A 139,093-nucleotide genomic window follows, 5' to 3' on the forward strand; every position below is an offset into this window, starting at 1 on the left:
ATGTCGTTCACAATTTTACAAAAAAGTCATAGGTTAGTATGTCGTTCAAAATTTTACAAAAAAGTCATAGGTTAGTATGTCGTTCAAAATTGCATGAAAAGTCATAGGTTAGTATGTCGTTCAAATTGCACGAAAAAGTCATAGGTTAGTATGTCGTTCAAAATTTTACCAAAAAAAAGTCATAGGTTAGTATGTCGTTCAAAATTGCACGAAAAGTCATAGGTTAGTATGTCGTTCAAAATTTTACAAAAAAAGTCATAGGTTAGTATGTCGTTCAAAATTGCACGAAAAGTCATAGGTTAGTATGTCGTTAAATTTTTTACAAAAAAGTCATAGGTTAGTATGTCGTTCAAAATTGCACAAAAAGTCATAGGTTAGTATGTCGTTCTCAATTTTACAAAAAAAGTCATAGGTTAGTATGTCGTTCAAAATTTTACCAAAAAAAAGTCATAGGTTAGTATGTCGTTCACAATTTTACAAAAAAAGTCATAGGTTAGTATGTCGTTCCAAATTTTACAAAAAAGTCATAGGTTAGTATGTCGTTCAAAATTTTACAAAAAAGTCATAGGTTAGTATGTCGTTCAAAATTGCACAAAAAAGTCATAGGTTAGTATGTCGTTCAAAATTGCACGAAAAGTCATAGGTTAGTATGTCGTTCAAAATTGCACAAAAAGTCATAGGTTAATACGTCGTTCAAAATTTTACAAAAAAAAGTCATAGGTTAGTATGTCGTTCAAAATTGTACAAAAAAGTCATAGGTTAGTATGTCGTTCAAATTTTACCCAAAAAAAGTCATAGGTTAGTATGTCGTTCAAAATTGCACAAAAAAGTCATAGGTTAGTATGTCGTTCAAAATTGCACGAAAAGTCATAGGTTAATATGTCGTTCAAAATTTTACAAAAAAAAGTCATAGGTTAGTATGTCGTTCAAAATTTTACAAAAAAAGTCATAGGTTAGTATGTCGTTCAAAATTGCACGAAAAGTCATAGGTTAGTATGTCGTTAAATTTTTTACAAAAAAGTCATAGGTTAGTATGTCGTTCCAAATTTTACAAAAAAAAAGTCATAGGTTAGTATGTCGTTCAAAATTGCACAAAAAGTCATAGGTTAGTATGTCGTTCCAAATTTTACAAAAAAAGTCATAGGTTAGTATGTCGTTCAAAATTTTACAAAAAAAAAGTCATAGGTTAGTATGTCGTTCAAAATTGCACAAAAAGTCATAGGTTAGTATGTCGTTCCAAATTTTACAAAAAAAGTCATAGGTTAGTATGTCGTTCAAAATTTTACAAAAAAAGTCATAGGTTAGTATGTCGTTCAAAATTGCACGAAAAGTCATAGGTTAGTATGTCGTTAAATTTTTTACAAAAAAGTCATAGGTTAGTATGTCGTTCCAAATTTTACAAAAAAAAAGTCATAGGTTAGTATGTCGTTCAAAATTGCACAAAAAGTCATAGGTTAGTATGTCGTTCTCAATTTTACAAAAAAAGTCATAGGTTAGTATGTCGTTCAAAATTTTACAAAAAAGTCATAGGTTGGTATGTCGTTCTCAATTTTACAAAAAAAGTCATAGGTTAGTATGTCGTTCAAAATTTTACAAAAAAGTCATAGGTTAGTATGTCGTTCTCAATTTTACAAAAAAAGTCATAGGTTAGTATGTCATTCTGGCGACAAAGGAGAGCTTCCAGAACTCAGTCTCCCAGGGTGCTTCATCTTCACACATAGGTTGTAAAACTGCTCCTGGAGACAGCTCTCAACCGCTGTTGGTCACTGTGTGCCCCATTACCCATGAGGTCACAAGGCCAATATAAGCCGAGTTTCCCCTTTCCTCACTCTCTTCTCTCTTCTGCCTCTTTCCCTGCTAAGGTTAGGCTAAGCAAAGGACTGTTTAATCCTATTTCTATTTCATGTGATGTGTATAAGTTTGACTTGTGTTGTTGTGATATTTGGTTATATGTTATTTGAAAGTTAATGTAAGTTCTGTTATGCTGATCACTTGCTTTGCATCCATCTAACTACTTTCTGTAACCTGGCACCAACACCTCACACACTCATCTCCACAAACTTAACACATACATTTGATCTCAGCCACATGGTCTCACCACTCCAGGGGCCTTTTGTCTTCATAGTGGCCAGCCGCCATTTTGAATCTCAGTCACTCACTCACTTATTCTCTCTCTCTCTCACACACACACACAAACCAAACACACACACCTGTATATAGTATGTACACCTTTGTTAGTTTGTGTGTTTATACTTTTATTGTTCTCATAATAAATGTTTTTTCTTCAATACACGTCTTGTTTAATGTTGCATAAGTGTGAATTTTGCCAACCTCTCCACTGTCAAGAACTCCATATCCTTCAACTATGCTAGCTATTGATGTGGTAATCTTGGTTATAGTTATTTATAGAGCCACAGAGGAGGGATCCCTCTCCCAGGACGGACAGACGTGCAATGGAGGTCACGTGTAAAGAACAATGCAACAGAAACATATTGTACAATTACAATGAAAGACAATGATTACAGTAACAATGGTTAGCAGTGGTGGTAATATATAACAATGCTACAATAATAAACAAGTTAATATTAATGTCATAGAATGATGACTAATAATAACAAGAGTGGATGTCAGGCAGGGCCATGGCAGTAGTGGCAACCACGATCGATGACCCAGAGCAGCCATGATCCATGAGAACCTGCTGGACGAGAGAGCACAGAAACTCAGTGAGAGAAGTTTAGTTAGTAACATTCATTAATGAAAAATTTTTTTTTGCAAAAAAGTCATAGTATGTTTTTCAAAATTTTACAAAGAGTCATAGGTTAGTATGTCGTTCAAAATTTTACAAAAAAGTCATAGGTTAGTATGTCGTTCAAAATTTTACCAAAAAAAGTCATAGGTTAGTATGTCGTTCAAAATTGCACAAAAAAGTCATAGGTTAGTATGTCGTTCAAAATTGCATGAAAAGTCATAGGTTAGTATGTCGTTCAAAATTGCACAAAAAAGTCATAGGTTAGTATGTCGTTCAAAATTGCACGAAAAGTCATAGGTTAGTATGTCGTTCAAAATTGCACAAAAAGTCATTGGTTAGTATGTCGTTGAAATTTTAGCCAAAAAAGTCATAGGTTAGTATGTCGTTCCAAATTTTAGCCAAAAAAGTCATAGGTTAGTATGTCGTTCAAAATTGCACAAAAAAGTCATAGGTTAGTATGTCGTTCAAAATTGCACAAAAAAGTCATAGGTTAGTATGTCGTTCAAAATTGCACAAAAAGTCATAGGTTAGTATGTCGTTCAAATTTTAGCCAAAAAAGTCATAGGTTAGTATGTCGTTCCAAATTGCACAAAAAAGTCATAGGTTAGTATGTCGTTCAAAATTGCACAAAAAGTCATAGGTTAGTATGTCGTTCAAAATTGCACGAAAAGTCATAGGTTAGTATGTCGTTCAAAATTGCACAAAAAGTCATTGGTTAGTATGTCGTTCAAATTTTAGCCAAAAAAGTCATAGGTTAGTATGTCGTTCAAAATTGCACAAAAAGTCATTGGTTAGTATGTCGTTCCAAATTTTAGCCAAAAAAGTCATAGGTTAGTATGTCGTTCAAAATTGCACAAAAAAGTCATAGGTTAGTATGTCGTTCAAAATTGTACAAAAAAGTCATAGGTTAGTATGTCGTTCAAAATTGCACAAAAAGTCATAGGTTAGTATGTCGTTCAAATTTTAGCCAAAAAAGTCATAGGTTAGTATGTCGTTCCAAATTGCACAAAAAAGTCATAGGTTAGTATGTCGTTCAAAATTGCACAAAAAGTCATAGGTTAGTATGTCGTTCCAAATTGCACAAAAAAGTCATAGGTTAGTATGTCGTTCAAAATTGCATGAAAAAGTCATAGGTTAGTATGTTGTTCCAAATTTTACAAAAAAGTCATAGGTTAGTATGTCGTTCCAAATTTTAGCCAAAAAAGTCATAGGTTAGTATGTCGTTCAAAATTGCACAAAAAAGTCATAGGTTAGTATGTCGTTCAAAATTGCACAAAAAGTCATTGGTTAGTATGTCGTTCCAAATTTTAGCCAAAAAAGTCATAGGTTAGTATGTCGTTCAAAATTGCACAAAAAAGTCATAGGTTAGTATGTCGTTCAAAATTGTACAAAAAAGTCATAGGTTAGTATGTCGTTCAAAATTGCACAAAAAGTCATAGGTTAGTATGTCGTTCAAATTTTAGCCAAAAAAGTCATAGGTTAGTATGTCGTTCCAAATTTCACAAAAAAGTCATAGGTTAGTATGTCGTTCCAAATTTTACAAAAAAAAGTCATAGGTTAGTATGTCGTTCAAAATTGCACAAAAAGTCATAGGTTAGTATGTCGTTCAAAATTGCACGAAAAGTCATAGGTTAGTATGTCGTTCAAAATTGCACAAAAAGTCATTGGTTAGTATGTCGTTCAAATTTTAGCCAAAAAAGTCATAGGTTAGTATGTCGTTCAAAATTGCACAAAAAAGTCATAGGTTAGTATGTCGTTCAAAATTGCACAAAAAAGTCATAGGTTAGTATGTCGTTCAAAATTGCACAAAAAAGTCATAGGTTAGTATGTCGTTCAAAATTGCACAAAAAGTCATAGGTTAGTATGTCGTTCAAATTTTAGCCAAAAAAGTCATAGGTTAGTATGTCGTTCCAAATTGCACAAAAAAGTCATAGGTTAGTATGTCGTTCAAAATTGCACAAAAAGTCATAGGTTAGTATGTCGTTCAAAATTGCACGAAAAGTCATAGGTTAGTATGTCGTTCAAAATTGCACGAAAAGTCATAGGTTAGTATGTCGTTCCAAATTTTACAAAAAAAAGTCATAGGTTAGTATGTCGTTCAAAATTGCATGAAAAAGTCATAGGTTAGTATGTCGTTCAAAATTGCACAAAAAAGTCATAGGTTAGTATGTCGTTCAAAATTTTCCCCAAAAAAAGTCATAGGTTAGTATGTCGTTCAAAATTGCACAAAAAAGTCATAGGTTAGTATGTCGTTCAAAATTGTACAAAAAAGTCATAGGTTAGTATGTCATTCAAAATTGTACAAAAAAGTCATAGGTTAGTATGTCGTTCAAAATTGCACAAAAAAGTCATAGGTTAGTATGTCTTTCAAAATTGTACAAAAAAGTCATAGGTTAGTATGTCGTTCAAAATTGCACAAAAAGTCATAGGTTAGTATGTCGTTCCAAATTGCACAAAAAAGTCATAGGCTATTATGTCGTTCAAAATTGCACAAAAAGTCATAGGTTAGTATGTCGTTCAAAATTTTACCACAAAAAGTCATAGGTTAGTATGTCGTTCAAATTTTAGCCAAAAAAGTCATAGGTTAGTATGTCGTTTCAAATTTTACAAAAAAAGTCATAGGTTAGTATGTCGTTCAAAATTGCACAAAAAGTCATAGGTTAGTATGTCGTTCAAAATTGTACAAAAAAGTCATAGGTTAGTATGTCGTTCAAATTTTAGCCAAAAAAGTCATAGGTTAGTATGTCGTTCAAATTTTAGCCAAAAAAGTCATAGGTTAGTATGTCGTTCCAAATTGCACAAAAAAGTCATAGGTTAGTATGTCGTTCAAAATTGCACAAAAAGTCATAGGTTAGTATGTCGTTCCAAATTGCACAAAAAAGTCATAGGTTAGTATGTCGTTCAAAATTGCATGAAAAGTCATAGGTTAGTATGTCGTTCAAAATTGCACGAAAAGTCATAGGTTAGTATGTCGTTCCAAATTTTACAAAAAAAAGTCATAGGTTAGTATGTCGTTCAAAATTGCACAAAAAGTCATTGGTTAGTATGTCGTTCAAAATTTTAGCCAAAAAAGTCATAGGTTAGTATGTCGTTCAAAATTGCACAAAAAAGTCATAGGTTAGTATGTCATTCAAAATTGCACAAAAAAGTCATAGGTTAGTATGTCGTTCAAAATTGTACAAAAAAGTCATAGGTTAGTATGTCGTTCAAAATTGCACAAAAAGTCATAGGTTAGTATGTCGTTCAAATTTTAGCCAAAAAAGTCATAGGTTAGTATGTCGTTCCAAATTGCACAAAAAAGTCATAGGTTAGTATGTCGTTCAAAATTGCACAAAAAGTCATAGGTTAGTATGTCGTTCCAAATTGCACAAAAAAGTCATAGGTTAGTATGTCGTTCAAAATTGCACAAAAAGTCATAGGTTAGTATGTCGTTCAAAATTGCACGAAAAGTCATATGTTAGTATGTCGTTCCAAATTTTACAAAAAAAAGTCATAGGTTAGTATGTCGTTCAAAATTGCATGAAAAAGTCATAGGTTAGTATGTTGTTCCAAATTTTACAAAAAAGTCATAGGTTAGTATGTCGTTCCAAATTTTAGCCAAAAAAGTCATAGGTTAGTATGTCGTTCAAAATTGCACAAAAAAGTCATAGGTTAGTATGTCGTTCAAAATTGTACAAAAAAGTCATAGGTTAGTATGTCGTTCAAAATTGCACAAAAAGTCATAGGTTAGTATGACGTTCAAATTTTAGCCAAAAAAGTCATAGGTTAGTATGTCGTTCCAAATTTCACAAAAAAGTCATAGGTTAGTATGTCGTTCCAAATTTTACAAAAAAAAGTCATAGGTTAGTATGTCGTTCAAAATTGCACAAAAAGTCATAGGTTAGTATGTCGTTCAAAATTGCACGAAAAGTCATAGGTTAGTATGTCGTTCAAAATTGCACAAAAAGTCATTGGTTAGTATGTCGTTCAAATTTTAGCCAAAAAAGTCATAGGTTAGTATGTCGTTCAAAATTGCACAAAAAAGTCATAGGTTAGTATGTCGTTCAAAATTGCACAAAAAGTCATAGGTTAGTATGTCGTTCAAATTTTAGCCAAAAAAGTCATAGGTTAGTATGTCGTTCCAAATTGCACAAAAAAGTCATAGGTTAGTATGTCGTTCAAAATTGCACAAAAAGTCATAGGTTAGTATGTCGTTCAAAATTGCACGAAAAGTCATAGGTTAGTATGTCGTTCCAAATTTTACAAAAAAAAGTCATAGGTTAGTATGTCGTTCAAAATTGCATGAAAAAGTCATAGGTTAGTATGTCGTTCAAAATTGCACAAAAAAGTCATAGGTTAGTATGTCGTTCAAAATTTTCCCCAAAAAAAGTCATAGGTTAGTATGTCGTTCAAAATTGCACAAAAAAGTCATAGGTTAGTATGTCGTTCAAAATTGTACAAAAAAGTCATAGGTTAGTATGTCATTCAAAATTGTACAAAAAAGTCATAGGTTAGTATGTCGTTCAAAATTGCACAAAAAAGTCATAGGTTAGTATGTCTTTCAAAATTGCACAAAAAGTCATAGGTTAGTATGTCGTTCAAATTTTAGCCAAAAAAGTCATAGGTTAGTATGTTGTTCAAAATTGCACAAAAAAGTCATAGGTTAGTATCTCGTTCCAAATTTTACAAAAAAGTCATAGGTTCGTATGTCGTTCCAAATTTCACAAAAAAGTCATAGGTTAGTATGTCGTTCAAAATTGCACAAAAAGTCATAGGTTAGTATGTCGTTCAAATTTTACCCAAAAAAGTCATAGGTTAGTATGTCGTTCAAAATTTTACAAAAAAAAGTCATAGGTTAGTATGTCGTTCAAAATTGCACAAAAAGTCATAGGTTAGTATGTCGTTCCAAATTTTACAAAAAAGTCATAGGTTAGTATGTCGTTCCAAATTTTAGCCAAAAAAGTCATAGGTTAGTATGTCGTTCAAAATTGCACAAAAAAGTCATAGGTTAGTATGTCGTTCAAAATTGCACAAAAAGTCATTGGTTAGTATGTCGTTCCAAATTTTAGCCAAAAAAGTCATAGGTTAGTATGTCGTTCAAAATTGCACAAAAAAGTCATAGGTTAGTATGTCGTTCAAAATTGTACAAAAAAGTCATAGGTTAGTATGTCGTTCAAAATTGCACAAAAAGTCATAGGTTAGTATGTCGTTCAAATTTTAGCCAAAAAAGTCATAGGTTAGTATGTCGTTCCAAATTTCACAAAAAAGTCATAGGTTAGTATGTCGTTCCAAATTTTACAAAAAAAAGTCATAGGTTAGTATGTCGTTCAAAATTGCACAAAAAGTCATAGGTTAGTATGTCGTTCAAAATTGCACGAAAAGTCATAGGTTAGTATGTCGTTCAAAATTGCACAAAAAGTCATTGGTTAGTATGTCGTTCAAATTTTAGCCAAAAAAGTCATAGGTTAGTATGTCGTTCAAAATTGCACAAAAAAGTCATAGGTTAGTATGTCGTTCAAAATTGCACAAAAAAGTCATAGGTTAGTATGTCGTTCAAAATTGCACAAAAAAGTCATAGGTTAGTATGTCGTTCAAAATTGCACAAAAAGTCATAGGTTAGTATGTCGTTCAAATTTTAGCCAAAAAAGTCATAGGTTAGTATGTCGTTCCAAATTGCACAAAAAAGTCATAGGTTAGTATGTCGTTCAAAATTGCACAAAAAGTCATAGGTTAGTATGTCGTTCAAAATTGCACGAAAAGTCATAGGTTAGTATGTCGTTCAAAATTGCACGAAAAGTCATAGGTTAGTATGTCGTTCCAAATTTTACAAAAAAAAGTCATAGGTTAGTATGTCGTTCAAAATTGCATGAAAAAGTCATAGGTTAGTATGTCGTTCAAAATTGCACAAAAAAGTCATAGGTTAGTATGTCGTTCAAAATTTTCCCCAAAAAAAGTCATAGGTTAGTATGTCGTTCAAAATTGCACAAAAAAGTCATAGGTTAGTATGTCGTTCAAAATTGTACAAAAAAGTCATAGGTTAGTATGTCATTCAAAATTGTACAAAAAAGTCATAGGTTAGTATGTCGTTCAAAATTGCACAAAAAAGTCATAGGTTAGTATGTCTTTCAAAATTGTACAAAAAAGTCATAGGTTAGTATGTCGTTCAAAATTGCACAAAAAGTCATAGGTTAGTATGTCGTTCCAAATTGCACAAAAAAGTCATAGGTTAGTATGTCGTTCAAATTTTAGCCAAAAAAGTCATAGGTTAGTATGTCGTTTCAAATTTTACAAAAAAAGTCATAGGTTAGTATGTCGTTCAAAATTGCACAAAAAGTCATAGGTTAGTATGTCGTTCAAAATTGTACAAAAAAGTCATAGGTTAGTATGTCGTTCAAATTTTAGCCAAAAAAGTCATAGGTTAGTATGTCGTTCAAATTTTAGCCAAAAAAGTCATAGGTTAGTATGTCGTTCCAAATTGCACAAAAAAGTCATAGGTTAGTATGTCGTTCAAAATTGCACAAAAAGTCATAGGTTAGTATGTCGTTCAAAATTGCACGAAAAGTCATAGGTTAGTATGTCGTTCAAAATTGCACGAAAAGTCATAGGTTAGTATGTCGTTCCAAATTTTACAAAAAAAAGTCATAGGTTAGTATGTCGTTCAAAATTGCACAAAAAGTCATTGGTTAGTATGTCGTTCAAAATTGCACAAAAAGTCATAGGTTAGTATGTCGTTCAAATTTTAGCCAAAAAAGTCATAGGTTAGTATGTCGTTCCAAATTGCACAAAAAAGTCATAGGTTAGTATGTCGTTCAAAATTGCACAAAAAGTCATAGGTTAGTATGTCGTTCCAAATTGCACAAAAAAGTCATAGGTTAGTATGTCGTTCAAAATTGCACAAAAAGTCATAGGTTAGTATGTCGTTCAAAATTGCACGAAAAGTCATATGTTAGTATGTCGTTCCAAATTTTACAAAAAAAAGTCATAGGTTAGTATGTCGTTCAAAATTGCATGAAAAAGTCATAGGTTAGTATGTTGTTCCAAATTTTACAAAAAAGTCATAGGTTAGTATGTCGTTCCAAATTTTAGCCAAAAAAGTCATAGGTTAGTATGTCGTTCAAAATTGCACAAAAAAGTCATAGGTTAGTATGTCGTTCAAAATTGTACAAAAAAGTCATAGGTTAGTATGTCGTTCAAAATTGCACAAAAAGTCATAGGTTAGTATGACGTTCAAATTTTAGCCAAAAAAGTCATAGGTTAGTATGTCGTTCCAAATTTCACAAAAAAGTCATAGGTTAGTATGTCGTTCCAAATTTTACAAAAAAAAGTCATAGGTTAGTATGTCGTTCAAAATTGCACAAAAAGTCATAGGTTAGTATGTCGTTCAAAATTGCACGAAAAGTCATAGGTTAGTATGTCGTTCAAAATTGCACAAAAAGTCATTGGTTAGTATGTCGTTCAAATTTTAGCCAAAAAAGTCATAGGTTAGTATGTCGTTCAAAATTGCACAAAAAAGTCATAGGTTAGTATGTCGTTCAAAATTGCACAAAAAAGTCATAGGTTAGTATGTCGTTCAAAATTGCACAAAAAGTCATAGGTTAGTATGTCGTTCAAATTTTAGCCAAAAAAGTCATAGGTTAGTATGTCGTTCCAAATTGCACAAAAAAGTCATAGGTTAGTATGTCGTTCAAAATTGCACAAAAAGTCATAGGTTAGTATGTCGTTCAAAATTGCACGAAAAGTCATAGGTTAGTATGTCGTTCCAAATTTTACAAAAAAAAGTCATAGGTTAGTATGTCGTTCAAAATTGCATGAAAAAGTCATAGGTTAGTATGTCGTTCAAAATTGCACAAAAAAGTCATAGGTTAGTATGTCGTTCAAAATTTTCCCCAAAAAAAGTCATAGGTTAGTATGTCGTTCAAAATTGCACAAAAAAGTCATAGGTTAGTATGTCGTTCAAAATTGCACAAAAAAGTCATAGGTTAGTATGTCGTTCAAAATTGTACAAAAAAGTCATAGGTTAGTATGTCATTCAAAATTGTACAAAAAAGTCATAGGTTAGTATGTCTTTCAAAATTGCACAAAAAGTCATAGGTTAGTATGTCGTTCAAATTTTAGCCAAAAAAGTCATAGGTTAGTATGTTGTTCAAAATTGCACAAAAAAGTCATAGGTTAGTATCTCGTTCCAAATTTTACAAAAAAGTCATAGGTTCGTATGTCGTTCCAAATTTCACAAAAAAGTCATAGGTTAGTATGTCGTTCAAAATTGCACAAAAAGTCATAGGTTAGTATGTCGTTCAAATTTTACCCAAAAAAGTCATAGGTTAGTATGTCGTTCAAAATTTTACAAAAAAAAGTCATAGGTTAGTATGTCGTTCAAAATTGCACAAAAAGTCATAGGTTAGTATGTCGTTCCAAATTGCACAAAAAAGTCATAGGTTAGTATGTCGTTCAAAATTGCACGAAAAGTCATAAGTTAGTATGTCGTTCCAAATTTTACAAAAAAAAGTCATAGGTTAGTATGTCGTTCAAAATTGCATGAAAAAGTCATAGGTTAGTATGTCGTTCCAAATTTTACAAAAAAGTCATAGGTTAGTATGTCGTTCAAAATTGCACAAAAAGTCATAGGTTAGTATGTCGTTCAAAATTGTACAAAAAAGTCATAGGTTAGTATGTCGTTCAAAATTGCACAAAAAAGTCATAGGTTAGTATGTCGTTCCAAATTTTACAAAAAAGTCATAGGTTAGTATGTCGTTCCAAATTTTACAAAAAAGTCATAGGTTAGTATGTCGTTCAAAATTGCACAAAAAGTCATAGGTTAGTATGTCGTTCAAATTTTAGCCAAAAAAGTCATAGGTTAGTATGTCGTTCCAAATTTTACAAAAAAGTCATAGGTTAGTATGTCGTTCAAAATTGCACAAAAAGTCATAGGTTAGTATGTCGTTCAAATTTTAGCCAAAAAAGTCATAGGTTAGTATGTCGTTCCAAATTTTAGCCAAAAAAGTCATAGGTTAGTATGTCGTTCAAAATTGCACAAAAAAGTCATAGGTTAGTATGTCGTTCAAAATTGCACAAAAAGTCATAGGTTAGTATGTCGTTCAAATTTTAGCCAAAAAAGTCATAGGTTAGTATGTCGTTCCAAATTTCACAAAAAAGTCATAGGTTAGTATGTCGTTCCAAATTTTACAAAAAAAAGTCATAGGTTAGTATGTCGTTCAAAATTGCACGAAAAGTCATAGGTTAGTATGTCGTTCCAAATTTTAGCCAAAAAAGTCATAGGTTAGTATGTCGTTCCAAATTTTAGCCAAAAAAGTCATAGGTTAGTATGTCGTTCAAAATTGCACAAAAAAGTCATAGGTTAGTATGTCGTTCAAAATTGTACAAAAAAGTCATAGGTTAGTATGTCGTTCAAAATTGTACAAAAAAGTCATAGGTTAGTATGTCGTTCAAATTTTAGCCAAAAAAGTCATAGGTTAGTATGTCGTTCAAAATTGCACAAAAAAGTCATAGGTTAGTATGTCGTTCCAAATTTTACAAAAAAGTCATAGGTTAGTATGTCGTTCAAAATTGCACAAAAAAGTCATAGGTTAGTATGTCTTTCAAAATTGCACAAAAAGTCATAGGTTAGTATGTCGTTCAAATTTTAGCCAAAAAAGTCATAGGTTAGTATGTCGTTCAAAATTGCACAAAAAAGTCATAGGTTAGTATGTCGTTCCAAATTTTACAAAAAAGTCATAGGTTAGTATGTCGTTCCAAATTTCACAAAAAAGTCATAGGTTAGTATGTCGTTCAAAATTGCACAAAAAGTCATAGGTTAGTATGTCGTTCAAATTTTAGCCAAAAAAGTCATAGGTTAGTATGTCGTTCCAAATTTTAGCCAAAAAAGTCATAGGTTAGTATGTCGTTCAAAATTGCACAAAAAAGTCATAGGTTAGTATGTCGTTCAAAATTGCACAAAAAAGTCATAGGTTAGTATGTCGTTCAAAATTGCATGAAAAAGTCATAGGTTAGTATGTCGTTCAAAATTGCACAAAAAGTCATAGGTTAGTATGTCGTTCAAATTTTACAAAAAAAAGTCATAGGTTAGTATGTCGTTCCAAATTTTACAAAAAAAAGTCATAGGTTAGTATGTCGTTCAAAATTGCACAAAAAGTCATAGGTTAGTATGTCGTTCAAAATTGCACAAAAAGTCATAGGTTAGTATGTCGTTCAAATTTTAGCCAAAAAAGTCATAGGTTAGTATGTCGTTCAAAATTGCACAAAAAAGTCATAGGTTAGTATGTCGTTCCAAATTGTACAAAAAAGTCATAGGTTAGTATGTCGTTCAAATTTTAGCCAAAAAAGTCATAGGTTAGTATGTCGTTCAAATTTTAGCCAAAAAAGTCATAGGTTAGTATGTCGTTCCAAATTTCACAAAAAAGTCATAGGTTAGTATGTCGTTCAAAATTGCACAAAAAGTAATAGGTTAGTATGTCGTTCAAAATTGCACAAAAAAGTCATAGGTTAGTATGTCGTTCCAAATTGTACAAAAAAGTCATAGGTTAGTATGTCGTTCCAAATTTTAGCCAAAAAAGTCATAGGTTAGTATGTCGTTCAAAATTGCACAAAAAAGTCATAGGTTAGTATGTCGTTCAAAATTTTCCCCAAAAAAAGTCATAGGTTAGTATGTCGTTCCAAATTTCACAAAAAAGTCATAGGTTAGTATGTCGTTCAAAATTTTACAAAAAAGGTCATAGGTTAGTATGTCGTTCAAAATTTTACAAAAAAGGTCATGGGTTAGTATGGCGTTCCAAATTTTACAAAAAAATGTCATAGGTTAGTATGTCGTTCCAAATTTTACAAAAAAAAGTCATAGGTTAGTATGTCGTTCAAAATTGCACAAAAAAGTCATAGGTTAGTATGTCGTTCCAAATTTACAAAAAAAAGTCATAGGTTAGTATGTCGTTCGAAATTTTACCCAAAAAAGTCATAGGTTAGTATGTCGTTCAAAATTGCACAAAAAGTCATAGGTTAGTATGTCGTTCAAAATTGCACAAAAAAGTCATAGGTTAGTATGTCGTTCAAAATTGTACAAAAAAGTCATAGGTTAGTATGTCGTTCCAAATTTTAGCCAAAAAAGTCATAGGTTAGTATGTCGTTCCAAATTCACAAAAAAGTCATAGGTTAGTATGTCGTTCAAAATTTTACAAAAAAAAGTCATAGGTTAGTATGTCGTTCAAAATTGCACAAAAAGTCATAGGTTAGTATGTCGTTCAAAATTGCACGAAAAGTCATAGGTTAGTATGTCGTTCCAAATTTTACAAAAAAAAGTCATAGGTTAGTATGTCGTTCAAAATTGCACGAAAAAGTCATAGGTTAGTATGTCGTTCAAAATTGCACAAAAAAGTCATAGGTTAGTATGTCGTTCCAAATTTTACAAAAAAGTCATAGGTTAGTATGTCGTTCAAAATTGCACAAAAAGTCATAGGTTAGTATGTCGTTCAAATTTTCCCCAAAAAAAGTCATAGGTTAGTATGTCGTTCCAAATTTCACAAAAAAGTCATAGGTTAGTATGTCGTTCAAAATTTTACAAAAAAGGTCATAGGTTAGTATGTCGTTCAAAATTTTACAAAAAAGGTCATGGGTTAGTATGGCGTTCCAAATTTTACAAAAAAATGTCATAGGTTAGTATGTCGTTCCAAATTTTACAAAAAAAAGTCATAGGTTAGTATGTCGTTCAAAATTGCACAAAAAAGTCATAGGTTAGTATGTCGTTCCAAATTTACAAAAAAAAGTCATAGGTTAGTATGTCGTTCGAAATTTTACCCAAAAAAGTCATAGGTTAGTATGTCGTTCAAAATTGCACAAAAAGTCATAGGTTAGTATGTCGTTCAAATTTTAGCCAAAAAAGTCATAGGTTAGTATGTCGTTCCAAATTTCACAAAAAAGTCATAGGTTAGTATGTCGTTCCAAATTTTACAAAAAAAAGTCATAGGTTAGTATGTCGTTCAAAATTGCACAAAAAGTCATAGGTTAGTATGTCGTTCAAAATTGCACGAAAAGTCATAGGTTAGTATGTCGTTCAAAATTGCACAAAAAGTCATTGGTTAGTATGTCGTTCAAATTTTAGCCAAAAAAGTCATAGGTTAGTATGTCGTTCAAAATTGCACAAAAAAGTCATAGGTTAGTATGTCGTTCAAAATTGCACAAAAAAGTCATAGGTTAGTATGTCGTTCAAAATTGCACAAAAAAGTCATAGGTTAGTATGTCGTTCAAAATTGCACAAAAAGTCATAGGTTAGTATGTCGTTCAAATTTTAGCCAAAAAAGTCATAGGTTAGTATGTCGTTCCAAATTGCACAAAAAAGTCATAGGTTAGTATGTCGTTCAAAATTGCACAAAAAGTCATAGGTTAGTATGTCGTTCAAAATTGCACGAAAAGTCATAGGTTAGTATGTCGTTCAAAATTGCACGAAAAGTCATAGGTTAGTATGTCGTTCCAAATTTTACAAAAAAAAGTCATAGGTTAGTATGTCGTTCAAAATTGCATGAAAAAGTCATAGGTTAGTATGTCGTTCAAAATTGCACAAAAAAGTCATAGGTTAGTATGTCGTTCAAAATTTTCCCCAAAAAAAGTCATAGGTTAGTATGTCGTTCAAAATTGCACAAAAAAGTCATAGGTTAGTATGTCGTTCAAAATTGTACAAAAAAGTCATAGGTTAGTATGTCGTTCAAAATTGCACAAAAAGTCATAGGTTAGTATGTCGTTCCAAATTGCACAAAAAAGTCATAGGTTAGTATGTCGTTCAAAATTTTACCACAAAAAGTCATAGGTTAGTATGTCGTTCAAATTTTAGCCAAAAAAGTCATAGGTTAGTATGTCGTTTCAAATTTTACAAAAAAAGTCATAGGTTAGTATGTCGTTCAAAATTGCACAAAAAGTCATAGGTTAGTATGTCGTTCAAAATTGTACAAAAAAGTCATAGGTTAGTATGTCGTTCAAATTTTAGCCAAAAAAGTCATAGGTTAGTATGTCGTTCAAATTTTAGCCAAAAAAGTCATAGGTTAGTATGTCGTTCCAAATTGCACAAAAAAGTCATAGGTTAGTATGTCGTTCAAAATTGCACAAAAAGTCATAGGTTAGTATGTCGTTCAAAATTGCACGAAAAGTCATAGGTTAGTATGTCGTTCAAAATTGCACGAAAAGTCATAGGTTAGTATGTCGTTCCAAATTTTACAAAAAAAAGTCATAGGTTAGTATGTCGTTCAAAATTGCACAAAAAGTCATTGGTTAGTATGTCGTTCAAAATTGCACAAAAAGTCATAGGTTAGTATGTCGTTCAAATTTTAGCCAAAAAAGTCATAGGTTAGTATGTCGTTCCAAATTGCACAAAAAAGTCATAGGTTAGTATGTCGTTCAAAATTGCACAAAAAGTCATAGGTTAGTATGTCGTTCCAAATTGCACAAAAAAGTCATAGGTTAGTATGTCGTTCAAAATTGCACAAAAAGTCATAGGTTAGTATGTCGTTCAAAATTGCACGAAAAGTCATATGTTAGTATGTCGTTCCAAATTTTACAAAAAAAAGTCATAGGTTAGTATGTCGTTCAAAATTGCATGAAAAAGTCATAGGTTAGTATGTTGTTCCAAATTTTACAAAAAAGTCATAGGTTAGTATGTCGTTCCAAATTTTAGCCAAAAAAGTCATAGGTTAGTATGTCGTTCAAAATTGCACAAAAAAGTCATAGGTTAGTATGTCGTTCAAAATTGTACAAAAAAGTCATAGGTTAGTATGTCGTTCAAAATTGCACAAAAAGTCATAGGTTAGTATGACGTTCAAATTTTAGCCAAAAAAGTCATAGGTTAGTATGTCGTTCCAAATTTCACAAAAAAGTCATAGGTTAGTATGTCGTTCCAAATTTTACAAAAAAAAGTCATAGGTTAGTATGTCGTTCAAAATTGCACAAAAAGTCATAGGTTAGTATGTCGTTCAAAATTGCACGAAAAGTCATAGGTTAGTATGTCGTTCAAAATTGCACAAAAAGTCATTGGTTAGTATGTCGTTCAAATTTTAGCCAAAAAAGTCATAGGTTAGTATGTCGTTCAAAATTGCACAAAAAAGTCATAGGTTAGTATGTCGTTCAAAATTGCACAAAAAAGTCATAGGTTAGTATGTCGTTCAAAATTGCACAAAAAGTCATAGGTTAGTATGTCGTTCAAATTTTAGCCAAAAAAGTCATAGGTTAGTATGTCGTTCCAAATTGCACAAAAAAGTCATAGGTTAGTATGTCGTTCAAAATTGCACAAAAAGTCATAGGTTAGTATGTCGTTCAAAATTGCACGAAAAGTCATAGGTTAGTATGTCGTTCCAAATTTTACAAAAAAAAGTCATAGGTTAGTATGTCGTTCAAAATTGCATGAAAAAGTCATAGGTTAGTATGTCGTTCAAAATTGCACAAAAAAGTCATAGGTTAGTATGTCGTTCAAAATTTTCCCCAAAAAAAGTCATAGGTTAGTATGTCGTTCAAAATTGCACAAAAAAGTCATAGGTTAGTATGTCGTTCAAAATTGCACAAAAAAGTCATAGGTTAGTATGTCGTTCAAAATTGTACAAAAAAGTCATAGGTTAGTATGTCATTCAAAATTGTACAAAAAAGTCATAGGTTAGTATGTCGTTCAAAATTGCACAAAAAAGTCATAGGTTAGTATGTCTTTCAAAATTGCACAAAAAGTCATAGGTTAGTATGTCGTTCAAATTTTAGCCAAAAAAGTCATAGGTTAGTATGTTGTTCAAAATTGCACAAAAAAGTCATAGGTTAGTATCTCGTTCCAAATTTTACAAAAAAGTCATAGGTTCGTATGTCGTTCCAAATTTCACAAAAAAGTCATAGGTTAGTATGTCGTTCAAAATTGCACAAAAAGTCATAGGTTAGTATGTCGTTCAAATTTTACCCAAAAAAGTCATAGGTTAGTATGTCGTTCAAAATTTTACAAAAAAAAGTCATAGGTTAGTATGTCGTTCAAAATTGCACAAAAAGTCATAGGTTAGTATGTCGTTCCAAATTGCACAAAAAAGTCATAGGTTAGTATGTCGTTCAAAATTGCACGAAAAGTCATAAGTTAGTATGTCGTTCCAAATTTTACAAAAAAAAGTCATAGGTTAGTATGTCGTTCAAAATTGCATGAAAAAGTCATAGGTTAGTATGTCGTTCCAAATTTTACAAAAAAGTCATAGGTTAGTATGTCGTTCAAAATTGCACAAAAAGTCATAGGTTAGTATGTCGTTCAAAATTGTACAAAAAAGTCATAGGTTAGTATGTCGTTCAAAATTGCACAAAAAAGTCATAGGTTAGTATGTCGTTCCAAATTTTACAAAAAAGTCATAGGTTAGTATGTCGTTCCAAATTTTACAAAAAAGTCATAGGTTAGTATGTCGTTCAAAATTGCACAAAAAGTCATAGGTTAGTATGTCGTTCAAATTTTAGCCAAAAAAGTCATAGGTTAGTATGTCGTTCCAAATTTTACAAAAAAGTCATAGGTTAGTATGTCGTTCAAAATTGCACAAAAAGTCATAGGTTAGTATGTCGTTCAAATTTTAGCCAAAAAAGTCATAGGTTAGTATGTCGTTCCAAATTTTAGCCAAAAAAGTCATAGGTTAGTATGTCGTTCAAAATTGCACAAAAAAGTCATAGGTTAGTATGTCGTTCAAAATTGCACAAAAAGTCATAGGTTAGTATGTCGTTCAAATTTTAGCCAAAAAAGTCATAGGTTAGTATGTCGTTCCAAATTTCACAAAAAAGTCATAGGTTAGTATGTCGTTCCAAATTTTACAAAAAAAAGTCATAGGTTAGTATGTCGTTCAAAATTGCACGAAAAGTCATAGGTTAGTATGTCGTTCCAAATTTTAGCCAAAAAAGTCATAGGTTAGTATGTCGTTCCAAATTTTAGCCAAAAAAGTCATAGGTTAGTATGTCGTTCAAAATTGCACAAAAAAGTCATAGGTTAGTATGTCGTTCAAAATTGTACAAAAAAGTCATAGGTTAGTATGTCGTTCAAAATTGTACAAAAAAGTCATAGGTTAGTATGTCGTTCAAATTTTAGCCAAAAAAGTCATAGGTTAGTATGTCGTTCAAAATTGCACAAAAAAGTCATAGGTTAGTATGTCGTTCCAAATTTTACAAAAAAGTCATAGGTTAGTATGTCGTTCAAAATTGCACAAAAAAGTCATAGGTTAGTATGTCTTTCAAAATTGCACAAAAAGTCATAGGTTAGTATGTCGTTCAAATTTTAGCCAAAAAAGTCATAGGTTAGTATGTCGTTCAAAATTGCACAAAAAAGTCATAGGTTAGTATGTCGTTCCAAATTTTACAAAAAAGTCATAGGTTAGTATGTCGTTCCAAATTTCACAAAAAAGTCATAGGTTAGTATGTCGTTCAAAATTGCACAAAAAGTCATAGGTTAGTATGTCGTTCAAATTTTAGCCAAAAAAGTCATAGGTTAGTATGTCGTTCCAAATTTTAGCCAAAAAAGTCATAGGTTAGTATGTCGTTCAAAATTGCACAAAAAAGTCATAGGTTAGTATGTCGTTCAAAATTGCACAAAAAAGTCATAGGTTAGTATGTCGTTCAAAATTGCATGAAAAAGTCATAGGTTAGTATGTCGTTCAAAATTGCACAAAAAGTCATAGGTTAGTATGTCGTTCAAATTTTACAAAAAAAAGTCATAGGTTAGTATGTCGTTCCAAATTTTACAAAAAAAAGTCATAGGTTAGTATGTCGTTCAAAATTGCACAAAAAGTCATAGGTTAGTATGTCGTTCAAAATTGCACAAAAAGTCATAGGTTAGTATGTCGTTCAAATTTTAGCCAAAAAAGTCATAGGTTAGTATGTCGTTCAAAATTGCACAAAAAAGTCATAGGTTAGTATGTCGTTCCAAATTGTACAAAAAAGTCATAGGTTAGTATGTCGTTCAAATTTTAGCCAAAAAAGTCATAGGTTAGTATGTCGTTCAAATTTTAGCCAAAAAAGTCATAGGTTAGTATGTCGTTCCAAATTTCACAAAAAAGTCATAGGTTAGTATGTCGTTCAAAATTGCACAAAAAGTAATAGGTTAGTATGTCGTTCAAAATTGCACAAAAAAGTCATAGGTTAGTATGTCGTTCCAAATTGTACAAAAAAGTCATAGGTTAGTATGTCGTTCCAAATTTTAGCCAAAAAAGTCATAGGTTAGTATGTCGTTCAAAATTGCACAAAAAAGTCATAGGTTAGTATGTCGTTCAAAATTTTCCCCAAAAAAAGTCATAGGTTAGTATGTCGTTCCAAATTTCACAAAAAAGTCATAGGTTAGTATGTCGTTCAAAATTTTACAAAAAAGGTCATAGGTTAGTATGTCGTTCAAAATTTTACAAAAAAGGTCATGGGTTAGTATGGCGTTCCAAATTTTACAAAAAAATGTCATAGGTTAGTATGTCGTTCCAAATTTTACAAAAAAAAGTCATAGGTTAGTATGTCGTTCAAAATTGCACAAAAAAGTCATAGGTTAGTATGTCGTTCCAAATTTACAAAAAAAAGTCATAGGTTAGTATGTCGTTCGAAATTTTACCCAAAAAAGTCATAGGTTAGTATGTCGTTCAAAATTGCACAAAAAGTCATAGGTTAGTATGTCGTTCAAAATTGCACAAAAAAGTCATAGGTTAGTATGTCGTTCAAAATTGTACAAAAAAGTCATAGGTTAGTATGTCGTTCCAAATTTTAGCCAAAAAAGTCATAGGTTAGTATGTCGTTCCAAATTCACAAAAAAGTCATAGGTTAGTATGTCGTTCAAAATTTTACAAAAAAAAGTCATAGGTTAGTATGTCGTTCAAAATTGCACAAAAAGTCATAGGTTAGTATGTCGTTCAAAATTGCACGAAAAGTCATAGGTTAGTATGTCGTTCCAAATTTTACAAAAAAAAGTCATAGGTTAGTATGTCGTTCAAAATTGCACGAAAAAGTCATAGGTTAGTATGTCGTTCAAAATTGCACAAAAAAGTCATAGGTTAGTATGTCGTTCCAAATTTTACAAAAAAGTCATAGGTTAGTATGTCGTTCAAAATTGCACAAAAAGTCATAGGTTAGTATGTCGTTCAAATTTTCCCCAAAAAAAGTCATAGGTTAGTATGTCGTTCCAAATTTCACAAAAAAGTCATAGGTTAGTATGTCGTTCAAAATTTTACAAAAAAGGTCATAGGTTAGTATGTCGTTCAAAATTTTACAAAAAAGGTCATGGGTTAGTATGGCGTTCCAAATTTTACAAAAAAATGTCATAGGTTAGTATGTCGTTCCAAATTTTACAAAAAAAAGTCATAGGTTAGTATGTCGTTCAAAATTGCACAAAAAAGTCATAGGTTAGTATGTCGTTCCAAATTTACAAAAAAAAGTCATAGGTTAGTATGTCGTTCGAAATTTTACCCAAAAAAGTCATAGGTTAGTATGTCGTTCAAAATTGCACAAAAAGTCATAGGTTAGTATGTCGTTCAAAATTGCACAAAAAAGTCATAGGTTAGTATGTCGTTCAAAATTGTACAAAAAAGTCATAGGTTAGTATGTCGTTCCAAATTTTAGCCAAAAAAGTCATAGGTTAGTATGTCGTTCCAAATTCACAAAAAAGTCATAGGTTAGTATGTCGTTCAAAATTTTACAAAAAAAAGTCATAGGTTAGTATGTCGTTCAAAATTGCACAAAAAGTCATAGGTTAGTATGTCGTTCAAAATTGCACGAAAAGTCATAGGTTAGTATGTCGTTCCAAATTTTACAAAAAAAAGTCATAGGTTAGTATGTCGTTCAAAATTGCACGAAAAAGTCATAGGTTAGTATGTCGTTCAAAATTGCACAAAAAAGTCATAGGTTAGTATGTCGTTCCAAATTTTACAAAAAAGTCATAGGTTAGTATGTCGTTCAAAATTGCACAAAAAGTCATAGGTTAGTATGTCGTTCAAATTTTAGCCAAAAAAGTCATAGGTTAGTATGTCGTTCAAAATTGCACAAAAAAGTCATAGGTTAGTATGTCGTTCCAAATTTTACAAAAAAGTCATAGGTTAGTATGTCGTTCAAAATTGTACAAAAAAGTCATAGGTTAGTATGTCGTTCCAAATTTTAGCCAAAAAAGTCATAGGTTAGTATGTCGTTCAAAATTGCACAAAAAAGTCATAGGTTAGTATGTCGTTCCAAATTTTACAAAAAAGTCATAGGTTAGTATGTCGTTCAAAATAGTACAAAAAAGTCATAGGTTAGTATGTCGTTCCAAATTTTAGCCAAAAAAGTCATAGGTTAGTATGTCGTTCAAAATTGCACAAAAAAGTCATAGGTTAGTATGTCGTTCAAAATTGCACAAAAAGTCATAGGTTAGTATGTCGTTCAAATTTTACAAAAAAAAGTCATAGGTTAGTATGTCGTTCCAAATTTTACAAAAAAAAGTCATAGGTTAGTATGTCGTTCAAAATTGCACAAAAAAGTCATAGGTTAGTATGTCGTTCCAAATTGTACAAAAAAGTCATAGGTTAGTATGTCGTTCAAATTTTAGCCAAAAAAGTCATAGGTTAGTATGTCGTTCAAATTTTAGCCAAAAAAGTCATAGGTTAGTATGTCGTTCCAAATTTCACAAAAAAGTCATAGGTTAGTATGTCGTTCAAAATTGCACAAAAAGTCATAGGTTAGTATGTCGTTCAAATTTTAGCCAAAAAAGTCATAGGTTAGTATGTCGTTCAAAATTGCACAAAAAAGTCATAGGTTAGTATGTCGTTCCAAATTGTACAAAAAAGTCATAGGTTAGTATGTCGTTCCAAATTTTAGCCAAAAAAGTCATAGGTTAGTATGTCGTTCAAAATTGCACAAAAAAGTCATAGGTTAGTATGTCGTTCAAAATTTTCCCCAAAAAAAGTCATAGGTTAGTATGTCGTTCCAAATTTCACAAAAAAGTCATAGGTTAGTATGTCGTTCAAAATTTTACAAAAAAGGTCATAGGTTAGTATGTCGTTCAAAATTTTACAAAAAAGGTCATGGGTTAGTATGGCGTTCCAAATTTTACAAAAAAATGTCATAGGTTAGTATGTCGTTCCAAATTTTACAAAAAAAAGTCATAGGTTAGTATGTCGTTCAAAATTGCACAAAAAAGTCATAGGTTAGTATGTCGTTCCAAATTTACAAAAAAAAGTCATAGGTTAGTATGTCGTTCGAAATTTTACCCAAAAAAGTCATAGGTTAGTATGTCGTTCAAAATTGCACAAAAAGTCATAGGTTAGTATGTCGTTCAAAATTGCACAAAAAAGTCATAGGTTAGTATGTCGTTCAAAATTGTACAAAAAAGTCATAGGTTAGTATGTCGTTCCAAATTTTAGCCAAAAAAGTCATAGGTTAGTATGTCGTTCCAAATTCACAAAAAAGTCATAGGTTAGTATGTCGTTCAAAATTTTACAAAAAAAAGTCATAGGTTAGTATGTCGTTCAAAATTGCACAAAAAGTCATAGGTTAGTATGTCGTTCAAAATTGCACGAAAAGTCATAGGTTAGTATGTCGTTCCAAATTTTACAAAAAAAAGTCATAGGTTAGTATGTCGTTCAAAATTGCACGAAAAAGTCATAGGTTAGTATGTCGTTCAAAATTGCACAAAAAAGTCATAGGTTAGTATGTCGTTCCAAATTTTACAAAAAAGTCATAGGTTAGTATGTCGTTCAAAATTGCACAAAAAAGTCATAGGTTAGTATGTCGTTCAAAATTTTACAAAAAAGGTCATAGGTTAGTATGTCGTTCAAAATTTTACAAAAAAGGTCATGGGTTAGTATGGCGTTCCAAATTTTACAAAAAAATGTCATAGGTTAGTATGTCGTTCCAAATTTTACAAAAAAAAGTCATAGGTTAGTATGTCGTTCAAAATTGCACAAAAAAGTCATAGGTTAGTATGTCGTTCCAAATTTACAAAAAAAAGTCATAGGTTAGTATGTCGTTCGAAATTTTACCCAAAAAAGTCATAGGTTAGTATGTCGTTCAAAATTGCACAAAAAGTCATAGGTTAGTATGTCGTTCAAAATTGCACAAAAAAGTCATAGGTTAGTATGTCGTTCAAAATTGTACAAAAAAGTCATAGGTTAGTATGTCGTTCCAAATTTTAGCCAAAAAAGTCATAGGTTAGTATGTCGTTCCAAATTCACAAAAAAGTCATAGGTTAGTATGTCGTTCAAAATTTTACAAAAAAAAGTCATAGGTTAGTATGTCGTTCAAAATTGCACAAAAAGTCATAGGTTAGTATGTCGTTCAAAATTGCACGAAAAGTCATAGGTTAGTATGTCGTTCCAAATTTTACAAAAAAAAGTCATAGGTTAGTATGTCGTTCAAAATTGCACGAAAAAGTCATAGGTTAGTATGTCGTTCAAAATTGCACAAAAAAGTCATAGGTTAGTATGTCGTTCCAAATTTTACAAAAAAGTCATAGGTTAGTATGTCGTTCAAAATTGCACAAAAAGTCATAGGTTAGTATGTCGTTCAAATTTTAGCCAAAAAAGTCATAGGTTAGTATGTCGTTCAAAATTGCACAAAAAAGTCATAGGTTAGTATGTCGTTCCAAATTTTACAAAAAAGTCATAGGTTAGTATGTCGTTCAAAATTGTACAAAAAAGTCATAGGTTAGTATGTCGTTCCAAATTTTAGCCAAAAAAGTCATAGGTTAGTATGTCGTTCAAAATTGCACAAAAAAGTCATAGGTTAGTATGTCGTTCCAAATTTTACAAAAAAGTCATAGGTTAGTATGTCGTTCAAAATAGTACAAAAAAGTCATAGGTTAGTATGTCGTTCCAAATTTTAGCCAAAAAAGTCATAGGTTAGTATGTCGTTCAAAATTGCACAAAAAAGTCATAGGTTAGTATGTCGTTCCAAATTTTAGCCAAAAAAGTCATAGGTTAGTATGTCGTTCCAAATTTCACAAAAAAGTCATAGGTTAGTATGTCGTTCAAAATTTTACAAAAAAGGTCATAGGTTAGTATGGCGTTCCAAATTTTACAAAAAAAAGTCATAGGTTAGTATGTCATTCCAAATTTTAGCCAAAAAAGTCATAGGTTAGTATGTCGTTCAAAATTGCACAAAAAAGTCATAGGTTAGTATGTCGTTCCAAATTTTCCCCAAAAAAAGTCATAGGTTAGTATGTCGTTCGAAATTTCACAAAAAAGTCATAGGTTAGTATGTCGTTCAAAATTTTACAAAAAAGGTCATAGGTTAGTATGGCGTTCCAAATTTTACAAAAAAAAGTCATAGGTTAGTGTCGTTCCAAATTTTACAAAAAAAAGTCATAGGTTAGTATGTCGTTCAAAATTGCACAAAAAGTCATAGGTTAGTATGTCGTTCAAATTTTAGCCAAAAAAGTCATAGGTTAGTATGTCGTTCCAAATTTTAGCCAAAAAAGTCATAGGTTAGTATGTCGTTCAAAATTGCACAAAAAAGTCATAGGTTAGTATGTCGTTCAAAATTGTACAAAAAAGTCATAGGTTAGTATGTCGTTCCAAATTTCACAAAAAAAAGTCATAGGTTAGTATGTCGTTCAAAATTTCACAAAAAAGTCATAGGTTAGTATGTCGTTCCAAATTTTACAAAAAAGTCATAGGTTAGTATGTCGTTCAAAATTGCACAAAAAAGTCATAGGTTAGTATGTCGTTCAAAATTTTACAAAAAAAGTCATAGGTTAGTATGTCGTTCCAAATTTTACAAAAAAAAGTCATAGGTTAGTATGTCGTTCCAAATTTTACAAAAAAAATCATAGGTTAGTATGTCGTTCAAAATTGCACAAAAAGTCATAGGTTAGTATGTCGTTCAAATTTTAGCCAAAAAAGTCATAGGTTAGTATGTCGTTCAAAATTGCACAAAAAGTCATAGGTTAGTATGTCGTTCAAATTTTAGCCAAAAAAGTCATAGGTTAGTATGTCGTTCCAAATTTTACAAAAAAGTCATAGGTTAGTATGTCGTTCCAAATTTCACAAAAAAGTCATAGGTTAGTATGTCGTTCAAAATTTTACAAAAAAAAGTCATAGGTTAGTATGTCGTTCCAAATTGCACAAAAAAGTCATAGGCTATTATGTTGTTCAAAATTGCACAAAAAGTCATAGGTTAGTATGTCGTTCGAAATTTTACCCAAAAAAGTCATAGGTTAGTATGTCGTTCCAAATTTCACAAAAAAGTCATAGGTTAGTATGTCGTTCCAAATTTTACAAAAAAAAGTCATAGGTTAGTATGTCGTTCCAAATTTTACAAAAAAAAGTCATAGGTTAGTATGTCGTTCGAAATTGCACAAAAAAGTCATAGGTTAGTATGTCGTTCGAAATTTTACCCAAAAAAGTCATAGGTTAGTATGTCGTTCCAAATTGCACAAAAAAGTCATAGGTTAGTATGTCGTTCCAAATTGCACAAAAAAGTCATAGGCTATTATGTCGTTCAAAATTTTACCACAAAAAGTCATAGGTTAGTATGTCGTTTCAAATTGCACAAAAAAGTCATAGGCTAATATGTCGTTCAAAATTGCACAAAAAGTCATAGGTTAGTATGTCGTTCCAAATTGCACAAAAAAGTCATAGGTTAGTATGTCGTTCAAAATTGCACAAAAAGTCATAGGTTAGTATGTCGTTCCAAATTTTACAAAAAGTCATAGGTTAGTATGTCGTTCCAAATTTTACAAAAAAGTCATAGGTTAGTATGTCATTCCAAATTTTACAAAAAAGTCATAGGTTATTATGTCGTTCAAAATTGCACGAAAAGTCATAGGTTAGTATGTCGTTCAAAATTGCACAAAAAAGTCATAGGTTAGTATGTCGTTCCAAATTTTACAAAAAAAAGTCATAGGTTAGTATGTCGTTCGAAATTTTACCCAAAAAAGTCATAGGTTAGTATGTCGTTCGAAATTTTACCCAAAGAAGTCATAGGTTAGTATGTCGTTCCAAATTGCACAAAAAGTCATAGGTTAGTATGTCGTTCAAAATTGCACGAAAAGTCATAGGTTAGTATGTCGTTCAAATTTTACAAAAAAAAGTCATAGGTTAGTATGTCGTTCGAAATTTTACCCAAAAAAGTCATAGGTTAGTATGTCGTTCGAAATTTTACCCAAAGAAGTCATAGGTTAGTATGTCGTTCCAAATTGCACAAAAAGTCATAGGTTAGTATGTCGTTCAAAATTGCACGAAAAGTCATAGGTTAGTATGTCGTTCAAATTTTACAAAAAAAAGTCATAGGTTAGTATGTCGTTCCAAATTTTAGCCAAAAAAGTCATAGGTTAGTATGTCGTTCAAAATTGCACAAAAAAGTCATAGGTTAGTATGTCGTTCCAAATTTTACAAAAAAGTCATAGGTTAGTATGTCGTTCAAAATAGTACAAAAAAGTCATAGGTTAGTATGTCGTTCCAAATTTTAGCCAAAAAAGTCATAGGTTAGTATGTCGTTCCAAATTTTCCCCAAAAAAAGTCATAGGTTAGTATGTCGTTCCAAATTTCACAAAAAAGTCATAGGTTAGTATGTCGTTCAAAATTTTACAAAAAAGGTCATAGGTTAGTATGGCGTTCCAAATTTTACAAAAAAAAGTCATAGGTTAGTATGTCGTTCCAAATTTTACAAAAAAAAGTCATAGGTTAGTATGTCGTTCCAAATTGCACAAAAAAGTCATAGGTTAGTATGTCGTTCAAAATTTACAAAAAAAAGTCATAGGTTAGTATGTCGTTCGAAATTTTACCCAAAAAAGTCATAGGTTAGTATGTCGTTCAAAATTGCACAAAAAAGTCATAGGTTAGTATGTCGTTCAAAATTGCACAAAAAAGTCATAGGTTAGTATGTCGTTCAAAATTTTCCCCAAAAAAAGTCATAGGTTAGTATGTTGTTCCAAATTTCACAAAAAAGTCATAGGTTAGTTTGTCGTTCAAAATTTTACAAAAAAAGTCATAGGTTAGTATGTCGTTCAAAATTGCACGAAAAGTCATAGGTTAGTATGTCGTTCAAATTTTAGCCAAAAAAGTCATAGGTTAGTATGTCGTTCAAAATTGCACAAAAAAGTCATAGGTTAGTATGTCGTTCCAAATTTTACAAAAAAGTCATAGGTTAGTATGGCGTTCAAAATTGCACAAAAAGTCATAGGTTAGTATGTCGTTCAAAATTGCACGAAAAGTCATAGGTTAGTATGTCGTTCAAAATTGCATGAAAAAGTCATAGGTTAGTATGTCGTTCCAAATTTTACAAAAAAAAGTCATAGGTTAGTATGTCGTTCAAAATTGTACAAAAAAGTCATAGGTAAGTATGTCGTTCAAAATTTTAGCCAAAAAAGTCATAGGTTAGTATGTCGTTCAAAATTGCACAAAAAAGTCATAGGTTAGTATGTCGTTCAAAATTGTACAAAAAAGTCATAGGTTAGTATGTCGTTCAAAATTGCACAAAAAGTCATAGGTTAGTATGTCGTTCCAAATTTCACAAAAAAGTCATAGGTTAGTATGTCGTTCAAAATTTTCCCCAAAAAAGTCATAGGTTAGTATGTCGTTCCAAATTTTACAAAAAAAAGTCATAGGTTAGTATGTCGTTCCAAATTTTACAAAAAAAAGTCTTAGGTTAGTATGTCGTTCCAAATTGCACAAAAAAGTCATAGGTTATTATGTCGTTCAAAATTGCACGAAAAGTCATAGGTTAGTATGTCGTTCAAAATTGCACAAAAAAGTCATAGGTTAGTATGTCGTTCCAAATTGCACAAAAAGTCATAGGTTAGTATGTCGTTCAAAATTGCACAAAAAAGTCATAGGTTAGTATGTCGTTCAAAATTGCACGAAAAGTCATAGGTTAGTATGTCGTTCAAATTTTACAAAAAAAAGTCATAGGTTAGTATGTCGTTCAAATTTTACAAAAAAAAGTCATAGGTTAGTATGTCGTTCGAAATTTTACCCAAAAAAGTCATAGGTTAGTATGTCGTTCGAAATTTTACCCAAAGAAGTCATAGGTTAGTATGTCGTTCCAAATTGCACAAAAAGTCATAGGTTAGTATGTCGTTCAAAATTGCACGAAAAGTCATAGGTTAGTATGTCGTTCAAAATTTTACCACAAAAAGTCATAGGTTAGTATGTCGTTTCAAATTTTACAAAAAAAGTCATAGGTTAGTATGTCTTTCAAAATTTTTCCACAAAAAGTCATAGGTTAGTATGTCGTTCCAAATTTACAAAAAAAGTCATAGGTTAGTATGTCGTTCAAAATTGCACGAAAAGTCATAGGTTAGTATGTCGTTCAAATTTTACAAAAAAAAGTCATAGGTTAGTATGTCGTTCGAAATTTTACCCAAAAAAGTCATAGGTTAGTATGTCGTTCGAAATTTTACCCAAGGAAGTCATAGGTTAGTATGTCGTTCAAAATTTTACCACAAAAAGTCATAGGTTAGTATGTCGTTCAAAATTGCACAAAAAGTCATAGGTTAGTATGTCGTTCAAATTTTAGCCAAAAAAGTCATAGGTTAGTATGTCGTTCGAAATTTTACCACAAAAAGTCATAGGTTAGTATGTCGTTTCAAATTTTACAAAAAAAGTCATAGGTTAGTATGTCGTTCAAAATTGCACAAAAAGTCATAGGTTAGTATGTCGTTCGAAATTTTACCCAAAGAAGTCATAGGTTAGTATGTCGTTCCAAATTGCACAAAAAAGTCATAGGCTATTATGTCGTTCAAAATTGCACAAAAAGTCATAGGTTAGTATGTCGTTCCAAATTGCACAAAAAAGTCATAGGCTATTATGTCGTTCAAAATTGCACAAAAAGTCATAGGTTAGTATGTCGTTCAAATTTTAGCCAAAAAAGTCATAGGTTAGTATGTCGTTCAAAATTTTACCAAAAAAAGTCATAGGTTAGTATGTCGTTCCAAATTTTACAAAAAAAAAGTCATAGGTTAGTATGTCGTTCCAAATTGCACAAAAAGTCATAGGTTAGTATGTCGTTCAAAATTGTACAAAAAGTCATAGGTTAGTATGTCGTTCAAAATTTACAGAAAAGTCATAGGTTGGTATGTCGTTCAAAATTTACAGAAAAGTCATAGGTTGGTATGTCTCTCGAAACATGATAAAAACGTAATAAATCTGTTTTAAATGTGCAATTTGGTTTTCCTTTATTTGGAAAAAAGATTATGAATCTATGACTCAATTCAAGTAAACTGATTTATTTCCAAGTGCCATCTTTCATTCTGACTGTCAAACATCATTCCTGTCATGTAGGATTTCACTGAATATATTTAAAGGGAAAAAAAGCTCACAAAAACTTAACATTCAATTGTCACCATCTTTAAACATTTTAACAACTGTAAGACACACTCAACTCAAATATTTGCACTTTAGGCTCAGAAATGTTTAATTAGATTTCATATTACAAGAACAAATAGCTGGTGTCACTTGTAGTACGCACATCATCATCATCAGCTGCCTTTTCGTTTAGTCCTAACAGAGGCTGACTCTCAATCGTGGTGGTGGTGATCGGCAGTCCTGGTTCTCTGATCCAAAGTCAATCCTGTCTCTGTTCCTCTCATAGTCACTGTAGTAACAGTTTCCCAGGAACCTTCCAGCTTCAGTGGACCACACACAGCTGTGTGACTGTCACAAGTCTGGATTATTCTGACAGATTTCCATCATTTGAAAACAGGACCTGACACTGCAAGAAAATGAATAATAATAAGTTTATCATGTGTGTGAGATAGTTAAGATGAGCAAAACATATTGTAAGAACCTGCACATGAACTATATCTGAAGTAACAGGTATAAGTGGAAAATATAGAGAAAAAATAAATTAAACTACATTTTAATTTCCCCCATCACCATCATTACAGTTAAACTACACATGGTTTAACATTTAAATAAATAATAAATAAATGTAAGAGCAGCTTGTATTCCTCCAGTTTTTGGTCTTTTCTCTTACAGTAAACAGACAACTGCAACAGGTGCCGTAAGATTTACATGAAATACTACTTTACTATTGTGCTTTCACAATTCTAACATTTCTTCTGTAAATTATACTCGATATACATATTAAGCCAGCAGAGATTCCTCTTCCTATAGTCAAGATCATGTTTATCTGGATCGACAACTGTATTTCATTTTTTGTTGGATTACAACTTAATGTAGTTTAATGTGCAATAAAGTTATCTATGAAACTTTTACTATTCATAATTCTAAGGAGCACATCTGGTCATTAAGTCACAGTAGCAACATGCACAGAATTAAAATCAAACAAGAACACTTTGATGAACGTGTTGTTGGAATTTGAAATTAATCAGACGTATTTTACATTTCGGTTTGAATCAAATCAATCATTGATCGTTAAAATGTTATAAGACACATGAGCGAAGTGTTAACTCGTATCTTATGAATGAAAACATTCATTCACCAAAGTGTCCTGTTTGCACAAACCAGGCATGTCACCTGTAGTCAATGTAAAATCTACCAAGTAAGGTTTAATCATAGATATCAGAGGTTACGTAAACATTGAAGAGATTTCATTTCTAATACATACTTTTAAGGTGTTAACAGCGGTAAACATTTGTTATAGAAATCACAATTATCATACAGACCTCATACATGAGTTCTTTGTTCTGCTGACACCAGTCATCTGATCACTGGATGAGGTCCAGTTGTTTCACGTCGTCATCATCATCATCATCAACTCCAGCTTCAGTCCTTCAGCCTCTGGTAGATTAATGGATGATTGAAGAAAATGTATAGAAAAGCACGTCGGCAGAGAGAAAAAGGGAAATAATGTTTAAGTTGTAACAATCAAACATGATCACATCAGAATCAAATAATCAGATTAAAGTAGAAATAAAGACACTGGCTCCGAGAAATCCAACATCCACAGCCCAGGAGAAATCATCAGACTGAATGTCATCATAAAAGTTTATTTCACTTATTTTGTGTTTGCTCTACACAGTCAGTATCATGTGACCACCACTTCACTACACAACTTTTTACCTGATCAACAACATTCAGCACAGATCACAACAACACACTGAAAGTTAAAGCCCCTGTTCAACCACGTGTGAGAAGTCTCCAAACATGTGTCGAGCTGAACCATCACCACGTGGACTTTTTACACTCACCTTTTTAATCGAGCTTCACTTCAACACCTGGTTAGCACAGGTTAGCTGCGCGGAGGGAACTGCACTGCAAAGCTATCGGGCGACTAGCTAGCTCGGTTAGCATCGTAATTCACATTGACCGGGGGCAGTAACTGAGCGTGCTGACAGTTTCCTCTGCTCCGGTCAGAACCCACAGAAACACACGGTGACTGAACACGTGTGAAGATCCAGACTGGAAGACAGGAGATCGGGAGTTTACTCACCGAACAGCCCGGAGACACCGGCTCCTCCGGGGCTGCTGTTACCGGAGAACAGGCCGTAAACTCGGTGAAATCAAAGCTAACAGGGTCCTCGCTCACAGACATCTTGTCGGTGTAAAGAAAAAACTTTCTCCAGAGACTGACACCGACAGAATCACAGACAACGTGAGCGTGAATCTCCTGCTCTCGTCTGACTCTCAGGAGTCACGTGACCACTGGGACATGAGCTCATTGGCCGGATCTTTGGCTCGATGTGACACAATCGATTGCTTTTCCCTGGAATCCCCGGATGTGTGATCTGATTTGTAGCACTCGAATTTAAGAACTTAAGTTTCTAGACTTTGAGTTTTTAAAAGTTGAATATTTGAATCTGGATTTGTGAACATTGTGAAAAATACTTCTTGAAAAAAATTGAAGACATAAATTCAGCAGCAAAAAAATACAAAAACATAATTTAAATAAAAAATAAAAATGTTTTAAATTCAGTACTAGAAATTCAAAGGTTTTAAAATGTGAAAATCTGATGAGACTGATTCACTTCCATACACTACATCCATGCAGCCAGCAGGTGGCAGTGAGAGTCTGGAGCTTGAGGGCCTCACGTCACAGTGGGCCCAGAGACTGACCTGCTGATTGACATGAACCTGACATGTCCTCAGCCACCCACACGCCCACGCTCAGGGCGGAAGCAATCACAGCTCCCTCTGAAGTGCAGTGAAAAGGAAATCGCTCAGTTTTTACTGCACTTCTAAGAGAGCAACATTCGTCCCAAGGGTTGTCATTTTCCAGTTTGTGAGTGGGAGGCTGTCAGCAGTGGTTTGTCAGGCAGTGGACCTGGAGGAGACGTTCAGGGATGTGATGGTCCGTGTCTTTGTATCCAGACAAGGGAGGAAGACATGCACTGTGGGGCCAAAGGGCCCTGTGGTCACACATTCCTAAACTCCTCCAGTGCTGCCCACAGCCATGACCAAAATATCAGATCCTGTCATGCAAACACTGCGGCCACAACATCACACTTTCACACATATAGATGTTTATGTTGTGTTCTGGAAACAAATGTTGCAACAACAGGTGATTTTTTTTTTTAAACCACCACGTTAATCATAAACCTACATTTTACCACATTTAACATAATCGTGACGTAAACAGTCTCGTTTATCTGGCACCTTTCAGTGCAGACCTTTATTTTTAACAACAGGAAGTGATTTAGATTTATGTTGCTGGGGTGAAAATTGCACGGCCTACCACTCCTATGCTATATGTTCCCAAACAAAGTCACGTGACCATTGTACATCCACGCTTCACCAAACTAAAAGTAGAAACACCCGCCGAGATTATGACTCTGGCAAAAGTTGTGCACTGGAAATTGTCCCGAGTTAAAAATATTTAAGCGCATGATGTTCAATGAAACTAAATCCTGAACTCAATGTACGTATTGTTCATTTGGAACATGTGCATTTGTGCTCAGTGGCGAATGAGACGCTCATATACTTCACAGACGCCTCAAACATTGAATTAGTGAGAGTGAAATTATCTTATAATAAAAAAATACAGAGATACTGTTGGTCTGTGACATCATCTTTTAAGTCCTTCATGAAACTCACCTTAATTAGCTTTTCTTTTGGATTTTATCTTAATTGTCTCTTTAATGATTAATTATATTATTTATGCGAGTACAAGTGCCCCCCCCGGACACCAGAGATAATGTTGCAATGATGAAATGTCTGACTCTCTCTTTTCATTAAAGACGTGTGCAAAGAACAAGATACACAAAACACACAACTAACACTATTTACATACAAAGCACAGCAGGTACACATTAAGAAAATAAATTAGACCAAGCATTTTAAGCGCTTCAGTATAATATTTTATATAAGATTCTTAAGATCACATTGTAAAGCTGTCTAAGCTCTTCAAATTAAGTATTTCTTCAAAGAAATCATAAATAATCAATTTACCTCAATGAGAAACGCTTTAGAATAAAAAATGAAAAACAAACAAGGACTTTTCTCTCAGAGAGAACGACTATGTTTGTCTCTACATGTAGTTTAGTTGTTCAGTGTAACTCAACATGACTGTGCACATTACAGATCTTATAATTATGTGCACAGGAAACATAACTGACTTAAAACTTCACTTCTGAATGCCTGTAATTAAAATAATCAAGAAAAAGGTAATAAAATACAATTTAAAACAATTGTTGGGTAAAACTCTCGACAAATTCAAATGATAAGTTGTATATAAAAAGTATTTGGTTTACATCGAGCAGTACATGTATGAAATATGAAGTAATGAAATGCACAGACATGGTTTTATAAAGAACATTTAGAATCTTTCAACATGTGAAAACCTCCAGAACCTCAAGAGCCAGCTTCTTTCATTCTGTGACTTTTTCCACACGTGATAATTAATCTTCCTTGTTTGATCCAATGATCAGATCAAGATATTTAAAAAACCGCAGTAACTAAGTGACTTTCCTCCGGAGCAGCGTCACCAGACTGGATCCAGCGGCTGTGAGGTCATCAGCGCTCTTAATTTGAGCGTGTTGTTGGAAGTGGTCAGGAGGCAGTTTTCCCCCTCAACCACTGATGTGAATGCCATCATTATGTTGTGTGCAGCCTCTCAGAGTGGTACTTTGTGTGGGGCTCGCTCTCCTTGTATGGTTGTTCCGCAGGTGGAGGCTGCACTGTTGTTATTTACACTCCACGCAGGCTGAGGAAAAAATAGACGCGTCTTTACTGAGACGTTTTGGGCAAATAATCATGTCAAATAAGATGCAGGACAGATGTTGGTGGAATATAATTCTCTACTGGAGGTTATTTGTTCTGTTTTTGTGTTTTTAAGCTGCAAATTCAAGTATTTTTAGCTCCTCACACACACAAAAGTCTCTGTCAATGACAAAAAAACATCATTGGTGGTGGGCAGCAGTTATTTACAAGCCTCAAACTAAAAATGGGATGATGATTATTTTTTAAGTGTTTCGGATATCCGGCGTCAGAGTTGTGTCAGTGTGCTGTTGTTATTGTAACCTAGAAATGGTCTCGCGTCAGAAGCCTTCAGGCATGAACCGGTGGCAGCCACAGCAAGGCCGCAGCAGCCGCGGATTTAGCCAGCGAACCAGAGTGGGCAGACAGATCTGTCAATCAGTGGCTTCCGGAGTTTGTTTTCTGAGACCTCGTCTTCTTAAGTGCATGGTTTACACAGACAGATTTTTTTTTGAGGGGGAGCACACACGAGGCAGCCACAAAGCAAATTGCAAGGAGAGGAAGAAGCCGAGAGAGGTTTTAGGGATGTGTGGGCTTTTGTGGAAGACACAGCATGATACAAAAATTGGTTTCACTCTTGGATATGACTGTAGTTTTGATTTTTGACATCTTTAAGTGACTTAAAGGCAAAGCTTGTGCTGATGTGTCAAAACATCCAGACATCAGTGCAGCATAAAGTGGCCCCTCGTCACACTTTATGCTGCACTGATGCTGAATGAATACAGAGCTGGAGGTGTGAGAATTAAAATACTGTGCACTTGAGAACATAACAATTGTTTTCAGGCACTTCCATGTTATTAAGAGCCGAGTCGGAAATATTGGAGCTTTCAATTTTCCTATTTTCTCCTTGTAATTAGGACCTGGATGTTGACACGAACTCTTTGGAAACTGATCATTACGATAATTATGTTGCAACATGAAAGCAGCATTAGTATGAATTTGAGCTTCCTTTGTGGGTTTGTGTGTCATTTGTTTGTAGGTTTTAACAAAGGAGAAGAAAGTATTAATTTAAGAAAAGAGGATATCTCTGCTTCTGCTGCAGCAATTCTCGATGCTTTTTAGAAACGTGACATTGTAAATCTGGCATTATTATAGGAGTACAGCACTAAATCAGTGGGATGCTCTTTAAATCATCCGTTGACCCCCTCAGATTTATCTTGGCACCGCATTTGTGTCTCGACTCCGGCATGGGAAAAAGAAAAAGAGACATTGAGGCTTTGAAAAGCTTTTGTGCTGAATCATTGTGACGAGACGTTGGTGTTTTTGTGTTTTTTGGGCAGCGTTATTGGCAATATCAGTCCCTGGATGGGACACTGCAGCATGATTATATGTGTTGACGGGACAGCAGGGATATAAACAGCATCAAAGGGCTGACAATAATTCAGCTCTGCCACTTTTACACCGTGACACCATTCAAAATAGCTTGTGTGAGGCAGCATTGTTTCCTGCGCTCCAGCGTGGCACTTGAAGGGCACCCGGGGAGCCATCTCATTAGGGCGACCTTTGGACGGGGAGGTCACAGGCAAAAGGACGCGAGCACATGAGACCTCGGTGACTTGTGTCCCGTCGTGCCTGGGATGCACTGCGCTCGCCGCTGCCTCTTTTGTTGATGGATCAGCTGGATCAGATTCTTTGTGGTGCATGTTTCCATTAAGTACATACTGTAGCTCCCCGGTGCTGCACAAAACACACACACACACACAGGCATCTATAATGGGCGATAAGTGTCTGCATGCTCGGTGTAGGGACTCTGATTCATGCACAAAGAGTACAGATGATCAATGGACATGAAATCTTTCTCATTTAGTGAAAACACTCAACTTCTCACAGTAAAATGACAAATCTGTCAGAGCACAAACACAATCGTGGACATTCCCTGTAGCTCTGGCTCACGGTTCAATTAGTCATCAGATAATCTCCTGAGGTTATTGTGTTAGATTTTGATATTCCACTCAGATATTCCACCACCTGCATTGCAGAGGATGACACTGTTTTCTTTACTATGTTGAGCCGTGCACGCATCGTTATACATCTCATCTCAAGTTATGTGCTTTTGAAAACACTCAGTGCATAAATATATCTGTATAAATATCTAATTCTTATATTCTCACAAGTTTAATTCAAAGTAAAGTGATATTGATCCCAGTCAAACCTCATGTTGTGCCTGTGGCCTGATGCTGCAATGCAGTGAGTTATCCTTCAGTCCCTGGATGTCCTAACATCTGTTTGACACCAGAGGGCGATGTCAACATGTCAGAGGAGGAGTGATGGGGACTCCACTGAGGTGCAGCTGGAGCCTTTTCTACACTGACAATCACATTTCCTGTTCAAACTTTGCTTTTTCTGTCTCGTTACAGAGAAATCAATCTCCTGATAACAGCAATGCGACCACTAGAAACAGATTTGTATTCATTAGGGCAGCGGGGGCATGATCAGACAGGCTTTTAACGAATCCTCATTTTAATCCAATAACATAATTCATGAATTTGAAGTCTGTCCGCCATCCTCCAGCTTTGTGACGACACTTTGGAAGCACGTGCAGGAAGTTACATCTGGAATAAATTATTGGAATTTCTTCTTCACCATCAGCTCAGGCTGATGAACGACATGTCTCGACTTCCTCAATCATGATGTTTCACCCCGTTTTTAAAAGCATCAAATAAATAATTTTAAAAAACGAAAAATAACTACTTGTGTCATTTGAACCACCTAAAATGACAGAAACCATGTCCGCGTCGCGTCTGTTAACATGGAGGAGGCAAGGGTGTAATGGCCTCTACTGCAGTCAGCCACCAGGGGGCGATTGAGATGATTTGGCTTCATTTTTGGGCCCTCTTATATCCAGTGTGTGGCATAACACACAATACATGTCTTACCATTTATATAATTATAAACCACCTTACCATGTCATTAAAATCCTAATAATGTTTTTGTTAAAGTATTAAATTCTGCTGAGCGTCTCATCTTATCGGTAAACAGACGATATTTAGAAACATTTCTTTTCTCAATGCACGTTACACTACGAGTCACATTCACCCATTTACGCACACAAACACACTCTCACAGCTCAGTATCTCGCCCGGGGACACTTTGGCATGCTGACTGAAGGATCTGGGGATCGAACCTCCTCACTTCAGTCACTTTCTGCCAAGTCATCTGCAGTGTTTCAGCTTTGATTCTAGTTTGACAGTTTGCACCAGCGCTGAAAGTCACAGGCTTGTGCAGACTGCTGCCCGTTTGCCCTTTGACCTATTAGGACTGTTTCAGTTAAGGCTGCGCACCCAACGGAAACTTATATTACTCCAGTTATGTCAACTGAAAGTCTTCTGTGCTTCAAGTCTTTCCGTAGAGTCTTGGAGTTTGTTTAAAAAAGAAACAGAGTCTGGGTAAATCACAACTCGACAGTGATTCCTGCGGATCAGTCTTGAATATCATTTGTTATTAGTTGCTCTTCATGACGGGCCGGGAGCCAGAACCTTTGATCGACTCCTTGTGGGTTTAGGTTTCATCCAGCAGGGGCCGTGACAAAAATAAATGATCTGATCTTTGTTGTACTGGCAGAGTGACAGCAGCTCGGTCCAGGATGACTCACTCTCTCAGCAGCGAGGCCATTCCTGACGCTCTCCCCGACCCATCAGCCAAATTGCAGTGAGCCGACGCTCCTCGCCGCCCCTCGATGCCCCTCGCCCGCTGCGGAGCAAGGTGGTCGCATCCTCGTGGCCCCGGCGGCACTCTTCACATCCCACAGGAGTGAGAACGTGCAAAGCAGTGAGCAAATGTGTTGGGAGAATTCCTCGCATTCTCCTGCCTGGTCCTGGTGGCCTGGCTCGGTGTTGGGTTCCTGGGAGAGAGGGAAGAGGAGCCAGGCGAGTCGGCTGCAGACTCAGCAGCTGACACCTCCTCTGATCTCTATCTCTTCCTCCAGCCATAAACCAAACTGTCTGACTTTTCAGCATGGCCGCCACGTAAACAGAGCCTTCCTCGTGGCCTCAAGCAAGTCTGCCAGTTCTGGCTTTGAAGGAACAACTAGCTCTGACCAAACCCCCGTTTATTTCATGTAACTAGAAAATCTCTGAAATGGGAACTTTCTGGAAAACGTGAGCATCTCATCACTTTTGACTCTACTTTAGAACTATTGGAGATTTTTTACAAAACCCTTTTTTACAGATTTTGCCTTCCACATATGAGGAATGCAGCAGGAGATTCTCCGGGTCAGGCGTGTTCACAACAACAGGAACATTTTAGTAACATTCATGTGAGAGGTGGCGTCTGGAGCATACACTCGCTCGCTGTGAACTCTGCAGACATTTTCCTGCTGTTTCCTCCCATTGGATCAGTCATTTTACATTTTACTGGGGAACTGGCTGGAAAAGTCCTGGAAAATGTCACGAGTGACTGACTCTCGTTCTCACATGCAGCCCCTCTGTGAAATTCCAGGAAAAATGGGCCGTAAAGTCCTTAATGTTGGGACAAGAGATAAACTCCTCTACGAAACACAGACATTGGCAGCCCTGTGGTTCAGCCAGTTTTCAGGACCTCATGCTAAGGGTTTCGTGAATTGACAGTCGTGCTGAGCTCACACTCTTTATGGTGACACAGGCTGACATGTGACGCCCACAACACTGTTGGATCACATCTTGTTGAAGCGAAGTTAAAGCATCTTGCAGCTCTCCAGGGTGAGAATGTGATTACTGAGTTTAACAGAAGGTCAATGGTCCTGATAGGAGGCAGAGTACATCCTTCAGAGTGCAGAGTCATTTGTTCCGAAGCAAAGGCCAGAACATTTCACCACAATGTTTTGTTCTTCCATCAGTGTGTGATTTGAATAATGAAAAGTATGGCTCTGCTTTGAAGCTCCTCAAAACAAATTCATTTAGTCAAATGAATTTGTTTTCATTTAGTCAAATGAGTTTGTTTTGATTGTTTTGAGCTGTCAACACGTGGAGCACTAAAGAAATACTCTGAGGACACATCAGACGGGACTTTGTTCTTGTTATTTGCATTTTATTTGTTGTAAAAGCACCAGGACAGGATGTTAGACTGGTTTCCCTTGTGCTGAAGGTCAGTGTGAGACGAACGTTGGTAGAACGGTTTCACCACAATTAGTAGCTGCTCTGGAGCTGGAAATTTTCTGAAATTTTCTGAGCATTTTATGTCAAGATTGAAGATTTAATCGTAACTTTTAACGAGAACGAGAAATCCTAAATCCAAAAAAATGATGATTCAATAATGTCTGATATGTGGACTTCAGAAGACTCTCGACATGACAGCTCCCAAAAAAGAAAAGCCAAAGCATGTTGATCGCCCCCTGTTGGCTGGCCTCAGTATGGGTCATAAACCCCACCTCCATCATGCTGGTGGATGGGACATGGACCAAACTAAAAAGTCAAAGTACACGTTAAATACATATCTGAGTTATTTTGGCTTCATTTCTGGATGGTGAGAGGAGGAGGAAACAGGTCGTCCATCTTTATATACAGTCTATAGTCTATTATAAAGAAAACAGGAGGTGAGTAACTATGGACATTGTGTGTGTGTGTTGTGATCTCTGACCAGGGTTAGATCACCGGCTGTGGTAAGAAACACCTATTTTCTCACTGTCGCTGCCTTATGACGTTATGCTTGAAATCTGCTGTGTCACTGTTGGGATTTGTAGCCGGCGTAAAAGTCACCTCTGCCTCGCTTCTTTTCCCCACAGTCACTCTTCGCCCAATTTAGCATCAGACACATCTTTCTCTGCAAGGTGCACAAGCTGTACCCTTGAAAAGATATTTTTACTGGGAACACTTCCTCCCGACAGGCTGCACTTTGTCCTCCCACCTCAAAGCTCCACTAAATGAAAATGAAAGAGGCCGAGCAGACTAATCACACACTTCAGCTACATTGCATATGTTTTACTATCAGTGTATGTCGGTTAGTATCAGGCCCCCTGTGGATTTGCTGCTTTTCCCTTTGTCACAAATTCTCGAAGCAGCAGAGAAGAGGGCAAACCCCAGTGCAGTTTTAGGCTGTTGAATTATACATGAGCTACTTCAGCAAAAATCCTCAAGCTGCTTTCAGGGCGGCACTGTTACTATTTTACAAGCCCTGTTCCCTTGGAGTGAAATCCAATTGTTTTGACCCGTCAGCTCCTCTGCTCGATTATGTAAAGTTTGTTCCCTGAGAAAAGGATTTCTTAGGTCTTAGCGCTGCACATGGAGAAGTAATGATGTTTGTGGAATATGGTGCATCAGGGTTAAATTAGAGTCTGTGAAAAGTGTGATTTGATTGATGGTCACATTCATGGTTCTCAGAGGATAAATCCTACAGACTACTGAACCTCTGAATTTTTTGTAGCAGCAACAACATGTCATCCGTTTACTTATTGTGTGAAATATCCCAAAATGTCAGGGATCAGCACAAAGTTTTATTTAGATCATATTCCCCAGAGGACTAAGTTCAATGACTTTCCTGATCCCATTACTTTTCTCAAGTGTCATCATGAGGCTTGGATGGATTCCCTATGACACCCCTAGCAGAAGCTACCATGCTAACATGCTATACTAAGACGAAGAACCTGCAAATCATCTGCATGTTGGTATTTTCATTGTTAGCATAGTAGCAAGCTGATGGAAGCATTTAGCTAAAAGCACTGCTGTGCCGAAAATGCAAACCATAGACTGTAAATAAAGATGGACGACACAACTGGTCTCCTGAAGTGAAGCCAAATCATCTTGATTGCCCCCTGGTGGCTGGATGCAGTATGGGTCATAAACCCCTCCTCCATGTTAGTGTATGGGACATGGATGATTGAACGCTGAGACTGACTCAGGATTGTATCGGCTGTAGACACGTAGTCTTGTATTATCATACAAAACAATTTATCTGTGCATGTCTTACGAATAATAATCTAATCTTTCCACCAACTGCTGTGATTTTAAAACTATAATCCCGTCTGTTTACGTGAAGGCCTGTGCAGCCTTGGTGTGTCTCTACGTTCACAGTTGGCCCGAGTGTTATTTGCCGTCTATGCCAACGATCCTGATGTCATTCCAGAGAAATCCCTCCTCCGTCTGCGGGTCCCCCCAGCTGTTGTTTCAATATCGTCTTTTAAACCCCATGTTAATAAAACAGTAATTGAAAGAGCTTTGCATCCTCCTGTATCCAGTTACTTACACTTTCGTAATAAAAGCTGTTTGTGAGGCTATTCCCCCCGGTGCATTGTCTTGATTGATGTGCATGTGTGGGTGTGGGAGCACTAAATAGATACTATAATTGCAACAGCTGACCTGACAATAGCGAACTGCAGACATTTTTTATTGCTCGAGTCTCTGCGTCGTCTAATTTAGCTGTAATATATTCAGTGGAGGTGAGACTATCGGAGAAATCAATGTGCGATGTTGCGTTAGCCAGGTTCTGTCTCCCTCCTTCTGTTCTCTCCATACGTCTGACTTTCTCCCGCTCCAGTCCAGAGCCGTGACAATTAGATGATCGATTGTTGAGTCACTTCAAAGAGAATGAATCTGCAACTTTTTTGATAATCATCTGCAAACTTTATTCCTCAGTTTATACGTCTCATTTGATAGTTGGTCGGAAGTTGTAAAATATCTTGTGTGGCTTTGGAGGAAGTCGGAAAGATAAAAACACCTCATGGAAAATGTAGGTTTTTCAAGCCTCAGAAGCATCAGTACTTGTTTTAATCTATCTTCTCGAAGTTTCCTAACTTTATTCAAGTGTAATATTCAAACACTTTACTTTGTTTTGCAAATCACATATGTCGACAACATATTTATAAATATTTGAGGATGTTGCTGAATTCTTCTGTCAATGTGCATTTTGCAGAAAGGTTTTATTAGCAAACAGCAGCCTCAGCGTCGTGCCAGTATGAGAGTATTATCTGAATTAATCTGAAGAGCTTAGTAGCGACTCATTAACGGTGCCCACTCTCCATTGATTTAAGTTTCCCTCTGTCAATAACCCAGTAGTTTTGTCTATTCAGGCTGTATTGGTTGCCTTGGTTTGCACGGTCATCTGCTTACGCAGCAACTCAGGAGGCTGTCTCATTAATGTGCGAATCACTCTGGTCCGGTCGGTCTACTCCGGTGGGAACCAGGGAACTAGATTTTCTCCTTCATTATGTTACTTTGGGGATGATTCGGAGGAATGAAGGAGAGTACCATGTAAAAGGAAATTTAAAAAAACAGAGTTTGAATCATTCTTCTAAAAAAGTGTAGAAGGAGTAAAGACAAGAAAATATCAATATGCTAGAAAGTAAGAATGATGTTACTATGTTTGGTCACAGTTGCTCCTCATAGGTTGCCCCAGTGCTGGATGAAGTATAGAGATTAATTAGTGAAGTAAAAATAGCAATAGAAAAGCTTTAATCCATTTTAAGTAAAGTTCCTGCATTCAAACATTTATATTTGACTGAATAATTGTTCATATTAAAGCATTAATGTGTAAGTAGCATTTTAATGTGACAGCAGGTTAAATCAGATGTGATATATTGATGGAGAGTTCATCTTTAGCAATATGTTAAATTCTGTTAACTAATTATGTGTTTTTCATTGAATCCAAATTGTTTACTTATTATAATAAATATGTTTTGAGCAAAGTATCTATAACTTTTCAGATAAAAGTCAAAAGGACATTTCTCTCCTAAATGTATCAGAGTAGAAGTATAAAGTAGTAAAACACTTAAGTAAAGTACAACTTTCAAATTGTACTTAGGTGTAGTAACTACGTAAATATACTTGCTTTCCACCAAAGATTATGTTTTAAGTGTTTTGACTGGACAGGAATTTACAAAAAATATCTTGATATTAATTTCAACCCAGAATACTTTCAATAGTTATTATAGATTTAGTGTGAATATGTTAAATATATAAATAGAAGTTGATATAACAGTGTATTGAAATACAGTATATGTTTGCTACATAAAATCCACGTTAAATACCTGGGGAGTAGATATATTTGGTACTATTGAAATGAATCTCTGCATTCTAAGATATATATGAAATGTGTTGTTTGTTTGTTGTTGTCTTGCCACTCCTCTGCTGTTTATCAGCAACAAGACCTCTCCGGTTGCTAAGATGGGCCTGAGGCTCCCTGGTAGCCGAGAGCACCTCTGGGCCCCAGAGCCCGGTGCTCTGTGACGCACTGGGAAATCCCCCGGGCCCGTGTCACCTCCCAGCACCCTGCACGATGCAAACAGGGATGTAAAGGTGGGTGAACCAAGTGCTACCTCAGTCTTACTATTGATATTTTTTGCTCAATTTTAAATAAAAACATTTGTAAGAAAACTAAATTTTTCACAGGTGTCAAAATAATGACATTAACAACTGCAGCTCATTGATTCCATGTTCAGAAACATCTCACGTCAAAATGTCTGCTGTGATAAAACCTGCATACGTAGTATACAAACATCTAATAACAGGTTTACAACCACAATGCAGCGGTACATGCATGGTTATATGGATGTTTTATAGTGTTAATAATTTAAAGCGTGTATATATATATATATCTATATATGCATATAATAAAATTAAAGGGTTTTGTCATTAATTATCTGTTTATACCTCTGTTTCCGCTTGTGGGTACCTATAGAAGGATTTATGATTATGATAACAAAAACATAAATAAGTATTAAAAACACTTGTATCTGTGTTATAAACCACGATCAAATGTTTAAATGTTGATAACAAATGGTGAATATGGGGCTTGTGTTGGGCTGAGCAATATTAAAGCAACGATAATTATTGCAATTTAATTTTCATAGCAATCAATAATATATTACAAAGATTTTATATTGGTGCATTCTCATCTACAGAGTTTTAAAACACAATCTTCACCCATGACCAAAAATCTGACTTTAAATTTAAAAAAAATTTTCGTGACATTTTTCGTGATAATTATCGTTATTTTTTTAAAATCTTAATAACATTATTCTCCATATCACCAAGAATATTATTAACATTTCTATTTTAAATAGTTATTTGGGAAAATAAAGCAAAAATCACCTGCAGGTCTTTCTCCTGGACCTGCTCTCAGTTTAATACCAATAGCGACACCGTGTTATTAGTTTCATGCAGGTTATATTTTCCCTGTTAGTTGCTGGGTGTTTTACTTACAATAATATCGCGCAATCTGACCAGGCAAAATATTTGGTTGTGTAAACTTCCTGAACAAACAGCTAAGGAAGTGTCAGACAGGATTGTCATTCGCTCTCCTGTGACTGGCTGTGACTGTTTTTACACCTTCCTTCTAAATAAGGCAGCAGGCTGCCAGGACATATGACCACCGTCCCGATTTGGGTTCTGGACACAGTATCCATCCATCCATCCCATGATTGCTCAACACCAATGAAAGTCAAACACACACACACACACACACACACACACACACACACACACACACACACACACACACACACACACACACACACACACACACACACACACACACACACACACCCTCCCTCCCTCCCTCCCCTCCTGCAGGTCTCCCATGTGAGAGAGAGCTGTGTCAGGTCAGCCATAATTAGCCGGAGGAAGACCAAGAAAATGTGTTGGTTTACCTTCAGAATAAAAGCAGAAATGAAACGACTTCGATTAGATATGACACAGTTCATTTACGATTAGATTCTGTGTTAATCAAAAATCAATGATATAAAATAGTCATCGTACCAAAATCCTGATTTATTAATCTGAACTATAGCTAAACGTATTAGTATTCACTTGAATGTACTGCGGGATGAGTGAGGGGAAAAACTTAGATTTAAAGTATATTGGAACAGCAATAAGAACTATTTCATTACTTCTCAGTACAGATTCTTAGATGCAGGTCGAGGTTTGGTGTTTTTGAATTCAAATATTATTCAGTTTCTTCTTCGCTGTAAGTTTTGTAAAATCTTCTCACAATCGAGACATGTATTAATTTATTTAGTTAGGAAAAGGTCTGTGCTCCACTCTGCCCGTCAACTACATTATATTGTTTGTGTATGATTATCAGAAATGGAATGGACTGTAGATATTCAGAGTTTTGATGAGCTGTGACTTCACAGGTGTTGTTGGGTTGAATTTAATGTGGAGGCCTTAAAATATAAATCCGATTATCTCAAAAACCCGTAGAACCATTCCATCACGACTTTTGCTTTGAACCGAAGTATCTCATGAGGATTTTTCTCAACCTGGGACTTTATTTCATTGAGTTTCCAGGTTTGGGGAGATGAGGTGACACAGGGACGCCCCAGAATGAGGGTTTTATTTTGAAATCTACCACAGGAAACTTGTCTCGTCATTGTGTCCAGTTTCTTTTTGACACCGATGTGAAGGTGCAGCACTCCCCATCATTCCAGTCAGAACTGCTGCTGCTGCTGCTGGGGTCCTCTCTCCTCCTCCCATCCCCTGCTTCTGATGGGGGTGCGCAGCGGTGAAGTCACAGTGATGTCATTGTAGGATGTGGGAGTCGGGGGCAAGGTGAGCTGGTTTTGCGGTGAGTGGTGTCCCCCCTCCTCCACAGCCAGCGTTTGCCTGTAGAGAGGCGCGGAGCGGCGAAAGATGATCATCGTCACCGGCACCAATTCAAGCTCCGACGCGCTCCGTCCCTCTCCTCCTGCTCACATCCCGGGCTATGGGGCCTCGGTCTGCCTCCACCCCAAAACAAGCCTTCACCACCACCACCATCATGCCAAAGGACAGAAAATAAGAAGAGTTGCGTTTCTAAGGCAGGTAACTTTGACCACGTGCCCCGAAGGTGAACCGGATGGCCATTGCGCAAAGGTGCCTCTCCAGCATGTCCAGCGGGGCCAGGGCGCACTGGACGCTGCCGGCAGTTCTTGTACTGTGGACTTCTCTCTGCGGGATCGCCTCGTCTTACCCGATTCCCAGCAGGACTAACGCCACTTTGCTGGAGAAGAAGTGGGAGACGCTCTTCTCCCGCTCCTACCTGGGTATAACCGGGGGGAAATCAGAGCTGAACTGGGAGAGTGACTATTTGCAGGGCATCAAGAGAGTGCGGCGGCTCTACTGCAACGTGGGCATTGGGTTTCACCTGCAGGTGCTCCCGGATGGCAGGATAAGCGGTGCGCACAGTGAGAACCAATACAGTGAGTTGCATCCCGGAAAGCACTGATGGAGTAAACCAATGCGCAGCAGGGAGCGTAAAAGTTGCTCCTCCTGCATGATATTTAATATAAGAGGTGTGGGCATGGGTGGAAGTTTCCGAAAGCAAAAAGTCCTGAGCCTCATATGCGTGCAGAGAGAAACATCCTCCCAAACCAAAAACATGACATGAATGCCCTGGAAGCAGTTCAGACGCACGCTTATTTTTACCCTGCAGCAGGACGCACGCACATGCACGCACACAAACACTTCAACACACACATTCATGCACATAGAGAGGCACAGCATCATGATGGCTAAAACGCATGGATCAGGGCTGATGGTGCACATCATCCAGGCGCAGTGCACCTGCAAGGTTACACCCATCACTGCTGCAGAGGCCACTACCACAGGCGCAGTGTGTGACTCTGTATCTCTGCTGTGTGTGTGCGTGTGTGCGTGTGTGTGTGCGTGTGCTTGTGTTTCTCTCGTAACCTCCTGTTTCCTTCAGGTCTGATAGAAATCTCCACCGTGGACCGAGGAGTCATCAGCCTGTTCGGAGTGAAGAGTCAGCTGTTTGTCGCAATGAACAGCAGAGGAAGGTTATACGGAACGGTACGTGTGTGCGCAACTCTACACACACGCACGCACACACACACACACACACACACACACACCCCTGAGTGTAAGATGAGTTCATGTGGCTGCTGCATCCTCGGGTTTATGAGCACTGTTGTGTTATTAATATTTCCTGATGATGGGGGGTTTCACAAGGAGTCCCAATTAGAGGATGAATCAACGCCAACACCTTCTTCTCTATGTCAGTGCCACACTGACAGAGTAATCCATTACTTCAGTACAAGTACAGGTCCCGCATTCACAGTTCAGTAGAAGTGCTACCAACAAAAAGTAATCTGAGTAACGAAGGTAAATGGCTTCTATAGCACATAGCCTGTTGAAATGTAAGAAATGACTGAGCAAAACTAGTAACTATCGCTTTAGCTATTAACTGAAGTGTCTTAACAAGAACTACGCAATAGCTAATAACTATACTCTATAGTACTCTAGTAACTATCAGTATACACTGTGGTAAATAGCAACCATTGTTACAGCTTGTAACTATACTGTAGTAAATAGCAACTATCAGTACAGCTACCAAATATACTGCAGTAACTAGTTACTGTCGCTATAGCTAGTAACTATACTGTAGTAATGTATAACTATTGCTAGTAACTATATTGTAGTAACAAGTAAATGTTGCTGTCAATAGTTGTAGATGTAGTAAAACTGACATATTAAGTATCATAAAATGGAAATATTCAAATTAAACTGCGTACCATGGCCTCCAGGTAATAAACTTCGTCCTGCAGTCAACGTGGCAGCAACATGGAGGTAACGGTCAGAACGAGGGTCTGAATCCTCGTTACAGCAAACGACAGCACAGGTCGTCTGTGTGTGTTCTCCAGAAAGTCGTTCATTTACAGTGGGACTTAGTTTTTAATGTCTTAGATACAAGAGTGTGTGATATTTATGTTTCTAGAGACCACTGACATCAACTGACAGCGTTTATATATATATTTTTTTATCATCTATAGTAGGTGTGTGTATATATACACACTACAGTGTACAGTGTATACAATACTTGATCTTGAAGTGAATGGTTAATAGCTTCCCTACTGAATTTTTAATGAGCCTTTTAGTTTCATTAAGAGACAATTATTGAACCTTTTGGTGAAGAAACTAAAGTAAAGAAGAAATATGAATATTAAATCAATTTGACCTCAATTCTTTAATAGTAACTTATCACCGAGTATCAAACTGAAGGACGAAGAGCTTAAACAGAATCAAACACTTCTAATTGTCAGTATTCAGCATCTGAGAAGTTTGGCCTCTTCTGTTCAATTGATAAATATAATTTTATTAGAGATAATGTAACAGCGGTAACTACTTTTACTCGAGTATTTGTAATTTTGAGGTACTTGTACTTGAGTAACTCTGTTTTCTGCTACTTTATATTTGTACTCTACTATATTAGAGAGGCAAATTTCACTCTTTACTTCATTTACCAGTTCATACAAGTAATAATGATGTATTACTATAGAGCTACTCAGCAGTATACAACTACAATTAGCCTCCTTTCTACCAGATGCAAAGTAATGTTTGCATATAATCCAGTGATGTTTCATTCAGTATTTTTACTTTTAATAAACTTTTTGTAAAATGTTATTGTCACTTTGACATAAAGAAGATCTGACTAAAATCTAATGATATGGATTTCCAGCACATTATGAAACTTCCCTGTAGGAATTTCAACTCAACCATAATGTAGATCTAATCCCTCCGCTGTATCTAATCCCTCTTATCTAAGTGCATTTGTCCTTTAAATTCATGTAATATTTGAAGTAACTCAGTTATTTAACGATCGTTAACAGCAGTGAGACGTGTATCTGCTTTTCAAGAGTTTTGCAACAACATGCCTCCTCCTCCAGTTTCCCTCAAAGCTTTCTATAACCGTCTGTTTGCCACAGTAAAGGTCACGTGTGCAGACGTCGTGCATATGTTGTCATGCGTCTGTCCCGGAGATCTATTGACTTCTTTCATTTATCTATTTCTTTGTTTGTTTGGGGGATGGGACTTTTTCTTTTCAGAGAGTCTTCGGGGACGAGTGCAAGTTCAAGGAGACTTTGCTGCCCAACAACTACAACGCCTACGAGTCTTTTGTTTACAAGGGCTTCTACGTGGCCCTCAGCAAGCATGGCCGCGTAAAGAGAGGCAACAAGGCCACCACCGCCATGACCGTCACACACTTCCTCCCGCGACTATGAGAGACACTGGCAATAACTCTGTAATTTGCACATATGGATGTTCTTCCAGGTAAAACAGAAATGCATAGTCACGATATACACACCAATGGACTGCGTAAGAAATCACAAATATTTATTCTGTTTATATATATGTATATTTGGATAGCTATCTTTGTATATGTATGCCATACTGTGCTGCTTATTGTTTTTACGGCCGGGGCGAGTCGAAGCCTCGGCCTGTCTCACTTTACCTTGGTGCTTGCTGTAACTGAACTATGTGTCACTTCCTTTTTTGAGATGGAGGATGAGCGATATCCTGAGCTTTTAAAGAGTGAAATGAATACGTTTTATTACCTCAAAGAACCACGTCACTATAGATTTAAGGGATGCATGGACTTCTGCCCGAATATCTGCTATGTTTTATCGTTTCGTTCGAACCTTTGAGTGCTCGACGGCTCGACGTCAGCGGGGGAAAACTTAAATGCACTACCTTTGCTGCACGATTTAAAGGTGCCTTGGTGTTCCCACTTGTGGCCCCCTTCAGCTTGCATGTAAGAGACACCCGCTGGAGTCAGAAATAGGGCTGACGCTCCGGAGAGGGCCTCAGGAGGGGAGGGTTGGGGGGGGGATTGACTATCTGGTTTATTTTCTTTTCTGTAATTAGATCGATTAAGTAATATACAATCTGTGGTGGAGACCAGAGAGTGGTCGGCCATGGCGACTGGCGTGAGGCCATGAGTTTGACTGTGTGGCATCGCCAGCAAATACACAGGGTGGAAAACTTATCTATCTGAGCATGGAGAACTTTTTTTTTTTTGTTTGGACCGGGCTTGCATCTGCACAGGAATCAAGCGAGCGGATAGAGCACACAGTAGAGAGACGTATCCACACATTGTCCTGGACAGAGCTCCTACAGTAAAGTGGGTTGCTTCAGCTGCTGTTTGAAAATGATGTCCTCTGTCCGTCCATGAAACCAATGAAAAATGTAAATAGTTGCAAATGTAAAGAAGAAGAAATCAGGAGCTTTTCACGCTGCTTTGTTGCAGTCGCCTGAACGAGGCAAAAAAAAAAAAAAAAGAGTCCAGGTTGCACATGAGCCATCGACGATGGTGCCTAAATGTTTATTTTTTGGTGAGAATCCGTTTCTTTCCCTCACGTTATGGTTGTGCGTTTGGTGGGAGTATGTGTTCACGCCCTGGGCCGTGTCCCCTCCTCGTGTGTGTGCTCTGCAGCAGCACTGCAGTGGCAGCGAGGTGTTGGGAGCTGGAGGCAGATAGTTATTAATGCAATTACAGATGAGCCAATCACGTGGCCCTGAAGGACTCAAGGACAGTGCAGTCGCTGGAGTGGATGCTCCCTGGAGGATTTGTCACATTTTAGTGGTGAAACACTGGCATCGGAAAGTTAGTACATCACAGCATCTTCCTCATCCACACATCTTGGAGGTGTACATATGATCAGTTTGTTTCCAAAGCTGACGATGTACCTCGCTTTGCAGACTTGCTGTCAGCACCTGTTTCAAACTTGTTTTCTTGCTTTGTGTTATTTCTGACAATCTTAAAGCGTGCATGTTCCCTTCAAGTTTCTGCAGCTGTTTACTTTTTTTTAAAAAACACTGGAGGTGGCTCCACCATCGGCCTCCATCCGTTCTTGTGTCGAAAAGAGGAAGCAGGGCCGTTTAAATCCAGGAAAGACGTATGCGAGGAAGGCGGCTGCTGTGTTTGTTGTTCGTCAGACCCCCTGCAGGAATGACAGGCAGCCCCCCACCACCACCACCTTTCAAGCTCTTTTGCCCCCGAGCACCATCCACCACCCACCTCTGCTCTTCCCCCCTCGCCGCAGCACTCACCCGCTGCAGGCAGGGACCTTTGGATTCCTGCTGTAACCCAGGAGCTTCCTCCTCTCCTTTCAGCCTTTTTTAGTTCAAGGTCAGAGTCACGGACCAGCCTTGGCCAGCCGGGGTGCTCAGCTATATGGGTCGGACTGTTTCCATGAAACAGAGACACTAAGTGCATAAACTAAGTTTATTTTATGCTTTAACAGAATATAAATGATTGAATCGTCAGCCCCAGAGGTGGGTTTCTATTGGACAGGTGGAGAAAACAAAGCTCTTACGCGTCACTATAGGTCCCTGCTTCAATATTTCTGAATCAGTCCTGCTCCTCTCTCTGACTTTAAGAGCGCCACCTCTTTAAAATGCAGCTCTACAACATGCTCCCCCTCCTCCCCTTTCCAAGTACTTGCATTGGGATATTTCTGGGGAGGGGACATCTGCAGAGTTAATGCAGTGTGTGAGGAACAGGCAGAGCCTCACCTCTGCTGCTGCACTCCAGTCCTGCAGGGCCGCTCCCTGGCCATCCTCAGGACGAGCCCTCTGCCGCTGAGCACCGACCCCAAACATCTCCCATCAACCACTGACGCAGTATCACCTGCTGCTCGACGACGCACAGAGACATTCACGACAGTATTCTTCCCATTGATAAATCTCCTCCTCATTTTTTTTTTCCATTCGCTAGAGCGCAGACCATGATGCTGAGAAAGTTTCAAATAACTGAAAAGACTTGTTGCTGTTGTAGACGAGCAGAACCACTGACGTTGATAAGAGGGAGGTGGGGAGGTAAATGGTGGCGCACTGTCAAAGTGTCTGACGTCTCTCGTAGCACCTTATTAACGACATCTTGATTATAATCTCACGCAGAGAAGTGAGTTCTCTCACACATCTCCGTCAGAAACAGAGCTGGATCCTAAAAGAGTGATGGTTCGTGTCTAAGAGAAAATACTCACCTTTCAGCTTTGACCAAAAAAAAAGAATCTTATCTAGATTGATCTTTTCTTTCCACCACTTAAATCAAATTTAAATTCATTCAAGACGAGGAATCTTTTTTTAAATTAATGTTTAATGTCCTATGAGCATGTCTGGGCCCTGAGCTTGATTAGGGCTGTGTGCTTCATGTCTTTTATTTTATTTTATTTTTATTCCTGCTCTGAAAGTAGTGAGCGTCCACTCTATTCCTCTCATCTCTGCTCTCATATACCTCACCTCCTGCCTTAGTTTTGGTTTGCTAATGACTGTAAATGATGAAGAAACAATCTCCTGTCACTTGTTTCTGAAAACAGACAATGCTAAGTAAGGATATTAAAGTTTTTTCCTTTTATTTTTGTACGTATGTGCTGTGCACAGCAGTCTACTGTATTCCTGAGATACCAATAAAGGTTTGATTTTTTAAATGGTTGCTGGTTAAGTGTAATTACACCATAAAAAAAATACTCCTGTCTTACACCAAAAAGTTAAAAAAGACAGAAAGATTAAAACGCTTGTGCAGAAAAATGTGAGTGATGTGACTGTAGCCGACATTATTGTTAAAACAATATTGAGAAGTTGAGAAAAAGTAGGAATACTCGAGGAGAGCAGGAGTACCTCAAATGTGTACATCATTACAGTACTCAAATATAAATGTACTCTGTTACTTTCCACCACAATAACTTTTTGTCTGTTTTTGCAAATAGTTAAAATATTTAATTGCACTAAATCAACTTGTTTTCCTACAACTGGAAAATACTTTTCAGTTTCAAGAGATGATGAGATTAAATTTAAACGACTCACAGTTCAATGTGATTTAAACTCCAGCATCCAACGCTCAGCCTGACGCACTGTAACTTTCCAGGAAGTGAAAAACTTCCTTCAGTGAGTGTGTGGCTCCCTCTGCCGGTGAAGAGCGGGGATGTGGAGCTGGGCAGGTGCGTAAAAAGCAAACAAACTTGAGACTGTGACTCTGTTCAGCCCGAAGTGAAACTAACGTGTAAAATACATGTGATTACATTCTTTAGTAAAGAATTCTGAATTTGTTCCAAACTAGAAAAAGTCAGTTAAATGACATGTATCGTTGACTTGATTAACAGGTTCATATTCTTTTTTTTTTTTTTTTAAATTGCCTAATACACAATGTTTCCTGTCCAAAGAAAATAACTGGACTTTGGAGCATTGGTCTAATGTCTAAGGTGGATCAGTCAAGACGTGTCACCTAAAATAAGACTCCTGTTGTCTGACCAGAGCACCGGGATAAACAGACAGAGGTGGAAGTGGCCCTTCCGCTGCAGCAAACCCGCACATCTGCTTTGGGGGCGAGTTTCTTTTTTTTTTACGCAAAGGATGTGAGCAGGAGTGGCACTCGGGGGGCTTTAAATAGGAACTGTCTCCAAACTCTGGGACAACACAGCATCTGACAAACTTCCAGCAGCAGCAGCTCGCAGTGGAAACCGCTGGTTTTGCTCCAGGATGGACGTCAACAGGAGACTGGGGATGAGGGACACTCTGCTGGCGCTCTTACTCGCCGTCTTCCAGGGATTTCCTCTCGGGGACGGAGCCCCGAATCCGTCCCCACTGGTTGGATCCAACTGGGGGAACCCACGGAGATACGTCCACCTGCAGACATCCACGGATCTCAACAACTTCTACTTGGAGATCAGATTGGATGGCACTGTGCGCAAAACTACACTCAGGAGCTCGTATAGTAAGCGCTTTAACGCCTCTTGTTATTTTAATTTTTTTTTACTTATCGCAGTGAAGGTCTGTTTTTAAAATCCTCTCTCTCCTCCGCAGGTGTGATGTTACTGAAAGCAGAAACGAGGGAGCGCATCGCCATCCTCGGCGTCAAAAGCAGCCGCTACCTGTGCATGGATTTGGAAGGAAACCCGTTCAGCTCTGTAAGTCGATTGCTTTCAATGAATTCGATAAAAGAAAACATTTAATTGAATTGATGTGCTCATCTAACTTGTATTTGTCGCTTCCTCTAACTTGGCACACGTGTGAAGTTTTACGCATCCAACATTTTTCCTTTTACGCACAAACATAATTCAGGAATGCGATGACTCCACATCACTTCTTTTGATTTTCATTATTAGAAATCTCAGATCGGCGACTTGTTAATAACTTATTAATCAATCCGCTTCACTTTAACCATATTTGGCACATCTGGCAACAATTGCGCACTTTTACGCATGATTTTTAAAAATCACTTTGTGTACTTTTAGGCACAAATTCACTGAGGTTCACTAACATTAATTTTCCAAAATAGTTTCACTTCATTATTCTGCCAAGAGGAAAAATAGAATACTTCCAGTTTAACTCTCTGCCTCTCTCCTTCCCCTCAGCCCATCTGCCTGAAGGACGACTGTCTCTTCAACCACAAGCTTCTGGAGAACAACCGGGACGTGTACTACTCCAGCCGGACAGGCATCCTCTTCAACCTGGAGGGCTCCCGGCAGGTGTACGCTGCGGGTCAGAACCTGCCACAGACCTCCCTCTTCCTGCCCAAGAGGAACACTGTGCCACTGGAGCGCCTCCTGCTGCACCGGGAGAAGAGGAACCAGCTGGTGGATCCCTCCGACCCGCACAACGTCTATCTGGGTCAGACCGAGGTGGGCTCCGACTCCCGGGCCGTGCCGGAGGACGACGCCGACCTGGAGGTGGAGGTAGAGGTGGAGGTGGAGGCCGGGGACGACGGGCGCAACGTGTCCCGGGAGACGCCACTGGATCCATCCACCCACGACCCTTGGAACGTGCACTCGTCCAACCCAGCCAGCCCCCGGAGCACCGGCACCATGGGGTGACATCACATGTGACCCAGCTTAGTGTCTCAAGGTGTGGGCGCCAAATTTACCATAATTTACATGTAGCCTTGTAGTTCATGAACATATGATTCAAACAATATAAAACACAGACTTTAAGGAAAATAGAAGAAAGAAGAGCATTTCTTTCTTTTCCAAACTTAATCTAAAACAGTTCCTGTCATCAATCATCCAGAGAAGCAGTGTTCGTACACTGAGAGTAGAAATTATTATCACACCTGACCTGCAGCCCCCTTTGCACAATTCGCAAATCCATTTTCTTTCGCTTCTGTTTCTTTAACATCAGCTCTGAGATCACAAGTTAAATTTAGAAGAGATGTGAGTTTGACGTGGACTTCGCTCGTCACTGACTAATATTTTGTACATTCCCACGTAGGTTTGGAGATAAATGGAGGATTTGAAAGCAGATTTAGTTAGAGGAGAAATGTCAATGTCAATCAATTCCCACTCATTACAATCAGCGATCACTATCATGGAGCTTTGGCTTCAGTAAGAAAAAAACCCCCGATAATTTAAATTATACTCGAACATTTTTTGTTTTCTCGAAAGACTATTCACAATCTTTGAGAACAGAGGACAAAAAAACCCCCTAAATATTAATGACCCCAACTCTACTTTGTTTAGTTTTCTTGTGTGGTCTCTTCTCATCATGGATTTTGCAGCTGGTCTGAGAAACCCACATTTCAAAGTGACATTTATCCTACGACAGACAGAAGCCTGACTCGAGCCTACCTCTGGGGGACTGAAGGTCCTGTCTACTGATGTGAAACAAGGCAGGCGTGATTTTACATAAGAGCATGCGTTTACTTTAAGATGTGCATTAGTAGAGTTACGACGGAGGTCTCGCTTTTATTTCAAAGTCCTACATTTGCTGAGTTGGATAAAGATGATTTGAAGTTAGTTTATTGTAAGATGTTGAACCTAAAAACAACTAAAACTATATATCACTGCAATCACTTACATGATCTGTTTCTGTATTTGTGTTTTTATTTTGCCACCAATAATACAACCTATAAATCATGACTTGAAGTTATATGACAACAGGGTAAACAACTTTTTTGGAGCAGTGATCATGAAATCAAATCTGAACTATAAGATTTTACAGGTGCCGGGCACCACCAGCAAACACAGGTACCAGTCCCAACAAGTATTTATTTATTTAAAACCCTTCCTTTAGTGTTATTTATGGTATTTATATGGATGCTTTTCCTTTACAATGTACATATACTGTAAGAAAACATGGTTTGTCTTTGAATGTATGAGCAGGAGTTGTGGACGGAGCGTTGCTTGAATTTGGGACAAAATAAACTCATTAAGAAAAAGTCAGTGTTGTGCATTTCTTGACGTGTGGATCTTTAAACTTTGGTGCTTTGTGTGCTGCGTCAGTTCCCAGGGACAACATGTACTATGCAGAAGGAAGTCATGAATGTGGGAGCAGATTCACATCGACTCAGATTCTGTGGAGTTCCGCTCATGAGCCGGGGATCCTGCACTCTTCACACCTCACTTAGCTTCATTAGCAAACGGGTACATGAGCTGCGGAGCAATTTAAGCTTTGACCAACAGTTCAATCGCTCGTTATCATCCATTAACCTTTGACGGAATAGCTCCACATTTCCGCTGTTGTGGTGAAGATTTTAGAACTTATACAGCTCCCGACCAAGTTATAGTCTGGTCACAGACAACAGCATAAATCAGCCAAGACACGACTTGAGTTTTTACAAAGTAAACAACATATAACTACCCTCGTGTAAATGACGGTTTCCTTATTTACCCAGAAACCAACCAGGACTCTATCGCACAGATGATTAGTTTGACATGAAAGATACGTTAATTTTTGTTTGTTTCTTTGATTGACTCAAATAAATACAGTGGAATATTCCCCTCTTATATGCACAAATATGAAGTATAATATATGAATAAAGTTGTAAAAAAACATAATATACTGCAGTGCGTCAAGATGTTTTATTCAACCCGTCATTACTGCATAAGGTTTGTTAGACTTAAGTTCATCAAGTAATTCATTTCTGTACTTACATGGCGATAAAAGGAGTGTGTAGTCAGTAGTGATGGAAAAAACAGAAACACAAAGTATTTCTGAAAATATACCATGAATCACATGGTACAGATACATCTATGGTAGTTCTATCTATAGCAGCCTATGTTTCTTGTGTATTAGACAAGTGAAAGTTCCAAATGAAACAGCTGGAAACATGAGTTTCAGTACAAAGCACTAACCCACATAAACATAAACAATAAATGTTGTTTCACAGCATTTTCAGATATGTGCAAACTCTTTCTGTAAATTATACATGTACATCAAAAACTCAACCAAAGATTTAGTGTTGTCATCTTATATTGCACAAGTGAAACGAGCAGCTGCACAGGAGACTCATCAGTGTTCAATAAAACATTCAATAGTCCAACTTTGGCAACAAATGAGGTAATAAAACATGAAGTATGGAGACTGACACACGAGTCTTTACTGGCCCGGAGTTGGAAGGATGACATGTTTTAAAATACAATATCACACAAGTAGTCTTAATACTGATCCACAGTAAAACATATTGAATACTGAGAAAAACCCTGTGTACTCTTTTCAGTTGCCTGTGGTAACTTTGAGGTCTTTGACTCATAATTCCCTTTAGCGTTCATGATTGTTTCTTTACGTGTTAGATATAACGTGCACAGATGCTGCACACACAAAACTTCTACTCACTACTCAGCAGCCGTGAGCTCCTCCAGGTGGTCCTTCCTGTTGGTGAAAACACAGCGAGCAGCAGAGAGGACCGGGCCGCACTCGGACGGGCTCAGAGTGAAGATAAAGCGGCCGATGCCGGTGTTTGGACAGGGTGCGGTCAGCTGGGACATTTTCACCCCTGCAGGCAGGGAGCACTTTAAGTCATCCACAATGTGCCCGACGGCTACGCGGATGTAGGCACCGTGGCTCACTACCAGAGCGTGGAGCGCGAGACCCTGCAGGCCGTCATCGGCCGCACCGACAGAGGCGACGTCCGAGGCGGCAGCTGCCGTCACCTTTGTGGCGTCTCCGGCTGCTAACGCTCCCTCAGAAGCGTCCGAGCCACACGAGCCATGTTCTTCCAACATTTGCTTGAAAAGGATTTTGAGGAATTTTTGGAATCGCAGCTTCACCTGGAAGCAAGGTGACATTACCCAGAGATCAAAAAGATTCCTCAACTGCAGCAGGGTTGAAATTCTGCGTCCGTTACCCGCAAATGACAGGAAGTCATGTTTGATTTCTGTTCGCTGAAGTTTTGCTTCATTTTTTTTGGTCATTCTACAAACTGCATATTGAAATTGTTCATCGATAATTCGTCAACATTTTCAATAATTGATTAATTCTCACTTTTCAAGCAAACCTGCTCAAAATTTGGTTGGTTGGAGTTTTTTTGGGTGAAGATTTACTGCTGGTGATTTTTAAAACTTTTACATAAACTTGAGCTAAATGTGATTATGTGTTAAATTTGTTTCTTTGAAATGTCATCTAAAACCACAAGCCAGTTTTTCATGCTTGATTAGATTTGACATTCTGAAGATAGATGATTGTTATTCAACAGAAATGTAAAAGCCAGTCGGCACCGAGTCTTGCAGCTGATATTGATGTCTGCAAACTTTTAAATGCAATGTCCCAAAATGAACACTGAACGGCGCTGTTGTACAAGCAACACTCTTCTGTCCTCGAGGTTCTTGGTGCGTTTTCAACCTCGACTGAATCTGAACAGTGAATCGTGACTCACCTGTCCTAAAGTCTCTCCTCCTGGTGGCGTGTAATCTCCACACGACTGGCCGGCAGCGTTGGCCATGTTCTTCAGATGCTCTTTGGGACGTCCTTCAGCGACACCAAAACTCTGCACGGAAACATCGGGTCAGAGCTCATGACAAAAACCGCTGTAGCGATAAAGGTGTAAATCTGTGACATGTACAAGTTGTATGAAGCCAACAAGTCTTACCCTCTCTCTGAGTAGCGGCTCCAGAACCATCTCCCTGCCAGAACAGTGAGCGTTGTGCCTCATGATGAGCTCAGCAGTCTGATGGAGGAAATGAGAACTGAAGTTCAATGACTCAAGACGTCTATATGAGCCAAAAGACTTAAAAAATATTATTTAAACATTGTCAGCATCGGTGAATCACAGCCCACAGACACATGAATGTTCACACAACTATTTCATATCTGGAAGTCATTCACAACTGCGTCCTGTTTTTCTTCCCAAATCAGGAGAAAACTACTGTGACGTCTGACTGGTTTCACTGGAGGATTTGTTCCTGATGGGAAAACCTCAGCATCAGTTCCGATTTAAGACGTAACACACACATTTACAGACAAGCGAGGAGATTTGAAACTCTGACTGTGGCACTGCGGAGGACTGAGAACCTCCAAATTAACATGCTCTAGGTAGAGTTACCTACCAACTCTGTGGGTGGATTTCTTAAATTAAAATGATGACAGTGCTACAAACATGTTCTGTTGAAATCACCGTGCATGGAGCCAAATTATCACACAGGAGCTAGTTAAGATATTTGATTGTTTATCAAAAGGAAAATATGGGTGCGGTCTGCCTGCAGGATACGAGCCAGGTCTGGATTGACTTTACTGAAAAGGTCACTGACGTGAGGCTGTTGCACAACGGTTACATTGAAGTGTCGACTAAATTCTCAGGAAAGTTTTATCAACACACATGAGACGTTCCAACAATAATGTCTGAAACACGGAAACAAATGCGATGAGTCTGATACATTATCGAATCAACTGTGATTAGAAAAGGAATCTGAGTTCACATTAGCTGTGACTCATAACAGCAAACTGTTTTTTTACTCTCTGCCATTGGTTGTTTTCACCCCCGTCTGTTTGTTTGTCAGCAGGATTACGTAAAATCTACTGAACCGACGTCCATGACACTTGGTGGCAGGATGGAACGTCGGCAACATTGCAAAATAGAATGTTTTTTCCAACTGATTTCCGCCCCTTAAGACGGGATTTGGGAAATTAAGTCATTATAACTACAGTGTGATTCAAGATTCATGACTTACTCCAAATCACAACAAAGTAGACAAAGAAACGAGCTTCTGACAAAGACTAGAATAAAATCCACGCACACTCAAAAAACATAATAAAATATGAAACACCTAAATAAGAAGAGCAGAATAATAAATACTAAAATCAATGATTTGATTTGGAATGGTTTCACACCCCTAGTTTAAGCACATCACTGGAGGATGCACTGAACTACTGTAGTTCTTGTATTTGTGTTCCGTGTCAAATTGTTCTTATATACTTTAATTTAATTTGAATTTATTCTCTTCTTTTGTGCATGTATTCATTTTGTACCTGGGCCATTGTAATACCTGCTTGTCCCCCATGGAGATCAATAAAGAACCTCAGTCAGAATGATCATCGTATAGTCGGAATCTTTCACTCGAGAATGAAGCTTTATAGCAAAGAGGAATAACAATCAGACTTTGGATTAATAGGCTGTAAAATAAATCATACTTAGTTTGGGTGTTTTCATGAGAAAATGATAGAATATTACCAGCTTTATTATTTAGGGAGCTACACTACACACGGACACATAACACACAGCTTCCTGAGTGACGTGACGGTGTGCGAAAAAATAACAACCAATGCATATTTCTTCCACTGTCTCTTGTGTCATTTGTGATTTCCAGATGTCACCTGTTAAAGCCCTGCTGTGTGAGTCTGTCTCACCTGTACAGCTCGTTGTAAGTTACTGGCAAACACATTGTTGAAGGAGATTTCTTTGAGGTATTTTCCAGCTGCTTCTCCCTGCAGCACACCCGTCTCTGACAGGGAAGTGTCAACACCCTGACCTGAAGGCACAAAGAACAGGTTTGCAGCCTCCTATAGAATGTTGGTTGTTAATTTACCTGTGTTTGTCGTCTTTTTGTGGTTTGTACTGTGGTTTTTTTTTTAGCCATCCTCGTGTATCCTACATCTCATTTGGGACGTTTTCTATCTCTTTATAGTTGTTTTGTGTCTTCTGGAGGTTTTGAAACACCTCTCAGTGATTCTGTGTCTCCTGTGGAAACTCTCTGCCGAGCTAACTCAAGACACTCAAGCTTCTCTGAACCCTGATCTTTAAACCTTCTTCTTCTTCTTCTTACAAACTTGTTTAGCACTTTTTTAATAACATTGTTAAAAGAGGGCTAGAGAGTTTTATTAAGATGATTGTTGTCACTTTCCACCTGTTCGGGAACTTTCCATGTCAACAGTAACTTGAACCGACCTGTACTTGTGTAACTGTTCTGACTTGAATGATCATTATCACTGATTTGAATTGTTAATGTGCAGCCTGAGTGACCGGGACGAACATGGGGACGTACCTTGCAGCAGCTTCTCTCTGTTGTACTGTGTTTCCCCACTGCGGGAAAACAACGTCACTGAATTAGCTCAAACACAAACACACAGTAAGTATTTCCACAGCAAAGCTCTGTCGTGTGGCTGAGGGACGAGGACTGAGCCCCAGGGAACTACACGCATTCAGCCGCCAAGCTGCTCCAGTTACCGGCCGACAGGTGCGAGATACACGGACACGAAGCAGTTCCATCGCGTTCACGTTCCCCGAGGACATTAAAGTAGAATTAAATCAGTGAGCGGTCACTTACTGTCTCACGAGCGTTAAACTGAACGTCAACATCTTCTCCTCCTGTCACTTCCTGCTTCTGTCTTCTTCTTCTACTACTACTACTTCTTCTTCTCCCCCCCCCCCTGATTATTTCCGGTTGGCAAACGATGAATTGGTGCATTATCGCCCCCTACCGCTTCAGTGGTTCCTGGCTGGTTCAACCGCAAATGACTAAGGTAATAATAAAAACGATAATAAAGAATAATGAAATTAATTATTAATAATAAAATCTATATAATTTTGTTCCACCAATGTCATTGTTAATGTGAAGTTTCCTTGCGTTTCCCTTCTATTTAAAATCTAATTTGTTTATCTCATAAAGTAAATCTTCTCTATATCACGTTATTGGATTGTTTATTAAGTTAACTTGCACCAAACTCTATTAATATTGTTGATGTAGCAATACACATTGGATTACAGCGAGGATGACAAAACCCAATTCTAACCTGGATTGTTTTAAAATAAATGTATAAGTTACACAATGGAACATTTATATTTACTGGATCAAATGTTATGATCCATTTTTATTACCATCGAGTAATTTAAACAGATTAATCAAATTTGATTCCAGGAAAACATACAACTATGATCAAAACCTCTCTGACATTTCTGTAACAGGGACATATAATGTAAAAGTAATAATCGTGGCTCTTCGGATGCAGGTCTGTGTCGTGCTTTATTACCACTTATCCATCTTAAGTGGCTTATTCAACCTGTTGTGGTATGAGATCGCTAAATTAAAGTCACAATGTAAGAGAATAATTAATTCAACAGAGGAGCAGATTCAAGTGTGCAGGACAAAACACCACTCACATGATTTTAGCCAATTTATTGAGGAGAAATTGTTGAGGTACACTGTGTGGTTGCATGTGGGAACAGTGGGAGTGGAGTTTGGAGAAAAAAACAACCACAATGAACGACGACAAAACATTCTTGTGGTTTGAACTTTGACGAAACGGGTACCTCAAAACTAAATATTCCACTTTATTCCAAAACGAATCTGATCTAAACATGCCAATGAAAACCCAAGCCAAAAAATATTGTTTTAACATACAGCATAGACTGTTTTTTGACTTAGCACCAGATGGATGAAATAACCTTTTGCAAAGTAAAGGCACATTTAATTGATCAGTGTAATCTGGCAGTTGATATTCTTTGATTTAAAAGAAGAAGAAAAAGAAGAAGAAGAAGAAGAAGCACCATACTTCCTCTCATCCACACAGAGAAAAAAAAAAAAAAAAAGAAAAAAAGTGAAACCCGTCCAACAAACTCAGAGTGAAAACTATGTTGTGTGATACGAAGTGTGATGAGGTAATGATGAGATGGCCTCTCGCTCTATCTGTCCAAATTAACCTGAGGTACACAAACATTACAAAGAAGCAGCAAGAATATGATAAAATATAAAAAAAAGATACAAATGAAACAATAAAAAGAATAAAAACATGCTAATCAAAATAGATCGGCAAAACACAAGTACAAGTACTTCCAGTCCCGCACCAAACTGTGTTACGTTCCCTCCGGTACACAAACAAAACAGAGAAGCAAAAGGAGACGTATACAAAAAATTCATAATATAGCAGCACACAAGTGAATCACAATAAGGCATCTTTGTGTAAGACTAGAAAAGAAAAAGCTTCATAGCAGCAAGAGAATCATGTGTATAGTCCGTTTTTGTCACTTTGGAATTATGTTTTACAAATTATACATAAAACATTTAAAAGCACGAACATTTTGTCTGTTTAAAGCATGTTTTTTTTTTTTTTTTTAAAGGAAAAAAACATTTGGCTTTCGCACAACAACAGAACATGCATGAACACAATAAAGAAACTATGTCTGTTCTAATATATAATGAGGATTTCTGCTCTTCAGGGGAAACTGGTTATATACACAAAACTTTCAGACTACGTGAACTCCTTCATACCCACGTCTATGATGGAGAGAAGTCACAAAAATGGCAGTTTTAACGTTTCAGTTCAAAGAGCAGTTTTACATACAAAGAACAAAACAATAAGAATAGTTTGGACACAGAATGTGTTGAACTCTTTAAAAGGCTATTGGAAGGTTTTGGCTATGAATGAACAAAATTTCAAGTAAATAAACGCACTGAATCAAAAAAAATAATAATCTAAGTCTACATGTGACTTGGCTTTACGTAGTTTCTATACTATTATACAATGACTGATTATCCTACGTCTACTCACCTGTCGAGGAATAGCTTTCAAGGAAACGTGCATTACCCCATGGGAATCCAGCCCAGAAAAAAAGAAAATCAAATAACTTAAAAGAAAAACTAAAAAATTTCCAAACAAATTACCCTACTAACCCACTGAACTCTCCTCAACCACCATCCCCTTACCAATCTTAAGGAGTGTGTTTTAAAAGTGCATCAATATTGTTATAAGTCGCCCACTCTCCATAAAGTTAAATGGTAAAATGGATAACAGGAGAAACTGCGGCACATCCAAACTGATCCGGCGGACATCACCAGGGATTCTTTTTTTTCCTCCTCCTGTGTGTCACTCAAGTATCAGAAACATCATAAAGCTTAAGTTAATTTCCTTGCTCTTTCACGACTTCTGGCATTTTCTCCCCCGTCAACTTTCCACATGCTCGTCATCTTTCCCCTCCCAAAAAAATCCTCACAACAAACCTTTGGATCTTCACTTGTTTCCTCTCAAACCTGTCAAAACTTTCCAATTCTCCTTGTTTTAACTGGTAACGTAACATCACTACAACCTGACTAATGCTAAAACCACATTTTAACTAAAGACTAAAAACTTCTGTCTGCTCTCGAACACCAACATCAGAATGATTAAATGTAGCCTCGCTGAATCCAACATGTACAGGTACTCACAGTCCTGTCGTGCTCCTCTATGACTTTGGCAGTGAAACCAAAACTTTAACTGATCTCGTCTTCTCTTTTAACCTTTCGGACATTAGCAACTGCCGCCATCCCATCCCATCCCCCTCCCTCCCTCCCTAACGTCCTTCCCCTGTGAGCGGGCCCAGCCCACTCCTGGCCAGCACTTTCCAGCATAAATAACGAGCAATGCTACAGGTGCACCCAGTATGAGAGGCGGAGCGGAGCGGCCACCCGCGGGGACGCTCCTCCGCCTGCGCATCGACTTCCTTTAAATGCCATGTACTGTATTTTATCAGCATTTCAATCACGCGAGGGAAACCCCAGTAAAACTGTGAATTGATAACTGTTTGCCAAAGATGATAAAAGAGTAACATAACTAAATGCTTGCTAAATATATACATTATTTATTATATTTTTTTTTTGCTAGGTTGTATCAAAAGAAATATGTATATTTCATATAATTATGCAATTTTTTTTCAAGTATGAAAATATATTCAGATTTCCATTCTGGGGAAATCTAAGGCACTATCAAGTTTTCAAGAGCTTAAATAGCTTGTTTGATTAAATGTGGCCCGTACAGCGGGTGAGGAAACACCCAGCCGGGTATGAATGGGGCAAAAGAAGGGGAGAAATTTCTTAGTTTCTAAAAGTTCATAGATTGTCACACCATCACTCATGCAGTGACTAGATACTGGCAGCCCCACCCTCTTTCTCACTCCGGCTAGTTCATTGGTGCAACGGGCATGAGTGGTGTGGTCGACCAACGGCAGTTCATAAGTCGACGTCGCGTACATCTGTGGGGGTGCTGGACTGGTCCTGCTGCTCCCTCGCTTTGCTGCCAACTCGGACCCCGTTGTCCTGCCGGTGCTGCCGGCCCTGCTGCAGGCTGGTGGCCAGCACACGCTCGATTTGCTCCTGGCACGCCCTCAAACAGTCCTGGAACAAAAAGGGGTCAGACGTTGTTACGCTTGCACACGTCACCAGCACCTCGGCTTGTGTGTGAATGCTTATAAAGACATTCCAGTAACCTAACAGCCCTGGGAGCATTTCTGTTTAGCATCTTTTTAACTGTCCAACACAAATGCATCAGTCATTTCCTATAGGTTCCTGTAGATTCAAAGTTTTTAAATGTTTTTCTAAGCTGGTCTCTACGTTGTACCCAAAGGAAAATATAAATATAACAGTCCGTACACATATGGATCATTTGTACACCTGCACGCTGACACTCGAGTGCAATGATCTAACAAACAAGTCGTTGCTTTGGTCACATGCATGGCATACCAGCAGGGAATTATGTTTTTGCAGTAGGTGGTCCTGTCTGCATCATGACCAGAACAATGGGTACCAGTACACGCTGATGCCAACAGCACAGAGCAGCGAGCTACACGGTGGGCACAAGAGTGCACGTCTGATGTATGAGTGAAGGGGCACGATAAGGAATGGAGGGTCCTAAAAGAGCTCTGTGGTCTAAGAGGGAACAGATAAGCGGAGCTGAGACTCTGGATTCCCTCTCTCTACCTCCCCTCCTCCCCTTGGGGTTTACAGCGCGGTCAGTCTCATGTGGGGGCCTAGAGGAAATGGCTCTGACCTACTGCACCCTGACCCTGTGAGTTTTGGTGTAAAACAGAATATAGGACAGTCGGGCCGGATGTTTTTGGACAACTTGTCTTGAGAAAGGGGGGATCGTCTCCCCTTTCTACCTCCCCCCTTCGCAGGTCTTGTGTTGGAGATGTGGGAGGTCTGCCTCTCTGAGCCGGCTGCAGGATTCTTAAAGAATGCACCAAGGCTCGCAAAGAGGCCAGCATTCCTTTGAAATGTACGGATAATTGGAACCCGATGGGCTGCAGTCGGGGTGCCTGTTGTGACGGCTGGGTTGCGGGGCACTCGTCACCACGGCAACGCAACCACAAGCCAAGAGGCAACCGTGTTGATCGTCTGGCACAGGGACTGGGGCCTTTTAAGATTTCTGGGCTTATGAAGTGATCCGCTGGTGTCACAAGATACTGTGACACAGAAATCACACACTGGGATAAATATGGTTCATGTAATATTTATTCAAATTAAATGTGTTGTATTGTATTTCTATTGTACAACACCTGTGAACTGTACTAACTCCATTCAGAGTTTGAAATGCATATTGGTCTATTGTACATCATTTTATTACAATGGCATGTGTAATTTATGACTTGCACAATGTATTAAAGTCTATAGAGTCCCATTTACAACCATTATATTTATAATAGATCCCCTTTATACAGTTAACTTTATTCTAATGTATAGTTTATAAATTGTTAAAGGATTTAATAAAGTATTAAAAGTCTAAGGAGACCCATCCAGGCCCATTGAGTTAATAACACAGCCCCTGTACAATATAAAGTACAAGTGCAATTTAAATGTGAGAATAGTCAGTATTACACACAAATCAATGATATTATCAACGTCAATGAAAATGACTGTTCATGAGAACAGCTGAGTCAACTTCATCCTCACTTACTGGAAAAGAGACTCTCCTTTGCTTCATTACGAACATATTCCTCCACCAGGAGGGGCACACGGCTAAAGTGGAAGCCATGTGAAGAAATTGCATGTGTCCTACCACAAGAATGTGGGCTCTGAGTTTTAAGAAGACATTCCCTCTGCCGCTGCTCTTTATAGCAGCAGTCTGGCTCCCCAGCCAAGAGCCAGAAACTCGCTCTGCCTCTCTCTCCATGAAAAGTAAATAGCTTCAATCTGCCACTACTGAAGTCATCACTGTTGTTTACTAAAGGGCCTTTTATGCTGCCGTCATGAGATATTGCAATGATTATAATTTACAATGAATTGCTGTGTGAGAGAGATGACTGCCATGTATAAATCTCCGTCACTGTGGTACTCACCACCTCTGTGTTGGTGATCTTGGCCAGCAGGTCTGTCAGGTTGTCTCGAGTCAGCCTCTGGTCAGAGCGGTCCAACTGGAGGCCACATACAGCAGCTCCCATGCTGCCTGTGGCAATCATGGAAGGGGGGTTCATGGCGAGGCGGTCATCTGGTGAAGAAAGAGCATTCATGTGCAATTAGTAAAGCAGCAGCTTTAGGCCACAGTGACGCACGGAAATTGCATTTGTAACTTTGATACGAAGCGCTGCAAAACTTGACACAGCCCACAGGAAGTGTGAGAGATGCACGCGAGGTGCAAACATCTGAATCATCCTCAGCTCCGCAGCTAAACCTGACTTTCCCACAGTCTGGATTTCAACAGACGGGGCTGCTACTGGAACCTGTGTGGTTTTCTCCATTGAAACTACAGCCCTGATTAGAAAAGCAGAGTAGGAAGCCTCCTACTCGCTGAGAAATGAGTTCCAGGAACGACTCCCTCCAGTCCATATCGAAGTCGAAAAAGACTTGAACGACAACAGGCCTGGATGGAGGAGGCAGAGGAGGAGCGCAACTCATGGACAAAGCTGGGGGGCTTAATGATCTCTGCCCTCACCCCGACAGTTAATTTCAATTTTACAGGGAAACTGCGGAGTTGAATTCGTCAAGTATCTGAACTTAACACAAGGACGTCTCTTTGATATATATATTTAGACAGATAAGGTGATGGCAACAAACAACAGCAACAAACGGTTGCTGTTTGCATTGCAGTTGCATTGTGGGTAATGAAGGCACTAGGGACAGAGTGAAGAATGAATGGAATTAAAAACAGATATTTCTGTTTCTGCTGCATCAATTTTGGTACTTAAACTATAAACTGTCCATTGTGAAAATGTTATAGAGTGAACCACTGCTTACTTCCCTTCAGTAGCTGACCAATAGTGAGTAGGTTTTAGGCTACACCCACACCACTAAGTTTTGAAACCCATCCATGACGTTATGTGTATCCTGGCGTACTCACTACTCCTACGTTTACAAAGATTTTACTTTGTTTTTTTTAACCAGATTTTTAAGCATCTAAAATTGAAAAATGTGGAAACTCTGGTGGTTCCATTTTTGGAAAACGTTGCTGCTGCCTTGTCATATGAACTTTTGTAATCGATGATGCAAGTTCTTCTGAAAACAACTCGACGACCATGAATGAAGGTGAAAGTGGTTAAGGCTTAGTGAAGTACTTCCTCTCAGACTTCAGAGATACTTGTACTGCTAAATTCCTTTGTGAATTACTTTTTAAGCAAAAGTTAGAGCTGACATGTGACTTCTTTCTTGGGAGTTTCTCCTAACATGGCCAGTTGGAATCTACTTTTAATGGTAAGATGTTTAGTGAGAACAGCCGCTGGTGGTTTTTCAGCAGTCCTGATCAACACCGATCTCGAAAGGCAGGGAAACGGCAGACACAGCCTATCACATGGTCGCAGCCCAGTGCCACCCATTCTTGGTGGCCTGTTCGCTTTGATTAAACCCTGGAGAGAAGTCTGCTACACTACGCCCATCTTCTCCTCCAGGGACCAGCTGTCCATAGGAGGAGCTCCTCCATCATAAGAATAACATCTCAACTCCATATAAAACTCCAAACATTTACATTACTGCAGAACCACAGCAGGCCTCCTTTTTTTTCCACTGTGGCTGCTTTGTGCTTGGATATAACTAGCTGCTTATGAATAGCAGAGGCGACCACTGAAACACACCCAAATATAAAAAAAAATAAGTGTGACACTAAAACTTTGCTGAACAGGGAAAGAAACTTATTGAAGGAGCCTATGGTTCCAATAATTATCTCTAGTAAACAAGTAATTGTTGGCAGGATTTCACTGCAATGGCATTTGTGGGGAAGTTTATTGGACTAAAGTGACCTTCTTTGTTTTATTTCCTTCATTGAATTAGCTGACAGGAAGTGGCAGATGAAAGTCAGCCTTGTGACCGAGGAGTGCTGCATTGTGTGTGTATTAGGTGATCCTGCATTGTGTTTCCATCCAGGATATGAAAATATTAGAGGGATTCCTAGTATAGACAAAGGAATGCCATGAAAATTCACCTAGGAAGAGGCCTAAGGGGACATCTGAGTTTGAGCTCCTCCAGAGTTTATTCTGGACATGAGGCTAGGATGGGAGGAGGAAGGAAGATCACTCGATCACTGACTTTTTTAACCTGGAAGCTTCTCTGTCAACAAACAACACAGGCAGAGGGACACAGGACTTAAGCTGCACCTGAGTCATCCAGCAAAGTACGTGTGCGCCTGCTGGAGCAAAAGTTAGAGTATGATAAAATCACTACCATTACCACGTACGTAGCTAATCTAAACACAGCACTTATGGGACTTTTTTCAGGCACTTAGTAGAGAATATGGCGATGACCACTTTAAGCAGCTTTTTGCAGCTGCTGAGAAAACCCCTTCGCTACAGGCTGCACAGAGACGATAAAGTGGATAAGGCAGCCCGAGAAGAAAGAGGTCACAGATGACTCACAATGGGAGAATGTTCGTGTGTGTGGGAATATTCTGGTGGATGTGGCAATAACAAGGCAGTGGAGCGAGCAAGCACACGAGGCATATGAAATGATATGAGTCAGTGTACCTGTAGCACAGAGGGCGATGAATGTCAGCGTGTGTTTGCGCACCATCGCCAGCTTGTCTTTGGGAAGGGGCAGCCTGCGTATGATGTGTTCTATAAAATCATTGGGAATGACTGAGGCCATGTTCCACTTCAACTTCCCCAGCACAACAAGTTCCCAGTCCTGAAAGACACCAGAAAAAAAGAGATGAGTTAAACAACAGCTTCTAAGCAAAAAAACCTCCCCAGTGTGAGGATTAAATGGCGTGATGCCATGCCTCCATTGACCATGAAAAGGATCACAGTCCATCTTTATTCCCAGAGGAAATGGCTCTGTAAGAAGAGCAACATTTCTTCGCTTTATCTCTCCTCACTGTATCTTATTATCTGCATGCCATTCTCATTCCTCGCATCCTTTGTGTTCATATCGCCGGCATGTGACAAGCTTTGCCCTGCTTAGAGGCCCTGCCAATGAGAAAGCTAGCGCCTTCCTTCCTGTCACAAGCCTCAAACAGCTACCATGAGTTTGCAGTGCACGGGGAGCCGCACAGAGCCGACTCTTCATACAGTCAGTCTCTGCACCAGCAGGAAAGTGGACACATGAAATTAGTTAATTTCCTTCATGTTAATCAGTTGACAAAAGTTTTAATGCTCCACAGTTTGGTTTTCAGTCATTTAAGTAAGTAGAGCTCAAGACTTCAAGGTGTATAAATGTGTAACTCTAAACATGTAAACGTGTATCACAGTTTTCACATCACTTCGAGGTTTGAAGATTTACAAACATGCATCATTATTTTGAAAATGTAATGTTTATGAACGTCAGAATCAAACAGCGCGGGGGGGGAATTTTAGCACAAAAGTTAGAAAAGTGCATGGACACATTCAGATATTATTATCGGAACTAATGACATTTACCCCAAACAGAAAGATAACCAGACGCCCCAGGATTGCCTTGTAAAGATCTTACTCGTAAAAAGAGATTTGAGAAACTATAAAACTAAATCTTTCCAAACCTTCTATTTTTAAGCATTTATTAGTGCCATTGTTCTATTTTAGTTTCAAGTATTTATTAGTCTCGACTGCTTTCTCTTGTACAATGACAATGAAAGATTTATATCCTTTTAAAGTAACACTGTGTACTGAATTTTTTAAAATCATGTCAGATACTCACAAATTTCCATACAGAGCAGCAGATTCTGGTGCTGCTGAACTGTTTTACATTAAAAGTGTATATTATTATGTCCACACCATTCATATCAATACACCAGATGTCGATTGCACTATGATGAATAAATGCTGATGATTTCAACTTCACACTTCCTGTGTCACCCACAAAGTAAACGTAGTAAACAACGAAACCCTGATGGCAGCAGGGACACCCCCTGCCTACGCTGATTTGTCATCTGAAACGTCAGCTATAATCTACATTTACGTAGGTTTTTAGCCCATAACCTGCCTGACACATGCTTTGCATTTAACCCATCTAACCCCTGAGGAGATAGTTGACTGTGACGTGAACGGGGTGGAGGTTTGTTGTCCGAGCGCTCCCTTCCTGGACTGCAGCCACACACACTCACACACACACACACAAGCACGCACGCCCTTAAACTCCTCTACCAGCGCAGTGTTCATTACAAGGAAGAGCTGCAACATCTTTCACTGGCTCACGGTGCCTCCTCCGAACATCCTGTGAGGATATCCAGGAATCTGGAGTCTTACGACAATATGGAGCATCAGATGGGACTCATGTCATTTCCCTCAACTGCTCCAGGCAACACAGGAAGATGTATAAAAAACATATGGATCCATATGCCAAAATAAGAAACGGGTCAAATGGTCAAGACCTCAATTTTTTTTGTAGTCAACTAATGGAAATATTACTTCTTTGATATGATTGGTTATTTCAGTCATTTTACCTCGTCCCAGGATCTCAACTGGGAGGATTTAATGTTTTTCTTTAGGGCTGCAACTTATCATTTTCACTGATTCATCATTTTGTCAAAACAAAAACTGAGAAATTCAAGTTACGTTTTGAATTTCACTCATCTAAGTATTGTTGTGAATTCCAAAAAGGCACACACTTCTTTTATTAACCCTCATATGGATGCATGGAAGTAGAATTAAAGTGCTTACTGGCAGTTTTTAAAGGAGACTTTTGTCCACATCTATTTGGAAAACAAGAGAACAACCATTTATCTAAAGATAAATAAAAATTCCATGCTGCATAACTGGCACTAGATGGCATCACATCCCTCTCCAGTCCACATGGATCCAAAGAAAGGATGTGGCTGTATTGTGCACAACTCCACTTATGGGTAAAATGGGATACTTCCTGTGAAACAAATTAAGCTATTAGCATTTATAAAATCATCCCAAAATGTGATATTGCATTTTTTACGCTTCCCAAGAATGAACCAACAAGCAAATGGATGGATGAATGGATGGATGGATGAATGGATGAATGGATGGATGGATGAATGGGGGCTTTTGAAAGTCCAGTTCTTACCAGCAGCTCCCGTGGTGTGATGGAGTTGTCTGTGTACATGCAGAGTTTTTCTGCTGATAGCGACCGGCTGTCTTTTAACTTGGAGGCCAGGAAAATGCACACGGCTCCCAGGAGCTGCAAGTAGTTCTTTCTAGTAGACATCACTGCTAAAAATCTGTCCAAATAATTAATGGCTAAAGGGAAGACGTCTTCGTTGCTCTTCTCCTCTTCACACACCTAGAAGGACACAGATATATATGTGGAATGAATTATATGATAGTGTATAAAAGAGGAAAAGTCTCAAATCAAACTAGAAGGCATATGTGGATTGGTTTTGCTTACAGGATTGTGTTGGTGTTTTTTCCCCATGCTCGTGTTTAAAATAGATTAATGGTCGAATTGTGACTTTAAACACATCTTCAGTCATGAGCTGCAAAATCAGTATGAAAAGCAAATTAGCTAAATAGGAAGTTGTTCAGCAAAAAAGAACTCGCCTCCTCTTCCTTGTTGGGGCTCGTCGTGTTTTTAGAAAATATTTTAAAATTAAACTAAACAACTGGTGTTTTTTAAAAAGCGTGCAAAATGTCCCCAGGTTGTTTTTAAACAGTTCCCGACAGTTATAAACAAGAAGCGTTCGCTAGCATGAGGTGGTTTTTAGCTTTTTTAAAAATGAAAGTGGTGTTGCAGTCCCGTCCCCTGCCCTGCCATGAGCCTGGACCAAGTTTTAAACAATTAATAATAATTCAACTGAGGGGGAAATGTCACGTTTTCGATATTGTTAATTAAGCTAAACTCTCCCTGTGTTGTTTGAGCTAGCTAGCTGACAAAAAGCACCGAGTTATTAGAGGTTAACCGATGTAAATATCAAGCTAGGCTACTTCTCTGAAGCCGATTTGTCTTCGTACAGGAATTTCCGTCTCTCCCACGCGTTTTGGTGAGTCATTGTCATTCAATTGTCAAATACATGACAAACCTCCGTGGCCAAAGACACCCGGGTTTAAGAGCTAGCATTAAAAAAAACCGGCTAGAAACACGTTCGTGCAGAAGCTAAAACAAAAAAAAAAACAAAAAGAAGAGAAAGTTAGCTTAAAAGCACAAGGAGCATGAAGTGCCCACAAACCTCGTGCATCCAGCCTGCAACCATTCGTCTCATATAGGGTTGAATATCCTTCTGGACCCGCTGGAAGTACGAGCACGGGGGTAAAAACTTGTCCTCAATGGTTAATAAACTCTGCAACACTCGGTCATCGTACAGGATGTTTGGGTCAGGCTGGGCTCTCACGGTTATGTCCGACTCCAGGCAATACAGCTCCATGACTCGGGCCCCCTTCTTCCCCCTCCTCCGCTTCTGCTCTCTCCCTCTGTCTCGTTTGTTTCTCTGGCTAAAACGTGAAACCGAGCGAACTAGTGTCGGATGGTGGTCGACAGCGGGCAGCAGGAGGAGGAGGAGGAGAAGTGCCCAGGACGAAGCATGAAGAGGAGATGGCCGGGTTCGCTCCACTCCTGCTGCCTCCCGGTTCACTTCTTCCTCTGCGGCAGCTCGAAGGTCCGACCGGCCCCTCACCGGAGCGACACATCCGGCGAGACCTTCACAATAAGAGCCTTGTCTCTGGGGGGGACAGCCCAGGAGAGGCAGTGTTACTTATTAAAAACTCATTTCGTACACACAAACACAACATAGAGAGAGTATTAGAATGATCATATGCTTAATTTTCATAGCAACGTTCATACACAGAGGTACATTCAAGGTGCAGGGACATTAAACACAACAGAGATCCAAAACGAAATGATATTAACAAACATGATTTGTTTGGCTCCTTTCGTACAAGAAATGCTGCTCAAAGTGCTTTACATCCAATATTGATGAGGGAAAAACATAAACACAAGAAACATTAGTGTTAAAATGGCATTTAAGAGAAAATAATAAGAGAAAACTAATTTTGAAAATGCATGAAAACAGAAAGAAAGAAAAAGATTTTTGAAAAAGTTTTTAGGCTGTTCTGCTAAAAGTCCATTGCATTCTGTTACTCAGTATGCACTTTATATTTCTACTTAAATGGCTGCAAATATGTTTTATATCAAGCTCCCTGAAGGCAGCATTAGAATAATTATCAGGAAGAATGATGCTTTATAGAAAACTGGAAAGATGCCATATAGCTGCGCTAGTCCACAAATCATAGAGTATTTACATTTTTTATGCAGTTTATGGTACAAATCAGCACGGTGCACTGTCTGCAATTAGACCTTCATATCTCCAAGCCCCAACCCAGCTGGCCCGACACATGTGAAGACAATGCTATAAAATGCAGACTGAAGATGTGACAGAAACTCATAGTCTCCCTTAAAACTCTAGCAGGTGGTGGATAAGTGTGTGTAAAGATTATTAAAAGCATGCATGCCAAGAATTGGTAAAATGCTTGCAGACATACAGTTCCTTGGCCTTTACTTACCTGCTGTTAGCTACAGGGTGGCCTCCGCATCAATGTTTTATCACTCAGTTTCAGCTAATAGCATCATATCTTTTAAGTTTAATTGAACATGCAACCTAAATTATAAACAAATGCATTGTTTCTCAAGCCGTTTTCAGACATGGAGTTCAGTGTTTATCTGAAAGCAGCTTTATTCTTAAGCTCTTAGTCAATTTTACCCATCTTGCAGCCTTCCACAATTCTTAGACTAGATACGGTAAACTAACCTTGTATTGAATTAGTTTGAAGACTTAGATGAAGAAATACACTCTATGAGAGTCTCTGCTTCAAAATAGTCTCATTCAGAGAATCCTTGCTAGTAGCATGCCTGGTTAGCATTGCCCAAACATTTCTGGCTCTTAAAAACTGAACATTAGGATGTCAACACACAGAACTATTATTGTAAAAATAGCCAGCTTAACATGTCATGTCAGCATAGTGATATTGGTATTTAGCTCAAAGCACTACAGTGCCAAAGTCTCACCAAATTACCAGAGTGACTGTAGACTCTTGGTACACAACTGCAGCTTTCTTGTAGATGTTGTAGGTTTTGGTAATATGAGATAGCCTTGCTCAAAGTGAGTACACAGACTTTGGACTTTGAAATACATGCGTTTTTAAATCAGGTCATTACTAGTGCAGCCACTGGAGCTGGATGTTGCACACATCTTTATGGCTAAGGGTGTGGACGGCATCTCAATCCACCTCTAGAGAAAAAAGTTTCCGTAAAGGAAGTCCTTTGGCCTGGGGGCAAGTATGAGGATATTCACATGCAAATCAGCAGAGAGTGCTTTGGAAAAGTGTTTATTATTTTGTCCTTCTAAGACAGGATCTAATCTGTAAAAAGGTGGGGTTATAATGGAGGAGGAAGTTATGAAGTTGTCAGCTCCCTATCACATTCGATCTATGAAGGCCATTTCGTTCCCTTGTGGCTCCCTTTGCTAATTTTTACAAAAAAATGCGTCTAAATTTGCCGCCTCCAATCGCATGCTGGCATATCAAGAGCTCCGAGTCGAGCTGAATGACAGTGGTTGAATTGCTTCTCACTGGAACGACTTCACAAACGTCCTCCTTTCACAGCCGCCACCAGAGAGCTGAATGAGATATGAAGTTTCAGTGAGAAAAATCGAGGAGTACTGTGGAGCTATTATGAGAGAAGACTGTGAAATGAGAGTGGGAACTGTCTGAGAGAATGTCAAGGTTAGCAAGATTAGTTCTACTTCAAAGGGGGGGAGGGGGGTGTATGTATGTATGAGAGGATTCATCTTAGAATTGAGATTTCGTGTCAGAGGGTTATCCCTTTGTCTGTGCATGGAGAGGATGACAAATCCCTGGGTTGATGTTTTTGTCAAAAGGGGGTCTCTCCACAAGAGGCCAAAGAAGCCTACCATACCAGCCATTCAAAGCACTGACACTTGAGGGAAAGAGAGGTGTTAGACAGATAAAGCAACCTTACCCTGTTGCTGCTGTTTGTGCATGTGTCCTATGATAACACATGTCAGCCGCTATCACACACTCCGGGCTGCACAGAGGTAATAGAGAGCGGCCAAAGCCCTGGGAAAACGTGGAGGAGCGTGAAATCACCTTGATCCAAAGATTCCTGCTGCATACCAGTCCACTGAACCCACCAGAGCACAGGGGCCCGGAGATGGGCAGACTGCCACAGATCAAGAGAAAGAGACAAAGAAAGAGAAAGAAAGAGAAGAGGTGGAGGGTGATAGTCAAGATCTTTAATCCTAGTGATCGGTTTAAAGCTTAACATCATCTCATGCATTTCCTGTGCGAGATCAAATAAGTCGCTCCATGAGGGAGGCCTCTCTCGGATATAAACACTGGATTTGCTTTTACATGCTAGTTTCAGGGTTAAGCTTGATTACAGGTTGCCCATGTGCTCTGAGTCAAGCTGGCTGTTTGGGTTTACTGACAGTAGAGAAAAGGATGCTATGGCTGGAATGCTGTGGTGTGAACAGTGGTGAACACTCCTCCCAGCGCTGAGTGATAGCTGGTGTAGCTCAGCCAGTACAGTAGATAAAGTGGCTTCTGTCTGTCACATGGTTGCACACTATCAGCTTTCAAGACAAGTGAGTACACCCCAATGAAAGTGGGCTAAACACCCGTTCTCGAACATAAAAAGTAGGTGACATAAATGTTTGTGGGTAGTTGTGTGTTCTGGCGCTTTCACATTCTATTCTGGTCATGCTATCAGCGAGGGTGGAGTGCGCCTCTATCGCGAGCATCACACATCCGAGCTGCCCCCCTGTCACTGCCACTCGCTGCAGAGGGGCTGAGGGGAGAAGTGGCGTTCAGCAGGTAATGTGCAGGATTGGAGAAACAATTGTTTGAAGCAGCGCTCCGTCCAACTATTGTTGTGGTTTCCTTTGCCCGGCATCTCCTAATTATATTTGCTTGGATGTGTAAATTCCACTTCCTCAGTTCTCCATCAATCCTTAAGATGTAATTGGGAGCCCTGTGGTGCAACCAGTTAATTTGCACTCAACTACGCATCGAGATTAGAGAACAAATGGAGCGTCGTCAAATCAGCACAGGAAAAAAAAAGAGGGTGTTCCCCTCAAAGTGTCCTAGGAATGTTTTGGCTAAAGTGAAAGGCATCATTCAAACTGAAATGCCACCGTTGAGGAGACAATGACGGGACAGACGGCAACATCCGGGCCTGGTCTTTAGTTGTCTTGCTCTTGAACACAAGAGGGTTTCTTTTCTACAGCTTGGGCCTTGGTCACTGTTGAACCCCCCCCTCCTCCTCTTCCATTTAGTCTGTATACAAGTCTGACGTCCGGCAGCTTGCATCCCTCACTTCTACCAGAGTCTCTGAGAACATTGCCCTATTCTCCGCCATGCACTCAGGAGTAATAACAGACAGAGGAGGGGAGAGGAAGAGGGTACATTTTAAACAAAAGGAGTTCTATGAGGTGACAGGAACAAGGGGTTTAGGTTTGTTCTACAAAATGCTCAATGCTGCTTTTCCCCTTTAAAGGAACCGTCCAACATGAGGACACATTCTTATTATCTGTCCAGCAAGAGTTGAGAAGATATTGTAAAAATCTGCTGTTTAACATGGGGCTATATGTCAGGAGCTTTTAGGGAGATTTTGTGACAGAGGCAGGGTACTTGTTTCCTCTTGTATCCAGGCTATATTTAAACTAAGCTGCCTTGCTGCAGGCTGTATACAGACAGATACAAGAGTGCTGTTGATCTTATCATCTATTTCACAGCCAGGATGTGAATGAGTACATTTCCCAAAACAAATGTCCTAAATTTGAGTAATCATTATGTACACCCATATCTATTAAACACAGATCCAATTTCTTACCCCAAATTCTGCACAAATGTTCTGTGTGGGGGTTGGGGAGGGACACTCAACACAAAGGAAAAGTCTGGATTTAGTCATAAGCGGCAAGCGACATAGGTTGGATTTTAAGTGAATGAGATCACATCCTCTCAATTTCACAGAGAACAAACTTCATGTCTAGAAGGAATCATTTATATCTGGATAAGATGGGATTTGCATCTGTCCTATCCCTCCCTGCATGACAGACTATAAAAAAGACAGCATGCATGTAAAGTAATGTCCATGTTCACGGTATGAGGGGACGGCATGCGTCTGCAAAAAGAGTGATGGTCTTCATGTGTACATGCAGCTAGATTTCAGACTGTTATATAACTCTGCAGAGGGGCCCCCCTTGTTCTGTTCCAGCAGTCGACTCTGTCTGAAGTTCCCCCAGTTTTCCTGTTCATTTGCCTCACAACACAAATGTCTCAGGGCGGCAAAGAGGACGAGGGGGGTGACTGGGCTGCGGCCAAGAGGCAGCGGCTGCCTGTCACAAGTGAACAAGTGTGTGTGGTCAGAGATTAGGGAGGGAAGGCCTCAAACAAAAATTCCAGCGGAGGAGCTCCTGTGGCAGCTGTGGCTTTCTGAGTGCGAAGGATGCTTGACAACTGGAGACGCCCGATTGGCCTGCAAAAGATGAGTGGGTGTGTCCTGGCAGTGGCCCGGCTTCCTCTGTATGATCTTAAATGAGAAGAGTGACAATTCATTAGGGACAGGATGTCCAATAGGAAGACTGATCCCAGGGGTAGATAGAGGGCCTTGCAGCTGACCACCCAATGACCTTGGATCAAACAAATGTTAGTCTTCTTTCTCTGTCCTTTGCCTCAAACACATTCTGTGCCCACTGAAAAATGAGGCATTAATCAACAGCAGACGGCTGAGCACTTTCCAGTAAGTCATTTTGCGCCAGTTTATTTTAAACCAATGGGTCACACTGTTCCACAAATAACATTGCTTTCTTCGTCCGTTCACTTCCCTTCAGCTCTGCAACATTTCCACTCCTGCACACTTACATTTCCCTCCTGAGAGAGAGGAGGAAATGGGGGGCCTCGCAATGTGAACGAACGCTCTTTGAAAGTGGCTCTAGTGAGGCGATATGCTACTTATAAACGGCAAGCAGGGAGGGTTTCAGGGTCGGACTTCTGGGGCCTGGACTGTCTGGGAGCTGCCTGGTGTTTTCCTGTGTGTGATGCATTCTAACCCTGGGCCCCCTCGACTAGGGCTGCAGCATAAAGAGGCCTCTGTAAGGCTGAGTCAGCTCCAGCCCTAATTCATCTCATTGCTCTCATTGCTTGATTAAATTCAGCAGGGGAACTCAGAAGGCCCCTATTTCCCCTCTAAACGCCACATGCATTCAAACAGAAGTATGGAAATCAACCTGTTATCAGTATGAGAGCTGCAGCCTGCTGCAACAATGGCCCTCGTGTCCTGAAGAGAGAGAAACAGGTCTGGAACCACAGCCAGACCAAGCACATTGATGCACACTGATAAGTACTAGTCCAACAGATCTGAGTGAGACTGAAAAATATTGTTTCTATGAGGTAACTATTGTCAGTGACTTCGGATTGAAAATATAACAGCACACCTAGCATTGCAAGACAGTGCACATTCATCCAATTAAGCATAGAAGACAATGCCGGAGAGTGAATACAGAAAACCTATATTGCAAGATATGGTCCAGAAAGAACACTTTAAGACATTTTAGTTAGACCGTCTCTGCCCTGCATTGAGCTGACCACTGCAGTTAGTGATGCAAACACACACACACTTTGGGTGGTGGCGAAATCCAATGTTTCTCTTGCATATGGAGTAATTTGACATCCCAGAGAGCCCGAGAATAAAAGAAAAACACAAGCAGGTGCATACCAATGCCTATCTGCAGGAAATGCCATGATATGAGCTGGGAGGGTGATAGTGTGGTCAGGGACGGATGACAACATCATTCTCCTCCCATCCCATGACCTCCAGCCAGGCTTTAATCCTGAGGAGGTGGACGTTCAGCGGAGCAAAGGATACAAGTTGCCATATGGCGCCAAAAACATTAGCTTGAATCTGTATCCACCATCTTGGTTCTTGACTTTGCCAAAGGATTTCACAAACAGCATCACCGAAGTCTCTCTCTCTCTCAGTGTTAAGACATAATATTATATTTATATTCAAAGGGAGTTTATACAAAGCCAAGACATTGTACCAGTATCCTTGTAACTCTCAGATAGAGAGTGTTTTAGAATTTTTCCCCCAAAATGTCACAAGAAAAATAGTAATGAATAAAAATGTTTCTGCTTTAACATGTCATTGTAAAAATGTTTGATCAGCATTTTCCCATGCCTTCCTCCTTTACACTTCACTCTGGGTGCAGCCCTCTTCAGCTCATAGAGCTCAAAATCCAGTTTAACAGGCTGAGCTTTGGTTTAGACACAGAAACAGAGCAAAAAGTACTTCCTCCCCAGACAAAACCAGTTGAAATCAAAACCCGGAGATTAGTCTTAATCAAATAGCAAGCTTGCAGAACCAGATAGGGCTTTGTTACCAAACTAAGAGCCCCCTAAGCTATGAGAGGTGGCTCGGACCGATTATGATACAACATGTTACCCCCCCACCCCACACACATACACACTCAGTATTTTTCACACACAATATGACATTTGAACCTAATAAACATTCTCACAAGGACTGCCTTCTTTAGCAGGATATCAGCCCTCTTAATAATAGTTATCGCCCAGGAGAAAACTTCTTCCTCTCCGCCTAGAGTCCTTGAAGATCAAATCATCAATTCTTCCCACCGAAACTCTGGGAGGAACTGGGCTTATTCTGATAGCTGTTCAAATGTCAGCCGCGGGCCAACCCACGCTGGGAAAGACGGAGGTTTACAGTGCTGCTTTAGCCTGAAGCTGCGATGGTCCGGCTGATCCTAGGTCACAGCTTCCCAGGACCGAGGCCCTGTCCCTGGGGAGCCCTGCTGAAGTTCCAGCTATGTCACTCTGCCTCCTCAGCACTCACACAACAACACACACAATGCTGCGTAATGGCCTACATACTGCAGACAAACAGGAATATGCAAGCCTGACATCAGAGCAGACCTTCAAGATACCAGCTTGTGCAAGATATCTTCACGCAACACGGCTGCTACATGGTCTGGTCAGAACTCTTGGTTGGTCCAGACTAAAATATCTCATCAACTACTGGATGAATTCTGAATGAAATTTCAAACATATATTCATTGTCTGTAGTGGATTGATTCTGATGACTTATCCTCTGATGGCATCAACATGTCTAAGTTCATTCAACTCTCTTAAAATCTACCTGATGAATCTGATTCATGACAGATGATTCTAACACACTATGGTGAAAATGGTTTACCTGCTAAACATCAGCACCGGTATGCTGGCTCAAACCACCTCCTGACAGAGTATAACAGCAGACCACATCCTCTTTCAAAGGAGTTGATATCATGCACAACCCCCCCCCCTCTCATAAGTGTCACCATAAAACTTGTAATAATTCCATTCTCATGGAAATCGAGGGAGGGTTGGCTGCTTCCCCAACAATGAGGATGTCTTTGTTTCCGACCTTTATGTAATCATTGATAACAGGAAGTAGTGAGGCATATGTTATGGTTGGAGCCACGGCCGGAGCTCAAGCCCTTCGTCAGGATTCCCACCGTCACTGAGGAAATGAAAGCACAGGGAAGCTGTCTTTATGGTCAGCCCATGAAGACATAAATACTCAGCGGGAGAAGCAAGACTTTCAATCGGACTGCAGAAAAACTGATGACTGGGCAAAGCACGAATTGCACAAGATGACACAAGTGTCATAGAATGATCACAGGAAGCCGATCAAAGTTGATGAGACACAAAGCAGCACTGGATTCATTCTGTTGACCTGGTAAAAAAGCAAACATTCTTTAGGAATGTGTGAAATGTGCTGCGTGGGAGGAGAAGTTTGACACATGTGGCTGTTTGCTAGACATGAAGAGTTGCCAGGGCTTTCAAGGTGCGGCTCCTCTCTCCACCCTTTGCAGTCAAGGCTGTCAAACTGATATGTGTTCTCAGATGCAATGAGGACTTTTTATGTTTGCATTCTGTATGGTTTCAGAAAATCAATCTATTGGCTAATGTGCAAATACAGTGATGTTGGATGCTAATCCCATGTCACAACGTAGAATCATGCCCTGCTGTGTTTGTGCTGCCCCTGCAAACAAAACACAGCTACATATTACATTGAAAAAGAGTTAATACCAGAATTGGATCCATGAAATGTTTCATTTTAGGGAAAAGAAAAGCAAGATGTAAGACTTTACGTTGCGCAAACATAATAGTACATTTTTAATATTGTGTAAAGTGTGTGACATCAAATAAAAAGGTATATAAAACTGACGTTTTACAACTTATATATCTCTGGCACTGTTTGGTTAAGAGTTTCTCACAGTGTCACTGTTAAAGTAGGAACCGATATGTGCTCAATTTGTGCTAGTCAGCGATACGAACACATAAGTTACAGATCAGGAGTTACCAGCCTGGTCCAAGTGCAAACTGTGCTGTGAGAGAGAAAGAATGAGGCAATCATTTTTGAGAGACAGGCGCAATATGAGGTTAACAGCTGAGGGTTGCGTCTGCAGACTATTGCAGTTCAGCAGAGAGGAACAACAAAGGTATCAATGGCCAACAACAGCTGGGTCTGCTTCCTCCAGAGAGTCACATTTGACGGATGAGGAACATGATATAGACTTTTCCACTGTGCAGCCACACAACAGGCTACATGACATTTGATATTTCGGTGGACATGTCCAGTCCGGCATAATCGTCTCGACATGACACGCAGAAACCTCAAAATGTTAATAATTCAGAGGACATGTGTCATTCTCTTGCTCTTTCTCATCTGGCAGATAAGAAACACAAATATAAGACATTCAACTGGCTGTAGAGAATATGCACAAGAGGGAGAAAGTGATAACTCATTCCCACAATCATTTCCTCCCGCCTGCATAGCCTCTGCCTCAACGGCTATTGCTCACCCGCTGAGAGACAGAGAGGATGTGCTAGGGAACGTGTATTCAGCAGCAACGAATAATAAGATAAGTGTGAACACAAACGTCATCATTATCAAAGTAAATTGTCAGAACCAGAGCTTCTTAGAGGCGAATCAACACTAGACTAAGGGATTTTAAAGACACAGTTAATAACATATACATTTATGTCCCTCGTTCTCTCAAATCTATTCAATAAAAAGATTTGATCAGTAATTTATGGATCTCTCCTTATCTAACTATATGAGGGAGGTGTCCTTTAAAGTGCTCTGTGGCACACCTACTCTTAAGTGAGTCATTTCAGTTCAAAGGATTTTATTGCAATTTATCTCGAAAGATTTTGGTTTCATTTTAATAAAGAAGCCAATAAGATAAGATAAATTATCATGATTACCGGGTCCTTGATGTGAACCGGCCACAGAACGCCTCCCACGCACGTAAAAAGTAAATCGGCACTTGATGCACAGCATCATCACATGATTTAATCTTAATATTAAAACTATTTCACAATCATGCCATATTTACTCAAGAATTTACAAAAACAAAAAAAATCTTTCTAAAGAGCGTAATGATCAATCTCAAGGCCATGGGCCCCCTTCAGCTCCAGGGCCCTGGGTATGTGCCTATCTTTTTAAGATTCTTAAACTGCTGTTTCAATTATCAGGGTGCAGTCGAAATTTTGGGCAAATTTAAAGAAAATCAGCAAAACAGAATGTGAATAAATGCGTTTCCATCAAATGTCAGTGTGCAGATTTTCTGCCAGTAAGAAATAATTAGGGAATAAAGGGGCTTTTATTAAGAGAATATGGTAACTCGTGACTTTTGTTCCATGCAATCTTATCTTTCTGGCCATATGTTACTTACACGCTATCAGAAAAACATACAACTAAGAAAGTGAAAGCATTTGAAGAATCATTCCTGTGAAAGCGAGCAGCTCTGCTCTTTGACACTTTTTGCTCACAGACACCGAGCTTCCTCTCAGTCCTCTCACAGAATGTGATGTTTTCACCACCTTCAGGCTCAGTGTGACCTTCCTTTGACAACTTTTATCTGTCACTGATGTGGGGAAACAGCAATGGCCGACAGAAAGGCAGAAGGGCACGTGTCAACACGCTAAGCACTGCACCCTCTTTTGACACAGCAGGAACGCACTTTTCCCACACAGACTTGGAAAACCAAACATGTTCTCACAACTGTTCTCCTACATGATAACACAGAGGTTTATGTAATCCTCTGCCGATGTAATCAGATCAGTACGCCGCTGAATTTTTTCTGTACAACCACCACAGAGCATGAAACATGGTGGCATGACTGAACAGCCTCTATAAAAGATAAACACTGTGCTTTATTAGAACAGAGGTATCCAACATCTCTGCCGGGCCCATATGCTGTGTGTGAGACTGGCCACAGGGTAGAACCAGGTCTCATTCACAGGTCTACTGCAACCAATTAGGTTTACTCATGATGCCACATCAAATAGCTGCTTAAAAAACTAATGGGATTAGCTGTTTAGACATGTTATTGTCCTGCTCGTGGGATTTTCATCTACAAGACACACATCTGAACCTGCAGGTTTAATCTCATTTCCAGATGTTTCATCCTCTGGCCATTTTTCACATGTGCTGGGAGTTTCAGAATGAAGCCTTGTGGAGCTTTACATCATCTGTCGCCAGTAATACATCCGCATTGCGAGGCGTGTGAATTTGTTCAGAACTGAGAAATCTCGGTATGATTTTAATATTACAAACAATCACTGGCTGCAGCTCCTCTGCAGCCCCAGAGGTGCAGCACTTCAGTCTCTCTGTAATGGAACTTTGTGTGGGCTGAGAACTCATTGACGTTGGCTCTCACATCACGTTCACATAAAAATGCTTTTGCAATGTCATATCAAGCAGAATAGGCACAGTTATCCAGACGACTACAGCAGCGGATTGTGCAGCAGATCAAACAGGCTGGCCTGGGGCGCATTATATCAGATTTCATTTTGAGTTGAGGCCCTTCATTCATTTCTGACATTTACAGTTGGATTGGTGTACCCCTCTCAGAGGCCTCTTGGCTCTCAGTCTGCACTGAGGCCCCACCAGCCACTCTGGAAAAACCCAGTGCATCTGACTTGCATTGCCTGGCTCCACTTGTGTGTTCTGTTTGGCCCGTGCCGTTGGAGGAGGAGAGCAGGCCAATTACCAGCCGCCGCTCTGAGACCAATATGATGTCATCGTCCCGCTCCGCCATAACAGGCTGCAGATGAGAGGGGCTGGGCCTCTCAGCAGCCTTATTCGCTTAATGAAAAGCAGGAAAGTATTAAAAAAAATCAAATGGTATCGAATATCTGTGAACATTAACATTTTTCTTCATCTTAACTTACTCATTATCCATTAAAGTGGCCTCTAATGCATCACAGTGCAGAAGACTGGAGATAGCAAAGATAATAGCTCACTGTTTATCTCATGAGCCAGAGCACCTTGTTTGAATAAGACTGATAACAGCCCATGAGAAAACATGGGTATGCCATTATGTATGAAGCGGAAGCTAGTTTTAGAGGCACAACCTTAAATGTGTTATCACTGCGCCCCACCCGTCAGGACAATCACCTGTTCCATGTGGGTGTTTTGCCCTTTCGTTTTCAGCCACATTCCTTCATTCCTTGAAATGCAATAGGAAGCAACTGTGTCCTCACACATCTAAGGGGAAAGATTTACAACAACGCGTTGTAAAAGAGTGACAAAGAAAATTCTCCGGCATACTGTTAAAGATGCAGGCCCATGCACTCAGTCACACTCCAAATGCTTGATTGCTAAAAAACCTGGAGCCTACTTCAGTGCAATACCCCAGAAGGCCTTGCATCCCGAGGAAGTCTTGAAGCCACATCAGAGAATCTGAGGGGGCCTGTGGGCTGCAACAGATCTCCTCTCATTTCCCCACATACTCCATCTCCAACGCCCACCAACCACACTCTATGTATAGACTCTGGAGATGATATAAAGCCTGAGCAGATAGCAGGCCACAGCTCAGTATAAACAAGTGGCAGCTTTAACTGTTTAGGTGTGCTCGGCTGTTATGTCCAAAGGGAAAAATGCATCAGTCTGTATCTGTAGAAAAAACTTTGAGGAGAAAGGTATCTATTATCTTTTGGATCCGGAAGCGTTGCTATCTGTAGTTTTGCATATTGAGTGAAATGCAAATGATTGGAATAGTCGTTGACATTGTTTCTGTGTGTTTAGAATTACGCAGTAGCTTTACTCTGCACGGGTGATCAATTTTGGCTAACAAGATTAAGAGGCTAACTTTCTAATATCAAGCAGGTGTAATGTTTAGCAAGTTAACCCTCTCAGTTTAGCATGTTAGCACGCTAATATTTGCGAACTAGCAACAAAACAAATGGTAGTGTTAATTACTTTGGAGGAAACAAATTACTTACTGATGTGCTGATATTAAACAGATGTGAAGTTTAGCATGTTTTCCATCTTTGTAAAAGTAACTTAACCTCATCTCCTCCTCACAGCTGAAGATACTTTATCAAAAATATATTGGTATTTGTAGTGGGAGAGTGAAAAGCCTTGACAGTAAATTCCTATCTAAATCTTCACAAGCCTAGGTTCAGATACGACTCCAGGGAGGGAGGGCGAAGCGAGGTCAGGCACCTAACCTCAGCATGAGCCGGCAAAGGAATGGACTTAATACCTTTACAAATGAAAAAACTATCGTTGTAATAATTCATGATTAATGAACGATAAGAAAAGCTGTGATTTTATTTTCGCTGAAAGTGTAGAGGTTTAAGAAGCGTTAGCCGTGGGCCTTCATTGCAGTAATTCAATCAGAACAGGACATCCCAAAGGAGTCCCTGAAAATCTGAGGGGTTCCCAGTCGATCAAAGGGACAAAATGGCTTTTTTGAATCGTGAACTATTGTTTCTGTCTTTTATGCTAAGCTAACTGGCTGCTCACCGTAGCCTTATATGTAATGGGCACTGAGAGTGGTCAGCTCTGCCAGAAAGCAGAGGTCTATTTCCAAAAATGACAAACTTTTGCTTGAAGGGTCCAGGAGCCAAAAACTTTGCCAATGACTGTGTTGTTATGTGTTATGTCTCCCTAATGTCGCTATCAAATAAAAGCAAACAATACCAGAAATGATTGATTTGAGGGGAAACAGACCAGAGCTACCACTTAGACATCAAATTCAAAGCTCTGCTCATCCCGTTTGCAGGATTGATGACTTCACTGTCCTAAATTTGAGAAATGAAGGATATACTTTCATCCTCTTTCATGGGGGCTGACTCCTCTCCGAAGACCCCCACCTTGTCAATGTGTCTTTGGTTCTGTGTCATAGAGACTGTGTGAGCTATGCCCTGCTTCGCATTCCTCTGCCATCCAACCTCTGTCCAGCCAGGACTTTCCCACAGAACCCTAAACCCTGTGAATGAGAGTAGACCTTTGTTTCAGGCATTTTTCATCCTGATCCCGGCAACTTCCCCATGGTGGAATGCAATAGGAATGCCAGCGCCAGCTACCTGGCATTAGAGAGTCTTTGTGCGGAAATAGGAGAGGCTGAAGGAGAGAGCAGGTCAAAGAGGTTTGACAATGGATAGCTCACTTCTCAAGGTGCCCAGCCCATATTACAGAGCCAGTGAACCTGGGTCAGGCCTCTTAAACATGGCAAGGTGCATCAAGGAGAAGTGAAAAAAGGCTTTTTTTTTATCTAGACCAGTTTCGCTATGAGCTCTCGTCACAAGATTTTCTCCCACTGTACAAATCATTAACTGGAGCACCGATGTAGCAACTGATTGGCATGTATACACAAGCACAGCTGAAATGTGTGTCTGCGGCAGTTCACAAGTTGTTGTGAGCTTATCACTGGCTGAGTGCTGGAACGGTGAGGCACTGGTTACCCTGAAGGTGCAATTCCATTCATTCCTGTATACTGAGAGACCAGCGAAGAAGAATTTTAATTTGAGGGATTGCCATGTGAAGAGGAGGATTTATTATGATACTGTCTAATAATGTTTAGATGAGTTTTTTACCTCAACAAGTCACAACAAGAGTTAATTTTTGCTATTGGCTTTTGTCTGTTTTTATTCTTCAGCTGATTCAAAGCACTGCTTCATCGAAATAAAAACACATCACACCATAAATAACAAATCATTCATACTAGTAGGACCCACGGAGGGGCCACCAGTGCACAGACATGGTGGAGTGCATGTCAGAGCAGGAGCAAGCTTTGAGGTAGGACGCTCACAAACTGACAGACAGTTACCTGGGCCCGTCAGTACAGCCATTTCCCCTGTAACCTGAGTCGCCTGGCTTCCGAGATGATGGCTGATCTTCCCTGGATCCTGTGTCTGATGATAAGCAGCTGAGATAAGGCGCTAACGGAAGGGTAACGACAGAAGCATGAACACCAGGGTGGAGCATCAGGTCACACTGAGGAGATGCTACATGCGATGACCATTGTTACCAAGGGGCCTCCGCTCACCTCCTGTGAGAACCGATAACTGCATCCTGCTCCCGAGTCCTCACAGTTGGACGTGCCCTTCATAGTAAATATAAATAACCCAAAAAATAACTGAGATTGAATACATATCATTAGCTGCTAAATAGCAGTGTTACTTGCCATTTTGAGTCGACCAAAATGAAAGCGAATCCACCCCAACTGCAGTTCTAGTCCAAACCAAACCAGACCAAACTTGAGCTGCCCTTTTTTCTGTGCTGTTCACTTATAGAAGTTTGACTGTTCGACATCCACTTTCCTAGAAAACTCAGCAGATGTTCTATTTATTACGCTGCATCTGCCAAGAATCTCGGGGAGGACAACTGAACACGTGAAAAGAGAGGGGAAACTCAGTGTCGACCAGACTCCCCTTCCACCTCCTGAGAGGAAATTTTATGAACTCACTGGGGAAAGATAAGACTTCTTCCTCGACACGACTCCTCATACTACAAATTCCACTGAAATCGCTGCAGCGTGTTCACAGACCAATGCAGCCTATGTGTTTACACCTAAAGCTAACAGATACTTGCCATAATTCACCAGTATGACCTAAATATGAGCCAAGAGCTGCCATTCTGAAACTGGAGGGAACTAATCACAAATCCAGGTCATAGACAAACATTCCTGGATGGCAGTAGTCAAGGTTTACATCTGAATTTAGGGCCATGTACATAGTGGATTTTTTTTTTATAGAGAAAGTTGCTGGTAACGTTTTAGTTATATGCTCCTTTATCTGAGTGTTTTTGTATATCAGAGGCACGTTATTCGTGGACATGTGCCTTCAGTTCTTGTTTGCTATTTACGAAAGCAGACTTCACCATGGCCACCAGGCCTGAGACTGAAAGATAACCATTTCCTATTTGAAACCTCATTATGTAACCAAAGGAAAGCTGTGTGAGCTGGCTGCCACCCCCGAAGCATTCATGACACTTTTCTGATAGATTCATTTACATAGAATCGGAGCAATACAGAGTCTTGGTTTGGACATTAAAGGAGAAACATCTCCCCTAACAAAGTCGTCTCTTACAGCAAGGCTAAGTGCAAAAGTCCAACTCATTCACAGTCTCGGTTCTAACAAGAAAAGGAGAAGTGTGTAAAGACAGTGCACAAATGAGTTCCTGTCTACCACTGTAAAAATAAAAACACAGGAAGAAACTTGTGATTTCAGAATGGAACAGACAGCAAAGAAACTGAGTCATATGTCTGTTTTAAAGAGTAAAACTCATTATGCCATAGGAATGAATAAGACGCATGAAGAAAACTTGTAGAAACTACAAAATAGACAAAACCGCAATAACTGGCAAAGTATAAACCCTTTAATACCTTTCCATTTAATTCCCCTCTAATTTCTCTGTAATTTGAAAATATCTTATTATATATATTAATTTTGTGTCCTATGTTTTTATATATATACTTAAAAAACGCCACAGCAAATTCCTTGTATGTGTAAACCTACTCTGCAATTAACCCTGATTCTAATTAAAGATCAGTATTATTGTTTTACTGTGCAGTTTTGTTGAGTCAAACAACAATAAAATACTTAGTTATATTCTGACTGGTGCTTAAATGTTTGGGCATTTTAAAGGAAATTAATTTAAGTTTGACCATAGTTATTTTACTAAAACTCCAAAATGCCAATCATCATTGTGCTAGAGGACGAGACGAATCCCTGAAGTCATTAATTCATCCTCTACATCCACAAATGTGCAAAACTTAGCAATATATCCAATAGCTGCTGACGCTGTGAAGTGTTGTCCCATCCATCAACCTGGCATTTCCATAGAGCCAAGCAATGAGAAGAGCTAAAAAATTATAATACAACCTTTGTATCTTTGCCAGCCAGTTCACAGTTCAACTCCACTGCTTCCTTACTGCTCCCTGCCTGTGTATGAACAGCATGAGGCTTCTTCTTTGACACAGAATGACATTATTATTGGAGATCATCAAAATATAGACCGAGGGCTGGAATACTGCTTTGCCATGAGTTGCATTTGAAGAAAAAAAATCAAGTCAGGCACAAGGCATTTATCTCAGCCTGTGAAATCCTCCACAAAAAAGGGAAAATTTAAGAGTGGTTCTCACATAGCCAAATTCCATTTTCTCCTCGACGCATCAGCGGTGTGCTCACCTAGTAACTGGTAAACACACATCAACAATGACGAAAAAGCATTAATGAACCTAGAGATATTCTCCAAAGAAAACAGTCTTAAGTGTTGCCACACGGCAAAGTCTGAACAATATCCCTGCTTCCACAGCCTATGTGTCTGCTTCAGCTGGGGGTTTGCTAATTTATTGTGTCAATCACTATCACTGCTGGAGAAATTCACAATACAACTGAAGGCAGTCTTCGCGAGCTGGTTAACACCTGACCGAGATAAAGGGCTGAAACTAAATTGGAGAGACTATGATCTGCCGTAAAGTGTCAGTATAACCACGTCCAGGGGCCAGAGCTCAACCTCAAACAATAGAGGCCGAGACCTCAGGCATGTGTGACACGTGTTTGAAAAGAAACTGAAACGTCCAGACGCTCAGTCAGGTTTTACAGGCTAAATGTGGCCTTTGGCATGTTGCCGCCTCGATAGTGTCTGCAGGGGTCAATGTCAGGGTTGTGCTGGGCAGGTGCTCGTCAAACCCGAACCCTGACACATGGTCGAAACAACATGAATAAGTAATCAATGCCCCACAAAGAGAATAATGAGCTCCCTGGATATGTGTGTGTAATACTTTATTCAGATTCTAATGTTGTGGTTGGGTATCAGGGATGTATATACCCAACACCAAGTACTACCAGGCACTGACCAAGAGTATATTTACTGAACTTATAAGGCACATACACTTTTGAGGTTATAAAAGTTTGTGCTACTTTGCTTCCACTAAGTTCCAGCTAAACATATTGTACTTTTCAATCTAACACACATATCTATTAGATCATCAACAATCATCCAAGAATGAATGTTACAGTTTGTAGATTAAACTACAAATAAAATGTTTAAAGTAGGTTCAGCTCTTCTCGACTATTGACCAGCTGATGTAATAATGTGATGTATAAAAACTCAGTATGCTAAAAGGTGCTATTCAGCATTATGGTAGTTTAAATATATATTTTTGCCACTTCTTCAATACTTATATGTTTTATTTTGATAATAATATTTCACTCTCAGTGCTTCTAGCTGTTTTTGGTCTCTACCAAGCCCTGAGGGAAATGTGGCTCATCGCTCATCTTTGTCAAAAAGCAAATGTTTGTTTGTTATCTTAAGTTCGGTGCTAGGCAGGTAGCGTTCCGATGGATTTCCTGAATCATTTAAAGTGAAACTTCTCAGTAAGACTGAGGCAAAACAGTAACGTTGCCAGCCAGAAAAAAAAAACTGTGGTGAAAAACGGTCGAAAACTTTATGGAGTTGAAGGGAACTGCAGACTTGGATGATGATTCTTTGTAGTTTCATTACGAAGAGTCCCCCCAGTCCTTACACGTTATAGTAATTTCATGCAGTAAAATAAAGAAATACTCTATAGCTGAAATATCTGAGTACTTCTAAACACAGATAAATCCATCTTTAAATCCACCTAAAGTGCCTCGAGTTATATCATTTCTTATTGTGAAAAAAATGAAACTGCCCTCTTAGTTTACATACATTAACAATCTTTATTATCATGACTGGTTCCAGCGTCACACAAGTCAGAAAATGTAATGTCACGCCACAAACACAATTCAAAACACCAAACCACATCTCTGACACTGCCTCAAGTCTAGACACATAACACACATATCTAGTCCGGGTCTTTAGTCTCAATGTGGGAGGAAGATAACACCTATGCAGAAAGCAGCTCCTATGCTACATGGCAGTGAGATGACTAAGCACGGGGCCTGCTGCCTGTGGCACTGTGCAGGCATGTTCCATTCTGTCAGAGCTCTGCAGCACATAGGCACCATTTCACACGGTCCCCCTGAATCCTGGCCAAACGAGTGGGAACTTTAGAGGCTGTGCTGACAGCCTATACCGAGCACTCAAGCGCTGTGGTTACAACTGCAACGTTTAAACTCCTTTCATTGTGAGATGGTCTCTGCAATGCATTTTATAAACAAATACATACAGATCTAAAGTGCATACATTCTGAGCTCAGGTGGTGGAGAGATGTGCTGGTGTTGGTGCGTCGCCAAAAGACAAAAAGATGAAGGTGTTAAAATTGGTTTTGTAATAGCAGGTAAAAGGAATATAGATAGTTAGAGGTAGTGATAAAATACAATAAATAGTGAGATGTTGATTTGATTTTTTTGTTGTTGATGTTTTTTGGCCGCCCCAAATCAGACAGAATCACTTCATTGTTCTTCATGAGTGACTAACACATTTAACCGCAGTGTGAAAATGAGCACTGAGCCCTATTGCAGGTATTTCCCCTCAAACAGTGAACATCTAAGCTAAGCATTCTCTTCAAACCACCCCCCCAGTATCAGTGAGCACGTTCACATTGTGTGTGGTCTGAGTGGAAAACCCAATAGTGTTTCAAGTCTTGAACGCCACCTACTGTTGTCTGGCAGAAATTACGATGCTGGTGTAAAATACACAGTACCTGCAGTATTTCTGAGGTCACACAAAACATTTAATCAGTCGCTATTTTACAATAATTATTTGAAGCAAATAAGTATTTAATTCATTAAATTCATGTAGTTTCCATCTCAGACCAATATTGAACCTCATCTCACACTCATCCGGAGAAGTCAGGTTGTCGTCCTTCCTCTTTTGAACCTCTTCTGTACATTAACATGTATGCTGTGTCGCTGTAATAACAAGACAGAGATGTATCAAACAAAGTTGTGCCTCTCAGACACGGGGCAGGAAAAAGGATGAAAGGGACAAAAGATTTACCAGACATAAAAAGTGAAAATATAACGACCAGGTGTTTGGGAAAAAGATGTTTGTTGTTGAAAGACAAGAAAGACAAGATGGATTTCCTCTGTTTAGAAGTTCAAAAGTTTAAAAAGCCCTCGCTGCAAAAACACGGCCACCTTTAGTCTTTAATCCTCCCTGAGGAACAGACAATAAGGCTTTGTCTTAAGACTGTTTCCGCAAGTAGGAAGATGAAAGCTCCATGATGTCAGTGGAAGTCAAGCAGTGGCTTTAAATGTTGTTGATGAAAATCTTAAATTCAACCCTAAAAAGCCGCTGGAGGCTGGTTGAAGCAGAATATTTAAGTGACCTTCACTAAAGCTGACAATTTTGAGAAATGCACATTTTGATCAACTATTAGAAAGTTGAGAAAGATCGTCAAGATATCGTTATATCTACAAATTGTGCTACCAAACATGAACATGTAATTGTAAAATAACTCTATGATAAGTGGCTGTGGCTTATAGCTTCATGTTTAACGTACAGATACACTTGAATCAATCTTGTCCTCCTTTAGAGAGAAAGTGAAAAGGCCTTTACAAGAACAGACATACCCATGAGATCTTCCATATGCTCTCTGCACTTGTTCCCAGGAGACCTGTGTGTTGAAATAAAAAGCCAGAATTAGTTACAAACTTGCATAATAAACAATTAAGAGTAATACAAAACCTTCAACAAGCAGGAGTAAAACTTACTTCACATCTGTACATCATAATGAAGTAGAGTCAGGAATAACCTGCATTCAAATGGGGGATATTTTGTCTTATTGAACAAACCTGCTCGATGTGGCTGTCGTCTGCATAGTACCAGAGCTGGCTCACCCTATGACGAACATAGGCAGTGTAGTGCCCGAACGCTGCACCACCAGAGTGCACTACCACGGCATACAAAGTGTAGTTGCACTCATTCTAGAAGAAGAAATAAACTTTTAGATGACAAAAAAACAGTATCCAGATAGTGCATAGGAAATACAAGTACCTGGGCAAAGTCTGCGGAGAATCCATCTCCAACGGTCTGAGAGATGTCAAAGGTCTCTGGAAAGGTCACCCTGCAATCAAGTTTTCTGATGTAACCATTGCTGTTCCGAAACCGCTTCAGGTGCACGCACAAGATATGAGGCAAGGAGATCAGTTTGACACCCTGAGAGACACAATTTAATGTATCAGTGGACGATCGCGTTAGTTAATATCTTCGGGTCACGTCTGATCCACACCTCACCCGTTTAGACGGAGTCTTGCTTCCACATTGTGGACAAAAGCAGCTATTTCTGCCCCTTAACTCCTGATCCTCAAGGAAGGACGATATGCAACCTTCCTGAAAAAGAAATATTGTAAAATCTTTTAAATTTTCTTTCTTAACGACAGTTTGATTAAAGAATCAAGACCACTTTCACATCTGGACAGTCAGTATCAGCAGCTGGTTAGCTTAGCTTAGCGTAAAGACTGGAAAACACTAGCCTGGTTCAGTCAATAAGTTAAAAACTGTACACTTTTGTTTACGGGTGGTTTAAACAGCCGAGATATGATTCAGCAAGTGAGAGTTAAGAGGTGCCAAGCTAAGCTAATTCACAATAACTCATACCTGCTGCACAGACATGAGTCAATCCTCTCGTCAATTTCATGGCAAAAATTCTCATTGTTTAAAACTATGCACAGACAAAGAAACTGCACCAGAGAGTCGTGATCTTCCTTCACATGCAGAGGCAGGTTGAGCAGGAAGCTGGTCTGAGTCTGGACGGAGCTGCACACCAAACACTGCAGGTGAGTCTCCACAGAAACCTTGTACAGCCCCTGGATTTGAAGAGCCTGGCGGAGGAAACACAGGTTAGCAGACATATCACACATACCAGGTAGAAAAAGTCAGAATACTAAAGGTTACAGGCCGACCAGCGCTTTGTTGTCCATCTGTTGCTGTATGAAGTTCAGGATGGAGAGGAAGACTTCATCGCCGTCATGCTGTACACTAACTACAAAACATTTTCACGGTCACAATGAGAAATAAACAACAGTGTGAGACGTTGACTGTGTGAATCTGTGCGGCTCTTACGTCGAACGCGGTTTCTGTCCAGACAGTGAAGGAAGTCTCGATGGGGAACGTGCTGCGGGAGGTCGCTCCTCATGGCTGCGAGAACTCTCTTCAACTGCAGGGGGACGTTATGAATGTCCCCTCTCACACCAGCTGTATCCCACCTTTGTGCAGTTTGATAAACCATCATCAATCTTCATTCATTTAACAATTAAGAATTGAATGAGGCATGAAGTTTCATTTAATTCTCTCAACCTAAATGTGGGAGGTCACACAAGATAATAACATGTACATATATTCACTAAAATCAGGATTTACCACTTTGCTCTGAGGCATCGCTTCCTTGTAGGTCAGCAATGTAAACATACAACTTCATTTTCTTACTGTTCCAGCAGGTCTGATACCTCCCAGGTCGCAGAGAGGGTCTGCAGCAAGGTGTTGACGCAGCAGGACAGATTGTAGTTGGCGAGACCTCTCATTCCTGGAACAGACCACTGAAAATATTAAAAATGGATGAAAGTAGCATATTATCCATGTTTGGATTCACCTGCAATACTGTCAATACTGTAACACACAACACCAAAGGTTTATATAAAATGTCTTTAGGTGAATATTTCTTTTACTCGCTCCATTTAGAAAACATCACTTTACAGGAAACACACAACTGAGAAACAGAAACACCTGTATGACGAAGCAACAAATATCTAAACACAGACACAACGTCATAAACAAACTGTAAAGTTGCATTACACAACAGCAGTGTGCAATGGAACACATAGCTAATGCATTACAGTGCAATAAAACAATATCAATCATTTATAGTCGTGTTTAAGCAATTTAACAAAGATTCAGTATATATCCGTTTGATTCTTATATTGATTTAATCTTTGCAGTGTATCTTTATCTTGACGTAATATTTGGAAATATCGTCCAGCCCTAAGTGTACAAGAGATTCAATTTGTCTGTAAAGTATTTATAAAAATCACATTCAGCATCAAACCACCATCATCACACAGGAGAAAGCTGTAAGTCCTCTCACCGTACTCACGGTCCCGACCTATAAATGACGAATACAACCTGTACATCCCGGACAACATGAGGTCGGGCTTCACTTCTTCTCCACGGAACAGGACTCGAACGTTGCTTGTGATTTTTAAATCGCCTGTCTGAGTGAATCGTTCGTCTCTCGTTTCCCAGTAAACGTCACATCCACAGCAGCTTCACAGGATCAGTTTCACTTTGCAGCTCCGTTCACAGAAAACGAAACCTAACAGCCGCCATGCGCGGATTTCAGTGACACGTTTCATTCAACTGAATGAGCGTTTTGTGACGATTGCTCAATTTACTTTCCTACAAAGAGTGAAACTTAAATTAAATAGCGTTAAACTGGGTTTCATTTATAGCAGCGTGGTGTTGTGATGTAATATTCGCCATTGTCGAGATTAGACTGGATTTTTTTCCAATGGGAAATTTAGCCGATATTATGACTGATGTGATTTCAATAGATTTTAATTTCGAAATTCTATCATATTTAATAGTTAAATTCCATAAATGAGTCCTGATGTTTGTTCACTTGTGGATATCCTCAATAATCAGGTTTAATTAATACATTTTATTTCAAGTTTTCCCCTTTCTTTGTTTTACCTTTCACCCCAAGTCTGATTAACTCCTAAAATCTATAAAACACACAACTTGACTAAGATTTGTATTTATTGTATTCATTGTCATATTCTGTCACCCATCATTTGTATGTCTTACATTGACATTTTGATGACACGTGTTGTGTTGATCCTTTATTATTTCTTCATCATTCTGAGTTATAAGTGGTGCAGGAACTGCTGCTCCTTTAAAATCTGGTTAAATAAAGTTATTGTTATGATCAAGAGGGGGTTGTCTTCATAAGAAAATATGTTATTGACAGCAACAAAAAAAACTGTGGTTTCAAACTAAAAATGTACAAATATGCATAAAACATGTGTTTTTCTCTGTTTGTTGATCCAACTGATTATTTGTTTTCATAGGTATGATGACGCCACAATGCCCAACAGCCCGGTTAAATTAAATCAAGTCGCACCAAACTGCACACATTCATACATCTCCCAAATGTGCCTAATTTTTTCATCCAGATTCATAAATGATTCCCTAGTGAGAATGTCAAAAACAATCTCGCAACGTTAAAGAAAGTGAAAAGTGCCTCTTACAGGCCAAAATATAATTAGTTCTTTCTTAGCCCTTGTCTCATCCTTCCACCAAGTTTTGTGTAAATCTGTGCATAGTTTTCCAAAATCCTGCTGCAAACAAACAAACCAAACAATCAACCTGATTGGGACAAAAGCATAAGCTCCTAAGTGGAGTTAACTAAGACATCTGCTCTTACTAAAACATAGAAATGTGTCACAACTATGGACAAAACACAAAGTGTTTTTTAGTCTTCTACAGTCCTTTGCTCTGAGTGAGAGAATGGTAGTACGGTGCAAACATGGTGCTCCACATCTGTTTGAGCAGCTCAACAAGTTTGGAAATCCACAGGAATGATGACGGGAGAGCTGAGGGAAAACAACAGGGAGAAATACACCGATTTATTTCAATCATAAGTTTTATACTTCAACAAACCCGGTGATGGAACTGAGATGCAAAGAACATTTTATCCAACCTGGATCCATTCGGAGTAAGAGCATGTAGAGAAGGACAGCTGCCACAAAGATTCTCCGCAGAGAGAATGAGCCAGAGCCGGTCATAAAAAGTTTTTGGTGTAAAAAACGGAGCATGGCTATGAGTTTATGGACAACAGCACCTGTAGAGCATAAAAACACGAAATGAGACCGTCTATATTCAATAATTATACTTCTATCTTGTAAAATGCATCTAAAAGACCAGTAGTTTGTTACCTTTATTTGAGACACTATGTGGAGAGTTTGGGTTGCAACCAGGATTTAGAGGCGGCCCTAGATTCTGTCGCTCTCTTTCATCTACAACATCCAGCGCTGTCTGTCTCTGGTCTTCCGTGAACGTCCTCCCTCCAACCTCGCCGACGACCAACTCCCGTGCCTCATCCGTTTGTCCGAGAGGGACGAGGACATGCAGCAGGTACAGTTCTGCGACTGTCGCGAACCCCGACGCTTTGCTGTTGGACGGGCAGTGTAACCAAACTCTGGCTGCCTCCTGCATCACAGCCGGCTCACCCACCTTAGAGTAAAGAAGTATGCTGCCAATAATAACACGAGAGAATCAATTTGATATGTATGAGAACTGAAATGATTGATTGATATACTGGTTTAAAACAGATAATAATGAAAACCTCTCCTTAACAGGGAATTATTCCTAGTTGTTTGCTTGACAACTCACTAATACGATTCATTCATTACCAAAAATGTGAAGTTAAATAATCTTCTGCTGAGTCGGTGGATTAACAGACTGTTTGAGTTCCACTCACCACATCTGCATGATCTTTGCAGGTATATCCTCCTGCTGCTCGTACTGCTGGAGGACCCAGGGGAGGACCCCGGGCCACCGGTTGAGCTCAGCCAGAGCTTGAATCCCTAAAATGCAGAGACCAGCCTTGAACTCCGCGGACCTGTGGGGACAAGAAAATACAAGAAAATACAAGAGACACACACAGTGACACACTTGACCCCCAGGCTGCAGGGAACATGTGAGCTCCAGACTCTCACCGGCTGTCCTCTGCCTCCACGCAGAGACTCTGCAGACTTCTGTCACATGTGTCAAACGCTGCCTGGAAATCTCTGTGAACCACCATTTGCTCCGCAGCCGCTTCCAACATGTTGAGCATCTGCGTGGGGGCTGCTCGAACAAACACCGGTTAAACAGCCGCAGACGACTCGAAACCTCCTCTTCGCAGCACCGATGGATGCCGCTTCACGTTCAGAAGCTTAGTTTATAGCTGAGAGTCGATTAAAGTCGTGAAACCCGCTCGTTTCCAGGAGATATTCTCCTTCACGCGTTGTTTACATTCCACAATCTCTTCCACTTCCTGGTTGAAGCTGGGAGCCAATCAGAAGCCGCGGTCTTCAGACTCCCCGAAATGAGCCAATCGCGTTCCGGCTTCTTCGGAAACGCGTCCTTCCGCCTCTCCTCGTCTCCTGTAAACACGTGTAAGGAACGTGTGAGGACATTTAATCATTTAAATCAAACTACGCACTCGTGAAGTAAGTGATGTTCACTGTTTGCATTGCGCCAACACACTTAGCATGTCGGATAAGCTAACGTTAGCGTTTAAGTGTTTCCTTGCGAGATTTTCCACAGTAGCAACTCCACAGCTAACTAGCTAGCAAACCATGGTTAGCTTAAATTAAGTATAAAGCTAATTGTTGTTGTGGCTGTTGCGAACTGACACATTCATCTTATACAGCTTCAACGTGTTGTTGACAACGTGTAGCTTTGTAATCAGTTTGACATGTGGACGAATGTGTTTACATTTTTAATACATGTATGATCTGGTATCATGCGAGTCGCCATTAGCTTCCAATCTTTAAAACAAACATCTCTTAAACTACTAATCTTCACACTTCATCTGTCACGATTTAACAACATACATGTCCTTTGTCACCATCGTGACTGGTTTTATGAACAAAGAAAACATATATATACATTTTAGTGTTTTATTAAGAACCTTAATCTGTCCATACTCGTTGAGGGACGAGGATCCAAGATTAGGTGAAATGCCATGAAGAGCTTCCTTTGCATGACACATCTTCCACTAACTCTGATGACTGATGTGTTGTTATTTATTACAGAACATCCTCAAAATGGCAAAGAGCCTGCGGAGCAAGTGGAAGAGGAAGATGCGCGCAGAGAAGAGGAAGAAAAATGCCCCCAAGGAGCTGGCTCGTCTGAAACAGGCTCTGAATTTGGACAAGAAAGGAGAAGCTGTCATGACTGACGTGCAGGAGATCGCCACCGTGGTGCCGGCGGACAAGATCAAGAAGCAGCAGGATGTTGATATGGCGGCGGGGGAATGTGACGGTGAGTGTCTGAGTGATGGCCCACAGGCGATTAACAGTTTGATCTGTAGCTGTTTTTCAGACATGACCTTTGATCATTGCCTTTTGTGTTACAGAGGGGAAGATGGACCTGGACGGAAAACGCAACAAGACAACGCTGTTGGATGAAAACGGACAGTACCCTGTGTGGATGAGCCAGCGTCAGGCCAAGAAACTGAAAGGCAAACGGATTGCAAAGAAAAGTGGAAAAGGCAAGAAGAAGAAGGGCATTTCCTGGTGAACCAGAGGAAACTAAAGGATGTTTTCTTTGCTTCAAAGACTTTTTGTTGCAGAAATACGGGATCGTTTCACGTACTGATTTCTACACTGCCTGCTGTGGGATCCTTCACTCGAGCAGGCCTGCCATTGTAAAGTAATCCACTGCAAGAGCATGTTGGTTGTGATGGAGCAGCCGCTTCATCTTCATGTTCAGAAAGTTTAGATTCAAGTTTGATGAAAATAAGACTTTATGTAAAACATGTTTGTCTGAATACATCATAGCAAAACAGGTGATTGTCATTTATTCTCCACTGCAATTTAAACCTGTGCTTATTCTGATAAAAAAAATATTAACTGATCCATGGCTTGCATTTATTACTACATATTGTTTTGTGTTGTATAATTTAAGACTCGTTGATATGATTAAAATCGTAGCTGACCTGGCGATGGCTCTGGATAGAGGGAGAGAAGTTTGTGTTGTTAGTAAAAACACTTTTCAGTTTTAAACCAAACTCTGCATCAAGTCACTTTGTATTTAAACTTATTATATATGATCATGATGAAATACAATTCCAGTGAAAGATGAGAAATGATCACAGCTCTACACTGACATTAATGTCAAATAACACAACACACAGAATCCTGCCTGTAGAATAGTTCATTGACTCCAGTTTATTGTCAGGATGCACGTGAACATTTGTTGGTCATATTATTTAAGAGAGTCATCACCACAGAGTGAGACACAACAGTAAGATGATTGAAATCATCTGATCAGAAACATTTATTGTATAAATACAGAGCTGAATTCCCTCTGTTGAACAACCTGAGAAATCTGAGATTGTTTAAAGTGAAGCAAAAAGTCCCAAACTACTTGAGCTGAACGTAAGCAGCAGGGAACAGGCCGGTGCGTCCATGACACTCTCCCTTCCACCAGCCTTCGTCGATCATCTCTATGTTGGTGATCACATCGTCCGGGTTGAAGGAGATCTCATCGTCTGCGTCTGTAGAAATGAGATCGCAGGATTTGTCCCTGTGAGTGTGAAAGCAATGGTTAAATGTAAAAATATGAAGCGTGGAAGACCTACCTCCCTGATAGTCGTAAATGGCTACTGCCTGCCTTCCACCCGTCAGGTCTTCATAGTCATTGTCCACAGCTGTAAGAAAAAAAACGGAAATTAACGTGCACTTCACATGTTGATGTTTTAACTGCAGCCGACTCAGAGGCAGACCTGTGTCCGCAGGAGGAGGAGGAGGATGTCGTTCAGCAATTTCCTCATATTCCGCGTCATCGTACTCCACCTCTGCCGACCTCTCAGGAAGCGGTGGGCCTTCAGGTTCGAGTAAATCTTCTGAGCGTGGAGGCAAAGCTGGAGGCTCTTCGTACTCTGGTTCATCCTGCAAACATCACAGAAGCATTGATTTCAACATCGCAAATCCTGGAGAACACACCGAAGAGATTCAGTCTGAACTCCTGCGCCAGGAGCTGAGCGGAAGTTTTGGTGGATGAACTAAGAAAGTGATGCATTGTTGAAACGAAACAAAAAAAAAACAGCAATCACAGACGCTATACTTGAAAAAGACAGATTAAATGAATCTGTTATTTGATTTGATCAGAGATTCTTACGTCATACTCAGGCTCTGGCTCATATTCTGGTTCAGGCTCTGGCTCTGGCTCATATTCTGGTTCAGGCTCTGGTTCTGGTTCAGGCTCTGGTTCTGGTTCAGGCTCTGGTTCTGGTTCTGGTGCTCGTCTTTCTTGTATCTTTGGCACGTGATGGTGTATTTCTGCTGGCATTTCGTACGCTGGAGCCACATCTGGAACAGGAGGTGGACAGCTTTCCTCCTCTTTGCTGCTCTGCTCCTACAGGAAAAAACTAAATCTTGAATATAAATGTCAAACATTAGGTTATGTTTCAGTTTACAGCTCATGGTTTTACCTGCTGTCTACGTTTGGCCTCCTCTCGCTCTCTCTTCTCTCTGGCCTGTCTCCTCGCTCGCTCGTCTTCTACTTTCTTCCTGTTCTCCTCGTCTGAAGCTTTGGCCATGTTCTCAAAACGAGCCTTCAGCTTTCCTGCACCCGCTGACGCTGCAGAGAAACAAACATAAACATGAAAACGGTGCAATAGCAGTGACGTCCAACACTGGTGATGATTTAGGGTTTGTTGGAGGAAGAGAATAAAACATACAGGCCTCCAGGGGTTGTGTCTTTTCATAAGCAGAGGTCGGTGCGTCCATATCTGAGAAGCCGACTGCGCTCTAGGGAAAATGTATAAATGTATAAATCGTCAAAATTGAAACATTACAGTCCTGCGAATAAGAAATTCTGATTCTGATTTGAATCTTATGTAACTCAAACTAATCACCTGAGGGAGGATTCACATATTTAGTTAATGCACGGCCAATCTTCACTTTCATATTTACAAGTTTAAAATATATATACAACAAAATAATGTTGATACTGTAGGAAAGGGTGCAGGTGCATATTAGGTGCAACCTTACTGTGTTGTTATAAGTCTGTAAATTAGCTGCAGCCGCCTGTTACAGTCTAATTTGTGATGAGATGAAGATTTCTTTTCCACAAGATAAATAACTAACTTTGTGTTTTGTGTTTAATCAACATTAATCTCGATGTTACCTAATTTAGCTTTGACATAAATCAAATTTCTACATTCCTTCCAGGAGGAAAATCTCATTTCCTATGATTTAATCACAGTTTGCAGAATAAACAATAGATTCATTAACCCTGGCTGATGAATCAATGAATGAAAACACTGACCTTATCTTGGCGGTCGGCCTGTACTCCATATCGACCACCGAAACCTGCTGAATAATCTGAACAGACAGGAGTTTGTTCAGTCAGATAAACTTCACTGATTTTCCTGTGACACACGTGTGAGTGTTGTCTCACCTTTTTGGGACTGATGTTTCTCCGTCGCCCCTTTATAGTCGTAGCCCAAAGCTGCTTTATCCACTTTCTCCTTCTCCACGCCGAACTTCCCCCCGAATCCCTTTGAATAATCTGGTGAAAATGAACATTAGATATTAGACGTGAGGCAGAAGATGATGGAGTCAAACTCTGCGACTCAAACTCGCCTCGCTGTGACTGATGCTTCTCAGTTTCTCCTTTATAGTCGTAACCCAAAGCTGCTTTGTCCACCTTCTCCGTCTCCACGCCGTATTTTCCTCCAAATCCCTTCGCGTAGTCTGAAGAGAACAAGAAGAAAATTAAAGAAATAACAAAGCAAGTCGTGGTGCTAATTAAAACAGCTAGAACTCACCTTTTTGCGACTGGTGCTTCTCCGTCTGGCTTTTATATTCGTACCCCAGAGCGGCCTTGTCGACTTTGTCCTTCTCCACTCCGTACTTTCCTCCGAATCCCTTTGAATGATCTGGAGCCAGAAAAGATTGTCAGCAAAATCCTGAACGAGGCCTTTAACCCTCTGTTAAATAGAAGAGTATAGTTTTATATGAACAGTTGACCCACCTCTCTGAGATGCATGTTGCTGCACTTCCCCTTTGTATTCAAAGCCCATGGCAGACTGCACAGAAAACAGTCATAACTTATACTGATCATACTGAATACAGCTCAAAATACCTTGTTGCATAAAAACAATCAGACAATTAAATAAATGATGAAGAGGAAGTTGAACTGTACAATATGTTCTATAGTTTTACTCCTTAATATCAACAGCTGCTTTTCTACAACATCTTGTTTTAACTGTGTACTAGTGTTGGAGTGTTTAAGATCCTGCAAAGTATGGAGGCACTAAATCATTCAGAATTTTAAAAAAAAAGAAGATATATGTTATATATTTCAAAGACGCTGAAACAGGTTTGGTTTCACAGACTTCACAATCTTCGAACCTGGTCAACACGGTCTTTCTGAACGCCAAATTTCCCGCCAAAGCCTTGTGCCGCATCTTTCTGGGAGGAGTGCTGCTCGACCTGGGACACATAGTCGTGACCCACAGCCACCTGGACACAAGAGGAGCGTTCAAGACCGACTTCAGCCCATAGCATGAATGATGGCAGCGTATGAGAGGAGCATGTTATATGTTTGGGTTATATAGTGTGGGGTGTTGACCTTGTCCATTCGGTCCCTCTCCACGCCAAACTTCCCTCCGTATCCGTACGATGCTTTAGGAGTTTGTTCTCTCTGCTTCACCTGCTCGTGCTCCGAAGCCACTTTGCTTCTGAGCTCCGCAACGCTGGCAAGAGTCACACACACACACACACACACACACACACACACACACACACACACACACACACACACACACACACACACACACACACACACACACACACACACATTGTGGTCAAAATTACTGCACATACATGTAAACACACATGTATACAGACATTTACACACTAATACACATACAAACAAACTCAAACTTATACAAACATATACACTCTTATACACACACATACACACAATTATCCACATATACAAATATATACACACTTATAGACACATAAACACATTTCTGTTTTCTCAAGGAGAAGAAACCACATTTGGCTTCAGCTGTCAGCAGTCCTTTAAATCTCTCTGTCACTGTGTCATCATCATGAATTACCCATATTAGGAGACAGTAGCTGTCTGACGGCCGCTGCTCTGTTCTCACTTCCTCTTCCTGTTGCTACACATCACCCACTAGTCTCTGCGTTTGTCTCCTGCGTCCCCCTTTACCTGATGTGTTCTTTGCGTCCTGAGCCCTCGATGGTCTTGGCTCCCCAGCGCTGCTCCTGCTCGGATACGTCATTCTGAAACGCAAAAAGAAAATGAATCCAGAACAGAAGAGGAAGGTTGTGAGCATTTCAGCGCTTTTCTCCTCAGCACCTCGAAGTCAGGGTCCGTCTCCCAGTCATCGCCCCCCGCAGCCACCTGCTTGCTCACGTCGTGGCCCACGACCGACTTCCACATCTGAGGGGGGAAAGAAAACACAGACCACAAAGGGAGGCTGCATTAAAACCATGAATTTAAAACACTCACACAACACCACAACACTGTTTGCTGAAGTTCCAAAAAGGAAGTGGTTTTCAACATGGAGCCTCATTTCCCCTCAACGAAACACACAGCGGAGGCTCGAGCTGTGAACTGATCTAAAAACAGCCAAGAAACAGCAGATTATTTATTATAGATCATATTCTCTGACACCTTAGCTTTATGATGGAGGCCACAGAGGCTGCTACAACTACTTACACTGGTCAAACACTATGGCAGGGACTATTAAGGGCTGTCAGTAGAAGCGAACTTACTTTAAAGTTTATTTTTATTGTCAAAATGTGACTATGAATTATGTTTTTTTTATATTTTGTAGACTTTAAAATAATCTGACAAACTAATTACACGAGGGAGGCTTGACATTCAAGAGGAATTAATTAATTACCACTTTCATACTTAGTTGAATTTTCTTTTATGATCATATTTTACTGTGATTAATGGCAGAGCAGGTGCATATTCAGTGTGATGTTAATCCCGACAACTTGACTGTGTTGTTAAACTTATACAAGTAATGTTTCTTATATTCTCACTAACGGTTCACAGCAGTGGATTCATTTCACCTACTTCCTTATTGAAAGTGGGAAAAAAACTCAGTAAAACTTACAAGTAAACTTAAATATATGTTTGTGAGTTAGTTTGAATTAGATTTCTTATAAATTGTTTTACCTCTTGACTCTTCAGTTGGATGAATCCGTGTTGAAGTGGATAAATATCTGAACAGGAGCAGCTCAGCTTCTTCACGCTGACTGTGTGATGGGCGGCACGTGAACGAGCACGCAGCTCAGCGGGAGCGCGGGTCGATGTAAATAATAGAACGGACGTCGTCACTGTAAACGTCACAATGTTCCTGATGACGATGATGATAATAAAAATAATATTAATAATAATGGAAAAAAAATTGTCGCACTTGTAGAATTTTTATTTAAAGATATTTAAAAAATAGAAAATTGGTTATCGATAATTATTGTTATTAGTAGTAGTAGTGATAAACGTAATAATAATAATAATAATAATAAAATTGCCACTGTCTGTTTCTACAAAAAATATTATTATTACTATAGTAGTCAAGTAATAACAGTTATAAGAATAATAATGAACTAAACTATTTTCATAATTACAATTATTACCATTAGTAGAAAAAGTCATAATAATGATAATAATAATAAAGTGCCAGACAAATGATCAGTTATTATTATGAGTAGTGGATTATTATTATTATGACTATTATTGTTCTTATTTAAGAGCAGAAAATACTGTGGTTTATGAAGTTTTAACACTGTTGACACACGTGGGGGCAGACCTGCAGTTTTTAACGCTAAAATTTACAGTAAAGGTAAAAACCAATAATCATATAATCAATGATCATAATGATTGAACAATTAATTAATCATTTAATTTTTCTTGTTTTTTAATTATTTCAGGAAACAATTTTAAAATTGTGTAAACAGTAATTTATATATTCTAGGGTAAATCAATTTAAATGATTAATCAACAGTATTTTTTTCCAGATGTAATCCAAACTCATCATTTAAATATTATACATATTTAAATCTAATCTTGACAACAACTCTACTGATCATTCGAAGTTTTAAACGTGGTGGTGATTTTAGTGTCTGAGTGATAACAGTGTGTTTATGTCATTGTTGTATTTTTATAAGACCATTCAATGTTGTGCATTTCAGATTAACTGTAACATTAACTTTCAGAGGCTGTGATGATCATGTCTGAGAAAATAGAACAAAAGACTATGTTGTTTAAAACGTAAAAGTATTTCAAAGCTAAAATGAAAGAAAAGAGATTTAATTAAACCGAGTCAAAGTAAACGGAGGAAAAGTCCCGCTGTGTTTTTTCTGGACAAATAAATGAGGAAATAATTCATCCTTGACGAGATGCGCCCCTGATCTAAACCACCGACACTTTAATTACATTTTATTTTTCTATACAGCCCTTTTAAACAGTTATTTACAGCAGATGTGAAGAAGGTTAATTCAGAACGAAGGGGAGTATAGAAGAGTCGTTTAACAAAAAGCCAGTGATTTAACAGGAAGTGATGTCGATATCAGTGAGGATAAAGGACGGTTTAACATTTTCAACTAATGATCAATAAATATTATGCTGCGTCAGAGTAGTGAATAACATGATGGATAATAAAACAGCAGTCTTCCTCCTCAGGAATGATTCCACACTGTGGTTACATTGCACTTTAAGGCAACTTCATCTGCCATAAAAACTACACAGCAAACTGCAAAATCTACGTCTGTGCAACAGAAGCAAGGACAGAGAAGAACTCTATAATGACAGAGGGAAGCCCACATCCACCTGACAGAGATCATACGTGTGTGCATACGTGATTTTTAGAGGAAAGTAAAAGAAACGCACACAAGAGGAATGTGTCAGAACAGAAATTGCACCGTGCTCCGTTATTTTGTGCATGAATGAATCGAAGAAGAAGAGACTGAACAACAACATCAGGTCCTGAACCTCGAGCTATGAGAAAAGAAAAGTTCAACAGTTTGAGAAATTAAATTATTCCCGTTAGATCCATAAAACCCTCATGTTTGTCTTTTAAGTGTAAACTGGAAACAGAGAAACACAGGTGGAAGAAGTTCGTGACCAGGATTACTCTCTAGGTATTTTTCTTCCTGTTGGTCCTTGGCAGAAGTATGTACTCTACTGGTTGTGATTCTAGTTACTTAAGTACCAGTATCACAGTACCAGTACCACAGAAGCACGACATTACAGGTAAAAGTTCTCAAATTTAAAATTCTGGTAAAGTATTTCCTGCAAAAATCAAACTGATATTAGTATTTTGGTACTGACTCATCAGTAGCTGATAAAAGGTTTCTGGAGTTCGTACTCAAATATATAAATCTGAGGCGTTGGGAGATTAATAGTGAGAGAGTTAAGAAAAGCTCTGATACACAAATGTTTTTGGAATATTCTCTGATATTCGTTGCGTTACTTTCCAACTCTTCTTAAATGAAACCATCTGAGGAGATTCGAGTGGAAATCTCTCTAACAACTAACAGATATCTGAAATATATGACAGAGCGGTCAAAGGACAGAAAAACAATTCAGTCTCTAACAGTACTGAACCTTTTTAAACAGACATATAGAGATATCCAACTTTCCCATTTTGGACATTTCCCCAAATATCCAACTTATGCTTTCACATAAAATAACCCTTTTTGTTTCTATCCCCATCTGAAGGCACACGAGGAAACCATCTGCCAAAATACTTGATTATCATTGTACTTTTCCCTTTAAACCCCATGAAAAAGTAAAGGAGGAATATCAAACCTTTGTCCCTTCTGTCCTCTCTGCTTGGAAAACCCTGTCATACACCTTTCATTAAATATTCAAAACGGTTAAAACCAATGACGACAGCTCCCCACATTGATCTATATACTTTGGCTAAACGTTTAATTCCTGTAAAGTGCAATGTGTGTGTAGAAGAGCCTCGCACCCTTTAATTTATTACATGTAACAATATAAAACTAATTGATGGCATGGGTTACGTTCCCTTGTCTTTCCCTTCCTCTCTGTCTGAGTGTAATCTGTCAGATTTGTGAGCTGGTCTCAGAGGAATCCGCCCAAACACATCAGCAGCAGGACGTGCACAGTGAGCAGATAGAGGCTGATCAGCAGAGGCGTGCGTTGGCGAGCGCAGAAGGCCACTCGCAGCATCCGCATCAAACCCGGTCCACCTCTCCGACTCTGCCAGGGGACGAAACACAGGGTTACGGGAAACGTCGGACTCATAAGTCTTTATAATTACAGTTATTAAGATGACAAATTAGCCGGTTTGGGACATTAGTGGAAACGTACTCGTTTGACAGCTCCTTCCGGAGGCTCGATGAAAACAGCCGTCTCTGAGTGATCCCCCTCCAGTGCAGAGTGCCATTGAGCCGGGCTGTGACTGATAATCATAATAAAAACAGATGTTAGCCGTCACTTTTTGGTGATTAAACGAATTTGCCAGAGCGGAAATGGGACCAGGTGAATTATGGATGCAGGAAAAAAAACTAAACAAAGAGAAAAGTGTTTGTTTCAAAAATATTATCTTTAACATTATAGAATTTTAAATATTTAATGATCAGTGTCTTCTACACACTCTGTTACATGAACAACCTCTTCTAACACTAGTTAGAAAATATTAGTTGTGTGAATTCTCTCTGGGTTTCATCTCGTGTCAGTTTCGTACCGTTTGAGTCCATCCTGTGCGGCCATCAGCTGCTCCTCAGCCGCCATCCTCTGCTGCGTCTCTTCATCCAGCCTGATGGAGAGGAGGTCGAATTAAAGTCCACTATGTTGTTACAGAAACACATCTACACTACACACATCCTGACTTTTAGAATCACGTATCGTTTGATCCATATTCTACCTCCGCTGTAAATCTTTGACCTCAGCGATGTAGGCGTGGACGTCGAGCTGGCTGCTTCGCTCCTGCGGGGCTCCAGGAGGACTGTCTGCTTTCTCTGAGCCCTGGGGAGAGTTGTTGTTGTTGTTGTTGTTGGGATATTTCACAATGACTCAAGAACAACTACAAGTACAAGCACGTGTTTCTAAACCCTACCTCTCTCTGGTAGTGTTCCTGCTGGAGTTTGGGTCTGTGAGTGCGAGCTTCCTCCAGCATGGCGGCGAGCTGTCGCAGTTGTTGGTCCCTGTCCGACAGCGTGGCGAGGGTCTGCTGTTTCAGCTGCTCTGCTTGAGCCATCCAGTCAATACGCTCCAGCCTAAAGAAAAACAACAAGGTTCTCAGAATCGCAGGCAATATAAGACTAAGCTCAATTATTACAGACACTGGCATCACTTCAGTGGGTCCATGGTTTTTCAGTCAATCGCTGAAAAAGACAAAAATGCCTGATGTGTCTCACCTGAGAGACTCTATTTCCTGTTTGCCAGTCTCCACCATGTTCTCCAGCTGCGTGAGGACGCCCAGCATGTCTTCGTTCTTTGTCTTCTCCTCAAACAGCTCCTGGCTGATTTTAATTAGCTCCCCTGCTCCCAGCCGCGCCAGCTCCGACTTCTGCTTCTTCATCTCAGATGTTTGTGTTTGAAGCTGCTCCAGCTGCACACAGACAGAGGGAACGACAAAAACTGATGTTCAAATAAAAGTCTGTGACAATTCATGTAAAAAAAACCCAAACATGTTTGTAGATAGAGTTTTTCTTGTTGATTATTGTCACACATGTCACTCACCAATCGCTCCCTGTCATTTTGAAGTGCTTGCAGTGCGTTCTTCAGGCCCCACACTTCTCCAGTGGAGCCTCCTGGGCTGCTGTGAACCGCGGCGCCACCTGCCTGGCTCACCTCCTCCAGTTTCAGGTTCAGTTCCTGGACCTTGTTCACTGCCTGGTCCCTGCTGTCCTGGAGGGAGGCCATGGCTTTAGCAAACGACTGGTTCTCCGCTCTCAGCAGCGCCGTCGCTTCTTTCTCTTCTAGCAGCTTCTGCTCGACGGCCAGCAGGTCTTGGGCGAGCTCGGCCACCCTCTCCTGAGCGTTCTCTGACTCTGTCCTCATCACGCCTCCCTCCCATCGCAGATCAGCCAGCTCTTTGCTGTTGCTGTCCTGCTCCTGTCTCTCCTTTGATAGGCTCTCCTCCAAAGCCTCCACTTGTTCTCTTGCCACCTGCAGCTGCTCTCTCAGCTTCTCCACCTCTGCCCCAGGAGCATCTATCACCTGAGTCACTGTCACACTGTCAGCAGCCTGACTGAGAGTCTCCCTCTCCACCGTCACTGCCTCCACCTCTGCCTCTCTGGCTCTGCTAACGCTCTTTAACTGACTTTCCAATTCCTCCCGTTCCCTTTCCAGAGAGGTGATCCGCTCTCTCTGAGCTGCCAGAAGCTGTTTGTGTTGGGAGTCCTTCATGCTCAGGACTTGGTTAAGTTCCTCACGGTAGCCGTGAAGCTGAGCCGACAGTTTGCCTTTTTCAGCGTACAGGTCGTCTCTCTGGACCAGCAGAGAGCGCAGCTCCTCCTTCAGGCTGTTGTTCTCCCCCGCTGCTTCTTGGATCAGACCATCCTTCTCCATCATGACCTGGGAAACAATACAAATATTATATCAGCTACTAGAAAAACAATACAGGTTATAAATATCTGTATTCTGCACATTACCTGCAGGTGTTTCTCCTCCAGCTGTTTGTACATGTTGAGGACTCTGTCTCTGTCATCCTGTAAGGAGCCCATGGCATTCATGAAAGAGTCCAGCCTGGCTTTTCTGTTGTTGCTCTCTTCCTCAACCTTTCGCAGTTTTTCTTCCAGCTCCCGAACTTCTTCTCTTCTCTGCTCCAGCTCCTTCTCAGCGTCGTGTGCCCGGCTGTCCGCCTCCTTTCTAGCCTCCTCAGCAGCCTGGGAAATAAAAACACACATGAAATGGTGAGAAATTTGTCAATAATATCCGATAGCTGCTATTTGCTCTCTCATAAATAAAATCAATGTTAGTACCTGAGTAACAGCTTGTTCCTTCTCCCCCAGCATTTCCACTTCTCTTCTTTCCTTCTCATGTAACTCAGTCTGCAGACTCTCTGTAAGGGCCTTTGAGGACCTCAGGTCTGTCTCCAGTTGCTCCACGTTCAGACACAGCCGCCTCTCTTCTGCCTCCCTCTCCCTTAACTCAGTCCTGGCCTTGTCGACTTCACCCTGCAGCCGACCTACAGCCTCCTCCAGAGCCTGGACTCTGTGACGAAGACCCTCCAGCTCATCTGTCAAAGCACGGACTTCATTTTGAGCAGACGTCAACTCAGTCGTTGTTTGTTGATGCCTGCTCTTTTCTTCCTTGAAGACAGCTTGACTCTCTGAGACTTTCTTTTCCTCCTCTTCCAGTTTCAGCTGCCACTCTTTGTCTGCTTTTTGCAGTCTGGAAAAACACAACAACAATCGAGTTTATCTCATCTAAATTTTGAGTGTGAATTGAACTGAACAATGAAAGAGAACAAATTCAGAGAGAAGCTTTTTACCTGTCCACAGAGAGCTGAAGTTCCTCTTTCAGCCCAGTTTCTTTCTGAAGCTGCTCTGCCAGGTTCTTGGCGAGTGTTTCAGCCTCCCGTACTTCAGCCTCCTTACCCTGCAGTGCATCATTAAAGCGAGTCTCCCACTGCCGGGCCTCATCCAAAACTCTGTCCCGGTCATCTTGCAGTGAGGACATGCAGCGTGAGAAGGCGGCTAACCTGGCAAGAGACTCATCCAGACGGGCTTGCATCTCTTGGGCTCGTCTCTCCGCTCCCTCCGCCATCGCTCTGGCCTCCAGAGTTGCCTCCTCTTCCTTTTCCTGGTCTCTGTAGGCCTCCTCCAGCCTCAGCTCTATTTCCTTGAGTTCAGCTCCCAGCCTGAGCCTAACAGAGTCCAGTGTTTGCTCCGCCTCAGCCATTATCAAGGCCTCTTTCTGCTGGGCGTTCTGTTCTAAAGTAATCTTCTCGGCTAAGGCTTCGTCTAACTGTTTCTGGACGTCATCCAATTGAGATTTACAGCTAACCAACTCTGCCTCGATCTTCTTCAGGCTCTCTCGAGTTGTGGAAGACTCCACCTGGGACTGTTCCAGTTTTTTGCTGAGCTCGTCGTGGCCGTGCTGCAGCGCCTTCGCTTCCCGGCCCAGTTCACTGATCCTCTCCTGGTACTGGATGCTGTCTCTCTGCAGCTGCCGCACCTCCAGTTGCTTCTCCCTCAGCAATTCCTCCAGCTGACGTGCTCGGCTCTGGCTGCCTTCTCTGACCCTCTGTGCAGACTTCAGCTGTTGCTCCAGCTCCCTCTGCTTACCAGACTCTGCCTCCGCCTCGGCTCTTTCTCTCTGGGCCTGCCTCATGTCCTCTTCCAGCCTGGAAGCCCGGTCCCTCTCGCTCTGAGCCTCGGCTTCGAGTTCAGCTCGCTCCCTCTCCAACCTCTCCACTTCCCGCTGAAGTTCAGTCAGGTGCTCCCGGTTGTCAGCCGTTTCTTGCTGGTAACCAGCGATACTCCCATTGAGTTGGGCCAGCTGGTTCATCAGACGCTCCTCCAGGTTATCTTTATCTGTTTCAAGGCTTCTGAGGAGTTCTTTGAATTGAATTTCTCTCTTGGAACCTTCATCAATCAGACCCTTTTCTCTATCTTTACTTTCTTCCAGGCTCTTCTCTAGAGAGGCAGCAAGACTCAGCGTCTCTTGACTTTCCTGGAGGTGTCGCTCAAGAGAGGCCAGTTCAGCTTTGAGTTCAGCCTCCCGTTCCTGCCACAGACCTCTCTCTGTGTTTACAGCGGCCTCCATCTCCTTCATTTTTTCCTCCAATAAAGCTTGAAGACTTTCTGTCTTTTCCTCCATTTCTTTCTCCTCTGTGGGCTGCAAATGTGTTTCTGGTGCAGAAGCTGCAACTATTTGTTCATCCGGAGTCTCCTCCAGTCTTTCTTTGTCTTCACGCTGAGTCTCATCGGGCTCTGCTTTGGTCATGATTATGTCTGATTTCTGTGCAGTGACAACCTCTTCTACAACTGCAGCAGAGCTCTGTGGAGTCACTTGGATTTCATTGTCCTCTTTCTCTCTTATTTGTCCAAGCTGCTCCCTCAGTTCTTCCACCTGCTGCACTAAAGAGTCTTTCTCTGCAGCTGTGGCTTCCAGCTCAACTTTCAGAGCCTCCATCTCTTCTTCAAGTCTTTCAGCATCAGCTTTGAGAGTGTTGTCCACTCGTTTTCTCACAGGCTTCTCCTGCATCTCTCTCAGTCTTTCATTCTCCTCCTCTAACTCCAGAATTTTGTGCTGCTTTGTTTTGGCAAATTTCCTCATTTTGTCTTTCACTGAATCCACCTCTTTGTGCGCCTCTTCCGCCTGCTGCTCGGCCTCTTGCCTTTTAACCTCATGTGTCCTAACTTTGGCAGCTAACTCTTGTCTCTCCTGCCTGGCAGCTTCCAGGACGCGTCTTACTCGCTCCGCCTCGTCGCTCACGTTTTCATAAGATTTGAGCAAAGTCTCGTACTCATCCTTCATGCCTTGAACCTTGTTCTCCCATTCTCTGCTCACCCTGGCGGCCTCTTCTTGTGCCAACTCCACTTCTCTTTTGCAAGCATCTTTCTCATTCACTATGCCTTCCATGGCCAGTTTGAGGCTCTCGCAGGACGATCCAAGACTTTGGTTCTCAAGCAACGTTCGATCGACCTCATCAATCAGCCTAAGCCTTTCTGCTCGCAGCTTCTCCAGCTCATCTTCTGCCGACACAAGTTTCTGCTGCAGCTCGGCCATGAGCTTCTCCGTCGACGCAAGCTGCTCCTTCTTGGATTTATTGTCTTTCAGTGTCTCTTTGCGAGAGATCAGAGCAGCCTGAAGTTTTCGCTGAAGCTGCTGGATCTTTGCCTCGCTGTCTTTTTCTTCCTCTTGCTTCAGGGGAACCTCGACCTCTAACCTCTGGATTTTTTCCTGCTCAACCTTTAATTCTCCCTGTAAAGAAGAGATTAGTTGATCCTTCTGAGACACTGTATCTTGCATTGAGTGGATGAGAGCATTCTGCTCACTTAGCTGCTGACTCAGCTCCATTATCTCGTGGTTCTTGTTTTCGAGGAACTGCTTGAAGTCTTCCAATTCAGCCTGAAGATTCGCGATGGAGGCTGTTGAATCTGCAGATGCTTCTTTGGTTGCAGCTTCCATCTCTGCTTTTAGGGTTTCTGCATGAGTCTCAGCTTGAAAATACTTTTCTCGAAGATCACTTATTTCCCCTGAAAGTGCGTCAATCTGTTTTTCTTTTTCTCTCAGCGCTTGCAGCTCCTCGCCCAAATCCTGTAGTTCAGCCTCTTTCAGTGACAGACTGGTCTGAGTTTCCTGCAGCTGTTTCTCTAGCTCTGTGTTAGCGATGCGCACTTTCTGGATCTCGTCTCTAAGAGCTTTCAGAGATTCCACTATTTGTGCTGAGTGTCCGTCAGACGGCTCTGCAGGAGGCGGAGCTGGATCACCAATTTGTGGTTGTAACGATTCAGGCTCAGATGTGGCAAAGTCCACCCAGTCCTCCTGGACCCAATCGCCTGCTCCTTGCTTCTCCAGATTCTCTACTTGTTTGGTTGCTTGCTGAGGCAGGTTCTCTTTCTCCGTGCACACTCTTTCTTCCAATTCGCTCAGTTTAGTCAAAAGGGTTTCTCTGTCTTCGCTCTGTGCCTCAAAACGTTCCATCAGCTCGTTGTATTCTTCCTTCTGCTGCTTCAGTTGTTCGCGGTGGTGTCGGTCTTTCTCTTTTGCTTTGCGGATGGTTTCTTTGCGAGATTCTTGAGCCTCTTGAAGCTTCTTTTGAAGCGTTTCACACTCTGCTTTCAGAAAGGCCACTTGGGATTCTAACTTAGTCATTTCAGAGGAAATGTCTGAAACCTGCTGAGTGTTTTCGGCTTCTTCGCTTAATTTTCTGTTCAAGTCGAGCGTCTCAGAAATGACTTGATCTTGTTGGCTAATCTTTAGCTTGAGACTTTCAACGGTCTCCTCTTTAGATCTTAAAGCTTCTTCAAGCTCCTGGAGTTTATTCTCCATTTCTTTAATATCATGTTCTCTTGTTTTTTCTACTTCTGGATCATTTGCAGGATCTTCTTCCTTCGCTAACTCATCTTGCTCTTTCCTTTTTTTCGCTGCCACCTCAAATTCAGCGACCTTCCTCATGAGCTCTTTACGTTGCACAAGTGCAGCCTGCAACTTCTTCTTTGTGTTTGTTAGTTGGGTTTCCAGCTCTCCTTTCTCCCTTCGCAAACTACCAAGCTCATTATCAACATGCGTGGTCGAGTCTTCACGACTCACTTGCTGTTTCTCATCTCTCACTTTCTCAAGTTCCACGATCTGCTCCTTCAGTTTACTGACTTCACGGTCGATCTGGAACTTCTCTTCTTCTACTTGAAGCAGTTTAGTGGACATACTGTCATTGAGCTCCATCATCTCTTGCTCTTTCTGACTGAGACTAAGCTGCAGGTCACTGATCTCCAAGTCCTTCTTTGACAAAGACTCATTGTTGAGGTCTGATGTTTGGGAACATTCCAACACACTGTTTTCCATATCGTGCAGGCTCTTTTGTAGCTTAGATGAGAGCAGTTCAGTGTCCTCCAGCTGAGCGCTCAGCATCCTCACCTGACTGTCCTGCTCCGACAGAGCTTGGTGGGTTGTTTCCAAGTTGCTCTGCAGGCTCTGGATCTTCTCCTCCTTAGCTTTACTTTCAACGTTCAAAATGTCTATCTGTTCCTCCAGAAGCTGCATTTCAACGCTGCGCTTCTCGACCATTGAGCTACTTTGCTGGGAAACCGCATCCAGCTCCAGTCTGGTTATCTTAAGCTCCTCTGCAAAGTTATTGACCTGAGACTCTGCCTCTTCCTTTGCAGCAGTAAGAGACTGTGCTTCTTCTTCCAGATTCTTGATTTTCTCCTGTGACTCTGCAGCTGCCTCTCTGAGCCTCTGCAGCTCAGCCAGAAGTTCACTGTACCTCCTCTGGAGCTCCTCGGCTAAGGCCTGAGCAAACACCTGGCCAGAGGGCACGTTAGCATCTGCGGAAGAAGAACTCTGCTGAGTTACATGAACCTGAACTGTCTCTCGGATGATGACAGAGGAGGATTCGACTTGAACTGTGGAGGTTTCCTGCTCCATGCTTGTCGCCTCCCATGACTGCAGCTGCAGTTGGCCAAAGTCCTGCAGGATGGAGGGCCACTCCTGGCCTCCATCTTGATTCACAGCTTCCAGGAGGGTCCAGCTGCTGTGAGCCACCTCTGAATCACTACTGGCGACCATTTCGTCAGAGGAAGTCCCTTTGGATTCTTCTGGGGACTCAGACTGGTGTCCGATAAGCTCTGGACTGCTCTCATTATCAGCAGAAATTGAAAAGATGGAGGTGTCCCCAGCCACTAGGGTGGTGTCTTCCTCTTGTGTCTCCTCCATTAGGTCAGGAAGAGCTACAGATCTGTCACAGGCGGCTGAACTGTCGTCCTGATCCTGCTCTGGAGTCTGATCGTATATCTCACTGGATGCAACCTGACTGGAGCTGTGGTCTTTAGCAAGTCTGAGGGATTCTCGCAGGGCAACCAACTCATTGTCTTTTTCTAATAGCTGCTGCTCCAGTTCCAGTATGTGAGCTGCGGAGCAAAAACATGAGGATTTTAGAGTAAATAGAAAACTAGAATTACCACCCTGTGGTTTTTTGCCTTCACCAACCAGGGAAATGCCCACTTACATTTTTTTATCTCATATGAGGTTTGATTACTGAAATCTAATCAGTTAATCTTGGCGATAACAGTTCCATATTGTTTGATTCTGTTTCAATATTTTGTGTGACTTTTTCTGTAAGATAGATTTTTTTTTTACCCTTTTCAGTTTCAGAAGAATCCTCTGCTGACGGTTCAGTCACTTCACCTCTTTCAGAGAACTGGAAGAAAGAAACAAAACTGTGACCATCTTTTCAAAAATGGATGGACTGAAAGTTATGATTTGCTGAAGAAGAAGCCAGTGTAAAAATTTAAATCTATATCAGCAGCATATCCGGCTACAGAGCAGAGGGTGGGGAACCGTACAAAGCCCACAAATAAAATGCTTCATACAAAATTGAATAACTGTTATCTGACCCAGGGAGTTCTTCTCTCTTTCTTTAACATGGCGGAGGTATGTGCTCTCTGAGGGCCCTTCTAAGTTTGCTTATTTAGATCTGATCACATTCCAGACACAGGGCAGAGCATTTGAAAGCTCATAGAGCAAACAACAACAAAACAAACAGACAAGTTTACACCAGCTGTAAATGGACCTTTAACACCTACTGTAAGAATTTGCTGCTCCAGCTGCTGCATCTTGGCCGTGGCCTCCTCCTGTTCTGTGTTTTTTCTGTCGAGTTGTTCTGAAAATCAGACGATCATTTTAAAATGTCATCAACTCAAACTTGATATCTTTCATTAAAACATTCAATCCCACACACAACTAGATACATGTGCTTTTACCCTGAAGGGTCTCCACGGTGTGGGTGAGCTCTGCACGCTGTTCCTCACTCTCCCTCTGTTTGTCTTTCAGCCTCGTCAGTTGGTTGTTAATCGACTGCACAGCGTCCAGGAGAAGAGGAAGGTCGGCAGGGACGACATTCTCCTCTGAGGTTTGAACATCATCTGGAGCCAGAGCTCTTAAATGCCTCCAAACTTCAACCAAGATCTCGTCCTTCTTCTGAGCATCTGCCTGCTCCTCTTTAAGAGAAGCCAGCTCTCTTTCTAATTTTTCTATTTCTGACTTTTCCCTCTCTACACCATCCTCGCTGACATGAACTGCCGCCTCTCTCATAGATGCAAGTTCGCTTTCAAGCCGAGTTATTTCTGCCTGGTCTCTCTCTGAAGAATCATGGCTCGCTTGGACGGCTGCGAGCTCAGCCTCTTTCATCAGAGCCAGTTCTCTCTCCAGCCTGGCAACTTCCATCTTCTCCTTCCCCAGAGCCTCCTGACGAACATGCTCAGACTCTCGCAGGGAGAGCAGCTCGTTTTGCTGCCTGTCTGCCTCCATTCCCTCTCTTTCCAGAGCCTCCAGGCTGGATCGAAGGGCTGCAAGCTCTACATCGGCCCTGCTGGCCTGTTCGACCCACTGCTGCCTCTCCTCCTCCCTCAGCTTTATGGCCTCTGCCAGCTCTTGCTCCATCTGCCGGAACTGAGCAGTCAAGATCTGAGCAGAAAGAGAGGGTGAGGCACAGAGAGAGAGAGAGAGAGAGGGGATATGAGTGGGTGTGTGGCAAAGCCAAACAATGCATATAAAAGACGTGCCAACCTCATCTCAGGTGTGTCGTCTTTTCAACACTTATCTTGTCATTAGATAGGAGACGTTTTCCTAGCTAACAAAGTGTTTGTAAATATGCCAACACGAAGAAAAGAATTAGAAGCTGCTCAGACGGCATCTCGTCCGACAGGATCTGTACCTGTTTTTGCTGATCTGCACTGTTCACCTCCTCCTGCAGCACTTCCAGCACTTGGGAGCGAGATTTTAAAGCCTCCGCGAGCTCTTCACAGCGCCTCTGGGCTGCCTGTAGAGCCTGAGAAAAACAAAACAACAACAACACTAAGAAAGAGGCTGAGACTATGAATGTATGTGTGAAGCGTGGCAATTATCTTCTCTTCCACTGCTTTGGAAACTGAAACATTTTTGAGTTTGACACCGGGATATGAACAGAGACAGATATCCAGTTATTTGTCATCAAAGTTTAATTAGCTCCACCAAAGTTGTCATCCTTTCATTTGTGTTTGTTTGTTGTGTGTCTGTCTGTTAGTTAGCAGGATTACACAAAAACTACAGGACAGATAACCACAAAACTTGTTGGAAGGATGTGGTAAGGGTCGGTAGAGACCACATTTCATTTTGGTGGTGTTACAGGGTTTTATTTCTTTAACAGGGGGAAAAGGCATTTTCCACATTTTTGTTGAGTTTCAGAGAATAATTCATTGATTTTGAAATAATTTTAATTTTCAATTATGCTAAATTGAACATTGTGGGGATTTGACTTTTGATGTGTCAACTTAAGCTCTTGTAAATTAAAATGCTCATTTTGTCTATCTTGTACCTGCTGAAGCTCTCCGTCATTCTGAGACTGCAGTGTGACCCTCATCAGCTCTTCCTCATGTTTCAGAATCTGTTCCTGGAAACGCACATCCTTCTCACACACCACCGCCTGCAGCGTCTGCAACTGAAAACAAAACAAAAAATACAATCATCCAGAGGGATCTTTTCTCTGGACATTCACAGTTAATTATTAACAGTTCATTACAGTTTGACATGTCACCTGTTCAGTGTGGGCAGATTCCTTCTCCTGCAGAAGCTGCTGTGTGGCCTGGAGTTGCTGTCCGAGCTCCCTGCTGTTGGCCTCCGCCTCGCTCAGCTTGTTCTTTAGTTCTTGGAGCTCCTCCTCGACTGCAGCTCCAGTGAAAGAGCTGTCTGGGCTCAGCTTCAGACAAAACAGATGCTCAAGTCAAATAAAAACCAACTGGCTTGATGTGTCTTTAACTAATTTTTTATTCTGTACAAGATGTTTTTTGTAATAACCCTAACACTTTCAAACTTACTGTTCCGCCTCCAGATCCTTTCAAATCAGTAATCTGTTTGTTGAGGGACGCCATCTTAGCTTTGGCTTGCAGTTTGAGTTTGGTGAATCGAGTGTCGGCCTCTTCCTTTTCATTCTGGGGATATTGGGAAAGAAAAGCTTTGGTTTTCAGACATATATATCTATGGGGAAAGGTGTTGACAGCAAACACACACAGGAATATTTACCTTGAGCTGAGCATCTTTGTTGGCCAGCTCTGTGTCCTTTTGGACGAGCTGAGTGTCTTTGTCCCGAATGAGCTCCTTCAGCTGCACCACCAGCTGCTCCAGGTGAGCCAGCCTCTCCATGGCCTCCTCAGGTACCTCAGACTCCAGCGGAGCCTGGCCCTCACCGCCAGGGAGCTGAGGCACCAGCATACCCTACACACAAAAAGAAGTGAAAGTCAGTTTACTCAGTCCTGCTCAGCCTGTATCTCTGGGCGAGGTTAGTAAACCTTAACAAGTCCATCTGGGTTATTTTCACCTTGGCCTTGAGGATAAAAATGTCCTGACAGAAAGCCTGTGTTACAGATGAGAGCAAAGTAAAGTTTTTTTTCTTCTTCAGCCTCTACTAATTTTGACCATCCATTCTCCCCTGAGGGACCAAACTTAGTAATCTGATGTATGTAGGAAACATCATCAACACTCCCACTCGCCCGCTGTTAATTCTCAGGACATTTTACTGCTGTATTGCCACATGAGCTCATCTGACATTCTCCAGACGTTTTACTTGGGGGCTGGCAGGAGAAGTCCTGGAAAATGTCCACAGGAAATGACTCGGAAAATTTTGTATGGAATTCAGTGCATGTCTGAAAACAGAATACGAGAACTCATCTTTAATTCAAAGGGTGACAGGCAGACATTTCTACCCTCTGCTCTTTTTGTCCCATTTTTTACCACATATATTATCTACACATTCTCATCTAAATGCAGAGGACAGTTAAAATACTCTTCATTATAATTTGTTATAAATGCATGTTTTGCCCTCTCACCTGTGAGTCTCCATCTGGGCCGTCCTCTCCAGAGAGCTCCTGGAGGACATTGGCCAGGCGGCTCAACATCGAGATGGCACTGGGGGGGGGGAAAGAAGCTTTGAGGCTTTAGTAACTAACATTAGAAATTAGAAACCATTTCTCAGCTGCACCTGCCTGCACTTTTCTGTTCGCTATAGATAAAATGGTGGAAATGTTTCACCTTTCTTTTTCAAAACCTCTTTTGGAGCTGCCAACTTTTTCCATTATCCTCTGTCAACACTGTAGGTGGAGGCATAACTCTGTGTCATTTATAGTGTCATAAATGCAGCCTGGAGTTTTTTCATAATGCAAAGTATCTAATGCACATGTGACATTTCACCGTGTCCGAGCTCAACAAGCAATCCCACTCTGATGCCCGAGGGCGCGCCCTGTGAAAAGGATGTTGATACACGCACAGTCCTGGGTATATTTATTCTACCTTTGTTTGCACATGCAGGCAGTGACAGGACACACAGAAAAGTTTTATGTATTTGAGACTGAGACAGAGTTCATTATTGACAAAACAATCCCAAAGTCCATTCAGTCGCTGAGGTTTCACCGGTTAAATATATCTTTTTAATGGCATTACCAATTACCACTGAGGCAATTAGTCAATTTATCAGTTAGTCAATGACGGGGGGATAAATGATGGATCTGTTTAAATAATTTGTCCCACAAAAATAGCACAAAAAAAAAAATCACTTGATTCCGTTTCTCAATTTCAATCAAAAACTGACTCTGGGAAACTGATTTATATGTTTTTGCAGAATTTATATTTAGATTACATGTAGAATAACATATAGACCAAGTTCTATGCATTATATTATAGTACACATTTATCTTTTTGAGTAAAATCATCATATTTCAGATCTCAATGAACTTGAAGCTCCATATGTACCCAAATAGATAGATACACAGATAGATAGATAGATAGATAAATAGATAGATAGATAGACAGATAGATAGAGACAGATTTTTTTTATTTCAACCAAACAAATGTGTTACACCGTGTTTATGCGAATACTAATATTTTCTGTAACTCTATAACCTATTTGTTTTCCATCACATCCACAGCAACACATTGTCAGACGGCCCCTAACCCTGTTTCTCCTCCGGACCGGGGCGAGCGTCTCCGAGTGTTTCCGAACCCTCAGTGCACGGCGGCACTGCGGCTGCGTCACCGCGTCGCTGAACAGAACGGGTTTAACATAATAACGAGAGAAACCACCGTGAACCGCGCGGGCTACCGGACACCGACACCGCGAGGAGAAAACGTGAAAACCGGAGACGTTAGCGGGGGACGCGCCGGTGTTTACTCGGCGGCTCCCACGGCAGAGTCCTGTTAGCTTAGCAGGCTAACACCGACAACTCGTAGATCAGCGCCGCCGTTCTAAAAAGCTGACCCCCCCCCCCCCCCCCCCCCCCCCCCGCCACGCACCGGAGTTTCGGTGCGTGACAGCGGTGCGGAGCCGCCACGAGCGCGGGGATATGAGCAGAAGGCAGCAGCTCGCACTCACCGGTGTCCGCGGCTCTCAGGTCAAAGTGTCCGGGCTTCTTTGCTATTTCTCCTCGGATGGATTTCAGAGCTGAGCCACATCACCAGACACATCCCGGAAACAGAGCTGCCTCTGCGCTGATTGGACGGATCGGACCACGTAAGGGACCGTCTGCAAATCCCCGAAGCGTCCAGGGACCGTCTGTCTTGTTCGACTCATTCTTCTTCTCCTCTTCCCCCTTCCTCCACCTTCTCGACCTCCTCGACCTTCTTCTCCTCCTCTCTCTCCTTCCACCCCCTTCTTCTTTTCCACCTCCTTCTTCTTTTCCTCCTCCACCTTCATCTCCTTCTTCCTCTTCCTCCTCCTTCTCCATTTGCTTTTTTGCAAGTGGCAACTAACGTCAAGGTGCATTACTGCCATCCTTCTTCTTCATCATCTTCTTCCTCCTCCTCCACCTTCTTCTCCTCCTCTCTCTCCTTCCACCTCCTTCTTCTTTTCCTTCTCCTCCTTCTCCTCCTTCTTCATTTGCTTTTTTGCAAGTGGCAACTAACGTCAAGGTGCATTACTGCCATCCTTCTTCTTCATCATCTTCTTCCTCCTCCACCTTCTTCTCCTCCTCTCTCTCCTTCCACCTCCTTCTTCTTTTCCTCCACCTTCTTCTCCTTCTTCCTCTTCCTCCTTCTCCATTTGCTTTATTGGCAAGTGGCAACTAAGGTCAGGGTGCATTACTGCCATCCTTCTTCTTCATCCTCTTCTTCCTCCTCCTCCTTCTTGCCCCACTGTATCTCTTATCACCCTTGATATTTGAAAGCTTCTTCTTCTTCTTTGCTCGATGGTAACCAACAGTGTCAGCGTTACATCTAGAGAGATCTAGGCCATATTCAATTCTTCCATCCTATTATTCCAAATGTAAATACTATTTCCAAGCTCAGTTCTTCCATTCCACGCTTTGCATTTTCCCTCTTTAGCTTCTCTCGCTCTCTAACATACTTATTACAGTAAAGAATAATGTTAAAGATGAAAAAAGGAGCCTTGAAACTAAACATACTCACTCCTTTGCATCAGTGACGTCGAAGAAGGAAACATGAAGAAGGCAGGACACGACCAGAGAGTCAACCTCATCATCAACCATGCCCGCCAGCTGGGCAGGAGCCTGCTGCTGCTCGCCCACTACACCACAGTGTTTGTGGCCTTCGTGGGCCGCAGCGTGCAGTGGATGGTGGAGGCGGTGAGGTGGACCAGCCTGTTTGCACGATACACAGCGTCGGCGTTCGACTCCATCTACAGACATCTGCACCGGGGCAAGAGAAGCAGCGTGGCAGCGGGGACAAGAGAGATCTGCCCGAGCTCCGACACACAGCGAAGATGTGCATCGTAAAAATGCACGATGAATGAGAAAAATGAGGCCTTACTGAAGTGTACAAGTTTTTACTTTTTTTAAGCTCTTATAACATAACTATTTGTTACATACTCTTACGAGTCTTGTACATTTTTATGTTTTTGTTATGGTCAGCAAAAGCTCTTTCAAAATGTTGGAAAACATTTCGGGCTCTTTGTTAGATTCATCCATCGTACCTGTTGATATGACAGGGTAATGCAAACCAAATTAAAACACTACGGAAGCATACTTTATACCATTTCAGAGTACCTACCTCCACCAAGGCCCAACACTCCCCTCATGAAACCACATTTAAAGCCACTAAATCCAGGTTTTTTTATTTGTACACATTCATATCAGTGCCCTAAACATGTCGTTGATGTTGATCAAGTTCTTAACTGACCCATATCGCAACTGTCCTCACAGTTTCGTGGAAATCCGGTAGTTTTTGCTTCATCTTGTTCACAAACAAACAGAAAGTGGTGAAAACATAACGACCTTGTGGAGGTAAAACTGCTTCATAGCATCTACGGCCAAATTCATTTTTAAACCTGTGCCTGTGAACTTCATTCATGATTCAATATGAAAGTGTCGATTTTTGTCCAGTTCATCTTTTACGCTGCCATGGAAGAATGATGAGTCACCATCGCTGCTTTAATACGAATGTTTTCCGCTGGTAACTTTTATCTGACGTCAATGTGAGAAATGTGGAAAGTGACATGTTGCTTTAAAGGTGATCCCCAGCTGCATTTACTAATGAAGTTTTTAGTTTTAGTTTTGTATTAATCCTTATATTTTCAATATAAGTGCATTCAGAATGCAATGTAAGCACTGACATGTTTATATTAGTATTACTTGTCTCTATTTCAGCTGCTGAAATCAACAAACAAGTATATTTTTTGATTGCTGCCGCAAATGAATCTTATATAAGAAGTGAGATTTGATTGCATATATTTTCTCATATTCACCCTGAGATCAATGGGAATTCTGCATTGTTTCGTATTCACTTTAAAAATTCAAGCTGTCATGTTTGTTCAGTTATTGTACAAATCAGCCATAACTCACACAGCCTGGTTTCATACTCTAATATCCAAATAAATTTATCTACCAAAAACCGTTTAGTCATTTAGTCACAGAGTCCAAGGTGACGTATTCAGATTGTTTTTTAAATGTGTTTTAAATGTGTGGAAGAAGTCCGGAGACTTTCCCCGGAGGTCACCTTTAAAGGCTCAGTGTGTCGAATGTAGTGACATCTAGTGGTGAAGTTGCATGTTTCATCTTATTACCCCTCATCTCCCCTTCCCCTTCAAAACGTATATATATATTTTATTCATTTCATATTCTGCCATTAGATCCATCTGAAGCTGAGGGAGACAGGGTTGTTGTGTTTTGTCTTAAGAGCATTAAAGCTGCACCACAGAAGCATGACCGTCTCCACGTGAGCGATGAAAGCTGCACAGCGTTTGTCAGCACATCTCAGGGGAGACAAAGACAGAGGTGCACCAGGCAACCTGCCCTCTTAATGGGGCGATTAAGCCGATCATCTGCATGTTCGTCTGGATTACAGCCGGCGATTAGACCTGAGGACACAGAGGGGTGTGGGCCGACTCATCCTCCACACACAGTCACCTACAAAAGGCCCCCACCGGCTTCAGCTCTGAGTCCCACTGTTGTGTGACTGTGAAGAAGGAGCGCCTCCACTTCACAGTAGACCAATTGGGCCGGACGGGTTTGTGCAGCAGCTGCTCGAGATTCCAGACACTTGATACAAACACTGGGTCATCGGAGCGATGGGAAACTCCACAGGAAGCACCGTGGACGACCTGCAGGCCGTGGAGATGCACCTCTGGTACAAGAAGTTCATGACCGAGTGCCCCTCAGGTCAGCTCACCCTGCACGAGTTCAAGCAGTTCTTCGGGCTGCGTGGTTTGGACCAGGAGGCCAACGCCTACATCGAGCAGATGTTCCGCACATTTGACATGAACAAGGTGAGATGCACGAGAATTACAGTTAAATTCAAGAAGATTTCCACTTGAAAAACTTTTAAAGGTAAATTGGAATAAATCCGAATGAAACAGCGAGAAAATCCATAAATGAATACATACATTTTATTAAGCGAAATATAAATAAATACATTAAAATATGAAAAAAATGATCTTGATTCAAATGTCATGGGTTCTTCCCTGACTCATACCACACCCTCCCACTGAGTTTAGTGTGAATCTGTCTCATAGTTTTTTGTGTAATCTTGCTCACAGACAAATAGACAGGGGGTGAAAACGACACGTTCTGCAGCTGATTGTCAGAAATGACTGAAAAGGGTCAATCACAGCTAAAAATTATGTCTTTAAAAATCCGAGGGGCAAAGATATTATCACATTAGACATCTTTGAAAGGTCAAAGTGTCGCAGTGACCTCCAGTGCGGCCTGTGTTCCACTTTGCCCCTTGAATCTCAGATTATAAAGAGTGAGCACATGTCAGGGTCATCGCAGGATGTCCGTCTGAGGAGCTGCACGTCTATATTTAGTCCCCCCCCCCTCCTCAGCTCACAAAAAAGGCCAGGGTATAATCTCCATGCATCATTTAAACAGTGAGATTATCCGTGAGACAATACTTTGATGCTAAGACAGACAGTCCCTGGAGATGAGATGAGGAGGATCTGATGTGGCACCTGAAACATAACGTAACATAATCACTGATGTTTTGATAAAAGAAGAGCAAACATCTCACGTCCCTGCTTGTCCCTGCAGGACGGCTACATAGACTTCATGGAGTACGTGGCAGCTCTGAGCCTGGTGATGCGAGGAAAGATGGAGCACAAGCTGCGCTGGTACTTCAAACTTTATGATGTGGACGGAAACGGCTGCATCGACAGACACGAGCTCCTCAACATCATAAAGGTGGAGTGGACATCATGCATCTTTCACTCTGTGTTTCCCCGGGCTCCTTCTTGAATGGTCTTTATTCTTTTTTGTTGTTGTTTCCAACAGGCCATTCGTGCCATCAATGGAAATGAAAGTCAGGAATCAACCGCAGAGGATTTCACCAACAGCGTGTTTGACAGGATTGATATAAACGGAGACGGTGAGTGGCCGAGCTGACAAAGATTGGTCTGACACAATATGTTCAGGGACAGGCCCAGATGGAGGCAGATCCTCGACGCCTCATTCCCCTCAAGGGACAAAGAGTAGTTATAAGAACTAAAAATTGAATCCATGTGGATCAAATCTTTGTCTGCAGGTGAGCTTTCCTTGGAGGAGTTTGTGGCTGGCGCTCGCACTGACAACGATTTCATGGAGGTGATGATGAAGAGTCTGGACCTCACCCACATCATGGCCATGATCCACAACAGGCGGCACAGCATGTAGGATCCGTCCGCTCCGACGACCTCAACCTCATTCGTGATTTGACCCGAGAGCTCCATCGCCTCTGGTTGAAAAGAAAAAACATTCACAGACTGAGATTTCTATTAAGATTGAATCCAGTTTAATATGATGCTGGTGTAACGCTGACATTTCCTATTGTTAATGTTTAAAAAAAAGTGACACACATGCACTTTAAATGCAGCTGGATGACTCAGTCAACCTTTGCGGACACGTCGTTGTCCTTCAGTTATGATGCCGAGCTTTCCCGAGGCCACGCTGGCGTAGAGATGACCTCTCGCACGGCCCACTTACCCTCAGATACCCACCAGGGATAAAAGAGGGAGCTAGTGGAGGAGAGCAGCAATTGCGGACACTCTGCTGTGATTTCAATTATTTTCTATTTTTATTTTCTGGGTCTGAGCCCCTCTGCATCAGATTACTCAAATCTCTATTGACCCTTTAATGCCTGTGGGTGTACAGGAGGAAGGACAGTGACAGGAACAGATGAAAGTTTATGGAGAGATTAAAAACATTTTTCAATAAATAAATGTACCTTCTTTTAAAGAATGTCAGAAATTATTAAAGATGCTGCAAAAAGCAAACTGCTGACCTGTGGTTTTGGGTTTTGTGTGTTTCTCTGGCTGAATGATTTGCTCCTTATTCAGCATAAACACAGATTCAGATATAGATTAGCTTTCGGTTTGTTGGCTGTGCTCGAGTGGAGCCTTCTGTTCAACGACTGCAGATCTTTTTCAGTTTCTGCTTATTTGTACAATAAAGACAAACACTTGTCTGTTAAATTTGTGCTTCTACACAACATTCAGTCACTTGCAGTTCATCGTGATGCACCATATTCACAGAGACATTTAAATTTTAAGGATAACGGTAAGACGTAGAGCAGTGGTTCTCAACAGGGTTTCTGACCCTTTAAAGTGGTGAGAGATCGAGATTAATCTAAGTTGATGAGCTGTGATAACTGTAAGGACAAGGATTTTCTTTAGGTCTCAGCTACTGTTCAAAGCTTACATCAGGAAGAAGTCAGTGAATTTCATAGTTACAGTATCATTTGACTTCAGCTGCCTCATACAACATGAAAACACTTAACTGCAACAAAGTCCTTCCTCTGAGCGAGGATGATGATTCACCTGCACGGTGCCAGAGTCGCTCGACATCAGGTACAAATTTAAATAATACAGATGCACCATTTTCTCAGTTGAAGCACGAGAACCTGTGAATATTTACATTAATCCCAGTTCAACCTGGATGTTTACTGTAATAAAATATCGACAAAACTTAAGCAAGATAAAGTCAACTTTCAAATATGGCGTTTATTTTGTACAAATGCAAATATTTAACATGTGAGGCACAGAATATCTACAGGAATAAACTCGTTTATCAACCACAAGGGGGCAGCAACATGATTGGATGAATTGTCCAGCGTGTCCGTAAGCATGTTCTCTTTGAGAGAAACCCGTCTCATCCTACTGCCGCGGAGTGTCGCCTCTCATCTGTTCACCGCAGGCTCACAGGAAGTCATACAGATACTTGACAATTTCAAAGTTCACTGTCCTGGAAGACAAATCACAACGAGCACATACTCAGTGGAGAAAAACACTGAAGGCCGGTTCCCTGAAAGAATTCAGTCCGTTTAAATGATGTGAAGGAACAAAGAGGAGCACACACCTGGATATGGCACAGATGAAGTCCATAGAAACAGCACATTTGTACTTGGGTGCGTCGAGCTGGTCGTCGTGACTGACCTGAGACAGCAGCTGTAAGGTCACCAGAGAGGAGATCTGAACGTGGAGGAGAGAGAAACCACAATATGTCTCTGTTCCACTTCTTTTAACACAGCTCCCTCCCACTTTGATGCACACGCATTAAAACAACGACAGACAGTCACACATATGGGTCGAGCCCGATTTTCTAAACCCATTTCATGCTCGGGGGCATAAATAGATCAGTGTTTGGCCACAGATCCAAAAACTCATGACCATTCGGGTAGAAAACTCATGTGGGACGCTGTGGTCATTAGACTCCACTGAACAGAAAATATTACAACATTTGTGCCTGGAAATGTATAAAATGATCATTTGAAACAGTCTGATTATACAGCTCATATTCACTGTCCTCTGCTCCTTTGGCAATGAAATGATTTTTAATATTCTGATGCAGCCACTTTACAGAAACACGAGGCTTCGTAAAACTAACAGCAGGAGTCACGATCGTGGAGAAAGATTAGAACCCCGAGGGTGAAGTTCAGTTTACGTCAGTGCAGTGACCACTGCAAGTGTAATGTGCATGTTAATTTGTTCTCGTGTCAAGAGTGGGACAGTTTTCTTAACATTGCTCGCAGCAGCACATTAGACTCTGACCTGGGAGAAAATACTGGCGGTGGGGGCGACTCTGCTGTCCACCACGCTGTAGAAAATGGCGAGCAGGCGGTCCAGAGGGAAAGGCTTAGGTCCGAGAAGATGGTTACTAGTCTGGAAGATATTGATTTTATGATAAGTTTCATGCGATGTGACAGGAACGGAGAACAACGAGAGTATTATGTGTAGATCACCTTTTCATTTTTCTTCAGGAAGTTTGTTTTTTTTATTTTACCATGGTGCTGTCAGGAGGAAAAGAAGGAAGTCAAACACAAAGCAAATCACATAAATCAAGTTCTCTACAGCCCAAAATCAAATCTGCACAAGTGTCTATCCTCTGGCCCTCGTTTAGTACGGAATACATTTCACCGAATCTGCAATGCTGTGACCATTTCCTGTCCTCTTCTGAAATATTGAATTTATTCCCTCATCTCTCTCCCCCCCTGACGTCCTGTCACCTACATAAAGAGAAGAACGTCCTACCTTGAGGAAGAAGCGTTTGTCTGCTCGGGCGGGGTTATAGGATGCCAGGTAGGCAGCAATCAGCAGGAACTTTGAGTAATAGGGAAGCTCAACATGAGTGTGAGCAGATAAACCTGAGGAAGAAGGAAATAAGTGCAATCAGTCAGCCGTTACCTTGAACACCAAATAAAGCAGGGATATGCATTTTAATTGTGTGTGAACCTGTCCAGTGAATAACAAAACCTTTATGGTTAGTTTCTACAAGGGGTCTGACAGGGGCTGACATTTTTGTTCTCAAATGGAGCCCGTCCAGATACTTTCAGGAGAGTCGCTCTCTCACTGAACTCTCTGGTCAACGATCCAAATGAAGAACAAAACTAATTAACTTCAACGTTCCCGACATCGACAGCGCTCTCAGTGTGTGTTGGTACCTCTCAGGGTTCCAGCTTCCTTCTCTTCCATTTGCTGCATCTGCTCCCACTGAAGACTGAAACACAGAGACAACGCAACATGATGAGTAGAGCAACAATCATCACATCACATGCAGCTGGTGAAGTTAGAAATATAAGTTCAATGTGAAAAACCTGGACACTTCTCGAAGATAAACCGTCTGCATGGCTTTTTTCAAATGAGGCTCGATGTTCCTCCACAGCTTGTGTGTGTCCGTCTCTTTTGCTAAACACAAAAAATAAAGCAGGATTACTGAACAATCCACGGAACGGAAAGTGATGAGTCATTTTTTAAATGATAACGTTGCTCGGTGTCTATTCATGAGAAGTTCTTAAAAACAACATGACAAAAAGCCACTCTTCTCCCTCTTTACAAGCCACAAAGACGGAGGCAAAACAAGACATTTTGAAATATTGATCAGCTGTCAGAAGAACGAACACTCCTCTTTATGGATTACCTTTCCCTTCTGCCAATGGCTCGCAGTACTTTGAAAAGTTGAGGGCAGCCTATTTGAAAAGAAAGAAAAAAGAGAAATCAACGATGCAAGACTGAAAGAAAATCAAAACAGTGAAGAATTCTCACTGACATAGGAACGTGTGTGAGTGTGTGTGTGCGCGTCGGACCAGATGGCGAAGCTCTCTGAGGTCCCGACAGACCGAGTAAAAGACTCCCAGCAGGATGTTGATGTAGGACGAGTAGAACTCCGCTGAATATGAAGGATGTCTGTCCTGTGATAAGATCTGCTGCAGCTCACCTGATTTAGCAGAAGTGAAAACAGAGATTTTATAAAAAACGAGTTACTCTCTCCAGAACCAAATTCTCACATATCAAGTACATGAATTCATACAGTGGTGTTTTATAATTCACCACTCCTCCACAGTCGCTGCCTAAAGTGTTAGAACTAACTCACAGGTACAAATCGCACATCGCACGCTGCATCTGCCAAGTGTGCATCATCACTATGCAGTGCAGTGAGAGTTACTCGTGACGCTGACTGACAACGCACGTGTGAGGACGATCATACCTTTACTGTAGTCGGGGAAATGGAGCAGAAGCGGCTCAAAACAACCCGTGTTGGGTCTGAACTTGTCCCAGGCGATTTCACTGAGCAGGATGACAGTGATGTTGTCCTCAACCTGAAGGACGGATACTTGTAGTTAAGATCAGAGAAGTTTCATTCCCTTCTAGTTACACACTTAAGCTGCTTTCAGACATGCGCTGAATCACAGACATTTTCTGGAAGGGGCTGTAAGTGTGCGAGTCAGTTGCTACGGACATTTTCCTGAACTTTTCCTGTCCTCTGGTAATTCTCATGTCAGAATACGACCAGAATATTTCTGAAAAATTCACAGCAAGTGTGATAATGACATTTTTAACACACGACAGAGACGCAACTGGAAGAATTAGAGTGACGGACATGTTCTCAAGATACTACCGATGTTAGGGGATGTTAACGAGATCCGTAAGCTTTTGTTTATAAGGGTTGAGTGTTCCTGTTGTAAATGAGTCTGACCCAGACAATCTCATGCTGCATTCTTCATATGTAAAAGACAAAGGATGGAAAAAGCCTTGAACTAAAAATGAGTATGAAAGCATCTTAACAAAGAGTGAATCCTTTCTGCCACTATAATAAAATATAATCACATAAGTCTCCTTGTTGACCGTTTAGTTGAGGCCAGGATAATAACAGAAATATATAAAATACGCTAGAGACACAAAAACCCTCGACCAGCCTTTCATCCATCACACATATGTAAATCTCATTCTTATTATCACTTCAAAACCCTGAGTGGTGGCAGTTGACATTAAAAAGACAAAATCCTCTTAACACCCACAACCCACCAGAGAATAGTCAGATTTCCCACAAATAATCACCTGCGTTTTTTTCCCCCTGGTTGTTTAATTAAAAATCTGTGACTGGCTGCCATCTTCTCTTTCCTAACAGCATTATGAAAGAGGTTCACACACAAACACACTCAGCTCAAGGTCATCCATTACAAAACAAGCTCTTCCAGTCCCTCATCATCATCCACACAGTGCGACAACAAAACAGTGGCTTGACTTGATGGATAAGACAAAGAGCTCGCTGCACTTTCTCACCAGCTCCTGAAGACGCAGGAGGGCGGGGAGGAGATTGGCGTCAGCGTCTCTCAGCAGCTCTGCTTTTTCCATCACCTGAAAAATACATGTGTACGTTTGAGTTTGGTTTTTTATATCCAAGAATTTAAAACTTGTGAATGGATGTTTCATCTTGGCGTTTTATTGCATTTTAAAATGCAAATAATGATAAAACCAAAATGCTGAAATAAACACACGTCTTTACTCAGGACTGATGCATCTGGAGCTTTGTTTAGCAGCTATTTGCATATGCTATCGCTACAACTACAAACATTAGACTGACACATACTAAGAATAGATAATCTGACATGTCTGTGTATCAGAGGCGTGTGAGGAATGATTTTCTAGTTGGATGTAAAGTGCACGTCGCTCACGATGTATCGCGTCTGTGTGGCAGGAGACTGGGAGCACTGCTGCCTGTAGATGCGTACAAAGTCAGACAGGGAGGGAGTGCGGGGGAGCAGCGCGGCGGCCTCGCAGCCAAAGAGAGACAGCAGCACTTGTTCAAACAGCAACGAATTGGAGACGCATTCGACACAGCTGACGGTGGCGTGAGGAAGCTGCAGAAGAAGAGGAGGAGGAGGAATGATGACAATCAGTTTGATATCTGTGGGGCTAAAGCGACACTCAAAAAACTCAAGTGAGTGTGTAGCATCAGTGAGAATCTTTATATTTAACTCACACAAATAAAAAGATCTGCAGAAACAACATTTTAGAAATATAAACCAGGTCAGAGACAGTTTGTGTGCACAGAGGAATTTGTCTTCTCTGTGATTCACTGGCACAATAAATTTGTTGAAAGGATGTTGTGCCCAGTTCAGTTGTTGTCGGCCTGCAGTGGAGGATGGGAGATCTGTGAGAAATTATTTCTCCGTTTGATAATCTGATCCGTCCCAACAGTTAACAGATCTTAAGACATCCTGGCTGGAGGTCACTGAATCTACCGCTCACCTCAAGCTCCTTCAGCAGAACGTGCATCACGTGACTTTTCCCCGAAGCCCGATGACCATAGATGAAGATGGAAGGGTAACTGTACTGCTGCGGCTGTAGGAACAAACATCAGGAACTTTTACTAATAATTATTATGTTTTAATCAATTTGACTATAAATGAGTTCCACCTTCTACCAGTGTCCTAACAATGTGTAAACGCTGATGTGATGTGACTGTGGTTTGTTATTATCTCCACCACGGAGGTTGTTTAATCACCCCTGTCTGTCTGTTTGTTAGTTTGCCAGCAGGGTTACAGAAAAACCTCTGAATGGATTTCTGCTAAACTTAATGGAAGGACGGGAACTTATTTAATTTAGTTGTGGATCCACATACTAACACTTTATGAGTAACATTATCACTTAAAGCTATCGTTTAAAACATCCAGGACATTTGTAAATTATATAATTGACATTTTAACACGTTAAATGAATGTTTCTCAGACTTGAACACTTCCTGTGTTCATTAAAAACAACACAAACATTGTCTGTATAACATATGAACATCTTATATATTTGTATTGATTGAAGGTTTCCTGTCTGACATTCATGTTTTGAGACCGAGCTCCTGAGCGGACATGTGTGGATGTACCTGCCCCAGGAGAGACAGCAGCAGCCCGGCCTGGTTCTCTCTGCAGGGCAGCTGCTCTCTGGCCCTCTGCAGCTTCTCCTCCTCGTATCCCGGATGTTGTGACAGCGCTGACATCCTGCTCCTGCTCCTACTCCTACTCCTGCTGCTCCTTCTTCTTCTTCTTCTGTGTTTTATTTCACCGTCAACAACAACAGCAACACAACCAGCGCTAGCTTGAAGCTCGTCGCTGCCCCGGACACAGCTCGTCTATCCAGCGGGGCAGGAGGCGACGAACTCCGGGGGGGGGAGAAAATGGGCCAAACCGGGGAAGGTGTCGGAAACTATTCACCGCGAGCCCGACGGAGAACCGGAGAAACTCCCCGGACGGAGAATAAAACGTTAAATCAAAGTTAAACTGAAGTTTTCAAGTTTACAGACAAACACACGAGCAGAGACGATCACCGGAGTTTCGCGCGCGCCTTCAGATTGCGTCACATGACGACGTTCACTTAGCAGCCAATCAGAGGTCACTGCTGCATTGTGGGTAGTGTAGTTTTTAAGCGGTGTGACTCATCCCTTCAAAATAAAGGGACAGGAATATGTGTGAATGTTACTACAGTTATAATATAACAGACAAATGTGTAATATATTTGCTGGGTATGTCAAAAATAAAAAAACATAAATATGGGAATATAAAAATAGTTGTATAATTATTGCAAAGAATCAATGCTAAATACATAAAAACGAGGTATGTTATCACCATTCTTATTCTAATGTAGACTGTATTCTTATGTGCTGATAATGCAGACAGAGGGGATTTGATTATTACAGGAACCTTTAAATCCAGAGACTTTATTCCACCTTGTGTGTTTAAGCTTTGTCTGGTTCCCGTAAAAACACGTCACAGAGGATTAAGGGATGTGGGCAGGCTCTGGAATATCTGGGACTTTCCTCCAGATCCAATTCAATAGGAGCTCAGCTGCGGTTGTTGCTCAGACGGAGCTTTGCAGCGAGAGAACACTGATCTGATGGAATACTACTACTGCTAATAATAAAAATAATAATAAGAAGAACAACAACAACAACACTATCTGATCTGGATCATCCAGGTACTTGCATCTTTTATTTGCATGAACACGAGGAGACCTGCAGGATGAATTTACGCTCCTCTGTGGATGCATGATGCTGGAGCTCGTCTCTCCAGGAGCTTCCTCTTTTGCAGAGTGAAGAAATAAGATGTCACCAGAGGAGAATGAAGCCTGTGTTGTGATGGACATGGAGCTGTGATGCTGCGGCTGCAACTGTGACTGAATCGGGAGGAAAATCCAGCGATCGGGAGAAGTTGTGCACACCGGATCCAGCGGCTGTTCTCCGGATCACATGCCGCAGATGCTGCCGGAGTGAGGACGCGTAAAGTGAGCCGACTCTTCTCCCACAGACCGGAGGATGGTCCCCGGGGCCCCCGGCACCATCACCACCACCACCATGCTCCCCGCGTCCGAGGCTGCCAAGATCTACCAGACCAACTACGTGCGCAACTCCCGCGCCATCGGCGTCCTGTGGGCCATCTTCACCATCCTCTTCGCCATCGTCAACGTGGTGTGCTTCATCCAGCCCTACTGGATCGGGGACGGCGTGGACACCCCGCAGGCGGGCTACTTCGGTCTCTTCCACTACTGCATCGGCAACGGGCTGTCCAGAGACCTGACGTGCCAGGGCAGCTTCACCGAGTTCAGCTCCATCCCCTCCGGCGCCTTCAAGGCCGCCTCCTTCTTCATCGGCATGTCCATGGTGCTGGTGCTCACCTGCATCGGCTGCTTCGCGCTCTTCTTCTTCTGCAGCACCGGCACCGTGTACAAGATCTGCGGCTGGATGCAGCTGGCTGCAGGTAGGACCCTCTGCCCACAGGTGGAGGTCTCACTTCGGGGCTTGTAGGTGCATGGAGCTACATATGTCCAACATAACATGCAGGTCACACTCTCATATCCTCTTCTTATGAGGTTTCTTATGAAAACAGCTGGTCTGAGCCAAAATGCACAGGTTAACTTCTTCCACCCTCAAGATCCAAATGTTCTCCAGATTATTTTTGGCTCATATTTGCAGCGTATTGACCACATAGCCTCATTTTAAAAGAGTTTCTCCATGTAGGTTTCTGGAGACCTTATCAAACATTGTGTATTTGTAGTTAGGTGCAGCGGCTATAATCTTGGGCAAAGTTAGACCTTGAATCAAAACAGTAATAAGTGTGTGGGAGCTCATTTTGCAAAATGAATCCCCACATGAGACTATTTGTTTGGTTTCTAGAGCTCTTATAAAACATTGTGTAACTGTAGTGTTGTGTCGGTGGAGTGGCTGCAGCCTTCGGGGAAGTGAGACCTTGAATTGAAGCAGCAACTTAAGTTTTCATGAAATTACTGGACTTTGAGTTTTCTCCCACACACGTAGAGATTGTAAAATATGGGGATCATTATCGGTGTTCATCAATATGCATCCTATTCCAAAGTAAATCCTGGAAATTGAAATGTATCATCCAAGCCATGGAAACAGGTCGTCAGTGGTGTGTGTGGTTTACATTGTGTTTGCCCGCTGCTGAAAAATGAAACATGCACTTCTCTTTCTCTTAATTTAAACTAAAAGCGTCTCTCTCATCATTTTTGTCAAATTTGCATGATCGTCTCTGAAGCAGATGGAGAATCTGCCTCCATGTGCACAGATAGGTCCCCTTCCAAAACTACATTTATCAAACGACTGGTGCAGCTTTACTATATATACAACTATATTCAGTGAGTGCGTGAATCACAGTAAATGTCAACATTAACATTTTCGTCCCTGTATTTTTATTTTTGGTGGATTGGAGCGTACCAAGAAGCAGGAACAGAGACGCATCAGGGTTTTAGGAATAAAAACACTCTTATTATAAACATTTTAAAAAATCAGAAACCAAATTATACAAAAATGTCAATATATGCATATTGTACATATTTGTTTGTTTGGTTCATATGGATCCTAAGAGATTTGAAATACTATAGAACACATATAAACACATGACTGTAGATGAACCCACACACAGAACTGAAAACACAATCTCTGTGTATGTAATCAAAGCAGCAGAATTGTTTAGTCTTGTTTGACCAGTGACAGTTTGGCGAGTATGAGTGTGACCCGTGTGTCATCTGTATGTACAGATTTGAATGAATGAGATAAATTGTGATAAACAGTTTGTCCAAGGTGAAGAATCCTAAACTGATCAGAACTGGAGGAATAGATGTGATCAACCTCTGACCTTCACATGACCTTGACTCAACACTGACTGATAACTTTTGTTTTTTTAACAAGAAACCAAAAAGAATCTCTGTTAACAGACACCGCGGAGCAAATGTTCAAATGAAGGATCTGAAGTCTAATCAAAAAACATGAGATTTCCTGTCTGTGAGAAAACAAGTGGCATCACACCAATTAACACCTCAACCGAGAAGCATGCAAGAAAAAGAAAAAACGGCTGATGAAAAGATTTTGGGCTTTGACAGCTAAGACTGACTCATGATTGGCCGTGGAGGTTTACTGGTGGGACCTCGATACCAACGCTTTGTCCCCCGATCACGACTGGACAGACTCTGCGTGG

The 139,093-nt window shown here is 40.3% G+C and overlaps 12 protein-coding genes and 2 long non-coding RNA genes across 19 annotated transcripts in view; 6 read left to right on the plus strand and 8 right to left on the minus strand.

The window, feature by feature from the left end:
• Positions 1-2,236: 2,236 nt before the first annotated feature.
• On the minus strand, positions 2,237-32,245 carry LOC138406811 (uncharacterized). 2 transcript variants are annotated; one of them, XR_011240207.1, is made up of 4 exons: positions 31,806-32,236; positions 31,281-31,395; positions 30,122-30,364; positions 2,237-2,695 (listed from the first exon to the last, which is right to left on the minus strand). It is a non-coding gene; the product is annotated as an uncharacterized lncRNA (long non-coding RNA). The 2 variants fall into 2 exon arrangements; XR_011240206.1 differs by lacking the exon at positions 2,237-2,695 and having other exon boundaries at positions 29,860-30,364; positions 31,806-32,245.
• A 14,170-nt stretch (positions 32,246-46,415) lies between these two features.
• Positions 46,416-50,295, plus strand: LOC109632675 (fibroblast growth factor 6-like). The gene is made up of 3 exons (XM_020092091.2): positions 46,416-46,894; positions 47,401-47,504; positions 49,538-50,295. The coding sequence occupies exons 1-3, from the start codon at positions 46,552-46,554 to the stop codon at positions 49,712-49,714; spliced, it is 624 nt and encodes a 207-aa protein (XP_019947650.1). The 5' UTR covers positions 46,416-46,551; the 3' UTR covers positions 49,715-50,295.
• A 3,524-nt stretch (positions 50,296-53,819) lies between these two features.
• fgf23 (fibroblast growth factor 23) lies at positions 53,820-55,432 on the plus strand. The gene is made up of 3 exons (XM_020092196.2): positions 53,820-54,204; positions 54,294-54,397; positions 54,845-55,432. The coding sequence occupies exons 1-3, from the start codon at positions 53,970-53,972 to the stop codon at positions 55,301-55,303; spliced, it is 798 nt and encodes a 265-aa protein (XP_019947755.2). The 5' UTR covers positions 53,820-53,969; the 3' UTR covers positions 55,304-55,432.
• Positions 55,433-57,267: 1,835 nt separating this feature from the next.
• Positions 57,268-62,076, minus strand: LOC109632945 (fructose-2,6-bisphosphatase TIGAR B-like). Of its 2 annotated transcripts, XM_020092506.2 has the most exons (6): positions 61,964-62,076; positions 61,682-61,719; positions 61,047-61,168; positions 59,293-59,370; positions 59,080-59,190; positions 57,268-58,474 (listed from the first exon to the last, which is right to left on the minus strand). In XM_020092506.2, exons 1-6 carry the CDS (start codon positions 61,993-61,995, stop codon positions 58,040-58,042), a joined length of 816 nt encoding a protein of 271 aa, XP_019948065.2. In that variant the 5' UTR covers positions 61,996-62,076; the 3' UTR covers positions 57,268-58,039. The 2 variants fall into 2 exon arrangements, with proteins under 2 accessions (XP_019948065.2, XP_019948066.2); XM_020092507.2 differs by lacking the exon at positions 61,047-61,168.
• A 3,158-nt stretch (positions 62,077-65,234) lies between these two features.
• Positions 65,235-83,270, minus strand: LOC109632688 (G1/S-specific cyclin-D2-like). 3 transcript variants are annotated; one of them, XM_069520381.1, is made up of 6 exons: positions 76,718-83,270; positions 73,914-74,402; positions 72,815-73,030; positions 70,333-70,492; positions 67,723-67,871; positions 65,235-65,782 (listed from the first exon to the last, which is right to left on the minus strand). In XM_069520381.1, exons 2-6 carry the CDS (start codon positions 74,106-74,108, stop codon positions 65,618-65,620), a joined length of 885 nt encoding a protein of 294 aa, XP_069376482.1. In that variant the 5' UTR covers positions 74,109-74,402; positions 76,718-83,270; the 3' UTR covers positions 65,235-65,617. The 3 variants fall into 3 exon arrangements, with proteins under 3 accessions (XP_069376482.1, XP_069376481.1, XP_069376483.1); XM_069520380.1 differs by lacking the exon at positions 76,718-83,270 and having other exon boundaries at positions 73,914-74,538; XM_069520382.1 differs by lacking the exons at positions 73,914-74,402; positions 76,718-83,270 and adding an exon at positions 73,136-73,246.
• Positions 83,271-92,740: 9,470 nt separating this feature from the next.
• On the minus strand, positions 92,741-97,535 carry usp18 (ubiquitin specific peptidase 18). Of its 2 annotated transcripts, none has more exons than XM_020092436.2 (10): positions 97,068-97,535; positions 96,413-96,509; positions 96,050-96,192; positions 95,890-95,969; positions 95,674-95,808; positions 95,222-95,317; positions 94,982-95,143; positions 94,780-94,911; positions 94,558-94,601; positions 92,741-93,894 (listed from the first exon to the last, which is right to left on the minus strand). In XM_020092436.2, exons 1-10 carry the CDS (start codon positions 97,123-97,125, stop codon positions 93,822-93,824), a joined length of 1,020 nt encoding a protein of 339 aa, XP_019947995.2. In that variant the 5' UTR covers positions 97,126-97,535; the 3' UTR covers positions 92,741-93,821. The 2 variants fall into 2 exon arrangements, with proteins under 2 accessions (XP_019947995.2, XP_069376480.1); XM_069520379.1 differs by having other exon boundaries at positions 96,413-96,522; positions 97,068-97,263.
• Positions 97,536-97,729: 194 nt separating this feature from the next.
• Positions 97,730-100,128, minus strand: pex26 (peroxisomal biogenesis factor 26). Its single transcript, XM_020092437.2, has 5 exons — positions 99,700-100,128; positions 99,462-99,602; positions 98,917-99,233; positions 98,682-98,822; positions 97,730-98,574 (listed from the first exon to the last, which is right to left on the minus strand). Exons 1-5 carry the CDS (start codon positions 99,816-99,818, stop codon positions 98,462-98,464), a joined length of 831 nt encoding a protein of 276 aa, XP_019947996.2. The 5' UTR covers positions 99,819-100,128; the 3' UTR covers positions 97,730-98,461.
• On the plus strand, positions 100,054-101,605 carry llph (LLP homolog, long-term synaptic facilitation factor). Its single transcript, XM_020092438.2, has 3 exons — positions 100,054-100,194; positions 100,783-101,011; positions 101,106-101,605. The coding sequence occupies exons 2-3, from the start codon at positions 100,795-100,797 to the stop codon at positions 101,267-101,269; spliced, it is 381 nt and encodes a 126-aa protein (XP_019947997.2). The 5' UTR covers positions 100,054-100,194; positions 100,783-100,794; the 3' UTR covers positions 101,270-101,605.
• Positions 101,606-101,896: 291 nt separating this feature from the next.
• Positions 101,897-107,069, minus strand: hcls1 (hematopoietic cell-specific Lyn substrate 1). Its single transcript, XM_020092153.2, has 16 exons — positions 106,922-107,069; positions 106,091-106,174; positions 105,941-106,014; positions 105,332-105,455; positions 105,112-105,222; positions 104,732-104,786; positions 104,526-104,636; positions 104,341-104,451; positions 104,156-104,266; positions 104,024-104,079; positions 103,434-103,503; positions 103,185-103,333; positions 102,872-103,108; positions 102,477-102,642; positions 102,333-102,401; positions 101,897-102,248 (listed from the first exon to the last, which is right to left on the minus strand). The coding sequence occupies exons 2-16, from the start codon at positions 106,172-106,174 to the stop codon at positions 102,115-102,117; spliced, it is 1,662 nt and encodes a 553-aa protein (XP_019947712.2). The 5' UTR covers positions 106,922-107,069; the 3' UTR covers positions 101,897-102,114.
• Positions 107,070-108,149: 1,080 nt separating this feature from the next.
• On the minus strand, positions 108,150-123,923 carry golgb1 (golgin B1). Its single transcript, XM_020092188.2, has 20 exons — positions 123,789-123,923; positions 122,251-122,329; positions 121,448-121,639; positions 121,243-121,356; positions 120,963-121,124; positions 120,744-120,866; positions 120,105-120,218; positions 119,152-119,854; positions 118,975-119,051; positions 118,529-118,589; positions 113,214-118,299; positions 112,702-113,113; positions 112,372-112,605; positions 111,458-112,294; positions 111,133-111,326; positions 110,832-110,991; positions 110,640-110,740; positions 110,460-110,531; positions 110,084-110,174; positions 108,150-109,972 (listed from the first exon to the last, which is right to left on the minus strand). Exons 2-20 carry the CDS (start codon positions 122,317-122,319, stop codon positions 109,835-109,837), a joined length of 8,940 nt encoding a protein of 2,979 aa, XP_019947747.2. The 5' UTR covers positions 122,320-122,329; positions 123,789-123,923; the 3' UTR covers positions 108,150-109,834.
• Positions 123,785-126,259, plus strand: LOC138406829 (uncharacterized). The gene is made up of 2 exons (XR_011240231.1): positions 123,785-123,926; positions 124,833-126,259. It is a non-coding gene; the product is annotated as an uncharacterized lncRNA (long non-coding RNA).
• Positions 126,260-126,797: 538 nt separating this feature from the next.
• Positions 126,798-129,120, plus strand: guca1aa (guanylate cyclase activator 1Aa). The gene is made up of 4 exons (XM_020107790.2): positions 126,798-127,133; positions 127,897-128,046; positions 128,137-128,230; positions 128,387-129,120. Exons 1-4 carry the CDS (start codon positions 126,936-126,938, stop codon positions 128,512-128,514), a joined length of 570 nt encoding a protein of 189 aa, XP_019963349.2. The 5' UTR covers positions 126,798-126,935; the 3' UTR covers positions 128,515-129,120.
• Positions 129,121-129,819: 699 nt separating this feature from the next.
• Positions 129,820-135,974, minus strand: orc5 (origin recognition complex, subunit 5). The gene is made up of 14 exons (XM_020107789.2): positions 135,493-135,974; positions 134,865-134,957; positions 134,288-134,473; positions 133,896-133,970; positions 132,820-132,931; positions 132,419-132,549; positions 132,253-132,301; positions 131,930-132,020; positions 131,777-131,832; positions 131,367-131,479; positions 131,078-131,125; positions 130,887-130,997; positions 130,195-130,307; positions 129,820-130,080 (listed from the first exon to the last, which is right to left on the minus strand). Exons 1-14 carry the CDS (start codon positions 135,604-135,606, stop codon positions 130,035-130,037), a joined length of 1,338 nt encoding a protein of 445 aa, XP_019963348.2. The 5' UTR covers positions 135,607-135,974; the 3' UTR covers positions 129,820-130,034.
• Positions 135,975-136,785: 811 nt separating this feature from the next.
• Positions 136,786-139,093, plus strand: part of lhfpl3 (LHFPL tetraspan subfamily member 3) — a 20,592-nt gene continuing 18,284 nt past the window's right edge. Inside the window, exon 1 of the mRNA XM_069520421.1 lies at positions 136,786-137,359. Within this exon, the coding sequence (XP_069376522.1) occupies positions 136,918-137,359 (442 nt within the window). The 5' untranslated portion in view covers positions 136,786-136,917. The remainder of the gene's footprint in view (positions 137,360-139,093) is intronic.

Source organism: Paralichthys olivaceus, chromosome 23, assembly GCF_024713975.1.
Source record: "Paralichthys olivaceus isolate ysfri-2021 chromosome 23, ASM2471397v2, whole genome shotgun sequence".
NCBI lineage: Eukaryota > Metazoa > Chordata > Actinopteri > Pleuronectiformes > Paralichthyidae > Paralichthys > Paralichthys olivaceus.

Coding starts and splice junctions, on each gene's coding strand:
- LOC109632675 (XM_020092091.2), top strand. CDS start 46,552: ATGGCCATTGCGCAAAGGTGCCTCTCCAGCATGTCCAGCGGGGCCAGG. Junction 46,895..47,400: donor GCACAGTGAGAACCAATACA/GTGAGTTGCATC, acceptor TGTTTCCTTCAG/GTCTGATAGAAATCTCCACC. Junction 47,505..49,537: donor GAGGAAGGTTATACGGAACG/GTACGTGTGTGC, acceptor TTTTCTTTTCAG/AGAGTCTTCGGGGACGAGTG.
- fgf23 (XM_020092196.2), top strand. CDS start 53,970: ATGGACGTCAACAGGAGACTGGGGATGAGGGACACTCTGCTGGCGCTC. Junction 54,205..54,293: donor TACACTCAGGAGCTCGTATA/GTAAGCGCTTTA, acceptor TCTCCTCCGCAG/GTGTGATGTTACTGAAAGCA. Junction 54,398..54,844: donor AAGGAAACCCGTTCAGCTCT/GTAAGTCGATTG, acceptor CCTTCCCCTCAG/CCCATCTGCCTGAAGGACGA.
- LOC109632945 (XM_020092506.2), bottom strand. CDS start 61,995: ATGTTGACGTTCAGTTTAACGCTCGTGAGACA. Junction 61,169..61,681: donor CAGAGAGAAGCTGCTGCAAG/GTACGTCCCCAT, acceptor TTGTGCCTTCAG/GTCAGGGTGTTGACACTTCC. Junction 58,475..59,079: donor GAGGAGAGACTTTAGGACAG/GTGAGTCACGAT, acceptor CCTTGCTTCCAG/GTGAAGCTGCGATTCCAAAA.
- LOC109632688 (XM_069520381.1), bottom strand. CDS start 74,108: ATGGAGCTGTATTGCCTGGAGTCGGACATAACCGTGAGAGCCCAGCCT. Junction 70,493..72,814: donor TCACACCACGGGAGCTGCTG/GTAAGAACTGGA, acceptor GGTGTCTTTCAG/GACTGGGAACTTGTTGTGCT. Junction 67,872..70,332: donor CATCGCCCTCTGTGCTACAG/GTACACTGACTC, acceptor TTTCTTCACCAG/ATGACCGCCTCGCCATGAAC.
- usp18 (XM_020092436.2), bottom strand. CDS start 97,125: ATGTTGTCCGGGATGTACAGGTTGTATTCGTCATTTATAGGTCGGGAC. Junction 95,318..95,673: donor AGGAAGATCACGACTCTCTG/GTGCAGTTTCTT, acceptor TTTCTTTTTCAG/GAAGGTTGCATATCGTCCTT. Junction 94,602..94,779: donor ACGACAGCCACATCGAGCAG/GTTTGTTCAATA, acceptor TTCAACACACAG/GTCTCCTGGGAACAAGTGCA.
- pex26 (XM_020092437.2), bottom strand. CDS start 99,818: ATGCTCAACATGTTGGAAGCGGCTGCGGAGCAAATGGTGGTTCACAGA. Junction 99,603..99,699: donor GTGGAGGCAGAGGACAGCCG/GTGAGAGTCTGG, acceptor TTGTCCCCACAG/GTCCGCGGAGTTCAAGGCTG. Junction 98,575..98,681: donor CTTACTCCGAATGGATCCAG/GTTGGATAAAAT, acceptor GTTTTCCCTCAG/CTCTCCCGTCATCATTCCTG.
- llph (XM_020092438.2), top strand. CDS start 100,795: ATGGCAAAGAGCCTGCGGAGCAAGTGGAAGAGGAAGATGCGCGCAGAG. Junction 101,012..101,105: donor GGCGGCGGGGGAATGTGACG/GTGAGTGTCTGA, acceptor TTTGTGTTACAG/AGGGGAAGATGGACCTGGAC.
- hcls1 (XM_020092153.2), bottom strand. CDS start 106,174: ATGTGGAAGTCGGTCGTGGGCCACGACGTGAGCAAGCAGGTGGCTGCG. Junction 104,452..104,525: donor GAAGCACCAGTCGCAAAAAG/GTGAGTTCTAGC, acceptor TGTTCTCTTCAG/ACTACGCGAAGGGATTTGGA. Junction 102,402..102,476: donor TCCTCCTCCTGCGGACACAG/GTCTGCCTCTGA, acceptor TTTTTCTTACAG/CTGTGGACAATGACTATGAA.
- golgb1 (XM_020092188.2), bottom strand. CDS start 122,319: ATGTTGAGCCGCCTGGCCAATGTCCTCCAGGAGCTCTCTGGAGAGGAC. Junction 121,125..121,242: donor AAGGATCTGGAGGCGGAACA/GTAAGTTTGAAA, acceptor TTTTGTCTGAAG/CTGAGCCCAGACAGCTCTTT. Junction 118,300..118,528: donor TTCTTCTGAAACTGAAAAGG/GTAAAAAAAAAA, acceptor TTTGCTCCGCAG/CTCACATACTGGAACTGGAG.
- guca1aa (XM_020107790.2), top strand. CDS start 126,936: ATGGGAAACTCCACAGGAAGCACCGTGGACGACCTGCAGGCCGTGGAG. Junction 128,047..128,136: donor AGCTCCTCAACATCATAAAG/GTGGAGTGGACA, acceptor TGTTTCCAACAG/GCCATTCGTGCCATCAATGG. Junction 128,231..128,386: donor GATTGATATAAACGGAGACG/GTGAGTGGCCGA, acceptor CTTTGTCTGCAG/GTGAGCTTTCCTTGGAGGAG.
- orc5 (XM_020107789.2), bottom strand. CDS start 135,606: ATGTCAGCGCTGTCACAACATCCGGGATACGAGGAGGAGAAGCTGCAG. Junction 130,308..130,886: donor CCGCCAGTATTTTCTCCCAG/GTCAGAGTCTAA, acceptor CTCCACGTTCAG/ATCTCCTCTCTGGTGACCTT. Junction 130,081..130,194: donor TTCATCTGTGCCATATCCAG/GTGTGTGCTCCT, acceptor TTTGTCTTCCAG/GACAGTGAACTTTGAAATTG.